Raw genomic sequence first — 127,519 nt, 5'->3', positions numbered from 1 at the left:
CTGACACACCAGAAGGCTGTGCCGCCATTCAGCGAGACCTGGACTGACTGGAGAAATGGGTGGAAAGGAACCTGATGGGGTTCATCAAGAGCAAGTGAAGAGTGCTACACCTGGGGAAGAATAACCACATGCATCAGTACAGGTCAGGGGCTGACCTGCTGGAAAGGAGCTCTGCAGAGAGGATCTGGGTGGCCTGATGGGCCGTGAGCCAGCAGTGTGCCCCTATGGCCCAGAAGGCCAATGACATCCTGTGCATTGCAAAGAGCGTGGCCTGCAGGTCGAGGGAGGTGAGCCTCCCCCTCTCCTCTGCCTTGCTGAGACCACATCTGGAGGATCTCAGATCAAGAAAGATAGAGAACTTCTAGAGAGCCCAGCAGAGGGCCACTGAGGTGGTGAGGGGGCTGGAGCATCTCCCTCATGAGGAAAGGCTGAGAGCCCTGGGACTGTTCAGCGTGGGGAAGAGAAGGCTGAGAGGGCATCTCATCACTGCTTATAAATATCTGAAGTTCAGCAGTTGAGTGAATGGAGCCAGGCTCTTTTCAGTGATATGCAGCAAGAGAAGAAAGCATAATGGAAAAAAAAAAAACAAACCTGAAACAGAGGAACTTCTATACGTACATGAGGAAGAACTTTACTGTGTGACAGAACACTGGAGCAAGCTGACCAGAGAGGTAGCGGAGTCTCCTTCTCTGGAGATACTAAAGGCATGTCTGAACACTTCGTTGTGCAACCTACAGCAGGGAGCCTGCCTTAGCAGGGGGTTGAATATCCATAAGTTCCTTCCAGCCCCTACAAGTCTGTGATTCTGTAATGTCAGGTCATATCACAGAGGCAAATGAAGTGAAGAGGCTGGAATCAGGACATGGCAGAGAAGTGATTTGAGTAAGCACCTCTTGTCCAGGTGAAAGACTTCTGGCTAAGAAAGATTCATCGCCACAGTTTGGAAACAATGCAAGGCGTTGATGTCTGAGACACAAAAGGCAGTGGGAGAAATCCCTGAGAGCTTTGAAAGATTTGTACAGCTGAGTGTCAGGGATACAAAGGTATCATTGTTAAAGGCAGAGATGAGTGGTATAAATATAGGTACGACATAGAAATAAGAATTTGGCAGCAAGAAGAGAACATAGGTCGTAGCTAGTACATTAAGACAAAGGATGAAAGGGAGCTGGAGCAGTGACATGAGGCAACCAGAGATATGTACATGATTGGATACCTTAAATGGAGGACACAGTCTGCAGTGTCTCATGACTTCATGCAAAAGTGACAAACAAATAAAAATGATATTTAATGGCTTAAGGGCAGGGCTTTAACTTCTCCCATGAAAATGAGACAGTGAAAATACTGAAGTTTACTACATATATCAAAAACCTTTTAAGAAAAGGAGAGGCTGTGTCTTCAGCTAAAGAAGGTAAGTAAAGGCAAGCGGTCGATATCAAGTCTAAGTAAAGATTCTGAGGGATAAAAGCAGGGCAAGGGAATACAAAAGGCAAAAATGAACTGACAGCAGAAGTAATGTGAGAAATAAAAGGTAATTATAGCAAGTATGAAATGGAGACATTAAAAGACTGTCAGTCCTTCTTAAGGAGTCCATGATCTGGGAACATTTCAAATTTTCTTGCTCTTTTCTGTCTCTCATACTTTCATATGTACTCTGCACTTCCCAAGTCAGAAGTTTCAGTTTAAGATCAGACTGAACTGACTTCTTCAGATTTAGCTTTTTTCTTTTCTCAAATAAAGAAATTGAGAAGTTGGTTCCTTTCCAGTTTAATCAATGGCAAAACTTTCTCGATGACTTCAAGCATCAAAGCTGACCCCAAAACAGAGATTGCTGCAGTTTTACACCTCCCTGTTCCATGTGAAAAAGTATCACAGCTCTTCTGAAAACTGCATATTTCCCTGGGGCTCAGATGCATAGATGTGTAGTAGTTCAAGTCAGATTTGAGAAGTCTATTTTCCGTAGCGTGATGATTTTGAAAGTAAGTGCAGAGGGTTTTAGTGTTGATCTGATGGCAGGAAGTTACCCAGGAAATGAGACACACCTCAGAAAGAAAGAAGTATGAGTAAAAAAGCTAACATATTAATTTTATACTTCCGTTACTGTCTATAAATTCATGGGATGTTTGTTTGGTCCTTTTGATCAATGCCATTCACATCTTCCATCAATAATTGTAAGCTAGCAGCCTTACAATGGTCACTGAATTCTGAAAACCAGCATCTCAACAGCAGCTAGATTTACACGTTTGGTGGGAGTAAAATAACAGCATTTCAGTATTCCTGGATGAAAGAAAACCCCTTAGTGCTGAGTATCCAGAACTTACTCCTCAGTTTGCCAGCCTTCATTACATGCCAAGCAAGCAAACACTCAGTTTGGTGGATGACACCGATTTCCCCTACAGAGGCCTAATCCAGGACAGTCAGGCTGAAGTTAATTGGCAAGATGCAGTCTCTGGGAGAAGGCTGAACTTCTGTCATGAACACTGAACTTGGCCACATTTGATTGCTATATCTGACAAAAAGCCAAGTGTCCAAATTCATTTTGATGAATCATTTCCAAGTGCTTTGCAATGCAGAAGAAATCTCTTTGAAAACAAATTTCTTAGAGATTTAAAGAAGGGCGACAGGAGACAAGAGGTGTTTACTTCATCGGAGAAGTCACATTGCTAAATGCTAACTGTGGTGACTTTACACCCAGAAACCGCACGCACACAGATCTGGAGAATGTCACAATCTGCTATTGCTAAGAAGCCTCTAGTCTGCTTTTGCAGATGCATGAAACATCAGTAGTTTCAGGGCAGTTTCATAATTAGAATTAATTAGAAAAAGCAGCTCTGGAGTGACTTTACTACAGACACCCGTGCACAGCAGCTGCTCTAAGTGCAAATGAGAACTCGAAGGGTTTTTACATACTGTAACAGAAGGAAATGGCTCTTTGGAATTGAGTGTGTAGGAGGAGAAAGCAACGTTACTGTGGACTTCACCATTCACTGCCTGTGTTCTCTGAACAACATGAAATTGGTCTGGAATTTAGGCAGCATCTATTAGCACATAACTTCCTTTTCCCCTTGTGCCAATTCTTTATTGTTCTGCTCCCATAACAAATGCCAAATCCAAACTGTGAAAGCACAGAAGGTGGAAAACCATGAACGTAGGATGTGGAAGGAGTGAAAGCAAGTGATGTTCCCACTGAGGCATCAGAGCTTACACGTTTAATTACTATTTAAGCCCAAATTCTAGCTGTTTGTCCAACTTGTAACTGGAACAGCTGATGTGAAAGAGCCACGCTGGATCACACTAACGCAAACGTGGCCCAGGAAGCTGTCTCAGAAGTGGCCAGAAGCAGACAGTAGGAAGAGAATGTATTTACCCTCTTCTTTCAGGAAGATCTTACCCTCCACATCCCTGCCCTGCTTCTGAAAAAGCTACAGCTTCATTGTCTCATCTTCTTGTGTCAGGGTGCAATTCTACAATGCTGTCTTAGTCTGCCAAACTTGAGATGTCATCTGTTCTCCCCTCAGCTACTCATTCCTTGTACTGTGTCACAGCCACCGCTGCCACAGTGGTGCTGATGTAGGTGTTTCATAAACCATATTGTAAAGTAGATCTCTGGAGTTTAAAAAAGAAGGTTAAGAAAGAAAGATCGGCTCACTGATCTAGTTTATGAGCCCACAGAGAGACAGATGTATCAGCACAACCAGAGGAATTAAACTGTGGGACTGCAACAAGAACCTTTCAAACTGACTGCTGATGGAGAAAATAGGAGGAAGGTATACCTGAACACCGAGGTTGGGGAGGAGGGGAAGAGGCTGTGCTTACCATTTAGAACAGTTATTCTCCAAACTTTCACCTCTCCCCAACCCTCCACCCACACAGTCTTGTGTGAAAGACCTGCTGAACTCCTGTCCCTTCGTTGCGGCTTTTGCTACAGATTTAGTGGAAAATAAATGTGCTCTTACTTTCTTAATGTACTACCGACAAGCACTGCAGCTGGAAGACAGAGCACTTACATGCGGCGTCTCTGCTCAACTGGGGTTCAGGTCAGAGGCATAAATCTCTATCCATCAGTTAGGTAGCACAGTAAGTAAATTTACTTTGCTCCAGGGACCCTCCTTTCAATACAACAGAAGTGATGCTGTGCTGTAGAAGGGACCTAACAGGGAAAGCAGTTTGTCACAGCTGTGCTTAAAGTCAAGGGAAGTGTCCTCTGAAACACACCTAAATGGAAACTTCTGTATTAGGTAGAGAAGAGCTCTCTTTGGAGCTTGTGCGTTCTTCCAAACCCTGAGATGGAATTGCAGCTCCGTTTTGCGAGGTTGCAGACACCGCATTCCTGATCTGACATACCGAGAACCACGGCCCAGAGCTCTTTACCTCCAAGGAATTCAAATATAATTACCACTGCCATGTAAATGCAAGCACTGTGCTAAGCAGCGTACATTTTTTAGTTCAGTTTATCCCCTTCCTAACCTCCTTTCCTCTAGCCCTGTTCTCTTGCTGCTTGCTATTTTCTGTCTGGCTTTGAAAGCCGAGAAAGCAATTAAACAAAAGGAATTATACACCAGAATTATACACCATGGCAGCAAAAATATCTCTGACCCCCAACCAACATGTGAGCTCTGACTTGCCTGCCTTGAGCCTAACCCAGCTTGTCCAAAATGCGAGCAGAACACATCCTGTTACCCTAAATAGACGTGCCATCTCCTTGCCACAGAAAACAAAGATCACTTTCACACAAACTATTGAAGTTTAGCTCCTTCAGTGGTAATTCAACCGGTACCAGGCATTGCATTTTGGACTTGCCTGCCCGGGCCTCACAGCTCTGTCTTTCGGCAATTGCTACCTACCGGTCCTTCATTACCATCTCAAATTCCTCCCTGTCCTTCTCCCTTTCTTAGAGGGGGTAAGAAATGCTTCAGATTCCTGAGTTCAGAAGGGCTTGGGGGCATTCTTACTCAGTAGACGATAAGCTGAAAGGGGAATAAACATCCCTGTCGCCCTGCAGCTGTAGTGCTTGTGACACACAGGTTGCAAACATACTGGCCAGGCTTGGATCAGATACTGATAGGGAGAAAATACTTGGAATGGATTGCCAAACCCATCTAAACTCTGCTTTCCTGGTTAGGTAGGGCCGTGGAGAGCTATACATTGCCCCTGCCTCTCTTTTCCTTCCTTGGTCTCAGGCTGGGCCCAATTTTCACAGAACCAAGAAAAGAGTAGGAGGAGAACAGGATCAAGTTCAGAGAATCTGCAGAGGTGAATGGTGGTTAGCTACTGCACAATGCTTGCATTGTTTAAACTGCATTTCCGCATCACTCACCTCTAACAGACCTCTACACAAAGGGCATCTAACTGTAGGTTGAGTTCCCTTGCCCCCTCCCCTGGCATCTTCTTCCTCCAGAGGGAACTGAGTCTCCCTTTTTTATCCCTGCAGGACATGGGAACTTTCAGCCTGCTGCCTTTCCAGAGGTTACAGTGTGTGTGCTAATGGTGCCTTTCAGCTTACCTCATGTTTGCTGTTTGGTTTTGGGTTCAGCCTGCAAGAGTAATCGAGGCCAAATATTTGCTCAAACGAAGTGACTCTGTGGTTCTCATTCCAGTGAGCTGGCCGAGGACAAAGTGAAACTAGCTTGAAATATTCGACGATACCCAAGAGATGCTTGGAACTAGGGATTTTTCCAGTGCTGCAGAAAATCATCCAGATGCCCATTGCAGCTTTGTTGTGGGAACTGCAGGGGAACTAACTAGTTTATAGCCTACCACAACTAAAGATACTGCTTTTATCTGCCAGAAACCGAAGTCGGTCCGGTCAAAGCCAAGCTTTGGGCCTGCTCTGTTGGGCTGCAGCTCTGCAGCCAGAAAGAAGACTTGATGTGCAGTCACGCCAGCATTCACTCCCTTCTGTGAGCCTGGAGCCCCATTTTTCTGATAAGAGGAGGCTACATCCTTTGTGCATGCAAGTCAGCAGCAGGTCTTATAAACACACCCACAGATTCTCAGTGCAGCATATTGCAAGCTCTGTGTGGCTGAACCAGCGCGTGCTTCGCTCAACAACCCCCCTTTCCGTTCTGCCAAGATTTCCTCCCACATTTGGGACTTTTTTCTTCCCTGCTCCCTTGAGAGCTTCCTCCATTTTCCCAGATCCTCCAGCCTCCCACTGCCAGCATGCAGTGTTCTGTACAGCTTTGTACAGCCTTTAGGAACATATGGGGCAGCACAGGAAGCTGGGCACAGAGATATGTGCAGCATCCTTGTTTCAGAACAGAAGACCTGAAGAACTGACAGTACCAGGACAGAAAGCAAAAAACAAGCCTGGGGACTTACTGGGGTATTTGTAGGGTGCGAGAAAATACCAACAGATACATGAGGTATCAGCACGGTGGGGACAACATTTCAGCCAAGATGCAGCCACCTCTTCTCCCATTTGTGAGAGCATTGCTTCCTGGGATTATTCTGCTACAAAGAAAGCAACTCAAGGGGCACCCTGCATGTTTGTATAACGAATTCCTGTCAAAAATCAGTACGTCACTGAGGAGCAGCGGGCTGCTGCACTGCCCAACCTCTGGCTAGCACCCGCCCTGCAGTATTTCTCAGCTATCAAGAAATATTTTCAGCTATCAGGAAAGCATTAGAAGAGCCAAACCCGCAGAACAGAGATGTTTACAGGGACTCTTTGTGAAATCCCTCTGTGTGAGCAGCTGCTTGCATTAGGGTGGGAGGGAAGCAGTCCTGCATGCCCTGCTGACTTCTGGGCAGGGATAGAGAAGGGAGTTGGTGGGAGAGTATGCAGACTTTGAGTCAGAAGTCCAAGCATGATACAGATACATAACCAAGAATGAACATGGAATCTCAGTGATTCTATGGTTCTGTGGTCTGTGCTGCTCTGCCATTGCCCCAACAACAGCTGCACTCTACTTTTAAGCACTCACCTGTACACACATCTGTGGGTAATTGCAAGACAGTATGGAGGCCTACTGACTCTTTACAGAGGGCCTATTAATTCTTCAACTCTTTACTCTTTCCACCCTTAGATGTGTGATAGCAAAACACAAAAAGATGGAAAAGATGCTCATCCGATGATTCAGCTTTTCTGCGAAGCTTCTTCTTACAGCCATCAGAGCCCTGAAAATAATCACCCCAACCCCTTTTCCATTCCCATCAGTGATGGGAATCAGAATGATAAGGGTTTTGTTCTTGCTTGGAAACCACGAGAAGGAGTATCACATTACATGGAGAGAAAAATGCACGCAGGAAGAGGAGGTATGTGTATTATTATTTTTTTAACTTAAGGAATGCTAAGTCAGGTTTGGCTTTGCTAGGGGACATACCAGCTGTCTCCCAGCTCTTTTTGTTATGATCTCTCTTGTACCTTAATTGGAAAAGCAGGGTGTGGAGCCTTCAACAAAGGTTCCCCTTTGTGGTGTGTTAATTAGGCACAGGAGTCAACTGAACCCCTCGGTTATAAACAATTACCTTTCCCCGGGCTCACTTTCATTTCCATGCTACCACGTTTTTACTAATTTTCTCTTCGTTTTGCAGAGTGGACAAAACTAATTTCTAAAATTAGTCTTCTAATTAAGAAGGAGGAGAAAAAAATCCGAGCAGGAAAATATGTAAAGCAGGAGGGGAAAAAATATAATTAGACGCACGTAACAATGCCTAATTTGTGCTTCTTAGGATGCAAGAGCCCAAGGTCTCTTCAGATCACTGTAATGTCTTCTTTAAAACTGGAAACCTGGATCGTGCTCCCCTGGAGGTTACTCTAGGTGGAAATGCCTGGGGCAGGGAAGAACCTGGTCTGGACTCCTGTGTCCTGAAGCAGGTGCTACTTCAGCAGTGGTTCCATTTGCAAAGCTGGGTTTGCTTAAAACTTGCTTGGCTCTCAGGACACCTCTTGGTGTGCCCTGGCTGGCTGATCCAGCACACACAGCATCTGGGAAGGGAGAGGCCTCTGCCCCTTCACCTGCGAGCCAAGCCTGGCTTCACCCTGATAACCATAACCTCACCTCTTGGCAGCACACTGTCCCGCAGTCACCGTGGCACCAGCGCCCTTCCTCTTCCTCCTGCAAGGCAAAGAGGAAACTGAGGGGCTGGGGTCTTTCTGCCTCAGAGCTGAAAGAGTCAATCCCAGGGATGGGAGACCGGAGTGAGGACAACTGAAGTCTGAACACTAAATGTTTTATGGCCTACAATGGCACAAAACTTCATGCTGCTGCTGTCTGATCTCTGTTTGCTGTTGGGCACCTGGAGCTAGGTGGAGTGTGGCACTTTACCCCAGCGATGATTCAGTGTCCTTGTGAACAGCGTCACGCTTCCTTTGCCACCCATCCTCCAGCCCTGTGCACCTACTTACACTGGCACAGGTGAGGTGCTCCAATCATCCTCCCTTGGAGGCTCTTTGTGCCCAAGGAGCTGCCTGGAGGGCAGTAGTGAAGTGGGATGGGGAAAGTGTAACTCAGACCCATGGAACTGCAGATGCACAGTGGGCAGTGTGGGGAGGACCCCATAGATGTATGTCTCCTGACCTGGACAGGGCTGTCTGCAGAAAACCCATCATTCCCAATGGCAGCCTCTGGGAGTGTCATTCTTTTTGGAAATGACAGTGGTTCTTTTGGGAAATGACCCTGCCTCTTCTCTCTGGAGGAGACATCTCCTGAAGGCACTCCCCACTCTATTGCATCACATCACTCTACAGTCCTCCTTTCTTACTGTGCTGCAGTAGTGCAGACTGCTTCTCAAGCCACAATCAGCCCTTGCTCCTTTCCCTAGAGAGCTTTCATGCCTGAATGAACCACATGAGCTCTGTGAGGTGGCAGTAAGAAGTGAAGAAAGGCCCCGATGCCCACAGCGTGACCCAGGTGGGATGTGGGACAGGATCCTGCTCTGACCAGGCAGGTCAAGGAAGCAAGGATCCCACGGCAGCATGCAGCCACTTCACATACGATGGAAAATGTTTCAACTGCTGGAGCTGGGGCCCACAGGAAACTTTTGGGAAGTGTGTGCTGGGTCTAAGACAGGAACCAAGAGAGTCAGTGTTTAAAACATTCATCGACAATGAATTGCTTCATTACTTTGAGAAAAGTTGAGAAAGGGGAAAGGAGTGAAACTCAGCCACATCAGGAAATGGGCAAGTTGTTGTCCGATGGATACACCAGGTCACTGACTGCTGGTGTAGGGCTTCACTGCTGTCCAAGCCCTCCGTGTCTTCCTCATCATGGCGAGCTTCTCCTTCCAGGAGACAGCAGGGTCTCCTCCGCGTTGGGTATTCCCTGCTGGAATGCACTGCAATCCCAGAAGGGCACTTTCTCAGAACGGAGGCTTTGTCAGCACAGTGCTCTCTCTGTGGTGATGTCCCGGGCTCCCGCAGCGCGGGGCAGGTAACCCTCACACAGCTTTTTTTTTTTAATTATTTTAATATCTATTTCCTCGGCAACAACCACAGCCATATAAGGGCAGGAGCTCAGCGCTGGAGGCTGCGCGGAGGTGGGGCCTCCCGGGGCTGGAGGCCGTCCGGCCCTGACCTCCTTCCTGGGAAAAACCCTGGGAACCCTCCCGCGGCCCAGCTGCTGGAACGGCAAAAGCTGTGCTCCCCTCCCTTCTGCCCCGCTCCTCCCAGCAGAGCTGCGGTGGATCCGCTGCTTTCCGCATTACGGCACGCTGCGGGGATCTGGGAGCGATGGGTTGCGCAGTCCCCTGCATCCGACGTGGGAAACCTATTCCCATCTGGTTGAGACAGCGCTGAGAGTGGGAAGAAAAAAAACAGAAGGGAAAGCAGGCTTCCCCCCATTTCCCCAACCCCACACCCCGTGAAGCTCGTCAGGTGCTGGCGAGTGTGTGAAAAGCTGCAGCTGGCCAACGCAGCGTGCAGAGGGCTGCCTCCCTGCCAGCTTCGGGAGCCCTCAGCACCACCAGCTGAAAGCACGCGTTGATGTTGGGTTCGTACAGCCCAGCCCAACCCGACCAGCTCTATACACTGGTTGCGAACAAGACTAAACATAAACACACTGAGCATGTCACTGTCAAAAGATAAGGTCGCTATGTGCACAGCATTCCTGACACGAGTTCATTAGACTGAGGACACGGCATGTCGAGGCAGCAGTTCACGTACACAGGGCGGCTGCGCTGGGGCAGGGACACGGCGTGGCTTGCAGCTCTGGTGCTGAGCTTGGGGCCAACCTGCAGGACATCACCTTGATTTCTTTCAGTGGGCGAAGAAAACAGAGGTGTCGTGGCACCTACCTCCTACAAAACGATGCTGTTTTGGAAAACAGCAGGGGATGAGCCACCTCTCTCCTGAGTGTGCCACTGCAGTCACCCTTCGGCTGCATGGGGGCTGCATCAGGCTCAAGAGAGGCTGAGCAGCCTTTCCTTTGGGATGAGTGACTCGGGTTAGGTCAAGGGAACATCCTGTTCCTTCTCAGCCTCAGAAGGTCAGGGCTGTGGTTTGAAAACTGTGCAAAGATGGCCCAAGCCTGGGCAGCCCCCAGAGGAAGAAGTCCTCTTCCCTCTTCCTCTCCTCCCTCCCCCGACCTTTGCAATCCCACTGCCAGCCCCGGATCTCACAGCTCCATACAGCTGGAAGGTGGCCCGATAAGAGAGGAAGAGCTGTCTCCCCAGCTCCACTGCTTCCTTGGTCCAGCCAAGTGCCTGGGTGCTAGAGAGGTGCTGGACACACACGGTCATGGGAAGGACTTTTCAGTGACAAAGCACACAAGGACTGAGGGAATCACAGACCTGGGAGGCCACCAGGAAGTTTCCTTTCCAGTGATACCATGAATTAATTCAGTTTTAGCACGCGTACCCTGAGATGTCTGGGCACACCATCTTTCTCCTCCAGTGGCTCTGTCTCAGTAGTTGTAGGTCCTCCCCCCCATTGTTACTGGAGATGTTTACCAGGTGGATCTGGTCAGGTAGCTTCTCCATTACTCACCTCTCAGCTATTGCTGCGCTCCAGTGGCTCGAGCCGAGGGAGGCGGGGTGTACTGGGCAGCAGCCTGGGCTGGAAGACAACAGAGATCATGTTCTGCTTCGGTGATGCTGCCTGGGGGCAATGCATCACTGCTCCTGTGAGGTTGTACCTGTGAGGCACAGACTTCAGAGTGGAGTGAAAATACCCATTACTTTGTGGGCCAGCCTGAAAGGAGGTAAGTGAGAAGGGAGTCCTCAAAGCTTTTGCCCACTTGCTGGCTTGGGGACAACGGTAGGGAAAACGACACAGAGCTACAAATCTGCGGTGCCTTCTGTGGTGTCAGGAGCACGTTGTGATGAGCAATCCCTCAGCAGCCCTCATGAGAGATGAGAAATAGGACAGGCTGAGATGAGCTCTGGGCTGTGGACCGGGAAAAGGCACCACAGGAGGCAGGACAGGGCACCCTGACCGCTTCCAGGGGTCCCTGCACCACCCACAGCGAGGGCATGGGGCATCTGAGTGCCAGCCATGCTTTTCAGATGCTGTGGATGGGCAGGGCAGAATTGCAATAAAACAGGTTTTTACTGTAAGCACGGGATGGGGATCAACAACTGTTGGTGTCACCTGGCTTGTTTTAGTCTGAGACAACCTGTGGGTTAGGTGCCATGAGCAAAAGGAGGTTGGGATTAGGTTTGAAAAGCAGAGCTCATTCCAGGAATCAGAACCTTCTCCTGCACGCTTTAGTCAACTCCAAAGCAAAGTGGGGAGGTGAAATTTAGGCTCAGTTCAGCCTCCTCCAGCAGTTCCACCTCTGGACCTACAGGGCCCAGCAATGATGGGATGGAGACTCATGTCTGGTAGGGGATTGATCCTGAGCAACCAGTGCTGCTGGATATGGGTTAGAAGCACTGAATCATAGAATGGCTTAGGTCAGAAGGGACGTTAAAAATCTCTGAGCCCCACCCCTGCCACGGGCAGGGCTGCCACCCAGCAGCTCAGCTGCCCAGGGCCGCATCCAACCCGGCCTTGAGTGCCTCCAGGGATGCAGCACCCACTGCTGCTCTGGGCAGCTGTGCCAGCGCCTCACTGCCCTCATCATGAAGACTTCCTTATAGCTAACCTTAACCTACCCACTTTTAGTTTAAAGCCATTACGCCTTGTCCTATCACTACGCTCTAAGATACAGAGCCCCTCCCCACCATCCTGGAGGTCCCATTAGATACTGGAAGGCTGCTATAACAGTCTTCCCGGAGTGCTCTCTTAGAGGATCCAGCACAAATATGCAGTCACCCTAAGCTGTGGAACTTTGCTCTCTGCCCATCCCTTCCAGCTCTGCCACCTGGCATATCTCACCAGGCTTATCTGGGTGCATGCCCTCTTCCCTCCCCAGCGGTACCCCACAGGCCAGACTTTCCTGCTTCACCCCAAAGGCTTATTTTTGTTATTTTAAAACAAACAGAGTTGCGTCTGTTTTGATTTCCAGCGGGAGGTTAGAGGGAGGTCAGAGCAGACATCTGGTTTGGAGATAACATTCCCATCTAATTAGTGAGCCCTGAATAACGAGGGCCTTCCTGTCGCCCCCCAGCCTTAACCAGGAAAAGGCAATGCAGCCGGGCCTGGGCAGAGCAGGAACAGCTGGCCAGAAGGAGCGGCCCCATGGATGATGTCTCATTTCCACAGGCACCCTCCATCTCCACACAGGCACCAACGGCAGGACCCCAAGCGTGCTTCTTCCAAGTGTCACCACAAATCGGGAACAGAACTCGAGCCGCAGATGGGGAAGAGGGGAAGGGGAAGCTCAGACAGGTTTGTGGGGCAGGGGGAAGTTGGGCATTCTTGCTGCTGAGTGTTGGAGTAGCCCAACCAAGGGCTCAGCCCCTTGAGAATGAGGCCAGTGAGGGAGGAAGAAGAACTTGAAGGTTTTGTCTCACAGCTTCCTGCCGAAAGCTGGCACGGCCCTGAGATTGTGGCCCCAGAACAATGGGGCCTCCTGTCACAGCAGCTGCTACAGCCATCACCTGGGGAGCTTCCTGCCACGGGCGGGGGCAGGATGAGGGGTAGCTCCCGTATGCTTTCCCGCAACCTGCCGCAGCTTGATCTACACTTGGCTTCATCCCCACCACCCCTCCCCAGCACCGGGCGGCCCCAGCTCAGAAGAGGATGTGGCTACCCTTCATCGCTTCTGGGTCACCCTGCAGGCAGCGATTCCTCTGCAGGCACCTCTGGTGCATTCTCTGTGCCCATTCCACTCGAGCTTCTGCACCCCGAAGCGCTCGGCAGGTGCTCTCCAGCCAAGCGGACGCACTGCCTGCAGCCACCCAAGGGCTGGCACGGCGCTGCCGCCGGCCGCCTTTCAGGCCATCGTGCCTTTCCAAAGCATTCACCCGCCAGTGTGAGGCCGCCTCACGGGTGAGTATTTTTAGAAAGCTGGAGCTAAGACCATGCAGTCACTCCTGAGCTATGCCAGGATGAAAAGAAAACAACCGCTGCTGCCTGAACAATGCAAGCATGGAACAAAAAGCCACTGCAAATGGGATTTTTCAGCATCACTCAAAAGTGGCCTAGCTTTGAAAGACGAGACTCGGAGTAAAAAAAATAAATAAAAAATAAAGGCTCCCAGTGAACAGAAAGGGCTTTGACAATTTACTTAAAAAGACAGATTAAAGCAAAACGGTGTTATATAAATAGTGGCAGGCGTGCTGCAGCCTGCACACAACGCAGCCCCACGTTTGCCCTGCAGCTGCTGTGCAGGGCTGCAGCATGGGACAGCCCCGTGCTCAGATGCAGCACCTCTGCCCCGAGGCACAGCCTTGTGCTGGGGCAGTGAGGGACTGGTGGGGGTGGACATGCACCTGGCTGGGCTGCAGTCAGGGTGGGGAGATGGGGCACTGTCCTGGGAGCTTCTACGGTCTGGAACTTGCATCTTCTGTACCAAACCTTATCTTCTTGCTCAGCATATTGCAGCTGTCCGAGCTGCAACTTGTTTGACTTACAGGAAGCCAAAACCTACAGCAAAGCCCCAGCATTTCATAGAATCACAAAAGCTGGAAAAGACAGACTCTAAGATCATCTAGCCCAATTGTCAGCCCATTTCCACCATGCCCACTGACCACATCCTAAGTGCCACATCCACATAGTTCTGGAGCACCTCCAGGGATGGTGACCCCACCACCTCCCTGTGCAGCCTGTGCCACTGCAGCACCGCTCCTTCTGAGAAGAAATCTTTCCTAATATCCAACCTGAACCTCCCTCTGCTACAAGTTGAGACTGTTACCTCTCATTCTATGCACTAGAACAGGCAGTTCCAATGTCCCATCCTCTACCAACACGTCAGGGGATCTCAGCACCACACAGCTCTCCACAGTGTGAGAGCTTAGCAGCAAACCCAAATGCTTTGGGCAAGGAGCAGCTGCCCCGAGGCTCAATGCAAGCCAGCAGTGAGGAGAGGAAGAGCCCCCCTTGCTGTAAATTGGGTATCATTGAGCAGACTGAGGACAGAAGCACTGCACGTGAACCTGGGGGGGATTTTGGTGCTGGGCTCAGGGAGCACTCAGGGAGTGGCAGGGCCAGCTCTGCTCCGACGGGCAGCGGATGGCTGCACACTCTTAAAATTTTTTAGCAGCTGGGAACATGAGAAGCGGAGTGCTGCTGTAATGCTCGGGTGGGAGGGAGTCAATGTTTAACAGATCAGGGGAATTTTGGATGCGTTTAACTCCAAAAGGGAAGGACATCCTTGCCCTTGGCAGCCATGCAGTTTCTCAAGGATCGCTCACAGGGCACTGTGTGGCTCTTCAGTATTTATCTCAAAGAAACAGTTGTGGCTTTCACACAACGGACCCTAGGGCATTGCTGAACAGGACACTGGCTCCACTTTTCCTTAGAAGGAAGCGATAAAATAGCCGATTTACACTGTCTCTTAAACACACAATGTAAAGTCACTGTGTTTTTTCCTGTTCTGTGGGATGGCGAAGCACAGAAGTTGGCTATTGTTGGGTACGTGACGCCGTTCCCCTACTCTTCCTGCACACGCAGGAAAAGTGAGGATGGTCTTTACCAGAAGCATTCACGGGGCAGGAGGAGCACCGACGCTGAGGTGCACCAAAAAGGCAGCACACATGACAACAGCAGCAGGACACGAGCAGCTTCGCTTCTGCGGTCTCCAGCATAAAAGCAAATGCCATTGCCTACTGCTCACAGCGTACCAAATTGCAGCCCGCTGACATCAGCGCAGGCAGCGCGATGCAGGCAGCGCGCCAGGGCGTGAGCTCAGCCCTGCCGGGAACGCACCCACCTGGGGGGCTGCGCCGCTCCCGGTGGACGCACGTGGGAACACCGCTGCGGTTGCGGAGGGGCACGTAAGGCTCGGATGGCTGCTCCTCCGCTCCTTAAAAGGCCGTAAATCGTTGGCGCGGAGGTGCTGAAATAACTCGCCTCGCCGCTTGGAACAACCTATGGCAGGGAGGCAAAATGGAGCAGAGCCAAGGCAGAGTGAGGAGCGATTGAGGGAAATGGGAGTGGGAAGGAAAACAAGAAAGCAGCCCTCACGCGGCTGGTAAGCGCATAGTGTGTACCTGTGCATCTTAGCTGTGCAAACTGATGCGGAGCATTACAGAGGCATCAGCCCCGGTCTCGCACTCTGGCAGTAAGAGGGAACCTGGAGCACCTTGAAGCCACCAGGGAGGGAGAGCTGGGAAGGGCTGAAGGCTGGCGGCGATACGGGCACACAACCGCCTCCCTCGGTCTAAAGGTCAGGCCAACGGCAGTCAGAAAACCACCTTTGTCAGGGCTCACCCCTGTGAGCAGATTTAATTAGCTACACAAGAGAGAGGGCGGCTCTCAGGCAGGAAAGGAGGTGAGGAAAGCATGGGGGGCAGCGAGCAGAGCGGAGATGTCCTATGTGCAGCAAGCCACTGCCTCAGCACAAAAGAAGTGTGTTCCTGCAGAGTCCGTGATCCATCTGCACCCAGTGAGGGGCACGGGAGCAGCACCAGGAGCCCTGTGACAGAGACCCACTTGTTTGTTTTTCACAACATTACCTTTTAGTACAGATCAAGTCGTAACCTGCACTCTCCCAACCCATCATTAGGAACCAGCCACCGTTCTGCTGATAGTACTTCTCGCTTCTCTGGACAGATAAGGGGTTTCCCTGGGGTTTCAGAGAATCGAGTTCTGTTCTCCAGCTAGACACATGTGATGATAAAGTTCTCTTTATTACAGACCTACAAAAGAAGATCCATAAAATACTTCTATCTTCTCTTATAAAATTACGATGGGAGCCTGCGGGTTTGCAGAGGATTTGTACCTGTCCCAGGGACACGAGAACAGAGGGATCAAGAGCTTCCACAGACAAGGCAAAGGCATTTTCATCAGCTTTAAACAAACCCACCTGGGGCAGATAAGCCTCCACACGTTGTGAGGAGCAGCTGCCCTCTGCACTGGGCTATCAGACACTAGGCAAAAGAAAAATATTCTTCCTCTTAGCTCAGCAGAAGTTCCACACGTCAGCTCTTTGCTGATGAACAAGGGCTCCTAATCCCAGCTGCATTCCCCATTTTAAGGATGAGCGGCCCTGCTCCTCAGCACCCTGTACAACTACTGCTGCTCAAGAGAAGGGGAACAAAGGGTTACAACATCGTCCATCTCCTAATAACCCCTAACAGAAGAAAACCCCAGGCTGTATAACGCAGCCTGTGTGCTCCTCAACTCTCCTAGGCAAGGAATGCACAACATGGACACATTCGGAGGCAGAGGTACAGACACCCTTTAACTTCAGGCTCCAATGAGTTTCTTGAGGAATGCTTCCAGCTGATCCTCGTCCTTTATCCCCACAAACTTATCCACCACGTCTCCATTCTTCATTGCCAGCACTGTTGGCACTGCCGACACCTGGGGGGCAAGAGAGACAGAGACCCACGTGAGCAGAGGCTGCAGGAAGCCCAGCTGCACCCAGCCTCAAACAGAGCTCTACAGCTGTGCCCATCCAGAGTCCACTGCCAGAGACAGGGAGACAAATGCAGCAAGCAAAGGACTAAAAGCTTTTTTCTTTGCTAAGGCTTTGCTTCTGAATGGCAGGGACTCTGAAGCTGAGGGCAATTCATTGTAAGCAGTGATGAGGGCTCTGCCTGCAGGTCAGGGAGCTGATCCCACACTGCTCAAAGCTGACACAATCCCTACAGAACAGACAACCAGGCTGAGTTCCTTCTCTCTCTGTGGCCTATCTCTGCATTGCTTTATACAGCAGTCTACGTTAAATCCAAACAGCTTTTCTAGTTTAAGTAACACCCACAATTTAAAAGACCACACCTAATATAAAAGCTAAAGGTAAAGCCTTTTCCTCTCCAGTACAAGTTCTCCTTCCCTTTTATTCTATCATAAACAGACAAACCCAGACTTTTACCAGGCTGCCTCTCTGACATGAAGACCTTTAGACATTTTATGGGCAGGGCAGCATCGGATGAGACCTGCCTTCCTTTCCAGATAGCACAGGAGCTGGAGGAGGGCTCCCCACCTGTAGGCAAGCAGGCAGACTTCTCCCATCCCCATTTTCTTCTGCCCCTGCTGATCAGATAAGACAGAAATCCCTGCAGCCAGAGCCCAGCAGGCAGCTGCACTGCACCAGGTGCTACTTTTCTTGTCCAGACAAAGTTTGATGGGAATTATCGACAGGAACAGCAGTGGAAATGATGACACTCCCTGGGGACTTGCTGAGCACGTGGAGACAGAATAGACCTCAAGGATGTGATCACGAGGGGCTGCTGGAGCTCAGAGATGTGGTCATAACGATGAGCAGCCAGCCTGCTCACTCCCATCCAGCTCCAGCACAAAGCCTCTCTCCCCCAGGCTGCCTCCTGTCCTCATCTCGCCCCTCTGCCAGCCTGAAGGGCCTTCTCCTGCGTGCCCCAGCTGTCCCAGCCCTGCTGCCAGCACGGATCCACCACGCTCGCAAATCCTTCCTGCAGGAAACCCTCCAGAGGTCTGGCTTCTCTCCCAGCACGAGGCTGAGATGAAAGGGACATTTTGTTCCTCCTTTCCCGCCCGGAGCCGCAGTCTGTCCTCTGGGCTTTGCGCAGTTCCATCTGAGTGGACGGGGCTGCTGCCACCTCACCAGCCCTGTTCTTCAGCTCCTCCTGGTGACGGGCTGGGGCAGGGCCGGGCTGCTCTGACGGCAAGCACCCAGGGATCTTAGGGACGAGAAGAGACACATGGATACTGCAGCTGACCGGTCTCTTCCTCTCTCAGAAGGGCAAAGCTTCATCGAGCCTCCTTCTGGGCTGCAAACTGAGCTCATAACAGGCATCCCGAGGTTAGAGGGCAAGGTGTCAGTGAGGTGGGTGAGAGCAACCCTGTGGAACCCCTGCAGCATCTCCGTGCTATGACAGCATCCTTCCTGCCACACTTGGTTTTGCTGCAGGGGTCCGTACTTGTTTTCACTGCTTGGGAAGCAAACAGCCTAAGAATTACTGAAAAGCAAACTAAGTTATTTTGCCCTTCTTTTTTTTGGGCTCAGTCTGCACTGAAACTAAATAAACCTTCTTCGTCCTTCAAAGCATTTCTGAAGAAAAAGTCAGGCTGCTTTTGATCAGCACTGACCAAACAGATAACTGTAAGCAGTCTTACAGGCTATTTGTGGCAACACTCACACTGAGGGAATTCTTTCCCATCTGAAACTGAGGACATCAAGAGCTGGGCAGGGGAAGGCCTTCACCCAGTCATAGGAACAAAGCGTAGCAGGAATGCACACTGCCAGCAACCAATGTCCCCGTGTCCATCAGTCCTCAGGGCAGCTCACATGCTTATATGCAGCAGCAGAAGCAAGGGCTGCTCTTTCCCAACAGGCACCAGGCCAAGGCAAAAAATGAGTGTAAGGAATTTCAAGAGAAAGCAAATTAAACAAAAATACTCCCTTCCTGCTCTCAAGAGGTCAAGAGCTGCTTGGACTAGCAGCAAAAGGCCACAGCTGGCAAGGAATGTTGCTAGACAAAAGGAGGAATCCTCAGTGTGTGTGCTATACTACCTGGATGGAGGAGAGTGCCTGGAGCTTCTCTGGTCCCAGGAAATGCTCCGTTTTAGATGGGACTGCTGGGAGCTAAGGGCAGTGAGCAGAAGACATGCAGGCAATCCCCACCTCTTCCTGGGGGCTCTCTGTTCTGCCCCTCACCAAGGAAGCCAGTGGAAAGGACACTGTGCAATCAGGCAGCAAGTTGGGGTGTATGTGTGTGGTCAGGGGTGAGAGTCAGCTGCACACAGAACGGGCAGGACCAGATGCGTGCATGACTGCAACAGCAGAGGATGCAGAGATAATCCCCAGGTCCTCTTGCAAAACAAAACTTTACTGTGTCTGTGTGTTAGGCTCCAGAAAGAAGCTAGCCCTTGCCTGCAACCTGAACCCTGCCCGCACCTACGCCATCAGAGCTTAAAGACAGGCAGATCCTGCAAATAAATAGCTGTATGCCTGCAGCTTCTCACACACATACAGTAGCTGTGCGTGCAGCGAGTAAACATACTTGTAGAACACAGGAACTTTCAGTCTCTTTTTCAAGACCTTTCTTCCCATATTTGTACTCTACTTGCCATTTTCCAGTCATCTGAGATTATCCTTGTGTAATGCTAGCTAATTCGGCCTACTGGAAGGCTTGGGACAATACCAGAGTTAAGCTAATAATCTCCATTCTCTTCTCCTTAGGATGGTTGCTACAGAACCTCCCCTGCATCTATTGGGATTACCTACTACTGCTGAAACAGCCTCTTCAAATTGTTCTCACCAGCATCCCTGAGCTGCAGAGCCATCAGGCTGCAATACAGTGAGCCAGCACTCATTCTCCTTGGATCTGGTGTAACTAAGAACATGTCACCACCAAAAAGAGCCTGGGAGGCTCACACGTTCAGCCCGTGGAAGCTACAAGTGACAATGATGGGCAGCAGCTGAGAGGACACTACCACAGCACCAGCAGGAAGTTATCTCTGGGAAGGAGTGGGAGGAAACAAACTGCTTTGGCTTCCTCCTCCTTCTGGCATGGCAGAATATGGGAACAGGACAGCGTATCTCCTCCATGCTTAAAGTGATGGCTTGCTCAAGAGTTGGTGTGCAGATTGCTGGGCACCTTGAGAAGCTTCCTGTGTTAGCCTCAGCCCCAGGGGTGGGAATTCGCCTAGGAGAGGGAACAGCTCCATCTGTGTGATATGCAAGTGAAAATGAAGCACTTCCTTACTTTCTTCCCTGTAAAACAGCAGCAGGATGCTCCAACTCAATACAATGAACTGTTGTTCACAAGAAGAAACAATGGTGGCCAGCACAGTCCTCAAAGGAATTTCTGCATTTCTTAAACTACCTAATCACTGAGAGGGGTGGGGGAATAATTAAAAATCAAATATGCCAAAGCTGTGACCTTCTCCAGTCACTCTGCTTGCTCCTGGGAGCAAAGTAGTGCAGGGATGTGGGGAACAGGCATATGAAATGCTAACGTAATCACTGAGGCCCATGCTTGTCAAGAACAGAATGCACATTGCTGTGCTCAGGTGTTCTCTGACCTGCATTCCCCATTTGTCCAAACAAAGTCATGGCATCTCCTTGTGATGCAGCTTAAGGACAAGACTCTGTCACCCAGCAAGAATGAGGAAAGGGAGAAAGGGCTGCCTGCATGAAGAATGTTGCCTGAGAGAGCAACAGCCTGGGGCCTGTTACTTCATACTCCCACCCCACACAAGAACAACTTGTGCACACAATAAGATGATGCACATGCTGCGTTTACATTTATAAACTTCTATTTGGCTTAGAGGACACACAGATTTCTATGTTTCTGCTGATTTAGAGCTGGAGATGCCAGATAAGAGCAGAAGAGCTGGAAGAAAGACACATAATGAAATCCACTCACTGGAGAGTGACCCAGCAGACCAGGAACCAGCACTGGGCTTCCCCTCCCCACCCAGACTCTGCTGCGCTGACATCCTCTCTGCAGAGGAATCTGCCCTGCGCCACCACCAACAGCAAGCCCATACTTTTCTGGTTCCTACCTCGTACTCAATTGCAAGGTCTGTGTGATCATCAATGTCCACTTTGGCCATCACCACCTTCCCCTCCTGCTTGGCCACCAACTTCTCTAACCGGGGGCCTAGGATCTTGCAGGGACCACACCACCTAAGGAGAAAGAGGAGAGCAGTCATGAGAAGAGGCAGGTGCAGGCTGGCTGGGACACCAGTACCTTTATCACTGTTTCACCTCTTCTGAGTCTTCATCCCGACCTCTGTGCCACAAAACAGTGGTGGCACTTCAACACTGAGTGTAAACATTAACCAGCTCCACCAGCCTTCGCTGTCCTCCATCTGCTTCTCACCACTTGTCCCTCCTCTCACACACTGAGCTGTTACCCACCTGATCACATCACCACCACGGTGCAAGCATCATCTTCAAGAGAATCAGCTCATGCTGATTATCAAACCATAGACTTCACCTCCATATGGCAACCTGATCTAGAGCCAGATCGGGAAGTTAGTGGTCCTGCCTGTGGCAACTTGATGACCCCTGGGGCCCCTTCAAACCCAAGGCATTCTGTGATAAGCACTGCATGCCCTCCATTAGCTGCAGAAATTACAGAGATGCAGCAGCTGTTAAAAGAAAGACCATGGCAACTGTAGCAGATTTTGCAAGGCCCTGTACAGGGAAAACACAGCCTCCTCTAGAGGCACTGGTTAGGAAGATGTGAACTTCCTCACTTGAACAAAAATGTGCATGAAAGATCTGAGTGCCCTTTTCATCTAAAATTCATGCTGAGTTAACATTTGTTAGCCTCTCTATGTGCCAGGTACCCAGGCTTTCAATTATTTGTCCTCTTCTCCATGGATGACCACTGTTAATGTAAATTTTGGTTTGTTCGTAGCAGTTTGAGGGATGTTTAAAGGTCTGTTTGACCAGAATCAGCCACAGCAGGCTCATGTGACAGCATTACAGGGCTATGGAAATACCTGAATAAACAAACGTAGCAGATAACACCTAGGAATATTTTTACTGATAAGAGTGACAATATTTTTACTGACCACAAATGCTGCTGCTGGTAACAGAAGGCTGTTACTAGTTTTTAGTATTTGTTGTTGAGAGCTCTGGTTCAAGAGCACAGAATCACAATATGGTAGGGGTTGGAAGGAAGTTTTGGTAATTTCCCAATCCAACCCCTTGCCACAGCAGGTTCCCTAGAGTAAGCTGCACAGGAAAGTGTCCAATCAGATGTTTACTATCTCCAGCCTGTTACCCCTTGTTCTGTTTCTGTGCACCACTGGAAAGAGCTTGACTCCATTCACTGACTGTTGCACTTCACGTATTTATAAACAACGATGAGATTCCTCCTCAGCTTTCTTTTCTTCAGGCTGAACAGTCCCAGGGCTCTCAGCCTTTCCTCACACATGAGATGCTCTAGGCCTCTCACCATCTTCGTGGTTCTATGCTGGGCTCTCTCCACACGTTCTCTGTCTTTTTTGAACAGAGGAAACCAGAACCGGACACAGTAATCAGTAATCCAGTTGTGGCCCCACCAGGGGGCAGGAGACAGAAGGACAACCTCACTTAAACTACCAGCCACACTTTTTGTAATGCACCCCAGGATACCGTTGGCTTTTTTTGGCCACAAGGGCACTATGCACAGAGAAAAACTGAAAGCCACTACGCGACGCTATCAGGAAGCAAAGCACAACGTGCTCCCAGGGACAGCAATATCAATTAGTGCCTTTAAGGGGGATTTCACCCCAGCAGCTAACAAACGACACTCAGAACTTCCCAAGCCCGGAGGCACCTGTTGCAGGCTGACACAACACACGGACCGAGCGACTCTGGCACAGCCACCCTGCCCCGGGGAGCTCTGTTCTCCACTGCCTCTGCAAAGCTCAGGCCTCACTGTGCGCGGCACTTACTGCGCGTGGAAGTCCACCACCACGGGCTTAGTGCTGTTCACCACCCGCTCCTGGAAGTCGCCGCCGTCCTGCACGTTGAAGGTACTGCCGCGGATCGCCGAGCCGCCGAACGTCCGGCCGGGCAAACCCTGCGGGGCCGGCGGCCTGCGTCCCAGGGCCAGCAGCCTCCGCACCGCCAGCCTCTGGGCCATCTGCGAAGAGAACGGAGGGGCCGTGAGGATCGCGGAGACCCCCTAGAGCGCCAAGCTCCTCCCGCCAAGCCGCGACCGCACAGCCCGCAGCGGTTGGAGCCCCCGACCCGCACCTTCCCGGCCGGAGGTGACCCCTGCCCAAACACGCTTCCGCCCAGCGGTCCCACCCCCCAGCGCACTGATTGGTCTCCCACGCCAGAGCGGCGGGCTCTTATTGGCTGCCGCTGCTGTCCGCTGGGGGCAGGGAGGATGTGGCACGGTGGGGGCGGGCCCTGAGCGACGATTGGAGGCAGATAACGCCAATCAGCGCTCAGGCCCCACCCCCGCCGCGGTGCGCGCTTATCGCACGTGGCTCGGCGAATGACGGCGCGCCTCCAGCTTAACATTGTGATATTTATATATTTGAACTTCGTAGGAAGAATATACCCATACAAAACGCGTTTGTTAGACAAGGGAGCACAGTAGACAGTATCTCACTTGTTCTGTTCCCCAGACTTTGCAAGCACAAAGGAGGGGCGCAGGAGCTGTGCTCTCACTGAAGCAGCTGGGCTCAGAGGGCAGGGGGAGCTTTAGGTGCAGCCCCGCCAGGATCCGGGAAGCACAAGTGCAAAGGGGTTTTCTCTCAGACACTACAGGACTGGAGGTAACAGTCTATTCTCTCTCTCTCCCACCTCTACTTCCCAAAAATCACACAGACATCGCAAGGTTGAGCTCAGAACTTCTCCTTTGCAACTGCAAGGCCTTGGAAGGAACCCTCGGGAAGGGGACAGACAAATGCATGTGGCAGACAGAGGGAGCATAAAGTGCAGACAACCAAGCAGTCAGTGCTTGTGAGACTTCAAAGTGACCGGAGGGGATAAGAAGAGACAGAAGAGAATGAGCGTTTTAACAACATCAAAGTCCACCCCAAACTTTGTTGATAGGACATAGTGCAAATAGGAACAATATTGGTCATGCTTTATAAAACACAGGGGTAATGTTTCAGGCTTTTTGGTGCAGGAGAAGAAAAATGTTAGGACGGGAGGGGGGTCAAGCTCAGTGTAACTCTCTGTCCCAGGTGTCCTACGCCAGCTATTCATCCCTGCAGAGGGAACGTTCTGAAATGCTCCGCAGGAAGAGACAAATTATCCTACTCATACTTTAACTACAACCCACCACCTCCCTTCCACTCAAGCTCCATCACTCGAATGCAGGAGAACTGCCACGATGTTTGCCTAGAGTACCACGTCTGGATTCAGCACGCAAACAAATCTTCAAGTACACAGAGTACATCCGGTGACCAGACAGCCGCACCGGGCTGAAACGGGACATGAGTGAGTCCCCTCAGAAGGGGCAGGTGACAGCAATTCCTAAACTCTCCCTTCTTTGATCCCTGGTTTATGAAAACACCAACACCATCTTCAGGCAACTGAACTCTAACAGAACAAAGCAGGGCCCTCAGCATCGCTGGACTTCAGGCTCTGACTTATCCTTCAGAGCACGTTGGTCCTCTTTGTAACAGCAAGATCTGAGCGGGTCTTTGGCAATTTATGACCAGTGGAGGGGGCTGGGATATAGGAGGCGTGTAGGAGAGGGAAGAATCCCGCTGTGGATCTCTGTTACGGTCACAACAGCACCTGTGGATTTCCACACGGCGTGAGAAATTCTAGAATTCATCCTTGGCATTAACAAGATGATGCAGAGGACGGAGTGCTATCACGTGATCTCTCAGCAACTGGTCCTGGGACTCTGGGAGGCTGTCAGGGGGTTTGTCACCTGAGAAGTCCGTGGCAGCATAATCCTCCAGCAGGCCGGCTTTCACCGCGTGACGCCGGAGACTCTCACTCCCAGCAAGCCCTTGCATTCTTGCATAGCCCTGCTGACAGAAGGGAGGCAGCTTCTGATGCGTGAGGGCAAAGAGAAAACAGGATTCTGCCAGGGAAAACATCACAAAAGAAAAACCAGATTCACCAGAGAACAATTCACACAAGCTCTCGGACATACTTAGAACAGAAGTTAGAAAGGATCAGGGAAGATTAGAGTTTCCCACCTGGCACTTTGCCCCAGGTGGAAGCAGGGTACCTGACTCAATGCTGCAAGTATCAGGAGATGCAGGTTGGCACCTCCAGTCTACATCAACAGAAAAAAACATCTGAGTTTTCAACCCACTGTCATCACCTTTGTACCAGAGAACTGGTTCTGTGTGCCATGTGGTGTTCCCCCATTACACTGCCAGACCAAGAAGGGAGGCAGCACAGGTTCTTTAACTCCCACAGCCCATTTTCACTCATCTCACTGATGGAAACAATCCTACCTATGGTAAATGAGAACAGGTCGAGCACCTGATGGCAGAAAGGAACATCTCAATAACAGAAGAGCAAGGCAACCTACAGCTAGAAAGGGGACTGAACCAAACCTCATGTATCCATGAATCTGGATGCACCTGGGACAGTCTGTTTGTGGAGGTGAGCAAAAATAAAGGCTATTTGGGAACGTACACACAGCACCAGCACTTTCTACTGTCTGAGGAGTGCATCAGAAAAGTGTCACTGACTGTGAGTGTCAGTGCATCACAGGAAGATCTCGATTATTTGCAGAAGAGATCACTCCTGTCACACGTCCCTCACATCCCCCCTCCTCCTCCTGCATCCTTGACCCTGGGCTCAAATTACCTGCAAAGAAATTGCGCAGGTCGGTGCTGAGGCAGTTCTCCAAGAAACGCCTCAGGGGCAGGATGTGAGCATTGGGGGCTGTCCAGTCTGTCAGAAAATCCTCCACGATGTGATGGATGGCATCTGGGCGGGGGAGAGGCCAATCTGGGGGACGAAGCCTCACCTCACGCTCTGTCAAGAGAACATTAAGGGAATCTCTCAGAATCAAAACTGCATTAAAAAGGGCTTGGAAAGCAGAAAGCAAACACAACAGCTGTTCAGTTTTTGTTCTGACCTTCTAATCCCTACATTACTTTCATTTACAATCCCCTCTGTTAGCCCTGTCCTGAAGAGCCCTGCCACCTCAGAGCTGCCCCTTATTCCTGCCCACAGTATTTCCTGCCATTTCACTTCTCACTCCTGTTCACTCTGGGTAGAGACTGCCAGCCAGCCTCAACTGTGTTCAAGCTTTAACACTGCTACCAACCACACTGCTTTCTGTGCAAGTCAGGCTAGACTTTGACACCAGGCTTCCGGAGATGAAGATTCAGCACACATATTTCCCAAGGAAATGTGTTCTGAGTGTGTTTGCTGGAAAAAACATTCATCTTCAGATGTTTGCTTCTGGCTGCCTCCATCACTGCATGACCTCTTGGACCCGATGGGACAACAGAAAGCAGCTTCCTTCTGGCAGGAACACAAAACAGCCCAAACTTTGACTGCCAGAACTCTGCAGAATGCACACACTGCAGGCTGCAAAGGGAGGCAACATTCATCGCTGCCTCGCAACTCTGGAGACAGCAAACCTGTTTGTCCATCTTTTCCACTGTGGTCTCGAGTATAACCTGCCTCATTTCGGCAGGACTAATGAATGCTGCTTTTTTTCAGCTCACACAGCAGCAGCGAGTGTCTCACAAGATGGATGTCAAGGTACAGCACATTCCAGTCTTGCCCAATACCCACTCTGGCTCTCAACTATCTTCCTCTCTCTCCATTTTGCTCTTATCAGATAATTAACAGAGAGGCTGGAAAGCTTACCTGTTGGGAGGTGCCTGTAGTAGTAAATAACAGGGTGCAAAAAGTTGGACTGCCAGGCATGCTGTGCCTCTCCCACAGCTCGGTTGTAGTAGAAGACATCCTTGTCATCTCCTGAGAAATTCCTCCCGTACTCCATGATGACAACAAACAGCCCAGCAGGAGCCTTTCTCCCAGTCTGTGTTTCCAGCTCAGCCAAGATTCCAACTGGGTACTCTTCCAGGTATTCAAATTCTGTGGCATTCCTACAAATTTCAACCACAACTGTAAAACCTTTCTACTACAGAAAGGCTACCTGAGATCTAAAAGTCCCTCAGCAGATTGAGGTTAAGGACAAAGAACGTAATACAGTAATCATTTTTACTCACTATAGGTCTGGGGTCGGGCTTGCTGCAGAGCTTACCAAGGCTGCATATACTGTTACAAGACTTCATTTTACTCCCAGACTCTAAGTTCCTCTCTCCATTAACACTGCCCAAAGAAAGCCTTTTCTTCTAGGGACGGTGAAAGAGAACATAAACCAGGAAGGCCTGTACCTTCTCAGACTTCTAAGAGGAAACGATTTGCAGAACTAGGGACAGCAGCACCAGTCATGGAAGTGGTACAGATTTTCAGGTGTCTGCTTGTGTAACACCAATGGCAGCAACATAACAATTTCTGTCGTGGCACCAAGGGCAATGCCAGTGAAGAAAAAGAAATGAAACAGCGCAGTGCAGTGCTGGGAATAATTGCTCACTCACTCACTCTCTCAGCAGTATGATGTCAGCCAGGACACTGAACATCTGGTAGAGGCCTGAGGCCTCGTTCACCCGCCTGATGATGGAGTTGGTCAGCTGTGTAATAGGGTAGACTGTGGATGGCCAGGGGACACCATGGTGACGGTTTTCCAATAGGCGGTGGACTGCACGAGCTAAAACAGAGAGAAACAAAGAGAGCTTATTTAAAAATGCAGGCTTACACATTTGAAAAAAATCTGATTGCTCCACTGCACACAGATCCTGGCAGGACACGATAAAGAAGCTTAACAGCTCATCCCACCCAGATCACTACCAGCTGCAGTGGAGACGCCCTCAGAAAGCTGATGTGATGCTGAGTGGCTGGTGAGGGGGCAACGGGTCCCTGGGGATATTTCATTACTTCTGAGCAGCTCTGTAACGATAAGGATGGACGCACACACAAACAGAAATTCCCCCTACTGCTGAAAGTTGCTAGGTTTTAGCACCACAGCACAGACCTCTCACCCAGAGCCTGCCACGAGGCAGAGCATCTGGCAAGCAGAAATTTACTGTTACATAAATAAGAGACGGCGGGCCAGAGAGACACAAGACAAAACAAAGACAGACAACCAAAGACTTCAGATATGACCCCAAGGCACTGCTACGGCCTCTCCTTCCCTTCAGACTATGCAGCTGCAGCTTGGATATGTTTTGTTATTCTTACTGCCAGCACAAGATGAAGGGTCATCCTTCTCTAGCACTAAGCTATGAATTGCTCTTTGGAAGGCAGTGCTGAACCCTAGCCCGTGCCCTTTCTGTAAGCCCCAGTACTCACTTGTGTACCGGAAGCCATGGATGAAACCCCCAGCAGATTTCCTGAAGTCAACGGAGTGGCTAGCAGTACCAAGAACAAAGAGCCCCCGAGTGCCTCTGGACTCGTAACTGGGTTTGATCTGAGGATATTTGCTTTTATTCCCTCTTCCTGGCATCATTCTAAGGGATCTGATGTGCGAAACAGAAGAGCAGGCTGTCAGGAAGGGCAGGGGTGGAGAAAGAAAGAGGGTTTCTGATAAGACATGTACTACATGGCAGCCACAGCAATACACTGCCCCATGTCTCTGCTGCCTTCAGTGGAACTCACTACTTTCCCAAGAGAATAAGGTCAGCAAGGATCTTCCAGAAGACAAGGATGTTCCCCTTGAGCTAGCTGTGGCCACCACCAAATTCCAGCCTGAGCCACAAACAACGAACTTCAGGACATAGTAAAGTTAACAATACCATTTTAAGCTGAAGAGTATATTAGGATATGAACAAAGGTGGAACAAAAATGGCATCCTTTTCCCGCAACATCCAAGTCCCAGCACTGCCACTTGCTCATCCCTACAGCCTGTCAGTCAGAGGGCAGCAGCACACACATTCCTGCTGGGACACAAACACAGCTGCAGGGAAAACGCAGGACTGTGAAGCACCAGGCAACCCGGAGCACATGGAGGCCTGGGCAATGCTACCAAAAGAAGAGCTGTGATTGCCCTACCTGGCCATCCCCTCCTCCTTGCCTTAGCCTGTCAGCCTCTTGCCATAAATATGTTCTTCTCCAGACACTGGTTCTGCCTCACCTGTTGTAGATAGAGAAGTCAAACTTCCAGCCCAGGCAGCGGATGACACGGTCGTAAGGTGCGCGGGTAGCAAAGTTATCCAGTTCATCCTGAGGGAGGGTGACCCCATCGATGCCTGCGCTGGTGTTGCTGTTCTCCAGGTAGAACCGGAGCGTGATGTGCAGCTTTCCTTTTTTGTCCTTGACAATAGCTAGATCTTCCAGGTCACCCTCCAGAAGTCCATCCAGAGATTTCAGCTGGTAGGTATCCAGGAGACCATTGTTAATTGCTCTGCAAAGGAAAAGGAAGGACTCAAGGCTAATGGCACTGTGGGATCCAGGGTTCGGTCTCAGCTCCTGCAAATGGGACAAGCTTACCAGGTGTGCCCTGGGGCTTTGGTGACACAACCCAGGCAGTGCTGATCACTGCCATTCCTATAAGCCATCAGCATGCTCCCCAGCATGCCTTGTACAAATGAGAGGGGAGCTCTGCCTCCTCTGGCCCTGTTCCCAAGCACTCATTAATGCCTTAAATCTCACTGCATCCCTGCTGTGTACAGCAGCGCTATTAGCCTTGCTGAAAGACAGCCAGGCAGAGGGTATACACAGCATGCTGACAATCAGCTAGGAAGTTCGCATAGGAACAATTAACCACATGTGGGTCTCTGACCCCCAGGCTCACACCAATCAAAGTGCCGCCCTTGCGTGACGCAGTCAACCTGTGAACTCCTTTTCTTGATTGCAAGCAAGGGACCAACTCAGGAGCCAGCACTTTTTAACGATACAAAATCCATAGGAACATCTTGTTTCATACCACTGCAACCTGGGCTACTATAAACAGAGGAACTAAAAGTAAAAGTACTCGTGTTTCCTCCTGCTCCAGTCTGGCTGGTCTCATGAGCAAGCAGCTACTCCCACTTGTTTTTGCTCTAGCTGCATTAAGAAGTTTCCTACCTCAGATCTCCGACGTAGTGGGTAGCCCAGGAGAGGCGCACGCGGGACCGGCTCACCATATGGATGAAATTTGTGACACCCAGAATGTTTTCTGCTGTCTCAAAGGCCGAGTTCCCTCGGCCCAAGATCAGCACGGTTTGACCAGCAAAATCCTCCGGGTTGGTAGACACCGTCTCATAACCCTCCACATACTCTGAACCAGGGAAGTTTACCACATTGGGGACCCACGTGCCAGTGGCTACCAACAAACAGCTGCAAAAAGAGGGACAGTGTTAGGGAATATAAGAATTGCAGGAATCAGACTGTCTTTCCATCTCATTGCTCTTAACACAGTGGGAAGTCCACCCCTATAGCCATGATCCATCAGCTGACCAGGCTGACTGGTGCTGCATACATTCCAGTTTCAATAAAAACCTCTCCCTGGCTTCACCTAATGACCTGCTCCTACCTTCCTGACATTAGGGTGATGAGGGGGGCTCCTAAGGGCGTTAGGTAGCAAAAGTCAGCGTGGATGCAGTACTTACAAGCTCTGCTTGTTTCCTGATCTCCTTCAGTTGTTTGTGGATGTGCAGCATTACAACACATGCTGCATCCTAGAAAGAGCACAGTGGAGGGCCATGAAGATGATAAAGGACGTAGAACTCCTCCCTTATAAGGAAAGGCTGAGAGACCTGGGCCTGTCAAACCTTGAGAAAAGAAGACTCAGAGGAGATCTGATCCACATCTATAAATATCTAATGAGCAGGAGGCAAAGGGATGAGGATGAAATTTTCTCAGCAGTGTGTGGTGATGGGATGAAGGGAAATGGCCACAAACTGAAGCATAGGAATTTCCACACAAATGTGTGTGGGAACTTCTTCCCAGTGCAGTGACGGAGCAGTGGCACAGCTGCACAGAGAGAGGTGGTGGAGTCTCCTTCTCTGGGAGAAGTGGTGGTGGAGTCTCCTTCTCTGGAGACGTTCAAGACCCGCCTGGACGCCCACCTGTGCAACCTGGGCTAGGGAGCTGCTTTGGCAGGGGGGTTGGACTCAATGATCTCTAGAGGTCCCTTCCAACCCCTATGATGCTGTGATTGTAAGAATACTAACATGTTTCACAGGTGGATGCTAAGCTGCATAAAAATTATTCTGATTCAAAATGCGCACTGCCTTTTCATGCAATGGAACAAAAGCCATTTTTAAGAGGGATGGAAAATAGTTTTAGTATTTTAAAACACTATCATATTTATACAAATAGGAGTTGCAACAATGCTAATTGTTAACACTAAATGTAAACACAGCAGTGCTCTCATAGCTCTCTGTATGAATGCTTGCACAAGTATCATGGGAATTTTTGCAATTGATAAGGAAGCAGCAAGCAGCAGAACCAGGCAGCAGTGTCTGCTCACACAGTTCCTTGGAGTAACCTGCTGATGGTGCGTGGGTGTCCCATGCTGTTCTGCCCCCTCCCAGCCTGCCAGCCAGCACACCTTCAAGTGACAGTCAGCGTGACTGGCTGTCGTAGATCTGAGGCTCTCAAGAGCTGAGAAATACACTCCATATGTTCACATGAGTAACTCCAAGAGGGTTTTTAAGAACGTGGCTGAGCAGCAGTGTGGGAAGTGTGTGTGAGCATGACAAGGGCCATTCAGGGGTCTATCCTGCTTGTAGGCTTCACTGGAACATAAAGTCATAGAACCATAAAGGCTGGAAAACACATCTAAGATCATCTAGTCCAGCTTTCAACTCATCACCACCATACCCACTTTGAAGGATGCCAAAGACAGGACTGAACGCTTGAAAGGAACCTCAGAGATCATCTAGTTCCAACACAGCCCCCTCAGCCCCACTGCTCCCCAGTTCCCTCCTGCTGCTTCTGGGCAAACTGAGGCTTTCAACAAGCTGGGCCACCCTTTTCAATGCAACATTTTCTAAACGTGTGTGGATTAGCTGAGGTGAAAACCATCCACATCAGCTTATGTACCGACTCTGTCAGGTGAAGCATCATTGTTAGAGGCAACATCCTGCCAGGAGCCGCTGCTTCTCCCCAGCACCCCACTCACCACTGTGAGATCCCGCCCTGAGCCAGGCTGCAACATCTCAGCTTCAGCAGGCACTCAAGCAGCCTCTGAGCAAACAGAGGCTGCTGGCCGTGCTTTGAGCAGAGGGCTCGGACCAAACCACCTCTGCCTATCCCACGAGCGAAATGATAACTGCGTGTCCATTACCTGCACTTGTAGCTCCGCCTATTCTGGTCGCTCAGCACGAAGTAGTGGCCGTGCCACGCCCGCGGGTCCTTCTCCAGCGTGACGTGCACAACGGCGGTGTCGTAGCGGACGCGCAGCCCCAGCAAGGTGGCGAAGTCCTCGAGGTAGCGCACCATGGCGTCAGCGTGGGGGAAGAAGTGCCTCGAGTAGCGGCGGAACAGCAGGCGGGGCTCGTGGCTGAGGAGCGAGTTCCAGTCGTGGCGCAGGTTGAACTCGCTGTTGGACTTTCCCGTGTGCCGCTTGTTGATGCTGATCAGCTTGCGGTGCCGGGGGTAGATGGCGAAGAAGCTGCCGGGCGCGTGGCTGCGCTCCAAGACCACGTAGTCGCGGCCGGCCCGCTGCAAGAAGTAGGCGGCCTGCAGGCCGGCCGGGCCGGCCCCCAGAACGCAGTAGTCGTGGTAAAGGAAGGCGGCGGCGCCGGCCGCACACAGGGCGCTGAGGGCGAGGCGCAGGAGGAGGCCGCGGGCCATGGCACGTTGGTGGCTGCCGGGAGAGAAGCGGGAGCGTCGCGGCGCGCGGCGCAGACAACATGGCGGCCCCGCCTCCCCTCAGCGCCCGGTGCGGGTTGGCCCCGCCCCTGCCGGCCGCCGGCCAATCGGGACCCGCTGTTCCTCACCCGCCCGCCCCACCCTCGCCCAATAGCGTGCGGGGCGTGGCCGCCGCGTCCCGCCCGCAGCCGCACCTGCACCATGGACCCGGCCCGCGCCGATCCTCACGCGCTGGCGCGAACGCACCAGGCCCGCCGCTGCCCCGCGCCGCGTCACGTGGCACCGCCTCCGCGCCGGACCACGTGGCCGGGGGCGGGGACGGACCTTAAAGAAGCAGGCGCCCCGCCAGGCGCTCTTACTACCACGTGGGCAGCCCCCCTCCCCCTCTCGCCCTGCCCCACACAGCACACAGCACCGCGGTGCAGAGAAAAGCCACTTTATTCCGGCTTCTTTGCCCATTCAGCCATTTCCAGCGGGTCCTGGTGCAGGGAGGCGGCCAGGCTCAGTGCCCGGCCCTCAGCTCTCTTCTTCTGCAAGAGAAAGCACGGTGGGGGTGATGCGGCAGGAGGAAAAAAGCCACACCCACCCCAATTAAAACCGGATCACTGCCTCTCTATGGGAATGCCCCGGGCAGCAGGAGTGGGCAGTATGGACTCCACTGATGCCAGAGTTGTTATAGCAGTAAAAAAAATATATATATCCAAATGCAAAACTGAGGGGCTGCTGCTGTCTGAAATCGATCAGCATGAATTCCAGCCCCGGCCAGGCTGAACACAGCTAACTTGGCAAGCTTTGCTTCCTGTGCTCTAAGCTCATGCACCCACTGCACCCCAAGCCCTCCCTCTCTGCCCATGGTGTAGGCACAACCCCACTTCTTACTCGCAGCTTTTTTCTTCCCATTCAACATTCCAACTCTTCCCAGCACCCTTCTTCCATCACCTCCTTGGGGTTGCACCTTCCCCAGCACCTCTCGTACACCAGTTACCACTCAGCTTCACCCTACATTCCCTCTTTCATCCAGATCACTTAAAAGCACAAACCCCTGAGTTTGCTACAAACCTTCCTCTTCCTCCTCCTCCTCTTCATCCTCCTCATCCTCATCAGAGCTGAAGGTGCCATCAGGCAAGCTGTAGATTCGGATCACCTGTTTGTTGGGGTCTTTGAGGATGAGGTACTTTCCCTCATCCAGCTTCATGCAGATGTCAATGACACAGCGTAAGATACCCCAGGCATTCTCTATGCTCAGGTTGATCTGGCTGGCAAACTCATTGGGCTTGAACTGCTGAGTGCCCAAGATCACGTGGCGGGCAGAGTCCTTCACATGGTAACGGGACACGTACCTGGTGGGTGAGAAGGAAGAGGAGTAGCAGGGGGTTCATTTTAGCCAAAGTGACATGAAAAAAAAACCAGCATGACTGGTTTGCTTTTGTTTTCTGAGCAGGAAGAACCATCCTAACTCCCCAACACTGAAAGCTAAGAGGATCTCCCAGCCACAGGCTGTTGCCATCAGTCACACAACTGGAATCCTCCCACTAGCCCAAATCTGGTGGAAAGGTTGAGAAGTAGTTTTTATCCGTGGCACTAAGCAATTGCATGATTACTTGAGAGTCTGGACGTCAAACACGTCTCACACCCAAGAACATAACACAGAAATTCAGAACCACCAGAACTGAGCTCTTTTCATTACTCCCAGCTATTATTTTTATTTACAGATAAGATGATATATGCTCTGTGTTGGTGCTGTGCCAAGAAACCACAGAAAAAATACACTCTGATCTGGTTTTCTGCAAAACTGGACGACTGACAGAAGGCAGCACACACAGCAGCTCATTCAAGCCATCAATAACAGGGAACAGACTCAATCAGTTTTAAACTGACAGTTCCAAATGGGCTGTGGTGATACCTCCTCCTTCACTCAAATTCTCAGTAATGGTGCACTGAGGACCTCAATCAACTCCTGACAGGTAGCACGGTCACTGCATTTATTTCCCTTGTTGGCAATTTCAGCAAATAGGCTGGGAATGGCAGATGCTGCCTGCTTGTCACACACATGAGGTCTCACAAGGTCAGCCACAACGGAGGGCACATCAATCAGATTTTGAGGGGAAGCAGTTACAGCTAAGGCCTGGGTCACAACTGGCACATTCACTGAAAGCTATACCCACTGTTGCTCAAACCACAATGCAATTTTATGATCATCCAGATTCCACCAGCAGTTCACTATAACATAAGAGTGTGTTAAACCACAGAGAATGCACCTGAAAGGTATTCGGTGTGAAAGCCTTGTCTTACCCGAGTTTTAGATATTCTGATCCAGCCAGCAGTGCACAACATGTCCAGCGAGCTAATTTGTAGCTGTTGTTTTTCAGCTCTGTAGCAATCACAGCTCCTCTCTGTGAGTCAAGCTTCTGGCGCCAGTCTACTCCATTGCAATACTAAGAGGAGAATCAAAAGCAGGGTGAACCTCACAAGCTACCAGCAATTATCTCTTCAGCCATTGCGCAGGGAAGCTTCTTCTATCTAAACTATGACACCATAACTAGGGAATGCAAACCTCTACTTGCAGAGAGAAACCCTGCACTGGAAAGGGAGAAATGCAGTAGCAACAGCTAGGAAATGAAGACTGTTATGGACAGTTAATGAAGGCAGCACTGATAAATATCAGTTACTGCACAGAGCACCTGGGAACAAGAACAGGTTTCAAACCAACTACCTCACACCTAGGTGAGGCTCAATAGCACTACTAGTCCACCCAAACTATGCATCTTTGATGGAAGGTAATAACCCAGGGGACATCACTAGATGTTTGTCTCATCTTGCCTGCTATACCTGGCATGTCAGGCAGCAGTGAAGCAGTTAGAGTTAGGTTTGGGATCTTGTTCTTCCTCACCCTGGAATCCCATTCGTTCAGTGTTTTGATGTTGATGAAGGACACTTCGCCGTTAGCTCCTGTCATCACTCCATCATGCTCGCAGCGGACAATGAGATCTATGTCATCTCCCAGCTTCCACCTTCGGTACCTGCAAACACACAGTCCAGACAGTTATTTCTGACCCTGGTTCTTCTCCAGATCTTTCCAAACACTCAGCAAAATCCTTTCATCTTTCATCAGTACACCAGTTTTTACTGTTTTTCCCCACAATGACATCCTAACCCTTGCCAAAGCTGGGAATAAGAGGGAGATCAACACACCTGTAGGCAACAGAAGCTACTTCGTTCTTATCCATGTCATCCTCCACAAAGGGGTTTGGGTTGGGAAACTTGTATTTCTCCTTTCCCTGTGTAAGACAACAGAAAAGCTTATTAGTAAAAAACAAGCAAAATAAAACAAAACTTTGAGCTCTCCTTTTGGATGAATGCTCATGACAACAACAGCTGACTTCCCTTGCAAAGAAAAAACAACAAAAAAAAGATTAAGACAACTGATGAGAATCCTAATCTCCGTGGAAGTTACTTCCTTGTAAGTGTTACTTGCTCTTGGTACTTCAGCTTTTAACAAACGTATTCAGAAGCCTGTCTGCTTGCTCACCCTAAGGAATCCCACCTGTTTCAAAGCTGAAGTAACATTGCAAAGTATCTTTACCAATTTAAACACTTCTGCGCTGAGCAGCTGCATTAAACAAGTCTGAATAAAATCTTATCTCCAGACTCCCCAAAACTCAGACCCTACTGCCCAAGACTGCTCAACCTTACCATCCTCAGGCACTGCTGGGAGAAGTTATGGTTGATGTAGGTTGCTTCCATGGCAAGGTTGCGTGGAGAATTAAAGGAGTTGCCCTCCTCCTGCGGTGGTTCATTAGCTGTTTCACTCACTGTCAGTAGGTCTGAGGAGAAAACCAGTCACAAACTGTTATAACTGGGGAGAACCTACATTGGCTTCAGTGAATCGCTACAGCCCAATGCTGAAACAGATCAGTGCTGGAAGTACTCTCACTGTTAGCAACGTATTGCAGCAATCAGTTCGTTCCAGGTGCCTCAGTCTCCACACTGAGACACAGAATAAATAATAAAAAAAAAACAAATACAAAAGCATAAAGAAGATAACAATGGTAACAGATTTCTTTCAAGAGTTTTCCTCACCAAAATCTGAATTGTCCCTCTTGTCAAAGAAAAGCTTGGATCCAACTCTCTGGACAATGATGTCCCAGGAATACACAGAGCGAGTGCAACTCATCAGTGTGGCCAGGATGGCATCTGTGGCAAACACATTCCCTTGAGTCTTGGCCAGCTATGGATACAGAAAACATTATGTTTCAGCAGCACATACTGACATATCATTCCTTTCCCAGCCAAGATCAAAATTGCTAGGAAACCAGATTGTGAACTTCCTCTTACATACTGAGAAAGATAGACTGCTGGATATGCTGCTGACAGCTTGGCTAAGTGTGGGGTACTACCTTGCAATCCAGGCTCATTCTTGCTCAGTCAAGGAAAAAGAAACCTACTACAGAACGTGAATTTGTTGAGAGAGGATTTGGTTCCTTGCTGCTGACAGAGTCACAAAGAGCAGTCCCTGAGCATTCCCCATCTCCAAAAAGTTGAAAACTCTAGAAGCAGGTTTCCAGCACTGAAGTTCCTTATCCAGAACTGCCCAGATATTGGTTTGTTTGCCTTTCCAGAACTACAGGTTGTCCTTGGTCAGTATTCCCAGCATTGCCATAACCCAGTTTTGCCTTAGGTGTAAGGAAAATAGAAGAGAACGCTTTGTTTCCCCTTTGTAAGCTGAGAGATGCGGACTTCTTCCTCTTTATCTTTGGTATGACCGTGACAGGTCCTAAAGCACAGCGCACAATGAAAAGCACACTCCTGGATTTGACAAACCAGTGACAATACCTTTCGGATAACTGGGTCATCAGTAGTAGTGACCGTATGGAAGATGCGCTTAATGCTCCGCAGCAGCTTCTCATTCCTCGTTGTGATGCGGTCAAAGGCTTTGTCATAGTATTCCAGGGCTCCACAGCACTCTCTATGGACAGAAAGAGAGGGTCATCTCGACCACACAAATACCTCCACTGATAAACCACAAAGGACTGTTGGGTGTTCTACTACCCACTCCTGGCAGTGGATACCTCAAATAGGAACACTGCGACCGAGCCAAGAGACCCCTTGAATTTTTGGACAGCAGGAGAGCTCGTCTGCTCAGGAAACTGTTTTAGGAACTTACATGTCCTGTGGCTCTGACACCTCCAGGTAGCGCATCTTCATCAGTCGTGGGAAATCCATTTCTTCTTTCACCTCCCAGTCACTGCGAACTTCCACAGAGGAGTCACGAGGCTTCTGCTGCGCAGCCAGAGGTGAAACAGGTCAAGAGAGAGAAACACACACAGCACATCAGGATTCGTGCAAGAGAAGCTGCCTCATGTGCACAACCAGAAAAATACTGAGCCATCACTGGGGTCCGAAAGTTAGCTAGGTTTACCTGTGACTTTTGGTCCCATTTCTGCCTCACTCCAAACTGCTTCTGAAACTTCTTCTGGAGACGCAAACGATCCCTAAAATGACAAATATGTGAAAAGCCATTACAAGAAGTTCCTGGTACAAGAAGTTTCCTTCCACAATGATTCCTACACCTCCAAATGATCACCAGGGGAACAACACTTTTAGGCATCAAGCCACTGAAATACTTACTGAGAATTCTGTTATCAAAATGCCTGAAGCATTAAGAGCTTTGTTCCTCATCTGGACACCCTTTATACATTTTTATCCTTAATGACCACAACTCAGTTTTCAGAAAGAGTACACCCTTCTTTAAACTCACACGCTCTTACGTCCTAAACTTGCTTCAAGATTTCTCCTAAATTTTTAAATAGCTGCTTGAAATCCGTGCTTGTAACTACCAGTCACATCAGCAAAATTTAAAATATCCCGAAATTCTTCACTAGGAGCTTTAGTGGATCCTGTTACAGTAACTTAAATTATTAATCAACACGATGTTCACACACTCCAGAAACAAGTGCAGAATGCCTCTATATGAAACCCGCACCTCTCTTTCTGCTTGGCACTCTTTGGCAGTGTCTGCATGCTGAACTGCAGCATGTTCCGACGGTCCTTGTCTCTCCGAAGGTTTCTCTGCAGAAATGCAGTGAAGAAAAAAGGACATTTTAGTGGCAAGGTAAGTAATTCTGTACTGCTCAATCTCTCTCTCGAGCCTGTTTCTGAAAGCAAGCGTCACCTGTGCAAACCGCATGCGATTCCTCTGGTATGCTGTTTTCTGTGTCCGTGCTGTGTCCACCAACTGGAAGCTAGTCTCATCCTCCTCGTGGAAATATGCATACTGACTTCCACCACCAAACTGCGATGAGTACTTGTCTGGAAATAAAATAAATCATCTCGCTATGAGCCTAGGAAAAAAAAATGACACTCCATCCCCACAGATTCTCCATAGTAGCCTTTACTCAAGTCCAATGCACCAACTGGGACTCCTGCATTAGAATACCACACATTTCCTCCCTCTCCTGGGCCTCCTAGAGAAGCACCAGTCAGCACACAGTACAAACCCACAAGGAAACCCCTAAGGACAGGGAGAGCCCCACAAAGCTCTCCCAGTGGTGAGACACACTTCTGAAATTAAGAAGCCTTCCCTGCTGAGGTGTGCAAGCAGCTGGTAGAACCAGTGTGAAGCATGAAAGCAGGTATGACACCTGAAGAAAACTGTGCACAAAATACACGTCAGGAACAGCCAGTAGACAACACGTACTTGTGTATCTTTTATCCTGATACGTGGCTCCCGTCCAATCTGCCACCTAAGGACAAGCATAAACAGTCAAAGTAAGTGAGCGTTAACATGGTTTCTGATTTGATATACGCAGAACCTCAAGGAGCAAAAGAAGGTATAGCTGTATACTCCTCAAATCACATAACGTCATATCTCAGAATGGACTGGGATGGAAGGAGCCTTAAATTATTTAAGCTCTACCATGGGCAGGGCTGCCCCCTACCAGGCCTGGCTGTCCAGGGCCCCATCCAACCTGGCCTTTAAAGCCTCCTGGAACGAGACATCCACAGCTTCTCTGGGGAGCCTGTGTCAGCACCTCACCACCCTCTGAATGAAGACCTGCCTCCTAACACCTAATCCAAATCTCCACCCTCATAGCTCGGTGGAGAGGCACAGGAGTTCGCTCAGCGGCAGCACACGGCAGTACCTTGCCCAGGCGGTCCCCCTTGCTGAAGGGCTGGTAGGGCATATCCTTGAACTGCTCAGGGACGGCGCACGGGCCCCAGCCCGAGGGGTTGTCCTGGATCACGGGGGTCACAAACTTCGCCATGGCTTCACACCACTGTAGGGAGCAAACAGAACATTCCCTCAGCGCCCGCCCGCTCGCTGCCACCGCGAGGGAAAGAAAGGGGGCACGGAGGAGGGCGGGGGCCCCCGCCCAACCCCACCGGAACCAGCGGTGACGCCGGGGCGGGGCCGAGGGTCGCGCTGCCCGCAGGCCGGTCCCGGTAGGGCGGCGGAGCGGGACGGGGCGGCCGCGGCACCCCCTCACCTGCGCGGCCACGTTACGGCCCCGATGACGGCGGATACGGCAGCGACGGCGGCGGCAGCCGGCAAGGAAAGGCCGCGCGCAGCCCCGTCCCGCCCTTAATGCGTCATCACTGCGCGACGGCTGTACCGCCGAGCGCCACTGTCGTAAAAGAGAAAACGCGAGGAGCGGAGCGCGACTGCCGTAAAGCGCGGATCTCCCACCAGGCGCATTGCGCCCCGCTGACGTCACGGCCGTCATCGAGCTGCAGGGGCGTGGCGAGCGGCGGGCCGGCGTCTGCTGCCGCGGTGTGGGGCAGGTTCTGGGTGTGTGCGCATCACATAGGGTCGTTAAGTTTGGAAAAGACCTGTGAGATCATCTGGTCCAACTTCCAGCCCGTCCCCACCATGCCTACTGACCGTATCCTCAGTGCCACATCCACGCGGTTCTGGAACACCTCCAGGGACGGTGACCCCACCACCTCCCTGTGCAGCCCGTGCCACTGCAGCACCGCTCCTGGCAAATAAATTTTTCTCATATCCAACTTGAACCTCCCCTGGTGCACCTAGAGGCCATTCCCTCTCGTCTTATCACTGTTACCTGAGAGCAGAGGCTGACTTCACCTCACCACAGCCTCCTTTTCAGTCTTTGTGGGGAGCAACGAGGTCTCCCCTGTGCTCCTCAGTCCGATCAACCCCATCTCCCTGGAAGAGTGCTTCTCCTCATTGCAGGGGAGCAAAAGCAAAAACCCAGAAGCAAATCTCAGATGTTCACACATTCGAGTCTGGAATTGTCCCCTTCAAAAGAGCAGGATCCAGTTTAGAGATGTCTGCAGCTCACAGGCTGAAGCCCAGCTGTTTGCAGAATATTCCTCGGCGTCTTGCGCCTCAGAGTCTACATTAATATTTTTCAGGCAGAGCACCATGCATTTCTTCCTTTATTTACCACGTTTAAATCCTCCTCGAGAAATAACCCAAGCAGTCTCTGCTTTGCCAGGAGGCCATGCCATTAATCAGAAGTCAGATTATTAAAGCAGTTTTCCCCGCTAGCGAAAAGAAAAATCCACTTACAGAAACATGCTTTATAAAATACCATTTATAACTCTCTCAGGTAAACAGCCTTCGTGGAGACAAACGTCAGTGCTGGAACAGCTCTGGTTACAATAGACTCAACCTGAGCATAGCTAGATTCAAGTCCTTCTTAGGAAACACAAAAGGAGCAGGAAGTCTCAGAGAGGAAACGGGACTAGAGAGTGAATGCATGTAGAGGAAACAAGTAGATTGATAAACCTAAATCCCACATTTCCTTTGCTCACTTGTTCCCTTACAGTCCTGTGTGAGGTGCTGAAAGGCAAGTGAAACACTTCTGCTGCCTGCTGAAGATTGCTTGCACTTCAGGCCCAGCCCCTCAGGCTGCTGTGTCTGGGAATGGAGCAGGGTATAAGCGTGCTTCAGAAGGGAAGACAAGCACAGAGAATGGCCAGCACAGAACAAATACTCCTCTGGGCACAGCATAATCTACCAGTTTCTTATCAAGAAGGAAACCTTCAGTTGTAAGAAAAATCCAGATGTGAGGAAGGCGAGATTTGTTCCTCCATTTAAGTGGAATTTACTGGAAGAGGGGACAGGGTGGCTTTGACTCACTCTTATTTAGCACAAGACCCTCTCATCTTCTGTCCTGGGCTGGAGTCAGAGCTGTGCTGGTGTCAGCTCCAGTACTGTTTCTGCAGAATGATTTGCCATCCGGCCGTTGGCTGTCATTAACAGCACGTGAGACACACAGTGTCCCAGAAAAGTGCTGACTTTACTCAAAATACACTCGCTTGCAATCACTTGATCTGTGATCCATAATTTCAGTTAATCAGTTAATTAATCAGTTAATAAGGCTAATCACTTTTCCCTGGAAGATGCTTATGAAACAGCCAGGATAAATTGCTTCCATCTGGTTCTTCATTCTTGTCTTCTGCTTCTCCATTTCTGGTTTATACACTGGTGTTTGCAGACTCATAAAAGAGAGGTTTTGTTCCAGCACTGTGGCTGCTCCAGTCCAAAGTCTTTGCAGCCATCGCCTGGCACCATCCCTTCAAGGCATCCACCTCCCGCAGCAGCTCAGGACTTCTCCGAGAGCTCCGTGTACCATACCATGTCCTGCTGAGCAAGTGCAGTATGCAGGTCAGGCAGCTTGCTTTCCTTCTTGCATGACCATCTTTTTACTGCAAGAGGCAGCCTAGCACTGGAAGACTAATGTTCACGTTAAACCGGTAGTTCCTTACTTGATTCTTACAACAAACATATCAAAATAGCCAGTTGTTTCTTTTTTCTAACTAAACAATGAACACACTCTATGCCTGTACCATGTATTTAGTTCCCACTGTCCTGAGCTCCTTGGCAAACCCAAAGAAGAGTCATCAGCCCTGACACCTTCCTCAAACTGAGAAGTCCAACATTTCCACACCTCTCAGCCCTGACTCTTTTTCTGAAGTCTTTGCATTTGAAGCAGCAGAGCTCACTGCTGCCTGCTGGCTTCTCATTGCAGCCCACCATTGGTGTGTGCAGCAGCTTCCTACTTGCTCAGCATCACCGGAGGCTCATGGTTTCCATTGCTCTGTGTCCACAGACTGGGAAGCCCTCCTTCCTCCTTGCTCTTCACATCCCATCATTCCCACTGTGCTTTTATCTGCCTCCTCGATCTGCTACTTTCTCAGGCCAGGTGCTTTGCTGCTACATTTTTTTCCTGGGTGAAACAGCCACGGAGCAACTCCCCATACTGTGAATCTGGTTTGCAGTTTGCTGCCTGTGCAGCCTGGTGGGGCTGGGAGCAGGTGACACCTGGCAGATTTGCTGTGTGTGCTGGGAAGGTCTGAGCAGGGAATGTGCTGAGTTCATTCCTGGTTGGGGATCGTGCTTTCACTGCGAAGCTTACGCTGTCTACTTGCTCCAGCCATGCCAAGTGCTTCCCACATCTGCTGGGTCAAACTGTATTACCTGTGAAGGTGGACAGGAACCTGACAAGAGCAGGCTTCCCTGCCTTTAGAATATATTGCTTTTGTTCTGGGCTCAGAGCCTTGCCCTGCATCACTCACTTCTTTCATGCTGCTAGGAAAAGGCTTGAACAAAGCTTCCTGGAATTTAGGCTGCACCCCAAAATTATCTGTTCTAGCACTGCTTCTTGCCTGGCTTTGTCCATTTCTGTCGCCAGTGTTGGATCTGTCCCACAGCACCCCTAGCTCTGAACATCAGGGCTTGGAGCACATGCACCATCAAAGACGCAATGTGCAGCACGCTCCATCCTCAGCTGCTGAACGCTGCCCTTTCCAAAGCAAAGCTGTTGGGAAGATTGTCTCCTTTGATCTGCATTCAGTGCTGGATTTTATCCCGGCAGCCAACAGGCTAATTCCATGAGTTTATTCTGCAAAGCTCAGTGAGAGCAGCTGGTGCCGGCAGCATCCCTGCTGGCTCAGTGCCTGCTGGAGGCATGGAGGGCTGATGCAGGGGCTGGGGTAGGAGCCTGGCACTGCACAGAGCAAGCTGCAAATCACTGCTGCACTGTGATCCAGCTTGTGACCCTGGGAGATTTCTCTCTGGGAGCTGGGTGCTCGGATGCTGTGCAGGATTGAGGTTGGGGAGCAGACTGCAGCACTGCTGGGTTTCTTTACAAGGGCCCTGCAAGTGCCCTCAGCTGCTTCCTTCAGCATCGGCAACATTGCAGTAACCTCTGTGCAAAAAAATCAGCATCTTCTGGGACAAAATGTGCTCTGCAAATGCCCCTGTCCAGCTGATCCATCCTCTGAAAGCATGCTTCTTATGACAGCCAGGCAAAGAAGTCTACGCAGGACATTACTGGGAGCTGAGGCAGATCTGGGCCTGCTGTAGTCCTTTTCTCCTTACCTCCCTAAAGCATTGCTGCTGAATGACCATGAAGCCACAGCACAGGGGCCACCTCTATTCCCTCTGCCCCTTCAGCCTCTGCTTGGGAAGGTCCCCATGAAAGGGAACAGGGGCAGGGATGCAGAGTAGCTCTGTATTGCCATTCCCCACCATTTCTGGGTCAGTTGGAGATGCTCGGATGGGGACAAATGTCCGTCTGGAGGTGCACGGGGAGCTGAGCCCTGGGGCTGTTCCTTTCTCTCCTCTTGAGCAGATTTCAGTGCCATCTGCTCTCTGCTGGCTTTGGAGGAGTCAGCCTTGTGCTTTTGTTGCCTCGGGCAAAACCATGCCGCATGTGTCCCTCACTGGGCTGCGGGTGCTGCAGGGCACCCGGTAGGGATGTGCACCCCTCACCCTGCTCTGGAGAGCTCCCGCTGCAGCAGCCTGAGGTGTTTCTTTCCCTCCTCTTCCCTGCCTGTCCCTCTGGAGCTGGCACCTCCCAGGGTCACTGCTGACACCCAAGGCTGGACCCCTGAACTGAAGCAGCTTCGAGCACTGCAGATGGGGATGAGAAGGGAGTGGGAAGGAACAGAGCTGGCACCTCTTGGTCCCCAGATGGGCTAGTAAGTGATGCTGAGGGGCTCAGAGCCCTGTGTTTGCTTTGACCTCGTAACACTTCACCTCCCCACCGGCTGGCTGGAGCCTGTCCCATTGGAGCAAGTCAGATTCTCACATCGAAGTGGGTCATGTCCTTGGGTCTACTCCCAGATTTCCTGCAGGAAGGAGAGCAAACAGGAGTGGGGAGCCCTGAAAAAAATGAAAAAATGCTCCCAGTGCCCCACATGGCAGCAGCAAGACTCCGGTCCAGGTCCTGGACAAACCCAGGGCTGGACAAACCTGCAGGTCCTCTGGCCCTGCTCAGCGCTGTTTTGGGGCCGGGCTGCTGTGCTGGGCTCGTCCCACGGGATGGCAGTGCCTGCTCAGCCATGGGCTCAGCCCCGCTGTTGGCAGCAGAGCCTTCCACAAATTGCACGGCGGTGGCTGCTTCTGATTGACGGGTCCCCAGAGAGCAAAGTCTCTCGTTTCCTCCAGCCCGGAGGGGATCGGGAGCAGCAGGGGGAGCAGCAGCAGTGCAAACCTGTTCTCTATAACCCAGTGCTTTGCCCTTGCAGATCTGTTTCTGGGTCTCAGCCCACGACTGTACATCTTGACCCCTTTGCTGCCAGATTCCTCATCACTGACTTAGCGCAATGTCAAGAGCTGATGGTTGCAGAGGGCACCAAGACCTCATTGTCTTCATGCCCAACCCTACACCCCCATCTCCTGCATCTGTGTCAACCTAGAGGTTTCAACAAAGAGAAAGTGAAAGGAGGACAGAGGGGTTTGCATCATTCACACATTGTTCCTCTTGGTGGAAAACCAGCACGAGTGACAATGTGCTGCCAGAAGGGTTCACATCTGCACCAGGCTGGGATTTGCAGCCCAGGAAGCTGCCACATTGCTGTACCCATGGGATGCAGCATGGCCCTTGCTGTTCCCAGAAATACTGGTGAGTTATTGAATCAGGCTGCCCGGGGAGGTGGTGGAGTCACTGTCCCTGGAGGTGTTCCAGTATCATGTGTATGTGGCACTGAGGACACGGTCAGTGGGCGCAGTGAGGATGGGCTGGAGGTTGGACCAGGTGATTTTTAGAGGTCTTTACCAGCCTTAATGATTCTGTGATTCTGTGATTCCTCCAGCATTCCTCTGCTGCAGGAAGCTTGAGCTGTGCAGGAGAGCAGGGCCTTCAAGTGATGTTCTTTGTGTGGGAGCCTCCTGGAAGCAGCTGGAGGTCTTCTGGCCATGCTTAGAAGTTATCCTCCCTTTGCCGTCCCAACCTATGGCCTCCTCCTCCTGCTGTCTCTGCCATAGGAGCCTCCCTACAGCAAGAAGGCCCTGTGGGATGCCTGCTCCTCTGGGGCAGGCCTTGTGCTCAGGCAATACCTGGGTTTCCCAAGCAAGCCCTGTCCTCAGCCAGACTCTTTCAGCCACTCTCCATGAAATCACAGAATCATTAAGGTTGGAAAAGACCTCTAAGATCAGCCAGTCCAATCATCAGCCCATCCCAACCATGCCCACTGACCATGTCCTCAGTGCCACATCCACACAATTCTGAAACACCTCCACTACCTCCCTAGGCAGCCTGTGCCAGTGCAGCACCACTCTTTCAGAGAAGAAATTTTTCCATATATACAACCTGCCCCCCCCCGGTGCAACGTAAGGCCATTTCTTCTCACCCTGACACTGTTATATGGGAGGAGAGGCTGACCCCCACCCCAACACAACCTCCTTTCAGGTCATTATAGAGAGTTATGAAGTCTCCCCTGGGTTTTCCTCCTCTCCAGCCTGAACAACCCCAGTTCCCTCAGCCATTCCCCATCATACTTGTGCTGCAGACCCTTCGCCACCTTTGTTGCCCTTCTCTGGATATGCTCCAGGGCTTCAATGTCTTTCTCATAGTGAGGGGACCAGAACTAAGCACAGGACTTGAGGTGCAGCCTCACCTTCCCCACTCCTTCTCTTGCTTGGCCACCTGGTTTTGGGAAGGTCCTGCCATGGCAGTAAGGCAAGCAGCCTGTGTGCCTGGCACTCGGCCTCTCCCTACAGTCGTTTGGCACTGAAAATTATCTGCAGACAAAAGCGCCGTACCTGAGTCTTAATTTCCTCCCTCGCCAAACCATTACTACTAATTACCGCTCCTAGGTGTTGAAACCATTTAAGCGACACTGCTAAATGCCCTGTGCTAATTTAATCGCCATGGAGCTGGGTTTCCCCACACGCAGAGCTCTCACAGGGTCTCAGCAGAAGCAAGCCTGAGTCTCTCATACATGCTTCAGCCCTGTCTTTGAGGGACTACACATGTTGGCTGTTCTCAGTCACAGGGCAGGAGGTCTCTGGCATCCCCTGACACTCTCCTGGCATGGTGGTGTGGAGGAGAAGGTGGTGGTGTATTCTTCATGGCTGGGGGCCAATGGAGCCAGTGCTGGGAGAGGCGAATGGGGACAGGAGGAGCACCGTGACCCTCGGTGAGGACAGAGCTGGCACCCACTCGAAATGACTGCATAGCCCAGGGGATGGGGCAGAGGAGGGCTGCTGTCCATGCGCAAGCCCTTTGCATTGCTCAATGCGACAGATTCATTAGGGAATGTTAGTGCAGTGCTTTGAACATGAGAAGTGCTGAGTGCTGCTGTTCCTTATTACTGCATGGAGGCCGGCCCTGTCTTGGGCACCGAGCAGAATTCAGCACTCCTGATTCCCGGACCTTTCCTTCCCCCCTCCTGCCCTGACCCACAAAAGCAAGGAGGAAGAGAGACAAAATGGAGAGGAAGAAGGGAGCACATCTTTAGTCCTGGTGGGGAAGGAGCACCTCCGAGAGGCAGAGGCTGAGCCATGCCCCCCATCACGGCTGGGCACCATGCAGTGCATGGGGCTGGAGCCACTTCTGGCAGCGTCCCACTTGCAGGGTTGGCTGCGTCCTGTCCCGCTTTGCTGCCTCCCCCCTCCCTGCCCGTGCTCTGGTTTTGTGAGGGAGGGGTCCCTGGGGAGGAGCTGAAATGGGGCAGCACGTGTGGGGGGAGAGCATGGGAAGCCATGGCTCCACGATCCCATCCTGCTTTGGGGGGGGCACAGCCAGGAATTTGGGGAGCAGGCAAGCAAAAGCCTCAACGCACCCATCCTCATGGCCACTTCTCAAGGCTGGAGGATGGTGTTGCTTGAGTTTACCTGTGCTTACTGTAAAGCAAAGCCTCATCATCCATCCTCTTCATCCTCTGCCGGTGCAGGATGTGGGGCTCAGTGCCGTCCCCTGGGTGAAGGCATCCGCAGGGCTTGACCTCGTTGCCAGTTTTCCAGGTACTTCTCCAGCCCATCGGGAGGTTTTCCTCTTTAATTCCCCCTCCAACCCCCACCCCCTCCCCCCAAAAAATCCACTTGAACGAAGACCAACTTATAAAAAAAAAAATCTTTATTTCATGTACCAGGATTTTTTTTTCTCATTTTCTCTTTTTAAAATTTTTTTTTCTTTTTAACAGTCTGAAAAAAACCCACGAAAGAAAGTAAATGGAGGTCGGTTTCCTTGTACTGCTTTGAGCTGGACGTGTGCAATACCCTTGGAAGAACGCGTCCCCACCAGCCCTCATCCCTCCCCATCCCTCATGGGGGGGGGGGTCTGGCACTTGCCCCCCCCACCTCACCCTGTGAATGCTCCCCAGCTCCGTGGAGCTTTTGGGTTTAACCCCAAACACCACTCTCCCTTTTGCTGCAGTCTGGGGCACCGAGCATCGCTTGTCCCTATGGGGCACTGGGGGGTTCATTTTGAATTTTTGTCCCCTTTTTTTCTTTTTAATATTTTTTAAGAGTTTTGGATGGGGGAGGATGTGAGCATGGGCCTGGATACCCAGCCTGCTCCCCTCACCCTGCCCCAGAGGCTGAGGCTGAGATATTTGGGGGCAATGGGGTGAAGGAGTTGGGATGCTGTTAAGCAGAAATCCCACTGGGAGCCGAAGCGGGAGCCCGGCAGGCTCCTGAAACTGGAGCAGCAGGGATAGGAATGGAAAAAAAAAAAAAAAAAAAACATATTAAAATCAAAAATTTGGAAAAAAAATAGGTCTGAGCTGCCCCAGGGCTTGGTGCACCCATTCTGCACACACCACAGCTTTGGGGGCAGCCTGTGCAGGTCCTGTCCCCAGGGACCCTGACTCCCCCCTCTTCCCGTCCCCATCCTCCACTGTGCAGGTGCACCGATTCTGTACGAATTCAGTTGAATCCAGGCAGGACTGGGGGGGGGGGGGCATGCTACAAAGGGACCCCCCAGAGGGAGAGGTGGGTGCCCTGGGTGGAGGGAGTAGGGGCTTATTGGGGAAGGGGGGGGGTGACCAGGCGTGTTTGGGGCCCGGGGAGCCTGTGAGCATTCACAGGGGAGTGAGTGCATGCCCCCTGCCCCGCAACAGCCCCCCCACAGTGACACGCTGAGCAATGGGAGCCCCTCTCCCCTCTGCTTCCCTCTCCTCCCACCCCCCGCTGCCCGCCTTGATTTTTCACAGTTTAAAGCTGGAGAAAATAAAAACGAAAAGAAAACAAAAATAATACTATCTGTTTCTCTTGCAAGTAAATCCACTTATTATATTTACATTTATTTATAGTTGCTGTTTTATTAAAAAAATTGCCACTTTTTTTTTAAGAAACCTTTTTTCGACCTTTTTTTTTTTACTTTTTTTTTCTTGTTTTTTTTTTTCTTTTTCTTTTTTGACGTTGTGTGTCTCTGCTTTTTCCCGCTGTCACTGCTGACCCCGGGAGGGGGGGAGGAGGGGCGGGGTCCCCCAGAGCCGTGGGACTCCCGGGGACACTGTGGGCAACTCCTGCGCTCCCAGGGGATAGCGGCCACCCTTGGTCTTAGGGACCCTCAGGGGACAAGCAGCTCCTGGCTCCCAGGGTGGCTGAGCGTGTCCTGGGGGGGCTGAGTGCCCCCCTGCACCCCAAGAGCCCCCACAGCCCTCGGGTGGCCCTGGGGACATGGGGGGGTTGCTGCCAGTCCGAGCTCCCCAGGACCCTGCGCTGAGTTGAAGGAAGTGGGAAATGAACCAGAAAATTAAAGAACATCCCCCTCCTAAACCCAAAGAGCTGCCGCCTCCTCCTCCTCCTCCTCCCGCTTGGTTTATTGTCGTTATTTCTTGGTTCCCTTTTATAGTTTTTTTTTTTAATCTCTTTTTATTAAATGTTAAAATAATGGTACATGGGAAATCATGCATTTTCTTTTAAATTTATTTCTATTTTTTTTTAAATCTCTCTCGGTTTTAAAGTTTTTCTTTTTTTTTTTTTTTCTTTTGCTTTTTTTTTAAAGTTTTTTTTTTAAATTATTTTCCCTCTTGTTTCTTTCTTCACATTTCCTTTTTTTGTTTGTTTGTTTGTTTGTTCACTCACTTGTGTGTTTGCTTTTTGTTCACGTGCTTGTTCGTCTGCTTATCTGTTTGCTCGCCGGTCGCTCCGTATTTTATTTCCTATTTTCGCGCGTGGTTTTTTTTAACACTTTTTTTGTTGTTGTTCTTTTTACACTTTCTATGTTTTTTTTTGTTTGTTTGTTTTTTGCGATTGCGAGGGCCCCACCCTGGGGGCACTCACACCTCCTCCCACCCCGCCACCCACTTGCCCTCGCCCCCCACCACCCACCCCCCATCCCCCACCCCGTCCTCCTGCCTCCTCCTTCCCCACTTGCAGCTCCTGGCGGTGCTTTCATACCGGGGTGGTCCGGCGGTTGGCTGTGTTGGTGTGGATCGAGTCCTTGTTCTCCTTCTGGATACAGTTGTGAACCTGGAGGAAGCTGTTATCCCTGTCGGAGTTGTAGGTAGCGGTAGGGGTGGTGGTGGCCTTCAGTGGGTCCCTGCTCAGGGTGTACATCGAGATCTCTGTTGATGGAAGGGTGTTGAACCCTTTGATCCCGACAGGAGAGGCATCCCTGGAGTGTGAAGGCTCGGTGGAGCGGGAGCTGGAGCGGCTGCGTCTCTGGTAGCGGTACCGGTAGCTGGGGATGCGGGTGATGGCGGAGGACTGGAGGTAGTCCGTGGCGCGAGCGTTGGCGCGCAGCTGTTTGTGCCGGTCAATGAACATGTGGACGGCCAGCACTCCCACCATCTCGGCTATAATGAAGGACAGGGCCCCAAAGTAGAAGGACCAGCCGTAGGAGTAGCTGTTCTTCTTGGAGTCACTCTTTGAGGGGTCTCCAGCGTTGGCTGATATGTATACGATGATGCCAATTATATTACTCAGACCTGGGGGAGAGGCAGCCGTCAGGAGGACAACGCGTGGCGGTGGCTGTGGGATGAGACTCCTGCCCTCCTGCCGCCAGGAGGGGTAATGGGGTCCCAAACCTACCTGCTCGTCTCCATTGCAGCTTTTCCCAGGCAAGCCCTTGCTCCTGCGTCCCCACACCCTGATGGCCCCCCAAAGCCACCAGCCATGAGGATCCTCCCTCCCTAAGTGGCAGATGGAGAGGTTTCCTCAGGGTGTTGCCTTCACCCCAGGTTGGAAATGCAGCCCTCCCGTTCCCCTGAGGCCGCCCCACGCATATCCCATTACCTGCGGACACGAAGAAGATGCCGGCACTAAGGATGATGTTGTGTCGAGTTTTGTAGAACTCGCTGGCTGCAATGCAGAGTCCACCCATGAAAAGCAGAATCACACTCAGGATCGGAAAAATACTAGAGGCTCTAACAGCCCCTGTGGAGGAGAGAGGGAGAGGGGCAGAGACAACAATGCACGTGTCAGAGAGAAGAATCAGGGCTATGGCAGCAGCATGGGGTGAGGGGACCAGAGGATGTGACCTGGGAGAGTCAGAGTAATTCATGGAGCGATAAAAAGGGGGTGATAGGAGGGAGACAGTGTGTTAGAAGATGCTGGTGATGAAAGAGCTGGTCTCCTTCCAGAGGACAGGGGTGGGTGTGTGTGTCAGCTCTATACGCATGCCATTGGTCAATAGCGGTTAGATCGGCTGGCAGAGGGCAGTGACACCGATGCACGCAGATGCACAACAAACCCCAGAAATCTGGGAGAAAACTAGCATGTGTTTGGTCAGTCTGCACTGGTTTGTGTTGGCACAGTTCCTGTTTTTTTCACTAGGTAGGGCTTCCCTCCTTTCTTCCCAAGAGAAAGTAAGCTGTAAAGCATGAAATGAAGCCTTGCTTGTTAAAGAAAGATATCAGACAAGCTGCTGCAATTCTACTTGTGGAGCAAAGATTGCGGAGAGGGATTAAAGTGAAAACCTCCTTGGCTCTAACAGCCCCTATGGAGGAGACAGGGATTGGGACAGAGATGACAATGCATGTTTCAGAGAGAAACCAAACCTACAGGAATGAACCCTACTGAAGCAAATCATGGAATTATAGAATATCTCGAGTTGGAAGGGACCCATAAAGATCGTCAAGTTCAGCCCCTAAGTCCCAGAGGTGGGACTTCTTCTGATGCAAGAAGAGACTTCTTTTCAAAGACACTAATGGTGTTGGACTCCTACCAGGCAGAATCAATCGGCAATTAGGGTGGGGGGCCAAGCCTCCTGCCTGTGTGTTGAGAATGCAAAAAGCAGGGACACACCTCTCACTTGCTTTCCAGCTCTGCTTGGCTGTGTTTCAGGGAACAGGAGAATGATAATAACCATCTTAATAGCTTCTGGAAGGCAAGGTGGAATTTGACAAGGTGAAGCTAGATGGAGATGAGTAAATATCAAGCAGGCATCTTCTGTTTGGAAGGTTTCTAGAGGGACACTCACAACCCTGCTCTGACCTTATCAGTTTTAACTGGGTCTTATTTCAGGAATTCCCACCTGCTGGGAGAATGAGAATGTGCTGGCTGATGTGGGGAGTTGCAGGCAGCATAAGAAGCACTAGGGTAGCCCCTGATTCCTGGACCAAGGAAGCAAGAGAGGGTCAGGGTTTCATTTGGTCTTCTGGATCCTTGGGGCTAAAGATAAAAGGATTTGTGATGGTATTTGGATGCTCGTAGCATCTGCTTATTTTCCAACTACATTCTAGCAAGGAACATAAGGATGCTGCTGCTTCCTCTCTAATTAATGGGTGTTTAATTCTCAGAAACATGAGATACCTTCTGAAGATATCTGGCAGGCATCAAGCCTGAGCCATTCTACATGGTCCATGGGCACTGTCCCATGATTATCCTGGTCCCCCAACCAAAGGAATCACATAGGTTGATAACAGTGAATACCTTCCAAGCTGTCCTTGCCAGTATCACCAGGCACTGCCCATACAAAACACCTAGGGACTCGATTTGGCAGAAGGCTTGGGAAGAGGCTGCTTGGTGGGGTCCTTATGCAGCCAGGCAGCAGAAGACCAGCTTACTCAGGAGAGACCCCAGGACTCCTTAACTGAGTCGTCAAATCCCACTTATAACCTAATTCTTCACAAGTGTTCTGTCTTAGGACGCTCTCAGGTCCTGGTGTTGGCCAGGTTTTGCATGTGGGTCTTGTTCCCTCTGAGGGAAGATCCACAGCTCTTGGGATGTTCACTCCCTTCCCCCAGCTCTCTTTCCTGAAGCAGCAGAGGATGCTTGCAGCTTCCTCGCTCCCAAACAACCGTGCAAGCAGTAAGAGCCATCTCTTTTCACATACAAATGAGCTCTTCAGAGCCTAATTTCTCTCTCTCATCTCTGCCGCAGGGCTGGGTCTCCACATCTGGCTTCCAGCACAGCTGGCTGACAAGGAACAGCTCTGAGAAGCTGCTGGTCTTTGGATACCTCTGGTGCTTCACCTTGGGAGGTCAAAATCTCTTGTCTCATATTCCTGAATGGAGAAGATCTCTTCTCATAGAGCCAAAAGATGTGTGTGCACAGATGGTGGAAAGGATGACAAGGTGGGGACATGGGAGGGGGAGTGACTCCTGTTCAGCTGAGCTCTCAGGGTAGGAGGAAGCGATGGCTCATTGCCAGCTGGGGTGGCATGTGCTGTGGGTCTGCTCTGTAGAAAGGCAGTGTTTGGAGGGAGGTGGCACCAGAGAGAAATGGCTGTTTCCATTCACTGAAGTCCAGCAAATTTCTTAAATCTGATGCAACTGGAGTACGAGGTGAGGAAGCACAGTCTTGTTCTATGTGAGGTGGGCATGTTTGGGCAAAGAGAATGGTTGAGTTAAATCAGGGATGTGGAGAGGACCTCTGGTATTCCCATGCCTAGGATCTGGCTGCAGAACCAGCTGCAACTATGAAGGATGACCCATGCAGCCCTCCTCAGTCCCTATGCATCTTGCCCACTGGAAAGGGGCTCAGAAACTGCTATTGTCATGTGTCAAGCTCTGATTCATTTGGGTTAGAAGACTCTGGGTTTATATCACAATGAATAGCTGCTAAGAAGATTGGTTGTCATGACACTTGACCTGTCCCAATGGCTGGTCCCAGGGAGGTGAAACTGGAGCCAGATGCAGAGACTCAGTGGATCAGGGGAGCCCCTACCCACCTCTTGCAGCTGTACCTCCCTCTGCCCCCTGAACCCAGCAAGACCCAGGGTCTGCACTGCACTGTCTTCAGACAGCAAAAGACACCTGATAGCAGCACCTATGAGCAGTGGCAAGAAAAGGGCCTGTGGACTTACGGAGGAAATATTCTGCTGTATCGGCTTCATAATCTGCATCCTCAGGGAAGTGATCGATTTGCTTACACAGACCTTTAAAATTCCCTAGGGAACAAGAGAAGAAAAAGAATAAATGAGAACACCAGCAACCTCCTTGAAGGAGCAACTGCCCTCTATGTCGCTCCTTTCTCCCTCCCTTACTTTCTCCCAGGCAGCACGCACATTCACATGGGGACCATTAGGTACTCTCCTCACACGCTCACACACCCATCTCCCTCTTGTTTTCTCAAGGACATGGGCCAGACACAGACTGATGTCCTCTTGACCCATCGCCCTTAGTCTGGGATTTGGCAGCACTGGAGGCTTTGGCCATGCATGGACAAGGGGTCCGTCCCACCTCTGTGGAAGGTGGAACGGAGTCACAGATTGAGACAGGTGACAAAACTCATGGGTTAGCATCCTTTCTGCTGGCACTGACTGGAGCAACTTCAGGTGTTTGCACAGTTATAGAGAGGCCAATTCTTCACTTGAATTTCACCTGGCATAGCCTCGGCGAATTCCAGTGGTGTTGCGTACAGAGGGCTGATTGTATTTGTGCAGAGAAGTGTTTGTTTTCCTCTGCTGTGAATTTGCTATACCTATTCATTTCACTGTCGGGATATGTTCCATTGTTCCGCTGTTGTACAAGAAGAACAAAAGCTCCTAATCTACTTGCTCCGTATGACTGCTTGCTTTGTGTACCTTTAGCAGGCCTCTTCTTGTGTCCGCTCACAGATTAAGCCTGCAAGAAGCTTGGCATGAGTGTTGGGGTGCAGCTCTGCAGCCAAGGACCCCATGTGCTGGAGAAACCAAATCTTTTGCTGTGGGTGAGAATCTGGGTCACATACAGATCCACCAGGTTGGTGAAAAGCCCCCACAGAGGTGCTTCTATCATCCTCTTTGCTTTAACGACGGGGCACTGTGTATTAAAGTTGTAAAGAGTGTATTAAAGTTGTAAAGAGTGTATTAAAGAGGTTAATACACTCCATGACCAGCAAAGGCATCTCACCAGCAGGCCAGAGAGATCTTCCCAGTCCATCATCATCTGAGATTTCTACCAGCCTCTTCTTTTCAACATTCGTGTCACTCTCCTCTTGAAACCAGCAATACCACTGCAGAGTGGTGACCTTTGAGCAGTCATCATCATGGCCATTGGCTGACTGGACACTGATTGATTAGTATCTTGAGGTTCATGCTGGTACAGGTATGGCCCTTTGGGAAGGAGGAACGCAGTACCCAAGTGTGGTGCACAACTAAGCATGGCAATCCCACAGGCCCCCTAGCTGAACACCAGTCACCAGTGTTTCAGACTGACTGAGCCCTCAGCAAGAGACTTTGCAGACTGAATACTGAGAGTGGCAAATGTTGTAGCAACCTGAGAAACCTGCCTGCCATCCTTGTCCAGTCACGTGCAAGGCAGGGGATTTTGAACCCACCACAACTGTAGACGTTGCCTCCAGGAAGGGTTGTTTATGAGGAACCTATTGCTCTTCCAATCTAACTCTTTCCAGACTGAGACTTCAGGCATCATACCAGGTTCCTGAGTCATGTCTCAGAAGATTTGTTCCAGATGATTTCCAATGATCTCTCAGGTATTTGGGGATATGTGGAAACATAGACGATTCTCCCTGGGTTTTTCCCCAGGCAGCCTTACAAGAACAAGGTTTCACGGAGTCACAGAACTGTAGGGATTGGAAGGGACCTCTAGAGATCATTGGTTCCAATGATCCTGCCAGAGCAGCTCCCTAGCCCAGGTTGCACAGGTAGGTGTCCAGGTGGGTCTTGAATGTCTCCAGAGAAGGAGACTCCACCACCTCTCTGGGCAGCCTGTGCCACTGCTCCATCAGTATGAAGAATTTCTTACGCACATTTGTGCAGAACTTCCTATGCTTCAGTTTGTGGCCATTTCCTCTCATCCTATCACCACACACCACTGAGAAGAGTCTGGCCTCACCCCTTTGCCTCCCACTCCTTAGACATTTATAGACATGGATCAGAATCCCCCTGAGTCTTCTATTTTCAAGGCTGAACAGACCCAAGTCTCTCAGCCTTTCCTCATAAGGGAGGTGTTCCACACCCTTTATCATCTTCATGGCCCTCCGCTGGGCTCTTTCCAGGAGATTCCTTTCTTTTTTGTACTGGGGAGTCCAGAACTGGACACAGTACTCCAGGTGAGTCCTCACCAGGACAGATTAGTGGAGGAGGATCACCTCCCTCGACCTGCTGGATACACTCTTACTAATGCACCCCAGGATGCCATTGGCCTCCTTGGCCACCAGGGCACACTGCTGGCTCATAACCAACCTGTCATCCACCAGGATGCACCAGCTCCTCAGAACACCTCTCCAGCAGGTCATCCCCCAACCTGTATCAGTGCATGTGGTTATCCTCCCTAGGAGCAAGACTCTACACTTGCTCTTGTTAAACCTCATCTGGTTTCTTTCTGCCCAACTCTCCAGCCTGTCCAGGTGTTGCTGAATGGCAGCACAGCCTTATGGTGTGTCAGCCATTTCTCCCAGCTTCGTATCAACAAACTTGCTGAGGGTGGACTCTATCCCCATCTCCTCTATCCTATCTCCTCTATCTCATCAAGGTCATTGATGACAATGTTGAACAGGACTGGACCCAGCACCTACCTCTGAGGAACACCACTAATTACAAACTAGACTCTGTGCCACCGATCACAACCCTCTGGGCTCTACCAGTCATTCAGTTCTCAACCCACCTCACCATCCACTCATCTATTTCACACTTCCTCAGCTTTGTTATAAGGATGCTATGGGAGACTGTCAAATACCTTGCTGAAATCAATGCAGACTACATCCACTGTTTGTGAGACTGCAGAGAGCAGATGGTTGAAGTTCCCCTGGGTCAACCCCTATGCTTGGCTCTTGTGCATCCTGTTGGTTTTTGCCTGATACTTCTAAGATACCTATCACCCTTCACTATTGGTTAAAGGAGATTCCAGGAAGAGGCTAGTCACAGCAGAGAGGAGTGTGTAAGAGACAAGCACTAGGAGGAGAATAGGAAAAAAACCTCTCCATGTATCTCCAAAGTGTTATTCCCGCATTTAACCCATGGGTGATTAAAGGAGATTATTAATCACCCTTCCATGGTGCAGTTACTTCAAGTGTTTGCTTCTCAGCCATGGCTGTCCTGGAAGGAAAGATCCACAACCAGGCAAATTTTCCCACCACACTCTCACCTCCTACTTGCCCACACAATACAAGGCAAGTGGACAGGCAGGCTCCTTGAAAACCTCCTCCCAGTGCTGGGTGTCCAAAGTGTGCTGCTGCTGCTCAGCAGGGTGCTTGGTCATTGAGATGTCCAACCCTACTTGCTTAAGATGTTGTGGTTCTGAGGAGTTGGACATCTCTGGACTGATAGGCTGCTCTGTTCTGGTCCTGGTTCAGTCCCAGTGGTGTTTGTGAGGACAGAGTGGGCAGCGCTGATCCCATTGAGCTGTTGCTGTCTGTGATACCAGCATGGAATCATGGCTCCGTAAGACAGATGTTTGCCTCTGCTGCCACAGCTTCTCCTCCAATGCCTCCTATCTCATCTAGGCAATGGATGAAGAAAGGATGCAGAATTTAGGTCATTTATTTGGTGACTGGGAATAAGAGAGAACAAGATTCAGTTTCTATTCTGCCACAGGCATGCTGCTGAAACCATTTCTTCTCTCTGCTTTGGAGACCCACCTCATGAGATGGGGGGACAGCCCTGTTCTGCCTTGCACTCCTCCAGAGGGTACAGGGTGGCTGCATGGCTGTCAGAGGCTGTGTGTGTGCTCAGGGCAGATGCGACAGCTCAGAAATCAGCACAGTGTGGAGAAGTCGCCTCTCATGCCAAGGCGGCTTGGCAATCCTCTCCTGGACATCTGTGACCTGCTGTGATGGTGGGACTGCCTCCATAGCTCCTGTGCCAGTGGAAGCCCCTCAGCCACTCATGGGGAAGGTTTAGAGAAACTCAGTGTTTCAGATGTCTGACACAAGGCCCTTCTCCCATTCTGCACATACTGTTTGCAAAGCCAGGGAGGGAAGAACCATGCTCCACACTACAGCTAGTACCTCTGAATGTCTGAACATGAGCACATCTCTATTTTGGAAGATGTGTAGGACTCTGGGACCCCTTTAAGGAGAGAGGAGTGATGTATCCTCATACATACTCATGTCCTTTCGCCCTTCCCATTCTTCCTGATGAACTACTTCCCACTGTGAACCCCAGGCGGGCGTTGTGTACCGTGACTTCTGCAAGCCTAGGAGAAACTCAAGCTACACATTTTCACCCTCTCACTGAAACTCTCCCAGCTTTCAGCTGTCCCCTCATCTTCCAGATCTTCCTTCCATTTCTCAGTCTCATTCTCCATAGCCAACTCCCTTGACCCAATATGTTGCTGTGGGGCTCCTGAGGCTGCCTGATTTTGGATGCTCAGAGCAGCTGGGGAAGAGCTCTGATTTGTCTTAGGGCCAAAAGTGGGGATGCCCAGGTCCATGGAGAACACCCCTAATCCTGGCCTTCAGCCTTCTGACACCACAGCAACATCCCAGATCATCCCCCAAAATATTACTGGGAGCCCTTCAGTCAGACCCCAGCATTTACCTGCCCAAGCTTTGAAAAGCTTAGGAGCAGTGGCAGTGCTTTGAGCTGTGACCTGCCATAGTGCCAAGAGGGACTGAATGTCTAAGATGCACAGACATCAGCAGTGACTGAGTGTTTGGTCTGAGAGGCCTCCTGCAAGGCGGCCAACCATCGTTTGGGTACACGTTGTCTATGCAAGGCAGCTGGCAGCTGCCAGCTCTGCTGCAGCGTGAGCCGGACCAAGTTACCTCCGATGGGGACCTGGCTCAGCGCTGTTGATGGCACGGTTTATTTTTGTGCCACTTTGTGCAGCCCTGGCTGTTTCAGAAGTCTCGCCTGCCTGCAGAGTGCAATCCATCGGCAAATAGTAAGTTCAGAAGAATACAAAGCTGCTCCCTTCCCGCAGGGCAGGGAGTGCTTTTAGATGGTCAGAACTGTACATCTGAAAACTGGGAGCCAGAGGGAGAAGGGGAGACATCCAAAAGGATAGAGGCAGACAAAGAGGGATGAGAACAGAAAGACCTGTTTTTCCAGAATGATTTGTGGTATTTCCATTTACGGAAAAAAGCAATCCACTGAAAGCTTTCCTCTAGCCTCCCTCTCTAATTTAGCAGAGGTTTTGGCATGGTGGCTTCTGGAGAAATAAATAAAGGTGGCTGGATATAGCTGTTTTCTCTAAAAGCTCAGAATGATGGCTCGGTGTTAGCCAAGGATTCAGCACCTCCACACATTTCCTGTATCATTTTAGCAAGTCACTTAACCCCCCTCTTCTGTCACAGACAGACAGAATAACGGTATTTCTCTGCCTTGGGGAAATAGCCTGAGGATATTTGTATTAAAAACATGAAGGAGATCAGACACTGGAGTTGTTTGGGTCAGATATTTCTCCATGCTTTCCAATTCAAACATAACAAGATCCTCCTTGATGTGACCTTCTCCCAGACGAACACAAAGGCTGTGCCCATGTGAAAGACCTCCCAAACCCACACTTGTGATTCCTGCCTTAGAAGTAATCGCCATTGCAGATTAAAATGATATTTACTATTGGCCCATGAGAGAAATGAGGAAAATGGCATGTGAAGGGCAGGAGGGAAGACACAGAACTCAAACATTTCTTTCTGCTTCAAGATCCTGTTTCTGAGATTATTCACTTTGGGACCAGGTGGCGAAGCTCAGAACCTGGAGGACAAATTCCAGAGCTGCATGGCAAACTGCTGGTATGTGAGCTTTACAAGTACTGCCAAAGGATTTGCAAGCCAGGAGAGAAAGTTCACCATCACCGTCCCAAAATGGAGCTGGGAATACCAGAGGGGTGGGAAAGATAAAGATGAGACTTCTGATGGGTCTGCAGGGCTTAGCCTGGGGCAATAGCAGAGATCCTATGGGAAGTAAGGGCCATTAGAAGTCTCATCACCTTCTCATGTAAATGCAGCGTGCCTGCTTTGATGTGGCCTTCCCCAACATAAATGTGCAGCAGTGCATATGTTAAACAAAAATCCAACAAAACCCTAGCAACATAACCAGTATGCTGCATACATAATTCTCTCCCTGGGGAGAGGATAAAAGAACAAACCACATGTGACTGATATCAAGCCCCATCACTTAATGTGCCACTGGAAATCATTCAGATATTGTGGCAAAGAAGACTGTAAAAGGACTGATGCAAAATAGAAATTGATCTTACAGTTATTAAAGAATATCCCCCCTGCCTACAAGGGAGAGCCATTATACCAGCTCTCCTCACCTTATCATTAATAATCGTGTTTATTACAGCTGCTGCTAAGAATCAGATAATAAAGAGGTTTTTCTGCAGTAAAATGGTACAAACACCACCTTACAGTGCCTTGATGAGCCTGAAGGAAGGGCTATATCGCACTACATTAGCCATGACCAACACTACAGCAGTAAGCAGCCTGACAGGAGCAATTCTGGGGGGATGACTCGGGTTGGGAGGTGGGTAATAGATGGAAATAGAAGCACTGACATAGGTGGGCAGTGGAGGAAAAAGTGAGACACCAGCACCAGGGAGGAGAGGGTGAGCAGAGATGGGTTCCCATTGTGATCCCGTGGTGCTGGGCCTCCTCCTGGGCACCAGGAATCCCTGCCTCCTTGTCCCACTCCACGGCCTCCGTGGCTGGGGGTGCAACAAAAGCAAAACCTATGCTTAAGATTATCCAAAGATTTCCATTTATAAGCACCCTCTTGTTAAAGGCTTGTAATTTTCAAGAATGTCCGTGCCATTGCTTGGAATTTCCCGTGCTTTGTCACAGGCAGAGAAGGGGATTGGCTGAGGAATTGGGCAAAGGCTCTGGAAGGCATTTTGATGCAGAGACAAATCCAGCACGTTTGAGCTTTATAAGCTAAAGCATTGTGGGAGGCTGGATTTCAGGCACTGCTAGACATCTGTCCAAGTCACAAATTAAAAAACCCAATATAGCAATAATAAAAGTCATTCAAAAACCCTTTTTTTTTTTTTTTTGCACATGTTCAGTACAAACATTTCCCCTGGTGATCAATTGCCTCTATTTTCTAGATGTTGCCAGAATCAAACCTAAGCTGAATTTCTGAAAACAGTAATAAGCAGAAAAATGTTGTAGGCTTAACTAAAGCCATGGGTAAGTTCACTCCTCCTCATGTTGTATTTCTTGCATTTCCCAGCTGGAATCGAAAACAGTTTTACATCTACATATACAGCAAATGCATGTTGTAATTTCATGTAGACACATCGATGAAGGCATTTGTGTTTTTCTTGCTGTTGTTTTCCTTTGTGGTTTGATGGATGTGACAGTGTCTGTGATTCCTCTACAGAGAGTTTAGGAACTAATTCTGCAGAGATTGGTGCACAAAAACTTGTGAACTTCTACATGTACAAGCCCTGTCACAGGGTTTTCAAGATATGTCAGATGAGCTGGTAGAAGTTACTGCCAGTTCCATTTAAGAAGAGGGAAAACAGGTCTGCAAATGAGCTGAGAACCAGAAAGGGGATTGAGAAAAGGGTTTTTAAGTAGTTGAGCTTGGATGTTGCAGTGTGATGTTGGAGTTTAACCTCCCAGAGCACAACAGGAGCACCAGAGCTGCCAGGTGAAAGGTGGAGGAATGAAAGCAGAAGATGGTCAGGGCATGGAGAGAAGTCCTGACAAAACAGAAAGGGCAAGTGAAAGAAATTGAGATATTCCTGAAGGAAAAAAAAGAAACACAGCCTAACCCAAACTGGCAATTTGTAGCAAGAACATTTGTGTGTGTGGAAAATGAGTCAAATGTGACACTACAACTGTGAGCCGAGTGACAGGAAGGGTGATGCAATTATCTGCAGTGAGAGAGAAATGATGTGCATAAGGTGTGGGAGGAGAGGAGCTGCTCCACCGCTACCACAGGCAATCCCAAGCTGCGGCGGCACATCCAGATGTCAGGGGAAGGGAGATACTAATGGAAGCCTGGGGGGAAAGGGGTGGATGGGATGAAGGGAGTATTTAAGAGCTGTTGCTCGTCATTTATTTATTTATTTATTTATTTTTCTCCTGTCACGGCAGCGATATTGTAACTAGGACAGTTTTTACATACAGGGTTACAACATTATACTCTGATAAAGCAGAACATGTAAATACCATCCCAGCTGATGAGGACATAGGGACTGAACAGCCTCCAACCTGAACTTAAAGCCCACGGCTCAGCTGAGCCAGGTCCTCCCCAGAAGCACACAGAGGAAATCCTTGTGGCAGAAGATTTATGGCTCAGCTCGTCTGCTGGGGTTGCATTTTCTCCCCCAGACAAAGCTACGGTGCTGATCTGTGTGTATACATTGCAGGACAGGACCAGGTTTGCCCTGGAAGGTCATGTTTTGGGTGGGTGGTGAGATCATAACTGTAGGGGTGATTGGAAGTCATGGCACACAGATACCAACACTCACAATTGCAGTGCCATGGTCAGAAGGCTTTGTGACCACCGTTTCATTAGTCATTTTAAAATTATGAAGGAGGAGAAAAGGCAACTGAAATTTTTCACCTCCAACCCTATGCTGCATTTATCTCTGACATATCCTGCTGGATCTATAGGGACAGGCTGTCCTCGGCTGAACTGGTGCAAACCCAGTGTGACCCTGAGCTGCTCCTTCAGCAGATATGGTCACAACCGAGTGAGGAATTAGGCTCAGCTGGCAATTAGCTTATGAAGTATGTGGTGCGCTTTAGGGTACTTCAGGATGCAAAGTGCTAGATAAAAATTAGTTATTAATAATAAAAACATCTGAGTACCCCAGGGAAATAATCCAGAGAGTAGAGAAAGCCAAGGACAACAGCAGCTTTTGCTCCAGCCTCAATATCCTCTTCCCTTTCAGTGCTGCTACCCCTCTGCAAGCCACTCCAGGGCTTGGTAAGCCCCCATCCCATGTGTTAAGCAATTGATATCTGTAACGAGAACTAAGGGATTGGCTGCAGTTGAAAGACTTGGGGTGACTGGCTTTGCTGGGCATGCAAACCCTCTTTTGGCTAGGAGACAAGTATGGAGATGGTTTTAGGCAAGGAAGCAGAGCAAGGGCAGGGCTGGCCTTCCTCCAACACGTCTGACACTGGGGGAACCCAGAGACCTTCATGCAAGGCTGAGGAAGGTCCCCCAGCGCGGGGCTGTCACACATGAGTGCAGCTGCCATTATGTGCTTACTGAGCTCGCACAGGCTTTGCCCAGCCAGGGAGCATCTCTCATCCCTTTAAAATAAAGTGTCCTAGGGATTTTACTGTCCCTTCAGGCAGCGAATGCCCCAAAGCAATAAAAAACAACAGAGGGAGGATGGGGCACAGCAAGCCCATTCTTGCCAGCATCTTGGGACAAAAACATTGTTGTCTCCAATGGTTGGAGGGGGAACCTCCTTCCCTGGCCATGTCCCACTGCTGGGAGTAGCCCCCATTGAAGCCCTTTCCTCGTCCAAAACTTGCTGGCAAGCATAGCTTACAGCATATTGAGCCAAATGGGGTATTCCACCAAAGTACAGCATCCAGCTGTGCCACAGCTCCCAACATCACCAGGTGAGCAAGTGCCTCTCTGACTAGGTGCTCCTAATCCACATCAAACACCAGGTGTTGGAGGAGGTATGGTACAGATTTAATTTCAGGTCCCTTCCTTATGCAGCCTGCAAAAACAAATGCCAACCCTCACAAGCAGTGTTAGCTTTCAGAGGCTGCTATTAGAACGTTAATAATTTTATTATTGTTATTCCTCCTGAGTTGCGGGTACCCTGGTGCTTTACAAGGAGACAAAGTGCCTTGGCCCTCTCCTGAAGTGCTTGTAACAAAAGTTAGACTTAAGCACAGCACTGGGGTTATTTAACAAGCAAACAGTGCCAGCAGGGTGTTTGGAAGAGGGAGGTTTATAGCAGCACATGATTGTGAGACATTTATGGTTGTGCATGCGCCTGTATCCTGTTCTGTTTATGCTTGCTTTTAAAATGAATTCCACGGAGGGCAGAAGTGTACCAGATTTAGGGATGATGCCTGCAAGAAAGGTGAGTGGAGGCCAGCAAGGGGAGGATGATTTGGAAAGGACCAAGCAGATGGGAGGCTGTGAAGGATGAGCGTTAAAGCCCCTGTGGCATGACTGGAGCAGGTAGGGCAGCTCAGTCACCAGAACCCCTTTGAAGCTTAACTGCAAGCTGTGCTGCTGCACCAATATTTTTTCATTCATTGAACACACTAATTCATTACGAAAGAGTCTGGATCTACGTGCTAGGGCTATTCTCTGAAGCGTTTTCAGCTTCGCTACACGTAACATTGCTCTTGCGTCCTGGGGAGGAGGCTATTCATAACAGGATAAAATTGACTCTCAGTACCAGACTGGGGAATATCATTTCTAATGTGACCTGGTCCTGTTACACTCAGTTAGAAACCTGAAGGGCCGTTACAGGGTTTTGAATCATGTCTGAGCCACCTCATGTGGTTGGGATCAGATTCTCTGCAGATATACCCATGAGATCTTCTTGCCCCAAACTACACCTCTCTGTTTGCCCCATATGTTGGGTAAGGTGGGTATCAGATTTGAAGCTTGCTATGAAGCCTGTGAAACAAGAATTCGTCTCCTGAAGGCTGCCAAAACCTCCTTCTGAGCTTGCCCATTTTTCCTTAAAAAAATTCTCAGTTCTCGCTGGAAACACTTAGCTGAAATTCCAGCCCCTTCCCCACTTTCTAATTGACTGCTGCACTGATGGCAGCCTGCGAAGCAACAGAGCCTTAAAATGCCGTGCTGCACCTCAGATCTTACCCTCGTGATCTTATCTTTGTGCTGGAGCTGCCTGTCAGGACGTGTGCCAAGATCAAAGAACTGCAGCGTTTCAGCCTCACTTTGTGTTTGCCTTTCCATGAGTAAACCCTTTTTTATTTTTTTTTCCCCTGCTACAGCTGCTGCAGAAAGCCTTTCTCTCTAGCAGGTGGTCAGGGCTTTTCAGAGGAAATTTCTTTGAGGGTTACAGAGACTTTGACTGGATCAGCTGAATCCCAGATGAATAAGGTGAATGCCTGAACTGTTAGATTATTGACATTTTCAGTACATCAGACTCATGGTTTTGGTCTAGAAAAATCTAGGTGCTTTTTCTTTTTTGTCCCACCCTCTTCCTCTATGCCTCTTTCCTCTATGCATCACTCTCTGGCCCAAACTGTCTTTCCTGGAGCCACTTTTAGTGAACATCAGGATTAGATTTGGCCAAGCTAACTGTGCAAATGATTCTCCGTGGCCAGCCTCCACCCCTATGAACGGCTCCTCTCCTGCTGCAGTGTTCTTGGTGATGTACAGCAAAGCAGAGGGGGTTAATACATCACAGCAAGAATGCTTGGCTTTGCCCAGCCACTGGGATCCTGTAACAACCCTGACACTTGGAGATTCCCTGGCAGGAGGGGGGAGAAGACAGTGTTTCTTCACTAGCTGGAAGCCCTGCGTACAGAATACCTGTGGAGACTGGCAGAGCAGTGTGCAAGATGGGACTGGATGCCTTCCAAGCATCAGAGCAAAACTGAGTCTCTCAGTGAAGGATGCTAAATTTTGACAACGGGAAAGGAGCAGATAGACAAAAGGTGAGTGGGAGGGGAAAGTCTTTCCCTGCTAATGCTGTCTACTTGTACCGTGAAGCATTATGTATTTCCACATGCCTTCATGTGTACATGGCACTTTACTGGCAGCTACAGAGGTGGAGTCTTGCTCTAGAATTTCATTATACAAAGACCCTGACCTTTGGGGCACCAGCACAGCTCTTCCAAAAGGGGATCCCAGCAGTCAGGCCTTTGGGCTGCATCCATGAGGCCTGGATCCTGCTTCCTGTAAGGTCAAAGGGAAATCACTGGGAACATGATTAGGTCTGAGATGTGAAGGCTAGAATCAGGAAGCATCTGAGAAAGGTCATAAGCTAAGCCACTGCATGTTCATGTCTTCTTTGCTCCTGGCTTTAGCTGAGTATCTCTGAATCATTCCTCATTCTGAAGATGCAGTGTGGTAAACAAAGTTAATAGTCAGAAGGGGAAATGCTTGCCAAGGACACAGGAGAAGTGGAAGTCATTAGCACAGGAAGACCAGCTGCATTGAATGAGCCCTGAGGATGGGTGGCAGGGAGATGGCCAAGGCTGGGCTTGAGACAGGGAGAGAGGAGCACAGGCATGGCTTTAGGGACATGGAGGGGCTGAGGAGAAGGAGATGTGCTGGAGCAGCACAGGGTAGGGTAGGAGGCAAAGGGAACTGAGCCCCAGCAGAGCCAACATGAGGCCCTGAAAATGAAGTGAGGAGCTGAACTTTGATGTCGAAGGAGGCTGGGAGTCAGCACAGGGATTCGAGCAGAGACAGTGACACAAGTGGAACAGCAGGTAAGGAAAAGATAATGCTGTTGTGCAGTAGACTTTCAGTGTGAGTATTAAGCCTACCCTGCAGTCCTGCTGGGCCTCTCCATCTCTGAGAATTGAGTGGGTTTGTGTTTTCGTGATCTAGTCTGAATAACTGCAGCACTGCCTCTGGGTTGCTCCTGCCTAATCAATCACCCACACGTCGGGAGCGATAATTCCCAGGAGGAGGCAGTCACAGGGAAAGCACTGTCTGCACGCAGTGGGATGGGGCTGTGGGTGCACTGTGAGGCTGAGCATCTCCTGTCTTGGTCCACAAGTGCTGGGAAGAACAGAGAGGAAGGCAGTGGGGTCGCCTTCATTCTCAAGAGCTCTCAATTTCCACACTGCATAGTCCCAGGGAGATCAGTGCTTCTCTCTCTGCTGTTTATTGCAGTTTCTCTGGATCATGTCCAACCAAGGGTGCTCCCTACAGGGCAGAATTGCCAGCGTAAGCAAGAAACCTCCCCATCCTTGTGGATCCCCCACAGGAGAATCTCCATCTCCCACCTTCTGTTCAAGGTAACATCTGGGACAGAAGGAGCAGAATCACACAGAAGTCCCTGAACAACAGCCTCTTTTCCTGAGACACATGGAAAACGAGCTAAAGGAAAAGCACCATGAAAGGTGGAAGGAGGACAGAATTCACCTCTGCATGGCAGCCAGGGACAGGATGTGCCAGACCTGGGTACCAGGTTTCAGGTTTAAGCTCAGTTAGATCATTGTAAGAGCAAGGACAGCATCCGGACCACTAGGCTGTGAAATGAGATGGATTCAGTTTCTGAAACTCTGAGTGGATCCTCTATTTACTTTTCTTTACACAGCTCTGCTCCTGAGACAGCTTTGTGCATGTGAATTTCTTCTTCTTTCTTACCTTCTACAATGCTTCAGATTTCTTACAGTCTTTGTTTTATTATTCTATGGTACCTCTTACCTTACACTGCCCCTTCTATTTCCTTCTCCTTCCTTCCCAAATATTGCCATGAAGTTTCTCTCCTTCAACTTCCTGACCTCTGAGGCACTGGCTAATGAACCCAACTTTTCTATCCCTTCCCACTGCTGCCTTCCCGGGTTTGCACCTCTTCTCTGTTGTCTCTTCATCTCAGGATCATACTGAACTTTTGATTGCCTTCAAACATTCTCCCTGCGTGCCTGCTAGTGTTCCTCTGCTGTGTAACTGGCTCCCTCCTTTCCTCTCAGTCCATTATGGCAATACCTGCAGAGACGCATAATCTCCATTTCTGTCCAACACTGGCTGCATTAAAGAGCAGAAAAAAACAGTCATCACTTCAAGATCTTCTTCAGGATACTTTGCCCAGACTCTTGATTTTCAATCATTCATCTTATACCTTCGAAAATGACAGTATGAACCCTTACTCCATGTCCAGCAGGAGACTTAGGGCAGTTCATTATGGGTAGAACTGCTCCTATTCCTCCTTCATTTCTCTATCTGCCATTAGCTCTTTCTCCCCATTTCTCAGACTCTGCTGTTCTTCCCAGAACACCCATGCTGTTCTCAACTAGACTTTTTCTGGACATGCACAATATACTTTTTTTTGTCTTTTAGTCACAGATAGCCCTGATTTAGCTCATCTAGACTTAACATCTCTCTTTCCTGAACCTTTCTCATGGCTCTCCTCCTACTCTCTTTGTGGCCTTGGAAGCACCTGACATAATTCATTCACTCAAGAAAACAACCACTTCTCTTGACCCTGATACCTCTCATCATTTAAGCCCATCTCCTTACTCCGTCTTTTTACTTTACTCCTGTATCTAGTAATTCCTTAGCTTCTGGTGCACTGCTCAACTCTTTGAAAACAAGCCATTATCTGCTATGCTCCCAGGCTCCTGCACTGACATTGGCTTTCCATTTAACAAGCACCCAGAGCCTCCTTATTCTTCATAGAGTGCTTAAGAGAGTCACTCCCTCTTATCTTTCCTACATGACTGTCCTCAGCCATTTTCACTGTAGGTTCATGCAGACCGTAGTGCAGAAATCTAATGATCTCCTTGCTGCTAATGATGCCTGGTCCCATCTCATTTTCACCTTGTGGCAGCTTTGTGAAATGGTTGCCCGCTCCATCCCTCTCAGGGTGTTCGTTGGGATGAGGCTACTCTGGTTTCTTAGCAGCTGCTCAACTCTCTGGCACTTCTACAAACAGGGATGCCTCTTCTGTGCTGGGATCTCTTCTCCAAGAATAAATGATCTTTTACGTATTTTTCTATTAAAGATGATAATCGTACTTAACATCCACTCCGATTTACATTTGTAGAGCTCAGAAGTATTTGGAAAAATCAGTAAGCATCATTTTATCCATTGTAGAGATGGAAAAGCTGAGTCACAGAGATATTAGGGCCAATATTTTCATGTGTTCACTCATTTTATGCATCTCGATTTCTGGGAATCCTGTCTGAAATAACTTAACCTAATTGCTTTGCCGTAGGACTTGAAAGGGAGCAGTAGGTCTTCAGCACCTTTGAACAATACCAAATAGAGCAGAAAGTGCAAAATATCTGAGATGAACACGCAGAAATGAGCAGCTATGAAACTGCAGTTGTATACTACCTGAGCACAGCCACACAGAACTCAGACACTAATGGCATCAGAGCCAGAGACACCATTCAGGAGGATACTGCTGCTTCATGGTCTTCTTTCTACCTTATGTAGTGGAGAGACAGCAATGCTGCAAAGCCTCCAGGTATTCTGGAAGTTTCAAGATAAATCTGCTGTTTGTACTGTGGCATACTCAGACCTCAGTTGTTTTCACGTGTGCTCCGAGGAAGGGATAAAACCCTGCCCTAGAAGATGTAGCAGTGTAGCAGCTGGGCTTGCTGTCAGAATTATGACAACATTGGTTCAGAATTCTTCTTCTCACACAGCAAAATCTTCACCCTGGTTTTTCTCTATTTTAGGTGAGTGAACTAATTACTTGTCTCTTTTGATTGCCTCTTCCCTTTCTCTCCTGACTAGTGATCCCATCTTAGATCTAAGCAACCTTTTCCACTGAGACTAGAAAGTATGTTCCTACAGAGAGCCAGCTTCAAGAAACTGACTTCACAGATGAAAAATGTGTTTCAGAAGAAAATTCCTGGGAGCTCTACCAGTCACTTGTATGTCAATAATGCTCAACTACATATATCTTTTACATTTTCACTGTCTCTTCCCTGCTTACTTGCAGTATCTCTTGTCTAAGGAAGCATCTGGATTTGTACTAGCTTTTCTCAGTTAACTCAGTCACAGCTAGAATAGGTCCTCTTAATCTAAAATACCTCAGATAATCCATCTTCCTTTTATGTTCCAATTTGAGATCGGATCTGTGTATGCTGGGCATAACCTGGGCCTTGTTTTTGCCCAGAGAAGCTGTGGATGCCCCATCCCTGGAGGCACTTAAGGCCAAGCTGAATGGGTCCTTGGGCAGCCTGAGCTGGTGAGACTTTGAGGTCCCTTTCAGTCCAAGCCATTCTATGATTCTACAATTATTCTGGACTTTTAATTCATTTTCTCTACCTGCGTATGTCCCAACCACAGATCTACCAGTCCCCACATCTACAGCACAGTCTGACCTTCGCAGCTTTCTTGCTTCATACTGTTCCAAATTTGTGTGCACAAGAAGACACAACAGTATCTTAGCCTGCTTGTCTCAGACTTTGTTTCCCATGCATTTTGAGGCAGATTTTCAAATTCCTCTCCTTTGTTTCCAAAAGTGATTTTCTCTTGTCTGTAGCATTACTCACATTTCTCTGCCAGTGCCAGTTTCCTCAGGGTCCCACACAGCTTCAGCTTGTTGACCTATCTTTTTCAATTCTGCTTCTTTGGCCTGGGCTCTCTCTCTTCTCTCTCAGTCTTGATTTCAATTGATCTCAGATTTGCTTTCAATTGTTTTTTAAAACTTCATTCTTGTATTTTTCCACTGTGAAACAGGACAACCTACATTCTTCCAGCGCACAGTACAAATGTTACAAAAGATGGAATTTAAAAGCAACGTGAAAGTACGATTCTGTGCCTGATCAGTAGAAAATCTTTCTCTTTTTTGAAGAGCCTGGGAAATGCTCACTCCCACAAAACAATTAATCCTTACTCCCATCTGTTTTTAAATCTTTCTTGGAGGAAAGTCATTATTTTCCCCTAATTTGTTTGTTGATCAACATTTTTTGACAGCACAAGGTCAATTCAACCTCTGATTTGTTTTCTAAACTGTTTCTGCCAGCACTGCTTTAAGTATCTGAGGTATGAAATGTAGTTTTTTTCTTTTTTTTTTTTTTCTGACTAGGCACACATTCTGAATGACTTTTAACCCATGCAATCAACTGGAAATGGAAAATGTTTTACTTTCCATTGCTCCTTCCCCCAGAAAAAGAAATTGCCCCCCAAAACAGCTATTTGGCAGCACTTGTCATTGTGTGTAAATTTTCAGTTTCCAACCAATAAACGTTTCCAGTAACAATTTGGTAGTGGCTTTAACTTGTTAATAGCAAATACTGCTTCACTGTAGTTTCAACATCTGCTTTTTATAAACGTGGTTCACTTAAATGTTGCTGTTTGGGTGAAAATCCATGCCAGTAAATATGTTGCTGGAACACTCACAGAAGGCAGATACAAATGGAGTGGGAACACAATCGAAGCAAATTTGTTTAACGTAAATTGAACGATCACGCACAAATGTTTAATGTGCTATTTACCGAAATCCATCTTCTCACGTGTCTGATGGTCACCACATAATTTTTGCAAAGTAAGCCACCAGGTCCTGACAATCCCATCGGATGGTGGGAGTTCACCAACGGCGGGAGATGCAGCACACCGAGATTTCATTAGAATAGCCTGAGAGGCTACTCCAAAATTCAGGTCACATACACTGTGCAGTCCAAATGTATGCATGCGCTCAGTCCCACTTCGACTGCAGCTGCAGAATCCCTCCTTGATGAAATAAGCCATTTAACAAAGAAAATGTGACTGGGGAATCAATACTTAAGGATAATGATAGGTAGAGGGTATGAATTGCTACCTTCTCCTGGCGGAAATATATCAGCTTTCTCAATTACTGATCTTCCCAGCTACGTTTCTTTCCTTGGCTGCTTCAGGAATGCTTCTGCTGTGGCTCAGGGCAGCCTTGCAGATGCAATTATGAGCACCACATCACTATCTGGCTTATTGAGTGGCAAGGGACAGACATGGGGGAGTCTGGCATCGGTTGAGATAGCTGAAGTTGTGTGAGTTATGTGCCGGCAGGATGGAGAAAATGACATATTACAGCGGCTCACACTGCCTCCAATTCACTTAGCTCGAGCTGTGAATGCAGCCAAATGTATACGATTTGCAGGAATTTTTATTACTTATAAACTTCCATCCTCTCCATTCCAGCCAGCCAAACTGCTCTTGTGGCTCATTGGACAAAAGGCTCCTGAGTGGGGAAGTCCTGGAGCTCATTCCCAGATGTTGCATGCAGCGAAATGGCTGCAGTGCAGTCATGGCTGCGGGTGAATCAAGGTGGTAGAGAAGCCGGCATTGCAAACATCTGATGAACCATTTAAAAGAGAGCTGTTAGAGCCAACAGTGCTACCACATCCAGCTCTGGATCAATCACGCTCCTGCACACCATTACATGCCTAACGTATAGATTATAAGCTAGCTATAAAACCAATAAACAGCCCTTGAAAACACTTGCATTTCAGACCCAACAAAACACCAAGTGCTCATCTACCATATGCAGTGCTGTGATGCTGTGCCACAGAGTGTACTAGTGAAAATAAGCATTCAAATTGGGGGCCATTTGCAAAGCCATTTGACTGGGTTCCTCTGGCTGCACAAATCTGAGCAGGGAGTGGAGAAGCTGCCTCCAACACAGCCTCAGCTCCCAGCTGGGCACTGGGCTGTGGGATTAATAGAATCATGGAATCATAGAATGACTTCAGTTGGAAGGGATGGGAACTTAAAGATCACTGAGCCCCAACACTTGCCATGGGCAGGGCTGTCACCCAACAGCTCAGGCTGCCAAGGGGCCCATTCAACCCGGTGTTGAGTTCCTCCAAGGATGGGGCACCACAGCTTCTCTGGGCGACCTACACCAGCACCTCACTGCTCTCCAAGTAAAAGAATTTTCTCCTGACACCTAACAAAAAATTGGGAAGGTTCCTCTGGCTGTGGGTTTGCTTTGACCGAACTCAACCCAGCAGGCCAGATGAAAGCCTTTTCCTGTGTTTATCTAACACATGTCACAGCAGGAGATACCGCTTTATGAAATACATACTGTTTCTAATTACAACCCAGGGTTTTCCAGGTCTGTGGCATTGGCTGAAAGACTGTCACGTGGTCTCAGATTGCTTTTTACTGTGTTTTTGTCCTCTCATTTGTCCACTGGGCCATTGAACTATTGAGCAGCCCTGGCTGACACAGTTTTCAGCCCTGGGACTTACAGCAGCAGATCCTCAGTGCATCAGAACTATGAACCCTAGTAATATTTAGGGAAAACAACAACAACAACAACACAAAAGAGCTACATTAATTGGTATTGCTATTAAACCTTTCCTGACCAGTTTGTACTGCATTATGAAACTAGCAAACTCCCTGTGCTGTTGGTCAATTTCCTGCATAAAGTTCCAAACAAATGCAATTTCACAAGGATATTTTTCTTCTTGTCCCTCCTGTCATTGTCAGCTCATTGCATCCCGGTGCAGGAATCCAAATGCAGCAGGATCCAAGCTAATCAAAGAGAGCTGCACTGGGTTCAGACACCTGTCCCTGCTCTCAGGGCTCTGAGGATGACCCTGATGGTTGGAAATGTCTCCAGCTTCACTCTGAAAGACATAAATTGCTGTAACATACACAACTCATCGGAGAGGTGACTCCCAAAGAAGAGTCTGCTCACAGCCAGAGGAGAGGAGAGTCTCACGTGCATCTGACAGCAAGGGATTAGAAATAAAGCATGTGAGATTTCACCTTCTAGTCCAGAGATGCACAAGAGGTGTTTCCATGCACTCACAACCTCTGGTGTCCACCCACTGAACTCTCAAGGACCTTGGTAATGATCACATTTTTCTGTATTTCTCAATCTCCAGCCTCTCTCTACTTTTTTTTGAACGCTTCCTTGATCTTCCACATGAAACCTCAGGAGTTCAGTTCTGTACCATCAGACATGACAAGACTCTGTCTTGATGTGTGTCTCTCTCTACTTGTGTGCACCGCTCAGGAGAAATCATACAATATGCCTTCTTCGGCTTTCTTACGAGAATCAAACCCAGCAAGGCTTTGAGCTTCTATTGGTTTGAGATCTAAGATGGGCTGTTTTCAGTCCAGAACTTAAGGAAGGCTGCTAGAGTAAGGAGCAGGAGTAATTTTCAAAGATGTGATGCACAAACCAATGAAATCAAAGTATAAATTTTTAAAAAGCCATATGCCTCTGGAAGTTTGAGGATCACTGTTCTTTAGTGATACACAACATTTGTTTGAAGTTCTGCTGGGATACGATATCAGACCTGACTCTGGCTATATAAAGACCAAAGCAAGATGGCCTGGCCTTGTAAATGACCCTAACTTTGTGAGGTCCCCTCCCACCAAAAGGCTTCAACTATCCTATAAGTCAAACTTGACTAGCATGGCTGTCTGACTGCCTTTTCTTTCTCAGCACCAAGTTCCCTGTGATTAGAAGGTGTCTATAAGCAAGCACAACCAGAGGTGAAAGTCAGTGTTATGTCACCGCAAAGCCTGGAAACCCAGTACTAAAATACATACACAGCATGATAATGGCCAGACTATAAATACCTACAGAGCAACTGTAAAATTTCATCCTGTCACGGGATCCAGCTGCTGAACTTGAGCTATAACTAGAACTTGCAAGGAGAAAAGGAATGAGATTGAAAACCTTGTATAGGGAAAGACAGACTTTCCGAGACTAGCTGCATATTGACAGGCATCATGTATAAAAGAAAAAGAAGCATGCATTTCAGTCTAAACAGAGGGAAGGGATGAGTGCTCCAGCAGATCCATTCTGTTGGTTGACCATGATGTAAAGGAAGTTATGGCTTACCATAACTGATCATTTGAGATAGAAATCCAGATTTAAGATTTATGATGTATTATTTCCAGTTTATCAGTGAAACTGAATGAGAGAATGACTGAAACTGAACTCCATCTCAGGCCACAGGTGCCTTTCTTGACTTGGGATAAACATGTGGGACAACTACACGTGAGACTTTCTATCTACAAGGCAGGAAAAAGGAGATTCCTGAAATCACAGAATCATAGAATCGCAGACTGGCTTGGGTTGGAAGGGATTTTAAAGACCCAGCCCCCTGCCACAGGCAGGGCTGCCACTCAGCAGCTCAGCTGCCCAGGGCCCCACCCAACCTGGCCTTGAGTGCCTCCAGGGATGAGGCATCCACATATCCTGGTGAAGCAGTGCCGGCAGCCAAAATGCAATGCATTTCAGTGGAAAATAAAAACTCACCTTGTAGTTCACAAGAAATTGCAGCAAATATCTAAACCCCACAGACTCTTAAAACCATCAGTAAGCCCTAGCTTCTTTCCAACTCAGCCATGGGCATGGGGTTTCCTCAGAGGTTTGCCGGGTCACTTCTGGACACGCACTTGCTGTGCAAGAAAGAACGGGGGTTATCATCTTCGTCCCCTCTCCAGTGGGGTTTCTACAAATTCATTCAATTACTGCAGTGATAAGACCAGTGCGGGCAGTGGGGTCATGACTGCAGTTACCTTGGACCTTCGAGGGTCTCTGGGGAATCGTAGCCCTCTTCTCTAGGAATGCAGCTGCACACTTTCAACCTGCATTTATCTGACAAAGCAGCGTGTCTGGAATCGAAGTTCTGCGCAACAGGATTCTTCATAATGGACTTGACAAATCTGGGGCAGTACAGAGAAAATCTCCTTGCAAGGGAACAGGTTCAGGTGCACTGACACGGATTTTCACTCTTCAGCAGATGGAGGGCTATTTGGAGGAGGAACACTGGAGATGGCGTTATTGCCAAGACCTGCACCCTGGGGTTGAGGGGAAGGGAACAGTTCAACGGTAAAGTTATGCTCTTAAGAAACTCTCAGATAACTCCAAATCCATTCCTCCACTCCAGCAGAAGGAATCAATGACCTTAAGCAGATATTTCTATTATGGGGCTAGAGAACTTAAATTAAAAAATTGTTGCCCTTGAGAAATGTGTGCAAGGAGAGTTATGAGAGATATCTGAAGTAAGGATCTAACATGAAGCAAGAAGTATACAGCCATCCAAGCAGATGGAAAGTGATAGTGCTGACTGGCCCAACATTCATTTGTTGGTGGATGGTGTGGCCTGGGGATGAGCTGCCAGGGATGACTGAGCCCGTTCTGTCCCTGAGGATTTCTGTATGGGATCCCTAGTCTGGGATCTCCCTGTGAGCTCGGTGAAGTGTACACCAGTTCCAGATTGTATTGCCATGCTCCATAACCTGTGGGAGATGAGCAGTGTAAGAGCAGTCTCACAACCTTCATTCCTCTGAACTGAAGGAAATGTCCCAGGGAGGAACAAAGTTCTGCAGTAGTCATAAAGGAAAAGCTAAGATGGGCACACTTCAGCTTCTGAGGAATGGCATAAAGAGAAGGATGAACAGGTTTTCCCTCTGGTGTGTTCAATCCTGCTAGCAGGCTTTGGTCTGTAAGGCTGCTGAAGTACTGCTAACTCATTGTGGTAGCCCGCTTGCTAATTCATCATGGATATAAGGGAGCAGCAAGGGCTCATTTAGGAGAAGGCAAAAAGAGAGGGAGTATGGAGAAGATCTTGGACAGCAACCCAAGGGCAATCAGATGTAGTCATGATTCTTTGACTGAGATATATATTGAATAATACTTCTGAGTTGCCCATAAAGTAAGTACCTGGCAGAGGATGGCTCTGGATGCTAGCTCAGCATTTGTGTGCTATGGTGAGAATACCATGGGGACTCAGTCCATTTTCCTCATTGAAATGATCAACTCAAATAAAGTGAATTAACTTGATTTCCACCTCACCCTGTCTAAATCACCATCCTTTGAAGTTCTCCTTCCTCATTCATGCTATGTCTGTGCCCTATATATAAATCCATTGTGTCTCAAGGGCAGCTGGAGTAGAAACCACAGAAGGGACACAGAGGCCTTTTATCCTAAACAGACTTGCACAGAAAATTAATCCCGTTTTGGGACACAGTAACAGCTCTCAGATTAGAGAGTCAGAAGAAGGTAGCATGGCTGGACTGCTGACTGTACCTCTGCTTGCTGCCCTTGAAAGGGACTGATTCAGGGAACTTTGTTCACCCACAATAAAATGCTCAGTGAGTGAAAAGAAGGTGTAAAACCTTGTTCTGATGCTACATAAGCACATCATGTAACATAAACTGGGGGATCAGTTCAACTCTGTAACTGTAAGAAGGCATAGCCGTAGTGGAGTAAAATTGCTATGAGGAGTGAGAAGGGGTTTAGGGACTGACTTTTCTGTCATATCTCTCAGGGAGAAAATCTCAACAAAAGCCACAGTATTAATGAAAGCCAATTGGAACTTGATAGGAATTATTCTGCTATTTTGTCAGCGTTGGTTGGAACACAGGGATTTAGGAAGATTTCCTTTGTAGAAGCACATGTAGGAACACAAAGCTCTCTCCTCTGGGCTGTGAGATGCACAAACCTTTGGGAATTTGTATTTCTCTCAGGATCTGGTTTGTGTTCAGCTTTTCAGACTTCTATGGGAGACCAGGAAAACCACTTCACTGGTACTCAATAACTGAACAAGAGGGCAGTAGCACAGACACAAGTCCTACCTGTGTACTCTGAGGGACCCAAAGGAATGGAAGGAAAAATTGGGTTGCCAGCTCTAAACACTGCACTTCTAAAAATCATCCCCATGAGCTAGAAAAGGAGAACAAGGAGGGATAAACACATGAATTTTCACACTGGGTTAAGCTGCCAGATCCAGAAGGACAGACTTCAAGAAAGTCCTTCTCGAACGATTAAATAGGTCACATCAGAGGAACGGAAAACAAGGTGGGCTCTGTTGCCCACCACTTGCTTCTGCTGTGCTGAGGCATCAGATTTGCACGTTGACAGCAGCTCTCCACAGGTCTACCAGGCCTAGGAGAGGGCTCTATGGAGCAGTAATTCAGTGTCATAATGGTGCGAGAGTCTAGGGACTGGAGCATGCAGGGGACATGGTATGCAGGGACCAGCTCAGCACGTAGGATTGAAGTTTCCTAGTAGTATCTGCTGGCATTACACTTGGCTCTGACCAGAGCTATTTGTTGTTCCTTGGTAGCACACAAATGCTTCCTCTCATGTAAAAGGAAGAAGGAAGAGCTCAGCTGCAGGGGAAAACAGAAATCACAGAGCAAGGGAGGGAGCAGTGGAGGAAGGAGCAGGTGTAGCTTACGTCCTACAAGGTCCATCTGTTCCTCATTAACCAGATGTCCCCCACCCACCTCCTGAAGTGCCATTGACTGTACATTGTCAGGACAAGAAGGGGATAACAATGCCACCATGGTGCAGACATTCATACACCAACAGGAGTCCTGCCATGCAGCCATCCTTCCCTCTACTGCCCTTCCAGATTGGATGCCAAATCTCTTTTCCTAATCAGCTTTTAAACAGTTACATCCTCATAACGCTTCTTGCATTATAATTGCCATGTGTTTCATTCCGCTCTGAAAATGGCAAGTTATTTCAGCCCTGCTTATTGGAATCTTATCTTACTTCCTGTAAGTGTCACCACTTCCTGAAGTATTTAAGCAAAGGGAGAGTGAATCCTTGATTTAAAAAGTGATTCCTGCTTGCCAAACTTTATCACTTCAAGAGTCAGAGAGTCCTTGGATTCACACCTGTATCCAAAGAACAGCAAATATATTTATGGACAATTCAACCTACTAAAGATTATTCAGAAATGCAGGAAGAGCCATAAATTACTTTGTCTATGTTGTTAGCCAAGGATCATTTATAATAAGAGCCCATCGAACCATCTTTAGTCCAAGGGTGATCTGTGCATTAGTCTGTGTGTGGGCATGTCATCGTAGGAAGATTTTGTCTCACCCTAAGCTTTATTCACAGTCTGCTTATGGGAATTCTTCCCGCACCTCCATGTTCCCGATGAAACTAAAGCTCTCTGTCCTCTAAATCATACCCTATCACGGCTCATAAATTGCACTGTGCAATTGGAGCATCTGCTGAGCTGCAGCTGCAGATAATGTAATGCTTCCACCTATTTTCCTTCCACCTATAAAAACATGCAGGATTTGCTGTGCCCTGAGTCCCTGACATCAGGAAGACAACCTGTGTCTTGATCTTGATTTGATGCTCTGAGCTCCTGCTCAAGAAACTTGAATGGGTGGAGGAGATCCAGGTGAGCAGGCACCCTCCGGAACCAGCAGCCCAAGTCTCTAGCTTAGGCAAATGTTTCTACCTCATTCAAAGTCACTGTACCCACTGAGATTTCAGTGCTACTGTAGTAGCACTAGGTTTTCCCTGGGAGTCAGTTTGGAATGTCAACTCAAACTGTTGTGGGACCTCTGTATGAGTTGAGTGTCTTCTTGATGTTATGGCATTGTTACATAGCTGTTGCTGACGAAACAGTATCAGTGTGAATGGGTGCTCACTGTTAGACAGAGGAGATTGTGAAGTTCTTCACTCATCACCGATGGTAGCTGGTTCTTGAATCCTTGTGGGTCATGACAGGTCCAACAGAAGAATGGCAGGATTGCTGAGGCCTCTGCACATTATGAAAAGCTGAACAAAGCCACGTAGGGATGGAAAGGATTAAAGAAAGGGAGATGAGGGACAAAAGAGCAAACTTCAAGAGGCAGGAGAGAGCAGGTGGCAGAGAGGGGAGTGAATATTCTCTGAAAGAAAAAGCTAAATTTAGTGGAGGGAATAACCATGTTCAGAAAAGACAAATTATGAGCTGGCAACCTGAAGGCAGGAGATCTCCCACAGAGTCAAAGAGAGAGTGAGCTGTGCATAGCGCATTGTGTTTGTTGTTTTCTCATGATCTGTATTTTCCAAGCAGTGCTGGGTTCAGGCATTATGTGCAAAGTTCATCTGTATTGCACAATTTTTACACCAAGCAGTGCCTGATAAAATAAAGTGTAAGCCAGGAGGCTCGTGCCTCGTGACAGTTTTCTGTGTGAGGCTGCATTTAAGCTACCTGGGGAAGTTGTACGAGCCTGCAGGGAGAGGCAACTGCAGCAGGAGGTCAAACTCCTGGGAGGGGACAGTCAAGAAAGCTTCTGTGCCCCTCAAACATCCCTGAAGACACCCAGTTGGGTGTAGTGCTCATTTCTCTTTATGCTCCACAGGCTTAAAGCACACTGGAAAATCAGCAGCTAGATTCTGGGGTAGCAATCTGAAGAGTGTCCAATGAGGGCTACCAGCCAGGTTTGTGACAACCTGATCCATCAAATCCAGAAAATCCCTTTTTAGTTCCACAGTTGACATTGGAAAAGATCTGGGAACATGCCTGGGAACTAAAGAGCTGAAGGCACCTGCTGAACATGAATGAGAAGAAACAAAGTAAGCAGGTGGAAAAAAAGAAACAAATGATAATGAGATGTTCCTTGTGCATGGCAGAAAACGAGCAATAGGAAATGTCAAAACTGTCTCTGCCTGCATCATGTAGCACATGTGAGTTTGTGCTGCTGTGGCAAGTTAACGTGGACAGCCATGTGCACAGCCATGGCTTACTTGTGTGGTAGAAGAACACACCTGAAAATTTCTCCAGGTGGCTTCTGACTCAAATGAACAGCCTCAGGAGAAGCTGGTATCCAGCAAGATGTGGAAGGGCATACCTACAATGACTGCTGTTGCTTTTAAACACCATCTGTTGTAGATGTACACAGGAACTCAGTATCGGATCCTGCTTACATCATAAAGGTTAAATGAGATAATCTGTTGCTTAGCCTCACATGCATCACTGCTGAACAGAAGAATCAGTGGTTTATGCTCACTTGTACCAGCTATGGATTTGACCCAGTATTCCAACAGGGGCCTCACTTCCCTGACAGTCTCACTGCTCAAGACTTCGACAGGATGGATTTTCTTTCTCATTTGTTCCTTTGCTTTATTTTATTTATTTCTTCTTTTTTCTGACTTGAAGCACTGTAGAGTTGGTTTGTTTTTTAAGAAAACCTTTTCTAGGCACAAAGTATGCCTGCAACTGCAGTAAGAACAGTACACCGGTGTTCTCCCTTTCCATTTCGTTCTAAGAAATCTCTGAGTATCAAAGGGACTTTGCTTTGGAGAGAAAAAAAAAGATAATAGTGAATGACTTAAAATAGCTCTGCTGAGGAAAATATGAGTTTGATTTCAATTGCTGAGGGAATAAGATTTTTCCTGGCTCGCTCTCTGACTCCAGTAGAAGACCAGTTAGATCTGATGCAGCTCCTGCAGAGACCTCCCATGTGCAAAGAATCCAGGAGCTGGCAAGAAGCACTGTAGAGCTTGAATTGGTTCTAATACATTACTGATTGCAATTCGTGACATTTCCATGGTTCTTTAGAGATCATCGATGTACTTCAAACTTGGAAAACAGGCCACATGGGACCAAGTAAACAGAGCTCTGGAAAGATGATGGAGGAGTAATCTGGATATAGACCTAAGCATCAGTAAAAAAAAAAGTAAGTTCAGCTGTGTCACAGTCTTTGTATATTTAACAAACCATTTAACCTTCTTGGTTCCCAAATTTTCCAGGTCTATCATGGGCATGGAAGCATTTCCTTGTGCTCCAGGGACACTGGGTGCTGGGATACATCAAAAAATGTGAAATAATGCACTAGCAGAATGATTTCAGTTGCCCTGAGCAGAGAACATCAATGTTAGGCAGAGAAAGTACAAACTGAAACCTCACCAGCAGCATTGTTTTTGCTGATGGAAAAATGGGACATTTCCTGCAGTAAATCATCTGCTAGTCTTTGTTTTTCTGACCAGTGGGCTGTGCATGTCATCCGGATTGGTACCAGTAAAAATTTCATGCCATAATCTGCCACTGTCTGTTCTGGAGATGCTGTGTGTCATGGAAAGTAAATTTCTTTGAGAGGCTTAAAAATGTTACTGAAACTACTGCTATGTTCCTCATCTGTGAAAGCTATCAACAATTTCTACTAAACTAACCATATAGACCATGGAATGCCATACTGTTCTTAAAAAAAACACCCTATCCTCAAATAGTCCTTCCATGGAGTCCTTAGACTCCTGTCATCTGAAGTGAGCTCTTTAGAGAAGCTGAGAATTTCCAGCTTTCTCAGTGGTATCTGAAACGGTATAGACAGTGTGGCAGCTAAAGGTGGCTTTGTGCTGCCTTTGTATTTTTCTGACCATTAGACCAGAAAAGATTGGCTTAGTCTCTGATGCAAGTGAGAGTCACCCCAAGGCTGTTCTAATATATATCCGACCAAATCATAACTCAAAACAGGGTATCACTGCAGAGGGAGACTCCTGGAAGAGATGTATTGTTGTCAGTAATCTTTTCCTCTTGATTCCATCCCCTAATTGAAGGGACATTTATGCATTTGTTGGCTATGTGGAGATTTCTCTGTAACAGGGTGATCCCCAAGCAGCTGCTTAAACCAGCAGTGTGCAGTTGTGTTAGTAGAGGGCAGGATCTCTTTCCAACTCTACGGAGTAGGACAGCAATAAAATCAACTGGAATAGCATGATGTTTTCTGCTCTGAAAAAGAGGTCACTGGCTCAAGACTAGACCTTGCCTGTTCTGGGCCTTCAGCAGGTGGTGTTTAGGAGGGGACAAATCACAGAAATCAAAGTGTCTGTTTAAACTAAGAAATGAAACAAATGCACATTTTCCAGGGAAGAGGTACTTCATCCATGAGAAGAAGCAATAATCAGGTGCACCAAGGGCTATGCAGCACACTGTTCTCATCACTCCTTTGATGTATTCCAGGAGGGCTCCTGACAAGTTCAGGAGATGGTATCTAAGGGATCCTGCGTGACCCCATGACCCAGCAAAAACCTGTTTGACACAGCAGTACCTGATATAACCAGTGCAAAATCACCATGATAACCTAGCGTGACCCACTGGATTGACCCTGTGACAAGATTTGATTTATTACAAATGACATGGATTTAATCACTCACCAGAGAATGCCGAATGACGCAGCACAGCGATGCTCACTGTGGCCCTACTGAACTGGCACGCTCTGATTGGCTTAAGGAGCACACCCATTGGGTGATTCATCCAATTAACGAGCGGCCAATCCTCTCAAAGCTAATGAAATACAGCTCTATTTTACATGGAGCACTTTCTAGCAACCCATTTAGGCTTTTCTGCTGTTCTCATCACCCTGAGCACATCGTAATTGATGGACAGTTCGTTTGTGGTAGATGATAAAAGAAAACCTGGCTCCTAATAGGATACAGTTGAATAATTTGTGAAATTAAAATCGAAACTTAAATGTTCAGTCAGCTAATTAATTACTGTATAGGCTTAGTATACATTGAATGTGTCTTTCATCTCAAAACATTGAGTTAGAACTTCTAAGGACCGTGCATACCGAAGCAATCAGTATTAAAACATTGCTGCAATGTGTGTAAACTGTATCTCAAATATAGTTTGAAATTTCCTGCAGATTATGAGGAAGACATGGTACTTCAGTATTGGAAAGGAAAGTATAAATAGTTTCAAGGTGCACAGCAAGCTGTGACTAAAACCAACATGGCATTAGCATTTGTCGCCCAGAGAGCAGATGTGGGGGTTTGGCCCTTAAATTACTTCCACGTTCACACTACTTGATAACACAAACCAGCAAACATATTTGCTTAGATTCCCTTTGAAGACCTTTCTGACTATATGATGTAAGATTGGAGACATGCAAATATGAAAGTACTGGTAGACTCTTATTTTCCTCTGTCATTCTGGAATAAGTTTAATATACACAGGCCAGAAGACCAAGTCCAAATGTAAAGAATAACTAGTAGGGCCTATTGTGATCTGGTTTTGTTCAATAAATATTGTCTCATCCCTCATAATAAACCTCTTTTCCTGTCAGAGACTCAGTTTCCCTTACTTATTTTGCACACCCTTTTCTCTAACCTCCATGAGGTCCCAGCTTATTTCCTTCCCTGCAGTAAGAGGAAATCTGCCCTCAGCAGTAGACTCTACTGTAAGGCCCCACAGGTTTTGCTGCTGTACCATCTAAAACCTCTCTCACCTGCTCTCACTTTCCTAATCTGATGCCTTGTTGGTTTTCTAACAGCACATAGAGACATGAACTGATCTGACTCTCATCCTACCATCTTCTGACCCAGTTCCCAAGGTCTGATTTTGTAGAATTATGGGCATTTATTCTTGAAAATTGATTACTAGCCCAGAGGCTAAGTATTTGTTATCTGGAAAAGAAAGACGACATAACTATTTTTCTTGAATTAGGTCCTGAAAAGGGCAGGAAGTCCTACTGCATTAGCAATGAAAGGAACAAGAGTGGCTCGAGAGTCTTGGCAGGTTCAGAAGTCACAGCATTTGAAAGCAGAGTCCACAGTTGATCACCTATCAACAATTTATCAATAGCTCAGTGATTAAAAACAAAGCTCTTTCACTTCATTAAACACATTCAGTGCCATTTGCTCTACATTCCAAATGGCTGAACTGATGTTCCAATGCAGCCTATTTTTAGTATTTCTGATTGGTTCATTATTTGGGGAAAGCTGCCGATGGTGTATCAGTTGCAGAGGTCTAATTCTTGACCTGGATCCCAAAGAAGACTGAGGTTCTATGTGGGTCTTAAAAATTTGTTTGGATGAGAGTTCAATATCCAGCCCTGCTGTGGTAAAGCTCAGTGAAGAGATGGCCTTGGAGCTTTCCTCTCTTTGAAACCTTTCTTTTGTTTTTATTATAGGGAAGAAGCCATGTAACATATCATACTTTTTTTTTTTTTTAATTTTTCGAGGAAAATAAGACCAGGAATGACAGAAAATGAGCAGTCTCAGTGAGAATTAAACAAGATACTCAAAATAAGTGATCTCTTGGGTGTCTGAGTAAATTACCACCCCCAGATCAGATTTTTATTTATTTTCAGAGCAAACTATTTCTTTGCTGGTAATTCCTGCAGTTTTGTCATGAATCCAATGAATTTTTACTGGTAAGTGACAACCCTGGAGACAGAAGTGGCCATGTATCCCCAGGGCAATTACCACATGGGCGAAAGCATTCCAGCATTGCCTTTTCAGCAAGCTTCAGCCCTCATGTGAAAGGACAGAATCTGCAGGTCACATGGAGATTAGTCTCTGTGTCCTTCAGCCATGCCTGCCTGCTAAAACCACAAAGGAGAAATCCAGCTGTGACAGCGTCTTCTGGCTCCAGATCTCCCACGCACTCAGAGACACATCTGGGAATGAGCTCCCTTTCTGAATCTCAGATAACATGGTACCCTTTCTAGAGAAACTGAAACAAGACACGAACCGTTCATTTATTTCATTCTACCTAATAATGTGGTTACCCAGTAAGGGAAAAAAATGTCCAAGTACATAGGCATGCCTGTTTGGGGATACGGGAATTAGATTTAGATTGAGAGTCGAGTGAGGCTCTTGCTATAAGTCTCCATGGCACAACATAATGTGACCTCACATGGGTCTCAGAAGCAGCACACGCGAGTAAGTGTTGCATCCTGACAGCTCTCAGACACACTGCTAATTTGTCTGTGCAGAGCACTATGCTTGAGTAGCCATTAGAGATGGAAATACCTAAGTTAGCTTGCTTCGAGTTATTCAGGTATATCTTTCTGGTACTGCCTGGTGCTAGGCAGATGTGCTTTGTTCTGCATTCTGCTCTCCTTAATCTGGAGAAAATGGTGCAATACCCTCTTGCTGGTATCAAAAACAATGATCCAGAAACGAGTTTTACACGTTTGCTGTATTCTGCTTTGCTGCCTTTCATATGTCATTTATCATCTTAGATTACCACTTCTTTGATGTCTGAATGAGAACTTTCGTGTATGCACAGTGTCTAGAATAAGGTGTTTCCACCATACATGAAGCATTTTGGTGCAGCTGCAATGGCAAAACAACAACAAAAGCAAGTAAAATGCTCAGAAACACTCTGTTGAAGGTCAGCAGCCATGAAAGAGCGTTACAGCTTTGTTCCCCTGTTCTACTGAAGATAACCTGTCCATGCCATATTTTCTCTGCCACTAAAACTGTACCCCAGGCCTCCAGAAGAACAAATCTATTTGCTTATAGCTGAGAGGCCAGAGGGGAGACTCACCATAGGAGGTGGCCATGTCTGTTTTAAGTTGCTTACATGAATAAATTTCTTTGCTTCACCAAGAAAAGGCTGAGACAAAAAATGTACACTACAGCTCCTTTGACTCTTCTTCTCATCAGCCCTCCTTTGCCAATCAATTGTTGCCTAGAGCCATGATCACTGATTGCACTTCCCACACTGATGCAGGTCCATGTGTTGTTGGTGTGATCAATCCTTCCCTATCTATGTGTATTTAAGTCCTTCTCCATGCCATGGAACTGAGCAGAGAAGAGGGGGAGAAAAGGCCTCTAGGGGTGGCAGATGCTGGTGTTAGGAGGAAATCGGTGCCATTCCACAAGGCAGAGAAGATGGATGAGGAGGCTGTCTCTCCATCCATCAGCTCTGGATGATATTCCTGCTTCTCTCAGACCAGAGCAATTCAGGTCTGTCCTACATATGGCTCCCACAGTTTCTCCCGACTCGCTCTTCTCTCTCTGACAATATTTCCCAACTATCTTCAAGACATCTTCCAGCATTCACCACCTCCCCATGCTGTGCTGTGGCTGAGTCCTGCATCCCCCTTACTTCAGCTCTCCCTCTGGCCAGTTGTGCTTTACAGTTGTCACAAAATCTTTCCATCCCCGACATTCCCTTTCTTTTCAGCAATCAGAGATGCTTCCCTCTACCATAGTAAGTCTACTCCCAGAAAAAAGAAAGAAAAAAACAAACCAAACATGCCCTTGGTTTCTGAAGTGTGAATCCTTCTTGGTGCTGGTGCTTCCACATCCTCACAGTGTTCTTTCTTGAAGTCTTGCCTTGCTCTAAATGCTTTCCCCTCACTGTTCCCGCAAATGTGGGCCAAGCTGTAATGATGCAGCACACAGAAAAACACCTTTCTCTTGTGATCTTAGACAGCCCCTGGAATTAATTCCTGGAAAGCTGCTCTTGGCCTTACTGAGTTATTCTTCCCTGCATACAAAGGGACAAAGTGAGGACTGAAATGGGGGGAGAGTGGTACAATGATTGGGGAAGAGTACTGCAATGAATAGCCAGTCACCTGAAATTTAGGAAAATTGTCAATCTTTGATTTTTTTCCTGTGCGCTGTGCTGCTCTTTGCATTACATTTCACTTGGCAGGGCTAGCATATTAGTTTCTCTGGTTTTCCTCCTCCCAGTAGTGAAATAGCTGCACCACTCTGCTCTCAGCAGTTTTCTTCAAGACTATGAAGTGCTTGAGTACAGCTGCAATGGATGTGTCTTAGCTAGAGGACACCGAAACCTTCAGCTGCATTAATCCCCAGCTGTTCACAGCTGCTATATGTTAACCCAAACCCTTGCACTTCGAGACAGACCCTACAATCCTCTCTGGTTTCCTCCCACACTTCCTATTGACCTTCTCTATGAATTTTCTTCTTCTGGAAAGGAACACGTGGATCCTGCTTTTGAGGACGCAAAGGCACCAGAAGAAATGTAGACATCTCCATGACTAGAAGACATCGGAGTCTAGCCCAAAGCAAAATCCCTCCTATCTTGAAAGTTATAAAGAATCTTTGTTCTGGTTATTTCTTGAGGGAGCCACTACATGTCTCCAGTTCTGTTGTTTTACAGGTCATCTTACAATTTCACTTTGTGCTGGGTTCTGACAGGCTCTGAGCTCCAGGCAGGAAAATAATATGGGGAGTTTCTAGGACAAAGCCTTCTACACTGAACTGTAGCACCCCTCATCCCAAAAGCACAATGCAGGGTTGCTGTGAAGGAAGCTGGAGGAGGTAGGAGCCTGGAAATGGCTACTCCTGGACCTTTCCTCTCCCGTGGGCTGCGTTTCTATAGCACATTGAAAATCTGTGTCTCTCACTCAGCTGTTTCTTTTGCACACCTCCTCCTCTTTCTGTCCCCAAAATACCCAAAACCACCTTCTTCACCCTGCCTACAGTGTTCCCACTGTCTGTGGCCAAGTGTGAACTCCCAAGTGCAGGAAAACTATCCTCCAGTCATGTCATTTAACGAAGGTTCATCCTTGCTTCAAACTATTTCCTGTACTTTATTTCACCCCTCAAGTGCCATTCCTTGATCTCTGAATATTTGATTTCTGCCTCCCCCTCTTCACACAGGATGACATTCTCTTCTGCTAGAGTCCTCTAAGGCACTGCTGATCTTGAAGCTGCCCAATTACAACCACTTTTCTTGTGCTGGTGACACCTTAAGAGACAACAGCAGCTGCCTATAAAGGGCCTCTGCCATCTGTTTCCTCTGCCACTTCTCTAAGACAGCTCTAGCTATATACAGAAAAATATTTATCACAGTTCATTCAGTCCCTCAGTCAAAAATGAGTAAGAGAAAAATGTCTTCTTTCATGGTTCTGCCACTGCCCTTCAAAAAAAACCAAACCCATGACCCTCAGCCTAAGGAAAAGGGCAATGCTTGAATCTAAAAGAAGGCAGCAGAAATTCTTGATGATTGATTCCTTGGGACCCTGTACTCTAAAGGTAAATCTAAGGGCCATCTGCATTCAGATATGACTCCTCATGGCTCCCTGAAAGGCAGAAGTCAGAGCTAGGACACTTCATCTCCCAAGCTTTCTAAATGGCTACATTTGAAAGGAGATATACACACGTGCACATGCATATACATGTTTACCTCTCAAACCATTTTCACCACTTCTTTGTGGAGGATGAGATGGTTGAGATTGGGGGGGCCTCCTACCCTGGGGAACTGAGGAATATAAATATAAAGGGAAGAGGAGAGGAGAGGAGAGGAGAGGAGAGGAGAGGAGAGGAGAGGAGAGGAGAGGAGAGGAGAGGAGAGGAGAGGAGAGGAGAGGAGAGGAGAGGAGAGGAGAGGAGAGGAGAGGAGAGGAGAGGAGAGGAGAGGAGAGGAGAGGAGAGGAGAGGAGAGGAGAGGAGAGGAGAGGAGAGGAGAGGAGATGGAAGATCTGAAAGAGTAAGTTGAGAAAAAGGGAAAAAAAGAAGAAGCAATGAATTCTAAAGGGAATTCTAAATGGAATGAGCAGAGGACAAAATGAAACCAAGAAAGGAAAGCTCTAAGTAGCATTTTCAGATGGGAATGAAGCTCCAGAAACAGATCCTCAGAAATGTGCTATTTGCAATGGACAGGTTGCAGGAGTCAGCAAATAGAGTTGGATGAAAAACTGTGTGATTGACAGTGCATGGTCTATGACACTGAATGAACATGACCATAAACCTCGGAAACATTCAGTGTTCAGGTGAGATCCATCATGCTGCAGCTATGCTGGTGGTATAAACAGGACCTGAAGGAAGAGGGAACTTCCCTGAGTGATGGCAAATTTAAGAATGAAATGCAGTTATGAAGCAGTGGGAGGAGAAAAATAAAACACACTAAAAAAATCATGGAGAGAATGAAAACTGAGAAATAGGAAGAAATCCAGTGGATGGAGGTGGATAGTGTTATTCTTTATTTGACAGAATGTATACTTTATACAACAAGCTAAATCAGAAATTTATAGTTGTTCTGCTTCTAGCAAAAACACACATCAGAGGAATTCCTACTCATGAATAGCATGGCACTGCAGTCTCAAGTTTTTGTATACCATCCTCATTTTCTGTTTTTCAAGGCTAACAGGTAGAAGTATATGCTCTGGGGGAACAGGAGGTTTAGGATAAAGTCCATACACTTCCCTGGGGAGTTATAGGTTTGATAGGAAGCTGGTATAAAAACTCCAGCAGCCCGTGCTGCAGATACAGAAGTGGATTTCACCTCTTCTGCAGGGCTTGTCATGAAAATTCTGATTGCATAGTTTGGAACTTTACTGGGGAGTTTTTCTGTAGCACGAAGGGGATAAATGGGGCTGGGAGACAGAAAGGTGTCAGCAAATGACAGAGGTTCCATGAAAGACAGAAATGCCGAAGGAAGAGAACAAGGAAGCTGAACGCTGGGGGATGCATGGTCTCCTCTACTTTTTCACACTTCCACCAACCCCAGGTGGGGAGCCCCTAAGAGGACTTCTGTCCCACAGTGAGGGATGCAAACTTGGACTTTTCTATAGAGGGTGAAAGATGATGAAAATTGAAATAGTTTTAAGAAAGGTACTGCTGGGCTGGAGGAACGGCTGGCATAAATAAGTGCCCCACACACTGAAGGCAAATTGAGCCCCTGGTTTGAGGGGTATAGCATTAGAGAAGCAGGGCACACGGTGACCTCAAGGGATGCAGCTGTTTAAAGCATGCACAGCCCTTCCTCAGCCTGATTTCCCTCTTGCCTTCATGGACCGTGAAAGCAGCACAGCTCCTTCCAAGTCACTGAGGTTGCGAAGGAGGGGAGAATCAGGCCTTCATCCCTTGTGCATAGGAACACTACAGTGTTGTACGTCATCAGATGCCACTTCAGTAATCATTGTCACAGATGCAAGAGAAAAGAGACAACCTCGTTTCTAATTTAGTCATGATAGCATCAAAGAGACCCAAAGCCTATTGCTTTCTGGGAAGCAGGGATATCAACAATAATAATTCTTTGCACTTATGTAGTACCTTCACTGCTAACTACTTACTTTATACCCTGGGGTGTGAAGAAAAAGGACTCCACTTAATTCTGTATGCTCTTAATTGCTCTATATCCCAGATCCTTTCTAACAAAATATGATAGAAATACTTAAACTCACAGTTAATTTGTCAAATTAGGGCAGTCATTGATACTGGCAGAAATGCAGGCCTAGTTTGCATCTTATGTTGCAACTGCATAGCAGAGCATCTAGAAACAAAAGAAATGCCAGACTAAGTAAATCTGAGCTCCATTTAATCCCTGACAAATGTTTCAGGGAAGAGGCAAGAAGCACATGGCAGTCAGATAGGGGATAGACTGCCCTTGTGAAATGTTATCTTGGTTTTTATGGAGCCTAGCTTAATTGCTGAATTACGAAACACCCAAAACGCTGTTCATATCCATTATGAGGATGCTTAATTTTCGTGAACTCTGTTGTAAATGCCCACTTGCTTGCTAAATGTTGTTAAAATCTTGGCCACGGGAGCTCCGGTGGCAATAAACTCCGCAGCCCTGATACGCATCAAATGAGAAAGCTTTAACTGGGTCTCCGGTGACTCACGTCAGGTCCTCTTGTCTGTGTGTTACAAAATGGGGAAATCGAGAGCTACTGATCCATCTTCTCTAGCCCATTCATTATTCAACACAATCCAATTGCTTTCCCGCTCATTCACCTCCTTTTCCAGGCAAACATATCTAGTCTTTCAGGCTGTCCTCATGCACACCGTCTTCCTTACTCCTCCTTATCCCTGTCCACCTTTCATGAACCCTCCTATGGATTTACCTTCTCCCCCAGATGACTCCTTGAGCTCTGTTATCCTCCCTGCTCCACTTCTAGTGCTAGGGGACTTGCTGCTGGTGGGTTTTCTGTCTACAGACACGCACTGCCCCGAGCCACGGTTAGCAATATTTCTGTTTCAGGGAAATGAGGAGCTGCTGTGTTTCATTTAGAGCCCTGCAAGCCTTACAGCCCTCCTTTTCCCACCAGCCAACGGTACTCTCTGATCTAACAACTGAAATCCACTGGAGACCCTGATCCCATTCTCCTCACTCCTTTGGGGTGATCCTGAGGATCTCTGAAAGAATCCTCTCCCTATAAGCAGCTTGAAAAGGACGGCTGTTTGCTGAGACGTTCCCTGTAGTGCACAGCAACAGCCCCAGGGTGACGGCTGCAGAGACCCCGATTTTCCCATTGGAGCCCAGCCTGATTCATGTCTGTGGGCTGCCAGGGAGGGTATTTAGGGCTGCCGGGAGCTCCTTCCAGCCCAGTTGCTGGCTGCATGCAGATGAGCCAGCTCATCAGCTGTGCTGCCAGTGAGCCCTCCGGCCACGAAGGTTGGAGGCTGCAAAGTGAAGGGATGTCGGCTTGACCACGGGCAATGAGCAATGAGGGGAGCAAAAGAGGGGGCTCAGAGGGAGCCGTAGTGCCCTGCGGGTGAGAGAAGGCAGCAACAGCAACCAGTGTCATAGGCTGCCTGGAGCAGGGGGAGGTTAGCCAGAGAAAGAGGAGGGGGACGTCCACCCCGAGGGGCTGCCTAGGAGAGGGGCACTGAAAGGGTGGGGTCTCTGGGATGAGAGAATGTGAGACAGGGGAAGCCAGGGTGACGGCAGAGAGAAAAGGAAAGAGGACAGATAGATGAGATGGCAGGAGCAAAGGGGACAGAGGAAAGCAAGGGCAAGCTAATGTAGCAGAGGAAAGAGCAAAGGGGGATGGGCTTCAGAGAACTTGGAGAGAATCAGGGAGGAATAAAGAAGGGGAAGCTGCTTCTGAGAGAGCGCAGAAGAGACATGAAGATGAAAGAGAAAAATCAAGAGGAAAAACAGGGAAGGGAAACAAGAACAAATAAAAATGGAGATGGATAGAATGAGTCAAAGATGGAGGGCAAGGAGCGAGCTGGGGTCATGCAGGCAAGAAAAAAATAACTTTGGGGTGCACTGCGTTTGCAGTCTGCTCCCCAACCCCCCGACCCATCCTGCGCTCTGCATGTCCCTGGCAGGCTGCTGCAGCCCTGGGGCTGCGTGCTCTGCTGGTGATCCCTCCTCAGGCAGGAGACCCTGACCCTCTCCAAAAGCCCCTCACAAGGGGGAGGCTGTGGTGGTGCCCAGGAAGGCGGCAGTGCGTCCCCAGCAATGGGGCGATGTGAACGGGGAGGCAGAGCAGAACGCAGTGGCAAGGGCTCCCCCTGGGATAAAGAGGGCATGCTTGGTTGGGAATCCTCCTCTCAAAATAGGGGCAGGGGACAGAGCCAGCTGAGAGTCTGAAATGTTCCCCCGCTCCCCTCGGCAACCTCCTTGCTGCTGCTTTTAAAGGAAATAAATATGGAGATGCTGCTGGCGAGCCCCGGCGGCCCTCCTCCCATGAATTCCCAATGAGGTTGCACAGAATCGCAGCTGAGTGAGACGGAGTGGAGGGGCTTGGGTGGGAAAGGGATGGGTTAACATGGAATCGCGGGATAGGAATAGCTCCTGGTCTCCCTGGCAAAGAGACATTTGTTCTGTCTCTGTGTAATTTCTTTATACATTACTGCTGCCACACTGCATCTCCATGTCCCTCCCACTGCATTTCGCTCTCACTCTCTTCAGCAAGGCAATTTCTGGTGCATTTCAGGACAATATTAACCCATTCCTCTTTTTCTGTCAGTAGGGAGATTTGGAATTTAAAAGCAATTTAGAAGTCAGTTCTAGCAGCTGCTTGGCAAGAAACAGCATTTCCTTGTCAAATCTGAAATGAAGTGAGCTTGCAGGTCTCAGCCCATTGAATCCCCAGCTCCTGGTGATGTGTGAATTTAAGCTATGTGAGAACTAAACCCACCCATGCCTGGGATCCCGTGTGCCTCCCCCTCACCACCTGCACCCCACTTCTGGAAATCCTTTGCCTCTCTCTTCACACCAGGCCCGTGCAGCTCTGCATCCTCCCTCTGCCTGGCAGAGGCAATGCTGACAGCAGGCAGTGCGGCACCGAGCCTCTGCTTCCTGCATCTCTGGGCTGTGCTCTGGGATGCTCCTGGAACACCGAGCGTGGGGACCCTCATTCATTCTACTGCTATCTGCACTGCTTCCTCAGAAATCTCCTGGTGTAGGACAGCAAGAGGCAGGGGAAAAGACCCCGTCAGCTTTGTGGATCTGTACAAATAGGACGACGGGCAGCTCTGCAGGGTGGAACTAGGGATGACAAAAATGAAGGGTGAAAGATAGATAGGAGGAAAGACAAGGGAGAAATGCTCATAAGATCATGCGAAGAAAAAGAAGTGGCCCAGTAGCAGGCAGTGGTGAAAGAAACAGTGTGGGGAAAAGATGCAGCACCAGGATTGTGTCCAGAGCCTGTGTCCTGCCTTGCCTTGCCATCAGCTTTTCATTTCTGCAAACACCGAAATTGCACTTAACTCTCATGTGCTGCTCAGATATAACAAACTGGAGAGGGAACAGATCAGCTCATTAATTTTCCTTGGGAAGGGTCTCTAGGCAGGAATTATTTTCTGCACCAACATCCATTCAATTACTTGCCTTCACACCAGTAAGATCTACAGGGATGTCTAACCCCATGCGCATCACTCATGCCTGGACTCCTCTCTTTCCCTTCTCAGTATAAAAGCCTCCCAGACTTATCCCTTTCCTAATAATAATGACAACATGACAAAACCAATAACCTACAGATATAAAATACATTTCATTTACTTGCTTCATAAGACCCTGATAAGGCTTCGTCGTTCACTTTTTGAGATCCTGTAGGAGATCCACAGGAGCTAATGAAAGAATTAGACAAGGCATCACTCATAATAAAAAGTGTTTTAAAAGCATTCGGTGCCAAGGAGGAATTAGGCTGGAAGCTCTGCAGCCATTTCAAAGTTGTAAGAGGTGCACACCTATGTGTGCTACGAGCTCATGGGTTTCAGCTGCTAAACGTACACGCACACTCTTGTGTATATGTGGTCAGGGGGCTGAGGTAGGTTCTACCATTTTTCTTGAAGAGCAAACATTTTGAGGTACACATTGAGGCCCTCCCAAAGCCTTAGAGAGAATTATCTAGGAACCACCATCACCTTTCTGCTCCAGCCCCGCTGTTGAACAAGGGCTCCCTGTAGGACGCAGGACAGAGAGGAGGGGGATCCCAATAGAGGCTGAACACCCAAAGTGACGGTGATCTTTGGAGCAACGCAAAGCTCTGAAGATACTGAGAATGTTGAATGCCTGGACAGAGGGGAACTCTAAAACACTAAGAGCCCAGAAACCAAATTGTTCAAGGGGAACTCGCTTTCTGACTGCAGCATATCTGTGTGCACAGGCTGAGACTCCACATTTCTTTTCACTATTGGATATTTTGGCCAAGAAAAAGGAATACAATTTACCTCAGTGTTGGAATACAAAGAGTTCATCATTTCTGACAGCCTACAGTGCTGGCTAATGCCAGCATTCCCTTCTGTCCCCCCAAATGAAGGCAACCTCTTCAGAGCCTTCCTATTGTTAGCAGAAGATAGTTCGGGCTCCTTCTTTGATTATTTTCTCATTAAAATTCCTCTGCCCTCCTCTTCACTGCCTCTCCAAACCCTATGGGCCTGCACCATTTCTGTTCCACACTCTTCTCCAGGTATTTTTGCCACACTGTGAGCAGAGCGTGAGCAGAATCCAAGGGTTTGGCCATTTCCACAGCCTCCTGGGAGCAACCCCTTCCCTTCCCGAACCTGTCCAACCCCTGCACCACAGGGGCAAGGATCCTCTGCTGCACACTTCTCCACCCAGTTTGCAGCTCTCACTGGGGAGATCAAGTGAATCAGGGACACCTTTCTGATTCCTTATGCTGAGAAGGAAGACAGCCTTCTGGCTTATCAGATATGACATCTGAGGGTTGCCCAGTGCCCTCCCGTGTCTGTCTATTGGGGATATTTGGCTGTGCCATCCTGGGATTAAAGAGTGACAGCCACCAGCCCATGCAGACTTGGGATGAGGGGAGCCAGACAGAGGCATCCTCAGTCATGAGGCACAGCCATGCCCATGTCCTGCTCAGTGTATGGCCATAGAACTTCTGTTACCTAGCTCATGCCAAAGTTTTGGAACAACCTGTGTCCTCAGGCTGGTGATGCTCAGAGCAGGGCTTGCTCCCAGGCAGTTCCTAGCAACTTCCAGCCCCACTTACCACTTCTGCCCCATATCCAGCAGCTCTGGGGAGCAAACCAATCTCCTCCTTTGTGTTGTGGGGACAAAAGAGAGTCCTACCATCTCTCATGCTGCCTTTCCCAGCTCTTGTGTAGGGCTGCAGTCTCATTTTGCTTGAGAGCATGGGCAGAGGACCAAGATGGCACTGGGAGGGGCCGGGAGCACTTTGGAACCTTTAATGGGGATCATCCTGGCATTTTCTCTTATCATGCAACTACTTCTCCACAGTCCCTAAGGGGTCCTGTTGGATGCAAAAGGAGAAGAAGCCTTGAGCTCCTCCAATCTGACAAACCTCACCCGCCCCTTCCTCCTCCCCCTCTGACTGCGTCCCTCTGGACCAGGCTCTGTGGGCACATGGACATGATCTGAATTCACTGCCACTCCTGTCCAGGGTCCTCACACCTCTTGTCTCTTCCCAAGCTTCCCTCCACCCTCCAGCTTGGGAACACAGCTCAGGAAGGGAGCTCTCCTCGCAGCATCCCTTCCTCCCTCCCCACATGGCTTTGCTTAATTTATTTATTTATTTATTTATTTAGCCTCCTCTCTCATTAATTTTTAATTAAGGAGATGTCTCTCTCCCCTGTCATAATAAATAGCTATGTGAAAGGCTTTTCATTCTTTATTAATATATATCTCCATATATTTATCCATTTGGAGGAAATGCGTGCATGTGCGCGAGCGAGTGTGTTTAAAACGTCCCCCATTAATTTACTGCTATTGATTTTCTGGCGTGGAGACAGCATATAGTATTCAGCATAGAGCTCCTCTGCAGGATATGTTAAAAGGCAGCAGTTTGGGTTGACAAAGGGCACTAAATGCAGTATGCGTCAAATAGACCATCGCTCAATGAAGTCACTTAGCTATTCAAAACATGTCCAGCCATCACTCAACCGTTTGCACCAAGAACGGGGGGGAAATTCGTGCTTCTTCCCGGACACAACCATTTCTAAACAGCAGCTTTAGCTTGCTTTGGTGGGAGACATTAGGACATACACAGTTTATTCCCCCTCCCCCTGCCTTGCATCTCCCAGTGCACTCTCAGAAAATCGCTCCTGCGGTACCCGCTTCCCCTCTTCCCCATCAGGGAGCTCCAGGCACACCCAGCTCTGGGGGGCACTAGCAGACCCAGGCGTGATCTGCAGGCACCCACCAGCCCCTGTAGCCCACTCTCTGGCTGGGGGCTGATTCATAAGCAGCGTTTTGATACCGGGCTGCAATGTGCACTGCCTGCCTTGCTCTCGCTCCCTTCCTTCTCGCTACGTGTGTAACATAAAACCACGCATTTACATTGGTAGCCCCTATCCCTCCAGCACTGGCTGCAGACCACCTCCCCAGCCTCCACCTATGCAAATAGCAGGACTGAGCAACACATATTTAAAAGTGAACTGCTGGCCCCCTCACTTCTCTCCCCCTCCCTTAGAAACGTCTGATTCCAGAAGTTGGCTGCGGCAGTGGCTCTTCTGCCATCAGACATGTCACTGAGTTGCTGTGCAGTTTCACCACATAAGACTTAGGCTGATTTCTCTATTCAGACACTTGTTTATTTTTAGCCTTTACCATAAACCTTGAAGAAAAGCCCCCAAACAAAAATCTACCCCCAACAACAAACAAGTGGGGGAAAGATCCCAGCCCCCAAACAAACCAATCAGCTGCCAAATAGATCCCCCTGCACCCAGCCCAGTAAGATGTGGTTGCTCACAGATATTATGAAATGCTCTGAACTCTGCTCGAGAGGACTGGAATCACCAGATTTACCGTATGAGGCATTTTGGACATAGCCAGGTTATTTCCCTTTCTCTCTTTTTTTTCCCTTCTAACATGAACCAATAATTGCATCTGAATTGCTTTGCAGTCATCCCCTCCCCACATTGCCCCTCACTCCCAGGCTACTCTTTGCAAATGAGCCGTTTGCAAAGAGACAAATTATTTCACTCTGCTTGCAGACGGAGCACAGCAATAACACAGCATTTTGGCATTTCTTTCCCAGGCAATACAAACAATCTGAAGACAGGTAGACGACACAGTTGCTTTTTGAAAGGGTCTCTCGGTGTTTTTGTAAGACGCGTATTATTCCCGTAAGAAGGGGGAAGTGAAATTCTGGGAAGAGTTTAGGGCAGAGGCTGAGGAAGGGAAGAAGGGAATGGAGTAAAGAATTGCTTGTCTTCTTGCCTCCGTGCCCCATGTAACTAAGCCCACCACTCTCAATTGTGGTGGAAGGAATGAAGTTAGAAAATGGTGGAATGTGAAGGGATTTATTGGGAGTGTGTGGGGGGATATGGGATAGGGGGAGAGGAAAGTGGGGGGGAGTGTAGGGGGGGGGGGAGGGGTGGAGATCCAGAATCAAATACCTTCCAGGCAGCAGGTTCTCCATAATCCAGAATGGGTCATGACTTCCTCGTTCTTTTTGCTGGTTTCGTTCTCACTGACAGTTTTAGTCTTGCAAACCCCTCTGGAGTAAAGCCAGTAGTCGGTCCCCACAGCTATGGTCATCAGGCTGAAGGCAGCGAAAGCACCAACGGTGGTTAAAAGCATCTGAACACCTCTGTCAAAGAGCCCCATAATTCTTCATTATACAAATACCCAACCGCCTTCTGATTCTTGGGGTGTGTGTGTTTAATAAAATAAAAATAATAATTCCGACTAATAATATAATGGGTATATATAGAGAGATAGATATCAAAAAAGAGAGGTAAGAAAGCCCACGGAAAAGAGTGTAAATTAGAAAGACCACACGGGAACAGGCTTGCCTTTTAAATCGGAAACGTTCTGGTTGAAATAGATATAAAAAAAAAAAAAAAGGAAAAAGGAAAAAGAAAAATAAAAGAGACAAAAGAACCAAGAAGAAAAAATAAACAAAAACAAACAACAAACAAATAAAGAGAGAACCCCCCCCAAAACGAGACGCCTTAATCCCTTTTTCTAAAATTCTGGTCTCCAGTTTCCATATGTAATGGCTAATTTGGAGATGGCTTCCACAGTGAACAGGGGAGCAGCAGCAGCATCCTCAACACAATCTCTCATTATCTGGACCTAGACAGTTAGAGACTGTAAGAGCAGAGATGCAACCTTCAGTCTTCTTGCTTAGCTCTGCAGCCTGCGCCATGAAAATCCTTTTCCTTCCCAGTTATCTTCCTTGGGTTTTTTATTTTTTTTTTCCCCCGGCAGCGGCAGTCGCTCCAATCCTCTCTCACTTTTTCTTGCTCGCTTCTCCTTCCTTTCGTTCGCTCCTACCACCAAGCCAGACTGCCCAGTATACTGTAAGCCCTTGATTTCAGCTGAACAGGTGCCGAGGTCTTGCCTCCCATGGCTTTTCCGCACAGCCGCGGCGCTCGCTCCCGGCGGAGGTGGGCGAGGAGAGAGGGGGGCTCCTGGGGGAGGAGGGGGACAGGCGCGGCGCCCGGCTGCGGCACCCCCTGCCCCGCGGCGGCCCCCGGCGACTCCCGGGCCCCGCTACTGCATCAAGGCGGCGGCGCGGCGCTGGACGGCTCCCCGGCGGCGGCGGCGGCCCGCGGTGCTGAAGGACAGCTCCCCGGTCCGCGGCGCGGGAGGAGCGCTCCCGGCCCCCCGGTGCTGAAGGACAGCTCCCCGGGCGGCAGTGCCGGAGCGGCGCTCCGCGGCCCGCGGTGCTGAAGGACAGCTCCCCTGCCCGCGCCGCCCGCGCCGCCCGCCCTGCCCGCGCCCCAGCATCCGCGGGCGGCAGCCGCCCTCCTTCGCTCTGCGCGGGCAGGCAGGCGGGCAGGCAGGGAGGGGCGGAGGGGGGGCAGCCTCCCCCCTCCCTGTGCCTACCCCGCCGCTGCCAGCCCCGGGCTGGGTTGCTCCCCCCCGGCTGCCGGAACCCGGGGAAAGGCGTAGCTGGGGCTCTCCCTCTTTCTGCCTTTCTCCCCCACCCGCAAACCTCCCCCCCCTCCGCCCCCCGGCTCAGCTGCCTTCGCATCCCCGCCATGCGTGCCCAGAGCGGCGAGCACAACCCGCACACGCCGCACTTAGACCCGTACAAAACTTCAGTCAGCCGTTTCTCTCCCCAGGAGACGGGTGAAATGTAACGTGGAAGGGTAATTTAAAAATAAGCGTTTATTAATCTCATTTTTGTGGTCGTTATTATTTTTAAGTGCTCGCTTCTCACTCTTCTCGGCTTTGCTGCAAGTTGCATATGTTTTGGTGTTGCTCGTTTTCCGTCCCTCTGTCTCCCCCTGACCAATGTTGTGTGAATCCCTGCGTTTTGACTTTCTCTTCATAGCTTTCTGTGAAATCCCATCGCTTGCTTCAAGAAGCAGACATTTTGGGAAGATTCTGCACGAGAAAGGTCGATTTCTTGTTATTACTGTGATTTTGCTAAGGAAAGGGACTGCCAAACTGAATTCCTCTCCTTCAACCTTGGACAGTATCCCACCTTTTGATCCTCATTTTCCACTGAAAGATGCATGAAGTGAATGGATGCAGACTGAAATCTATCACTGCTTAAGTTTCTGTGTCAGACACAACCTGATAGTACCGAGAACGTATATAAAATTGTGCAATGCTAACATCTTAGCATGTCATAACTGTCTCTCCCTTCCTCGGCAGTGTCATTACATCAGGTTAATTATATTAGTCACCTCCTCGTTCTATACATGTAGCTGCTCATTAATGCAGCAATCGTAAAGAAAAGAAATCATCTAATTCATGATGCTTCCGATTTTGTTTCTCTCTGATCAGATTCATTGTTCGGTGAATGAGAGACCAGAAGGGCTGCATTAGGTTCACTGCTCTTCCAGAGGAATTAAGGGGATGAGGGGGGGGGGGTGTCGGGTAGTTGAACCAGTTGGAGGGCTTCAGCATTACTGTAATTTTGTAACTCCATTTCTCTCCTCCATTGTCCTTCTCCGGGTGCAGCCTGGGACTGCCATTACAGGACTATCTCCCCCAGGACTGTTGGACATGAAGGGCTCTATGGCAAGTGGCAGGCGAGGAGGGGGCAGGAGAGGCAGCTGAGCAATTCTTCTGTTCGGCAGGGAGCTGAGAACATGATGGGGTGTTTACCAGCAAGCACGGATGGTGTGTGGCATCAACCGTATGCAGATTGCTACCAGCAGGTCCTGGGGAGGCAGAAGGGATGGGGGATGAGGCAGGTGACAGTGCAGACGTTGCAGGCTGAGCCCACCAGTACATTGCTGGGGGACAACCACAGTTCCTAGCCTCATTTGGGGGAGTCCTGGCCTTCTTTTCTCTTGGAAAAGCTGTTTGTTTTTTTTTTCTTTCTTTTTTTTTTTTCTCTCTGCACTCATGGAGTTGTCAAACAGCTGAGGATGGGTAAGGAAGGACGTGGCCCTTGTGGGCTGTGTAGTTCAGCCTGGTGGAAAAGTGGCGAGCAAGGTAGCTTTTGGGCAGACTCTCTGAACTGTTGGTCTTGGTTCAAATGAAGGGTGGAAAGATAGAGAGAATATCCCTAAGACGGTGGGAGATTATGGCTCTACAGAGGTGGCTTGTGATGAGGAGGAGGTTCTCTGAGGTTTTTTAGCCAGGGAAGCTAAAAAAGATCACCCTAGGACTTCACCTCCACTCCTGAGTGCTTCCTGCTGAAAGAAGGAAGCATAAGGGATGAATGTGCCATTCTGGCGGTTCTGAGACATTTCTTTTTGTGTTGGTGGTCATTACTCTCCAAGTCCATCCCACCACTGAGGTCCTATTATTCAAAGGAAGGCAGAAAATCTGAGCCAGGAACCTGGAAGACTCTGAAGAGGAAAAGTTTCGGCAGACTATGTTGGCACTAAAATCCATCAGGCATCAACACAGAGTACATGGAAGGGAAAGACACCCTGGAAATCTGTCCAAGCAAAGTAGGCTCCTCAGTTACTTTGTGCTCTCAAAATCACAAAGCAAACTGTATGGAGTGAGTGGAAGCAGAAAGGACTCAGGCCTTATTGAACCTCACAAATGCTCAAACAGCAGGGTCATTCAATGAGGACAGGGAGAGAAGGTATATTTTCACTGAGGGCTCCCTTGTGCAGCCCACGTAGTTAAGTGTTTATTTTACTTTGATAAATTGGAACATCCCTTCAGATTGAGGGTGTGTGGGGTTGTACAAATGGGAGCTGTCTTTTGGTAGCTTCTGTTGGTATCTGAGTAGAGTGAGACAAGTAGAGTGAGTAAACAGTCACTGCAGAAATTGTAGACTGGAACTTGCAAGGCATCCCGACACAGAGAGAAATCACAGACTTCATCTATAACTAGAAAAATACTGCTGAATCTGACAAATTATCTTTATATTTAACTAATTCAGACAATTTCAGAGGACAAAGCAGAAGCTGGGCCAAAACAGTGGCCCTCAAACTAATCTGTAACTGTTGCCTTTATTATGTATTTCTACAGATTTTACAAGCTTGATTTCAAATGATTCCATCAACAGGATAGGGACACATTCTCCCCAAAGAAACTGCCAGTATAAGAAGGCCAGGTCTGCAGAACAATGAGTTCTTTAATCTCTGGCCAAGAGCAGTGGGTCCTGCAATGGCTTGTTATGTCTCAAGATCAGTACTAAAGGTGACTTCCTGCCTCACACTTCCCAATTTTCAGAAATAATTCTCTTCCTGCTACCCTACTTATATCCTCTTAAACCATTCACAATAATCCCTCTACAGTTGTTCTAAATGCCACTGGAGAAGAACGGAACAAAAGCAATGCAAATGCCAGAATGTCCTGTGTGACTGCTTGTGCTATGTCTAGATGATGCGCTGAGATTTCGTCCTTCCTACAAAGAATCATTAAAAATGATAATACAAAACAAGAATACAGATTAAAAACACTGTGGCAGAATTTTGCAACAGTCGCATCCTACTGAATAGCGCAACACAGAATGACATCTATAGAAGAGTAAGGAGAGAGAAATTAATAGTCTGGAGGAAATAGAGAGATTTTAAATTACATTTTAAATTACTTGAAATGAGAAGCTGATGAGACAGGGAGCCGCAGGAAGTCTGCTTCCAATGGCAAACCAAGAGTGCTGCTATTTGTGGAGAGAAGGGGCAGTGCTGTAGGAAAGAAAGGGGCAGGAGAAAGCTACAGGAAGGGATATGAAGGGCATGAAGTCGGAAGCAACTCCATGGCATGGTAATGGAGCTGAATAGAGTGCCTGTGGGTCAAGTGCTGCAGTGGAGATTTTTGGCCCAGGATAAAATCAGACAGCTATTTGGTGCCTAGGAATCTTCATACTGGGCAGGCCATCTCAGAAGGAGCTGCTATAATGAGATGTAAAAGAGATGGAGTTGACGCGGTTGTATTTGCAGGCAGAGCAGAGGTGTTAATAGACAGATGCACCAGCAGAGGGGATGTTAGGAAAAATAAATTGGGGTTAGAGTGATGATTATAAAACTGAAAACCAATGGGGCAGAAAGATAGAAGTGAGATATGATCCAGAAACGGAATGAAAATTTAAGAAGTTTCATTAGAGACAGTTGGAAAAAAAAACACCATATCTGTGTGTTTAGACAAGCAGAGAGGGTGATCAGAGCAGTCATCACCAGCATCCAAAGCTGAGGGACCCATAACATTATTTACATCATATCTGCATGTTGGTGATTTTCTTAGACTGATTTTACAAACAAGCAAACCAAAGAAAGAAGAAAATTTGTGTTTTGTCAGAGAATCACATGTGGAGATGATAGAGAGATAAATACAGATGTAGAAATCATCAGGAGTCCTCTCTCCTTAGCTTCAGGTCTTTTAACTTGAGGATCAACATAAAAGACAGTGTTAACATACTTGTATTCTATATGGAATTAATCTCTAACATAAAACTATGATCAGAAGAAAAAAAAAAAAAGGAAGGGAGACATGGTACAGAAGTCTCACAAATAAATGGAGGGGGTCTCTGTGCAAAAGTGATGCTGGGGCTATCCCAAGAATGCATAAAAAAAACTATATTTGATACAAGTTGACCGAGCGTGAGAGCATAAAACTGTAGTATGTAATTCCCTCCATTTCTGACATATATCCTACATCTAAGACAAACACTGAAAAAAAATATAAAAATACCCAAATGATTTATAAAGTAACACTTCAATTCCTTTGTGGAGGTTCTGAGGCACTGAAATCACAAACCCCACCAAAGCCAAAGTCTATGCACTGATGTTAGTGAGATCTGAGTATTGTCATAAGTGAATTTAGTACCAATGGTTGTCCAAGAAATCTGCTGCACATTGAGTCTTGAAGCTAAAGCACCTGTGCTTCCACTGCAAGACTCCTTTGTCTCACACAACCTTTTTTTCCATTGAATGGTAACCTTTGAAATGTTTGCTACCTCAAGTAGCAGGATGAAAAATAAATCATCTCATGTGCCTTGTGAATTGAATTCTTCAAAAAGGAAAAGGTTTCCTTCTCTACTTGAAAGAGATAGTGAGAGAAGATCAGGACTCCCAGCATGAATTTTCCGCCATGATGAATTGCTGGGATGAGAACTGTTTTGCCTCTCTTCCCCTTTCCATGCTGTGCTGAGGTTTGTGTGGACAGCAGCCTCCTAATCAATAGGAATAGAAAAAAAAAATAAATCAATGCCTGCAACCCATTAACTGTAACAGAGGGCAGGCTGCTAACCAATCACTCTAGTTGGAATTACAGTATTTAGTAGAGTATTCTCAATGAGGATAGATATGCAAACACATGCAAACTTACTGAATAAGACTAAAGCAGAAAATTAGTTGCAGGAAAATTCCCCACCTTATCAGAATGTCTATTCCATGCATTTGCCTGTGTTAAACTAAAGACACTATCCTCCTCTGTCAGATGCTGCCCCTCATAATTTTCCAGTCCAGAGTGAACACTATTTTACACTTGATCTATAATTCAAGGCTACCTTTATGCTGGTCCATCCCGTGTGTAAATAAATGCATTCCTCTACACACCTTTACTCCTTGAAAAACTTTGTCCCATAGAAATCCAGTTTAAGACCTGCTTATTCATATGGCATTCCTACTCCGTTGTTGTATCCTCAGATTCTCCATCTAAATCTTTTTTGTTTTCCTATTCATATGCAAAATCAGGCATGCATAGTTCTCACAGACATGCATTTACTTTCAGACCTGGAAGCATATTCCGGGAAACGGGACAAAGAGCTACAGAGCCTTGATACCTGATTAAACAAATGCCTGAAAAGCAGAGCTAAAGGATACAAACAAGAGTAGAAAAAACCCAAGCTGATCCATACATTCCTCGCAAGAAGTTAGTAAAAAGAATATAGCACAGTCTTTGTGATTAGAATCTGCTTTAAGACACAAGGGAAAGGTCTACAGAATAGATCATGGAGCAATGCATCTTACTGGAACTACATGAAACATGGGCACAAACAACTTGGTCTCGTTCATAATAAATCTGTTGCCCATCCATTAATTAACTATAACCAGAACTCACACCAGATCCACCTCTCATGGTCAGGGATGGTCTCTATTGCTCAGAATCCATGGGTTAAAAAAGCCATGATTTCTTGACAAATAGGTATATAAATTTACAGTGAGGAAATACGCAGCAGCTGCGGTTTGACTCTTAAAAGAAGAAAAAAGGCTGTTTTCATATAAACATAGCAGTAATCAGAGAACTGTAAAGAATAAGGTGAGAAAGAGAAGTTGTTGGATTTCTTTTTTCCTGAATTGGAGGTTTTTGGAAGCTTCCTGGAAATATCAGCACAGTGATAAACGCTGGAGGAAAGGTGAGGCCTACAGTGAGGATGCTTCATGTTGACCTTGATCAGTGTTCTCTGATATCAGACTTTCTTCCAGTGTAAAGGTCACAGATGAGGACAAAGAGGATCCTATGCAGCCTCATCTATTCAGTATTATCATTTAAAGCCACAGTCCAGCCTGAAAAGCAGCTTTTGCCTCTGGTCCTCAACAGCCACAGAGGCATTGCTGTGCCTTTCTATATGTGACAAACCTGCTCTTCTAGGTCCAGAGGTAACAACACAGGTAATCCTTCCACAAAGGAGCTATAAAACCAATTGTCTTCTTTAGGGCATCCTTAGCTCTTCATCTGTCACATAGTTTAGGGTATCAGGGAAGGAATATTGAGCTTCTAATTTCTCTGATGCTCAGTAAAAAAAAAACCAAAAACAATTAAAAAAGGACTCTTGAAAGAACATACTGAGCAAATTAAGAAAAATGGTTAGCCTCTGGGATAGATTATATCGCCCCTCTGACTTTTCAGAGGGACAAATCAAGAGAAACATGTATCCCAGCTAATTGAGAGCTCAGTGAGTGGGGAATCTTAGAAAATTCATAATCACTGGGTTCCACTGACATTAATGATAACAGACTCATTTTAAAACAAGGAGGATTTCTTTTTGTAGCATCTTATCGTCAGGGAGGCATCTCATGAGATGTACATGTACTTCAGACACTGTTTCAATGAAAGCTAGCTGGTGTATTGTGGTCACAGAGCCATCATATGAATTCCTAGGATTTGGTTTTGTATTACCTTCATAATTGTTTATGATCCACAGAGTGAGCTCCTATAGAGGAATTAGGTTAAACACATTGAGTTAAGACAGTCAGATGCTAGACCAGAGCATTATGGCATGCACAGAAAAGTGTACATGAACAGAAGCTGTAGAGAGGTGACATTCCCTTCCTTGGGAACGGGGTCTATTTTAAAAGGAAACCAAAACACATGTGTATTTAGGCTTCCAACTTCATGTTTAGACATTGAAGAACTGTCCTGATTTTCAGTTATGCTGAGCAGTCAGATTCTCACATAGATTTTTACTGAGATGAAGAGGCTCCAAATGACTCTGAAAATCTGGATGTCTGTTCTGATATCTAAATGCCATCTAAACAGATGACTCTTATATCAACAAAAAATTTTTAATAGAAACGAAATCAGAAGTTACTCATCAGGATTTGCCACTTTCAATCTTTCACTGCAGCTAGTAGCCACTTGTGAAATTTTCTGGGAAAGGTCTAAGAGCAGAGTTTACAGTCTGTGGAAAATCATGGCAAGTGAGGACCCTTATGCAATGCAAATTAACTTCCAGCAGTGCCAGGGAGAGCATTTGGTGCTTCTAGCTTGACCAGGCTAAGGTCAGAGCCTTGGTGACATCTCTCTGCTGGCAGAGTGAGGTTCCTTTGTGGCACCATCCTCAGCAGAGGTTAGGCAAACCCAGGGGTTTGGGGGTACAGTCCTCCTTGGTGCTCCATTGATCTCTTTGCTCCATTGTTTCCAGCTCTGACCTGGTGAGCAGGTCTGGCAGGGGGCACAGTGAGGCATATCTCAACCATGTTCCCCATTCCACGTAGGGGTCAGAGGGATACACATAGGAGAAGACAGCTCAGAGGCAGAAACATGGAATTTCAGGTCGGTTATTCCCTGTGTTAAGGAGGTGGCTGGACATGAGCAGAGTCTGTGCAGGGCTTGGCTCTCCTCCCATGCTCGCCACTCCTGCACTCTTTCACAGGACAGTTTTCCAGGTTGCTTGCGTCATTTGGATAAAACTGTTCAGTTGCCATCTTTCCAGTAACCAGTCTGAACTGTCAAACCACTTCTCTGTTTCACAGACCACTGGGACTTTCTCTGCAAACTGACCTATATTAGTTTCAAGCTTCATTCGTTCTGGCCCGCACTCCCCTCTATTCTCCCACATGGAGCACATGCACTGCTCCTCCCCCTCAAACAAACACCTTTATACATCCAAGGACATTGTAAAAATAAAATGATCACAACCTGGCCCTCCGGGAACTGCAGTTTTACAGTTTGTCCCACTCTGATGCCGACAGAATTCACAACCCAGTTCCAAAGAGACAGACAGTGAGTGAGAGAAAGCAGGCAGACAGGCACGGGCAAGGAGGGGATGATGGAACCAGGGAGAGATTAAAAGGAGCAGAAGAAAAAAAAACAGGGCAACTGGAAGAAGCTGAAACAACAAGGGGAGGCACATAACCTAGAAGCCTAGAACATAACAGAGAAAGGGGGGTGAAGTTAGAGGGAAGAGTATAAAACTGAAATGACAGGATGTTGGAGGAAGACATGAAGAAGGAGATGAAAAAAACAACACAGCAAAGGCCAGAAGAAAAAAGAAATGGTCAAAGAGAGGGGTGGTGGCAGAGTCAGGCAGCAAAGCAAAGTGGCATCTATAACATGAGGCAGAAGAATTAAGAAGGTGCCCATGAATTTGGGCACTGGTTGTTTTTTTGTTTCACATCTCTTTTTTCATTGGGAGTACACTGTGAGGAAAAAGTACAAGAGGAACGAGAATAAAACGATAAATAAATGTCTGACCTGCCAACATAAACAGCTCCTAGCAGTCAAGCAGGTACACTGGAAATAGGCAGTCCACAGGTTGCAGATGCTCAGGTACATTGCAGTTCAGCAAGCAGGAAACACCCTGCACTAGAACAGTGGCATTTACATTCCCAGGTCCACTGGGTCTCTGTGCATTGGCAGTGAGCCCTGTGTACAAGAAAATGCTTCTTTTTATTCCTACGGAGTCATGCTCATATTTCTGCCTTTTATCCTCCCTCAGGTCTAAGTCAGAGAACCTCAGTCCCAAACACAAATACTAGCACTGTTAGCTTCCCCTCATCTCATGAGCTTCCCTCCTCTCCCCCCAACAAATCTCCATTCTTGTTTGCACTCCGAGGGCTTCCCACATCTCTTTTTCCCACATTTTATCTCTAGCTTTGTTCTTCTGCTCTTTCTTATAGCTCTGCTTTATCTCTTTCCACTCTCCTTACGGCTGTTCTCCCTCTGTCATTCACTCAGCCCCGCCCTACACAGACATACACAAACACACAGACACACACACAAGCAATTGCTTCATCTCTGACTCTGTAGTTATCCAGCTACCTATTACCAGAGTACCTAGCTGACACACGTCTCTCTTCTCACTATATATCAGCCAACTCTCTCTGCCTGCCCTTTCTTCACAGCCTTGCTCTCACTGTCCCTCAGCCAGTCCATTTCTTTGTCTCCCCTTACCCCACCTCTGTTTTTCCCTCCTGACAATCCATTCCTCTTGCCTTCTCTCCTACTCTGCCCATCTGTCTGTCTGTCCCTCCTTCACACAGTTCTCCCTAGCAGACACATATGTACCCCAGTCCATCTCCACCCCGTGCCTCCCCCTGCTCCTTCACGTATTTTATCTCTTTGTGTCTCCTGCACACCCAGGCCCACGCTTGCTCTCTTCTCATACTGAGAGGAGGCGGCGGCAAAGAATTTGCTGCTGACCGCTGCATTGCTAGGAGGCAAACACATGGCCGGCCTTGTGCAGGCCAGTTTCTGCCTGAGTGCCCCAAGTCACATATCCCCAGCATCATCTCTGGCACTGGGAAAACAGATGGTGTAATAAATGAGAGCAGCCTGATAAAAGGAGGAAAGGGTGCCTGCTTCGGATGCCCCTTACCAGCAAAGAAACACACATCCAACGTGGGCACAGCCCTCTCGCTCCCATACCAGCCCGGTTTGGTGCCAGAACTAGCTGGATGAACAAGGCACAAGCTCTACCCTAGCACCAGATGGAGAAGAGAGGGGTAAGAGGAGCTAGTAGTGGATAGGAAGACCAGTGCTTTTTGCTGGCATCAGCGTATAACCTCACAAGGGTGAGTATATGTGAGGATTTAAGGAGTCTGAAGGTAATGGGGGAAGAAGGGGAAGTAGCATGGGAAGCATATCAGAGCCATAGGGATGTATGATTACAAGCAGCAACTGGATCTCCATGGGCAGGGACTGTTCAGAGGCCATAGGCACGGACAACATAGAGGAATCAGATATCAAAATGATTGTGAACCAAGTGTTATCCAGTGATCACTTCTGTCACGGTGAAGAGGGATGCCACCCTACCAGCAGCCTTAGCTAGAAGGGCCATCAATGACTGAGTTCACTTAAAAGAAATATCCACAGGCCCAAGTGGTTGCAGAAACTAGAGAGGGCAGAAAAAGCTGCATTACTCTGTTTGTGTCCATACCAGATATGTCATCCTGCCCTCTCCCTGTTTCACAACACTGTCCAAGAAAGCTCCCTTACCTCTTCTGCTACCTCCCCTGACATTTGCATCCAGAGACTTGCAGCAATGTATTTAACTCAGTTCCAAGAAATGACAGTTGTTTCTTGTTATAACCTACCAGCATTCCTAACACATCTAATATCTTCCAATCCTTGCAGCCTGATACCTCTCTGCTGACAATAGCACTGAAAAGTATTATCTTAACCTTGTAAGTGGTCTTTCCTAGGCACACTGTTCTGCATTTTATGCCTGATGCTTCAAATGCAACATGAACTCCAACATTTCCAGTTTCAGCCCCCACACTGAAGCCATTCAGCACCACATCAGACCTAGAAATAGCGCACACAATAGCCACGCACAACTGTTATACTAAGAGTTAGTGATGCTTCACAAGAATCAACATTGATTAGCAAAAGTGAAGGGAAACCAAGAGAGAAAAGAAATCCCATTCACCCACAGCTAAAGGCATTTTTATTATAGTTAGCAGCAAATTCACAAACAGGGCAGTGTCTATCTGCTTTACAATGACCACATACACATTGCATTTTTGCATCTTTTGAGGTTAATATTGATATTTTCGGGAGGTCTTCTGCTGTATTTACTGCTCGTTAACAGTTTTTGTTGTGAAATGTCAATCCTGAAGTTGTAGTGGTCACTTTTGCTTGGTCAAATGAAATGAAGGCTCTCTTTCCACTCCGTGGATGGATGGATGCTATATATGGTGCAGCACAATTATCTGTAAGTTTATGTGTTCGTCTCTCCATCCTCTCCTCCCTAGTAAAAACGTTTAAGCAAGTGTATCACTGTAGCTTCTGGTAGAAGAACCTAACAATTTTTTTTCCAGCATCAATTCTGTCACACAGACTTAATTCAGCCTGCCTTTGTCTACCACAAACCCCTTATCTTCAACCTAAACTTATGGTTTCCACTGACCTTACTACTCATCGTGACTCTGAATTCCCCAGACCAACTGTGGCCCAGAGATCACAGCCTTGCAAATTTCTAGTAAGATATTTTTTCCTACCACCTGTTCTCCAACCTGCAGTGTGACCCAGCTCCTTCTTGCATCCTCATTTTCTCTCAACAGCTCAAGCATAAATTATGTTTCCTTTCACTTACTTTCCATACGTAACTCTCCAAGCCAGGAAAAGCCTTAGCTCTTCCCATCCACATTTCTCACTCTCCCTCTGCAAATTCCTTGGGCTCTTCATGAAGGAAAACAGAACCCACTCATTCCTGCACGTTCCTATTCCTCTACTGCTCCAGCATTTCCACTGTTTGAGACACAGCAGCTCACCAGCTCTGCCCATATACCTACTCCATTCACACTCCCTATCTAAAAGTCTCCACATAGTCTATTTTTCCAGTACTTGTACAGAAATAACAGGCTCCACATATCTCCAACTGATGTATATCTGGCTGGAGGGAAACTCATCAAACTGACCCCATCCCTGACCCCAGCTTGACATGTAGGGTCTGTCACATTTCCCTTTTAAACATTGCCAAATTTGGATTTGATCTCAGAGACCAAGAAAGAGAGCAATTCCAGACTTTTCTTGACAAACAGCTCTAGGGGAGGAAATATGTGAAGCTGTGACAGAAGAATGCGAGAAAGACCCCCCAAGGAGTAAAAACAAAACAATAAGCAAACAAACAACCACAACTCCAAGTCAGAATGAGAACAGCCAGTTACACCGCAGCAAGCTCTGAAGAGCCAAGATGAGGGTGCTGGGACTCATCTGGAGGTCTTCTGCCAGAAAATTACACTCTAGACTGAGCAACATCCCCATCTCTCAGGTGATGTCGACAAGGAGTCATAGCACCTAAGTGTTCACAACACCTGAAAGGACTCGAGACTGAGATGCTCTCTTCTTTCTCCCTCCCCCAAGCCTTGTTGTTCCGGGTCAACAGAGCCAAGGACAACTGGCACAGAAGACATTGTTCTCAAGGCAAGATGACAGCAGGAGGAGAAAATAGGATGCGAGAAGCAGAGAGATGATGTGCCCTCAGGCTAAAAGAAATGCTGAGGGGGCCAACATGGCCCTTGAACATTTCCTGCTCGCAATCCACCTCTGCTGCAGAAGGTCCTAGAAACCTCTTAGCCCCAGGACCACAGAGTATCATCTAGAAGATGGAAAAATTACTTGCTAAAAACAAGCAGTGGTGGCTACTCTCTATGAAGTGGAGATGAAATGGCAAAAGAAAGTCTGTGAACACAGAATGAGGGGTCCCATAATGGATAGTGTCAAGAACAGACATATCTTCCTTCTACTAATAGAGATCTGCCATCACACCACTGGCTTTATACAGGCAGATGAGAAAACAACTGCAAGCTGTTGTCAGCTGAATATCATAGATACAGTAATTATTAAGAGCAAAGCACAGTCCTGAGCAGGGTACGGACCCCCATGGATCTGTGTAAGCACCAGTAGAGAGCATTTGCTGCCTACAGAATAGAAATGCAGTGTTTTCCCTTCTGTCAGCACCTGCGTCAGGCTCCTGGTTTCTCTTGAGATACAGCTCTTAATTGGGATAGATTGTACGTTTTCTGCTGTAGCCCAGCCCAGCTCCCACTTTAATTGCTAGTTTATGACTTAGCCTGTTTTATGCTTTCTACATTACTTCTTTCCCCACTTAATCTAATAGAATTATAGAAAGTATTGCTGGGAAGACCTCAGGAGGCCACAGTTTATCCTTCTGCCCCAAGGCAGTATTTCATTTTCAACAACATCATGTGTCTTTTGCTATCAGGTCAGATCGGACCAAGATGTATAGAAGGTAAAGAAATGAAGCTTACCCAAGGGAATCAGTTGGCATAAGAGACTAAATCCAGCCCTTTAAGTCACTGAAGTTATATCAGAAATAACACTGGACCAAATAGTGTCCTTTATCAGATCAATTTTCTAAAAGATGTCCTTTCTTAAGTTTTAAGTCTGTAAAATGAACAGATCTTGAGAAGAAATTGTTCTGTCAGTCCCATTTCAGTATATGTGTTGCTTTATTATGACCAGCAGTGACCACTCCATTGTTAAGATTGAACAGATCTTATCACGATATGATCAACTTGGAAATTCTTATTAAATCCCACAATAAAGATTAATATTTCTGAAATTCTACATCCTGCATTTCACCCCATGGTAGAAATGTCTGGCAAGACAAAACAAAACTAGGAAAGCATCCTTAATTAGACAACTTCACAAAAATGAACTTCCAGTAAAATTTCAGAATGGCAGTGCTGACGAGGTTCATTCTTCTGAGACAACTTGACTAAAATTCTACTTCTGCTCATATATTAAATTCTCCAAGACAAAATGTCTTATAGTCTTGGGAATAGTCAAGGAAGAAATTAGAAAACATTAAAAAAAATCAGCTGGTGATGTGTCATACCATGTAGAACAGGGCACAGGTGTAACAAGGTTTCTGTGGAGCAGAAACATGAGAGATGAGTACCAAAGGAAAGGTAAGGAGGAACTCTGAGGAGTTAAGACATTTTTTTTCCCCCTAATCAAAAAACAAACAAGCAAACAAAACAAAACCAAGAAGGAAAAAGGACTATATACTTCTTAAAGATGGTTAAAGGCCTGCTTCTTTTCCTTCTTTTGAAATTTCAGTTCTGGTTGAATTAGGGCTCGTCTGGTTGTAAACATGCATGCTCAACACCTGCAGCAACACAAAGCAGAGGAGCTGTAAGAAGACAACAACGGTCAGCAGACATCCTCTTCCTGCTTTTCCCACACTGTCCTCCACAGCACTTATAATTCAGGGAGATGCAAAAGCTATAAGCAGCAAACAAACGTCCTCACTTTATAGACAAAACTTTTCCATAGCCTGTTTGTATCTGATTCCCATGGTCTCCACTCACCATTCACTACTAGTTTCTATAACCAAGGTCACATATAAACTAGGAAAATAGCATCACCTGCACTGTGCTGCTATGACATAGCCTAATAGCTAAGAAGGACAATATATTATCCTTTTAATATATTGTCATTCAGAATGATGGAGATGTTTATGACCAAACATACTATTTTGAAGGACATTAAATTATGCTACTTTAGTTCTCAAAACAGTGCTGTAAAGAGCAAGGTAGGCTACATGCTTTAGACACAACCTCTTTTCTAATTCTAGTCTTGACCTGCAGAAAGAAGGAAAGGGGCAGTGGGTGAATCCCTACTGCTATCTAATTAGATTATACATTTCCTCTCTCAGGCAATATATCTTTCTCTGCATGGGATGCATTTTTCTTCACTAACCTATCAGAAGCAGCTTCCCAATAAATCATAAATCACCACCAGCACTCCCTTAATGAGATCTTCCAGCTTTTGTGTTCATTTTGTAAAACAATGTTCACCAATCTTCATCTTACTGGTGCATTTAGACTGTTTATCTGAAGTTATGGGAGGTCTTTCCAGTGCAGAGAGATTGAACTCACAGGTTAAAGATCATGCAGGATTAATTTCATCAGCTAAGGCATTCACTTCCCCCACCCCCACGTACCACATCACAGGTGGCACACACCTGGCGTGCTACTTTCAATATGAAAAAATATCTGTCTTGTGCTGCAATCACATCATCAATAAAAGTAGGAGGAAATGAACTACCTTCTCTAGATTAGCTCAACATCCAAAATAACTTTTATTCCTAATAGCCAGAGGTACTAGCACCTGCAGGCAAACTTCTATTCAACCTGTGTAAATCAACAGACACCCCCAGGATTAACAAGGCTACCCATGTAAGATAAAGTCAATCCAAGCAAAAAAAGGTGAGCTGTGTCTAGTGACCCTAAGCACACAGAGTCCTCCTCTTCTTGGAATAAGAGCTTTCCCAGCTAGTTGTCATTTTTTTCCAACTGGATTTGTGAAAAACAAAACAACAATAAGCCTATTTATTTTCTTTTCCAGCAGGTTCAGTGCCTGCTTAACCTCTTCAGCTTGTATTCGTGCTCCCTAGCTAATTCCCAGCATCAACATACTGTTGCCAATGAAATGAGCCCAGCTGCTATTCCAGATTCTTGAAGTGCTTCATAAACTGCTACAACATCTGCAGTCATATTCCTAGCACTGGGCATAAAAGTGGTTATAAAATATTCGTATAAAAGTACTGAAACACAGATTCCTGAAAAGCTTGCCCGAAAAACTCCTCGGTGTTTATTATCCTCAGAAATTAGCCTTTCTTACCCAAGGGAGGCTACAACAACTTTGGAAGAGGAGAAATGTTACAGTTTTGAATTCTCCAGTATTAGGTCCAGCTGCAAGGCAGTACCAGGCCAAGGATGTTTTCACATACTGCATGAGCAAATATTAGCAATTCTTACATATGCAGTGTCAACGTCTCACACAGAGAGCTCTGTCCAGGCTTTTGCCCTTTCTGACACAAAACCTCAAGCTGTACATGGCCGAATCAAAGTAACTTAGCCAGTTTGTCTTTCATTTCCTGAGTCCTGTTTCCACTATTGAAATGGGAATCACGGCCTGTACTTCGAAATTCAAGGATAAGCAGGGGAAGTTTAACAACAAAGAAGACTGATTCTAGTTAGGGATTGAGAATTAAACCTAATGAGAACGTGATGTTGCTAAGTTCAGCTGACAAGATACAAAGTGACACAAAAACAAATAAAATAACAAATGCATGAAGAAGGAAAGAGGATTTCAGTTTTAGACTTGCCCTTGGAATAAAAGAGGTATTCTCACCACGTGACCCAATTTTACAGACCAATTTTTAAACCAATTCAGTTACGACTGTATAAAGTCCTGCTTGCTTCAACAGAGGCAGCTTCTTCAGAAATTTTGTGACCTGGGTCCAGCAGAGGGCACTACATTACCAAGTGACAGTGGTACAGATGCAAGACAGACCCGCAGTGGAAGAGCCTTGCTGAAGAAAACCACATTCCAGGCATTACAAAGAGGTGTTATTCATTGCTATATCAATCCTAGAGCTGACATGAATAACACTGTTAAAACAGGTGTCAATCTCTGGGCACTGCCAGAAACACACCTAAATCCAATTCAATCCTCACACACCTGAGATGCCACATGTCCATTTTGGGCCACAGACTTTCTACTGAAAGTTCTTTGCAATTGGTAGGGCTGAATCAGTCCTGCCCTGCAATGTATGCACCAATGCTGGGTTGCTTAAGCTGAAAAATATTCTGTCAGCTTCCTCTCTCCTCCTCCAAACCTCTACATCCTTGTCTGTAGCAGCAGGAAGTTTGTTCATTCATGAGAAAAGGCACTATCAAGGCAAAAAGTTGGCTATTTCCATTCTGCCCTCCCCCTTTTACTCCCTGGCTCCTCCAACCTAACAGACTTTCAGTGAGCAGAGAAACAAGGTAGAGGGACATGAAGGAGACATTAAGCTAGCAATTCCAAAAGAAAGTCTTTCCATTCTCTTATTTCTAGTTTATTTTGAATTACCAGAAGATGACTGTGAAGAAGCAAAAAGCTCATCTTTTCTCCTCTCTCTGTATTCCAATCCATACGATTCTGGGCACCAAAAGAGGCTCAGAAGTTAAGTCATCCCAGTCATGACCCTCAAGCTAGTGAGTGAAAGATTTCCACTTTTTCTTTGTACAGTTGGTAGAATGACTTTGCCAGGATGTTGAAAGGGGCCTCAAAATTTTTCATCTCCTTCTGTAAAAAGAAAATTGTGAATGACAGATAAAATAAGCATTTTACTATTTCTGCTCAAACAGCTTCACAAAAAGATAGACTAAAACTGAGGGTGAGTTAGAGGACAAGTAAGTGGAATTGAGTCCCCAGTAATTTATCCTCAGATGAAAGAGAAGATAACTTTACAAATACCCACTTCTATAGATGGTGAGAAGAGCAGATACTCACAACTGACATCTCACAGTATTCCAGGCCATGTTTGTCAGCCCATTCCTGTGCTTGTTTCTGTTCCACAACTCGACGACCAACTAGATCTGTTTTATTCCCCACTAAGACACCTGCAGAAAAGAAACAAAGGAAAAACAACTCAGAAATGATGACTGATTGGCAGGAAATGTTGAGACATTGCAGAAGTATCTGAAAAAGTTAAGGGGAGGCATAACAGTGTGTGACTATGTAGAAAAGGTTCTACTGAGGAATAATCTGAAATATATGTCTTTATCTGCACCGCGAGTTGGAGGAAGCCATGCCACTGCTCAACAGAAGCAACTGTTGCCATATAAGAGGGGAGCAGATAGCAAAAATATCACCCATTTCTTACCTGGGATGTGCATTCCAACTGCTTGTGCCCTCAGTTTTTCCAGCCACTTGGCACAGTTGTTGAAAGATTGCTCATTAGTGACATCATACACAAGGCACAGGACATTTGGTTGCTCCCACTGCACAGCAAGAAAGGAACATTGTCAGCTCTCTTGAAACCGATGTGGTCAACAGCCAGCCTGCATCTGCATGGCAAACACAGATGCTAAGATAAAAATAAAAAGCCTAATACACAGGAAACCTGTGCCTGGGTTGAGGTTTCACATCTCTGTGAGTTGATTAAATGGATAGCTGGCAATGAGTGATATAGTCTTGCTTTCTTTCCTCATTTCTGTCTTTATAGTCCTGTTCCTTTACTTGTACCAGCTCTGGCACTCATCTTATCCCCGGGGAAGCTGATTCTTCATGCTCAATCAGCACAAAATTAATCCTAGAGAAAAAAAGTAGAAAGGTTTTCTGCCAGTTTGAGAAGCTGAGTCAGCTTCCAAAGGGGTCCTTTGCAAATCAGACCTGGTGCAAGGGCAACAGTACAACTGCCTCTTGTAGAGCAGTGAACCGTTAGGTTTGACTTAGCTGTCTTGGGAAACTTCATATCAATTAACTGATTCTATCTTTCAAGTGACATACTACAATGGAGAACCATACCAGTAAAGACAGGAATGATTGAAGGGGAAAAAAACCAACAACAACACCCACACAGAACAACCAAGGGCAGTATTATGCTCAAGGACAAAAACGTGTCCTTTTGTATCAAGATATCATTACAACACAGAAAAACACCATTGCTGAAGTAGCAGCAAAATAGATGTATTTCTGAGAAATAGAAATAACTTTAACCAACACCACACAGCTATTTTCAGTTAAAAATCCCTACTTTTTGTAAGAAAACTGAAGGATTATCTGCCATCCTTCTTAGAAGTATTTATTATAGCACTTATACAAGTTTCAGAGAGGTAGAAGAGAAAGCATTGGCAACTGAGGTAAATGCTCCCATTTACACTAAAGACAAAGTTTGCTATATCTGTCAGACTGAGGAGTTCAGATCTTCAAAGCAAAAGCACTCCTTTGGAAGAAGAGGACTGTTACATAACACTTACCAGTTTCTCAAGCATCTCGGAAAATAGATCTTTTCCTGCAGAGTCAAAAATGAAGAATTCCTGAAAGCAGAAGCAGAAAGAAGGCTCTTGCCAGGAATACTGCAGTGTAGAGAAAGGTTTTGAAAGTAAATACTGGAACTTGTCACCCCTGCGTGTTGTTCAGTGCAGCAGTCTTATGTCCCTATGAAACATGCTCCTGGCACTGTGCATATCCCAACTTCAGACAGTTGGATAAAAGAAGTGGCTATTTTTTCATGTATAAATGATAAAAGGATTACCTCCAATGCCCTAGGCCTTGTTTCTACCTCCACTGGAAACAGAACACTGGGAAGAGTGGGACAGTAAAAAGCTCATTTTTGATATTTGTATAAAATGACACACATGTCCACATTATGGTAGTGGGATATAAAATGGTATTCAAGCAAAAGAAACAGTTTCATCTTCTGTAGTTCTAAGAAACATGAACTAAACCTGATCATCTTAAAAGTCAGAGCAGAAAGCAAAAAGTGCTTGCAACAGCTTTGATTTCAGATGTCTTTTTGGATATAACTGTGTAAAACATATTTTAAGATTAAGCTAACCCTGGAGTGTAAGAAACTGCACATGACCAGTCTCTTTTCCTTACTGCAACATAATGGCCTTACAAATATGCAGTGCAATCTTCTAATGGAATGAGATGGAAAGGGAGGCTTGAGCTCCAGATGTCTCTTTCTGACCCAATTTATGTCACAGAAAAACTCACCACACTATCACTTGTCTCTGGAACTGATATAGCCTTCACCAACAGTTCAATGCCCGTTGTCTGTCAAGAAGAATCAGGAAAACAGGGATCAGAAGAGTTTTTAAGAGCCTGCCCAACTGCATACCAACTATGCATCAGATTGAGGCAATTTCTGCAAATCACTATGATCCCATCAAACAGACTGCTGGGAACTCAGCAATGCTCCTCATAGCTCTGCTAACACAGTCCTCCTTATGCATCACAGGTGTGTAGATCTGCTCAAATGGGAAAAAGACCGAGTACCAGTGTTCAAAGCTTTGTTTGTACACTAGCATATTAGCTGAAATCCATGGGGCTACATTCATTGTCACACTGCTGCTCTAAAGCAGCCTCGGAACATTCTGCACCAACCATGTGATCAGCTAACATATGGGACTGAGGTTATTTGTGCCTCTTCCACCTTTTATCTCATTCTGCTTTGTAGCTTGTTTGTTTGTTCTATTTCTATCCTTAACTTCTGGTTTCCATCTTTATTTCAATGAATAAACATAATATGGGGTTGTTGTTTTTTTTTCCCTGCACTCATATTTTCCTTTTTTTACTTTACTTATATTTACTTTTATTTTTATCCTGCTTCTGATTAGTCATCACCATTGATTATCTCACTGAAAGACTGCAAACTGTATCCTCTTCATCTGGGAACAGTTTCTGCAGATTATAATTATCTTGGGGCTATGGAGAACATCTTCATGTTTGCATAGTGATAAGCACAATGTCCACATGCACACTGAATAGTTGGAATTAAGAGCTTTCTCCTTCAGATATGCTTTTTCATGGAGTATTTCCTAAAGGGGGGAACTCTCTCACAACACAAAAGCTCAGGAAAATATTCAGAATGAAAATTATAGAAACTAATTGATTTACTCTCCTTTGTTTCAAAGCCAGCACCCACAAAGTGTAAAAACTTACAGAATGTTAAATCATTTCTCTTCAGACTCTAAGGTGCAAGACACAGAAAACTATATAAGACCCACCCTGAATGCCTCAACAAATCATACTAGTTATTTTGTTCTAGGGTTCATATTTCTCTCAGGTAACTTAGAAAAGCTGCTGGATAGCAGCTTGAGCTTGTCATGTAACTTATGCTTACCAGTGTATAATTCTTCTGAAAATGAGCCCCATCATTACGAAACATCTGAGCTAAAGCACTCTTCCCCACAGCTGGATCACCTGCAAAACCAAAGATAAAAAAATAAAAATAAAAAATAGAATTATTTAATCTTAGAGAATCTTATTTTCCCTCAGTTCTGTTCCTATCATGTCACAGCACATTGAATACGACAATTCTGAATGCAGGCAAGGTAATGGTCTCAAAATCAGAAATGTATTACCTATGTGATGAAATAAAGATTGTTATTATGCATATTGATGCTGAAATCAGGTTTTTGCTTAGTAAAGAGCTCCCAGATGGGGTTGAATTGCTGTTTGTTATAGAATTTGTGTTAAGGAATCTACCCTATTGCTTTTACCTAGGAACTCAAATTTTCCAGGTATGGCAACACAAAGAAAATGATGACACGATGAGGGAGACAGGGCTGCTGTTTCCTCCTTAAAATACACATTTCTGCAAACTCAAACCCTTGTTAGTGTTACACTGAGTTTAGCGGAGTGATAGGTCTTCCATATACTACAAAGCAGCTTAATCTGGTAACATTCCTCGATGAACTCTTCTTGCTGACCCTGCTAAGTGAGCAGCTCTTGCTGACTCAACGCTGCTGGTGGCTCATTAGTTACATCCTGGGCATAACAGAAGCAAATGTCACTTGGCTGGAAAGGAAGCCTGCTGATTCATCCCCGTATAGAAGGCAAACTAAAGGGCTTTCATTTTTGCTCCTCTAGAATAAAGATTTACTGGTGTCGCTTGCATAACAATTCGGGCAAATTTCTGCCCTTCTTTGGTCCAATGTTACAATGTTCCACAAGACCTTAAGTGACGGTGGAGAACTTCAGAATTCAAGTAAACCCAAATCATTCCACGAAACAGATCACAGCCCTTGAAGAAGGAAAGCTAACTTAATGTTCCCAGCGAGCTTATCTTCACTTCACATATCCCTTCAGCAGCTTGGATAGTTCAAAGGGACAAAACCCAGGAATTAACTCTCTCAGTGTTCTATCTTTACCCTGAAAGGAACATTCATGACAGTCAAGCTTGGAACACAAATCTTCTGTGTTACGTTGGTAATAAATAAACTCAGTAACGGGGTACATTTTGGCTCTATTAAAACTTGAAAGATGGTGTTCTGAAGGAGATTGGGAAAGTTCTCTTCTCACACAATATTTCAACGAAGAGTATTTTTGATACTAACAATTGCTCCTAGATGCGTTAACCAAATGCAGTTCTTGTTTAAACGTTTTTAGCATGCTTGCTTACTTTGAGCTGAGTTGGGTTCATAATATTTAGACAGGAAAATCTGGTAAATCAGCTTGTTTGTTCCCTGATCAGCTCAAGCTTGTGCTGAAGACAACACTCTGTTCTGAGTGGAAGCTATTCTGTATTTCAATAGATAATTAGATCTGCCTTTGAAAAACGAGCTAGAGGAGCATACACCGCTATGAACTGTGCAAGCTTCTTTTATTCTTAACATCCAGTGCAAATTCCTACCTAATGTGTTCCTTTTCTTTAATTTGACAACCTCAGCTTTTTTTTTTCCTTTCTTTTCTTCTTCTTTGCCATTCTCTCAGCCCACTACGCTTCTTTCTCAGAAAAAGTTTCCTTGCACTTCCCATTTAGTTTGCTCTCATCTGCAAATACTGAATCCCACAGAACTTATTCCATCCATATTTGTTATTCTGCCGAAAACGGTTGCTTGTCTCTAAAATGCCTACTACCGATGAGCACCTTATTTTTTTTTTTTTTTTTTTTTTTTTTTACAAAGAAAACCCTCTCATGTGTGTCGCCAAAGTAAACTCAAACAATATGCTCGTCTGTGTCTGCAAATTACCTTTGAAATAACACAGGAATCACTTTATATTGTCAAGTTAATAGCCTCTCTTCAGTTAACAAAAGTCCTTTCCCCTCTGTTGTTCTCCCTGATCTCGACACAGCTCCCAATACTGTCAGCCATTCTATTCTTCACATTCATTTCCTTAGGTACACAAGAGTTTCTTGATCTACTTCAGATGTTTTTGCTTCTACCAATGTAATTCCATTCTCTTGTTCTCTCTAGGTTATTGTGGCTTCTTGCCCCTTACATCTGTTTCGTTATAGTCATCTCTCCTGAAAGAAAGAAGTTATTTTGCCTAGTCTGCTGCATTAATTCATTATTTTCAACAAGATACAGATACTGTCCTAGTATTTAGGAGCATTACAAACGAATCTGATTCCATGACGTGGAACGGAGCCTTTGTTTTCATTGTGAATAGAATTGAAAAAGCAGCTTTAAACTCAGTTGGGATTAAGAATATAACTGAGTCATACAAAGAAAACCAATTTGAGTTCAGGAACGTCATGGAATCGGCCTTTGGTAACATTAAAGAAAACCAATACTTGGAGCTGGAAACTTCCAAACAGGAAGCAATGTGCAAATTTCAAATCTTGAAGACAGTTAAGGCACTCATGCTGTCCATGGTAACTATCAGCAGGGGCAGTAGGGAGAATCACTCTTTTGCATTTGCCAAAGCTTGCACTTAGCTGTGCAAGATGACGGTTACTTGCTTCTAAGGAAAAAGCAAAACCAAGAAAAAAAATCCACAAAGGTTTGATGAAGGAAGAGAAATTCGGAGCAAAGAGTTAACCTGAGAGTACACCAAGGTTTTCTGGTTCTATGCTCCTGGCTGATACCACGCACCCAGTGAACAGCCTTTCCTTCCTGCAGCATCGACGGTCGCTTCTCAGCACCTCCATAATCCATTCTGACTGAATAAAGCAGTGTCTTCACCTCACTTTTTCCCCCAGATTAACCTCCAGTTCACTTAGGGAAAAAAAAGAAGCCCCTGTGAAGCAGGCACGTTTTGTCCTCATCCTCTTCGCCAGAGCTCCACGTGCATTGCTCTCTCACAATCCCCTATATCTGAGCTGAGGCCCCTTTTCCCCATTTTCCTCTCCCTTCAGCCTCCCACGCCCATTTGGCTCAGACCCAGCCCTTCCTCAGCTGATCGCACCGCACTTCACGCTCTCCCACGCGCACGGGGGAGGCGGTATCTACCGGCCCATCCCCCTGGGCGCTGCCCACCCCTCTCCCCATCTGCGAGGCCGCAGGGCCCGCCACCACCGCCCTCCCACAGCTCCCGCCTCGCTGAGGGGGCCCACCCGTCCCCGCGAGGCGGAGGAGGCCGGACTCACCTGCCAGAAGGCATTTGGCGGAGAGCTTCACCATCACCCCGTCCCGTGGAAGGGGGAGGCGGCGGGCTGGGAAGGCAGCGGCAGCCACCACGGCGCTCCGACGCGGCCTTAGCAACAGCGCGGCCGTAGCAACGGGGCACCCCGCCTTCCTCCAGGACGCTCAATCTGGTTGGCTGTGAGATCTGCTCGTCAAGGCTAGCCGGAGTTACTATTGGCTGTCGTGTCTTTGCCCGCCCTCCGAGCGTCCTGTCACTCAAATCTTGGTCCCGCCCTTTCTTGGTGGCTAGGGCGTTGCAGAGCGCTCAGGGGGCGGTGCGTCTGTGGTACGGAGGTTGTCACACCAGCAACTACCTACGTACACGGGGCCGAGTTGTTACGGGGTGGAGCTCGGGGGTCACTACCACGTAGCCAAAATTAACTCACTTAGAAAAGGACAGAAAATAATAAAGTTGTGGGCAAAAAGCTACCGAATAGGAATTTGGAAGTACTAAGGTGCAAAAGGACAAGTCAGAGTGAAGCTGAGAAGCCTCCATTCCCTACCTACCCTTTTTTCCGAGCAATAGGAACTTCCGGGCAGGACGGCCCCCACTCGCGCGCGTGGCGCGATCCTTTCCTGCGCATGCGCCTGACTGGCGGCCGGAGGGCGTGGGGTGCTCTGCGCATGCGCATGTCAGTCTGCTAGTTTGGCATGTGGGAAGGAGTCTCTGAAGGTTCCCTAACCTCCTTTCCCCAGCGATCTCCCCAGGGAAGCAGTGTTCATAAAGTAAAGCACAGCCAGACTCTCCTTTTATATCTCAAAAAAGGACATATGCTGTTCTTTAGCCATAGTCAAAATCTTGTCTTGTGGCACAAGTTCTGAGGTATGTCCCTTTGGTACAATGTTCTGTTATTGAAGTGATAACATCTCATTCTACTAATAATGCAAAAATAATATTTCGTCTCCCACAAAGGCTGCAACTGGAGTGCTGTGGCAAGTTGTGGGCTCCCCAGTTCATGAAAGATGGAACTGCTGGAGAGAGCCCAGCAGAGGGCCACCAGGTTGATGAGGTGTCTGGAGCATCTCCCATATGAGGAATGGCTGAGAGCCCTGGGACTGTTCAGCATGGGGAACAGAAGGCTGTAGGGAGATCTTATCAGTGCTTATAAATATCTCATGGGTGAGACTTGAGTGGATGGGACCAGGCTGTTTCTGGTGATGCCCCACAGCAGGACAAGGAGCAGTGTGCACAAACTGGAGCATAAGAGGTTCTGTATAAACATGGCAATTTTTATTTATCTTTTATTTATTTATTTATTTTACTTTCTGGGTGACAGAGCACTGGAAAAAGCTGTTCAGGGAGGTGGTAGAGTCTCCTTCTCTGGAGATATCCCAAACTTGCCCAGGCACTTCCTTCTGCAATCTGCTCTATGGAACCTGCTTTAGCCAGACTAGGTGGTTTCCAGACGTCCCTTCCAACTCATACAGTTCTGTGATTCTGTTCTATTTTTCAATCTTTGCATTATTTTCAGCGAGACCTGGACAGGCTGGAGAGTTGGGCAGAAAGAAACCAGATGAGGTTTAACAAGAGCAAGTGTAGAGTCTTGCACCTAGGGAGGAATAACTGCATGCACCGGTACAGATTGGGGATGACCTTCTGGAGAGGAGCTCTAAGGAAAGGGACCTGGGTGTCCTGGTGGATGACAGGTTGGCCATGAGACAGCAATGTGCCCTGGTGGCCAAGAATGTCAATGGTATCCTGGGGTGCATTAAAAACAGCGTGGCCAGCAGGTCAAGAGAAGTGATACTCCACCTCTACTCTGCCCTGGTGAGGCCTCACCTGGAGTATTGTGTCCAGTTCTGGGCTCTCCTGTACAAAAATGACAGGGATCTCCTGGAAAGAGTCCAGCAGAGAGCTACAAAGTGATAAAGGGTGTGAAACACCTCTCTTAATGAGGAAAGGCTGAGAGACCTGGGTCTTTTCAGCCTTGAAAAAAAAAAAGACTTGGAGGGGATCTGATCCACATCTATAAATATCTAAGGAGCGGAAGGCAAAGGGACAAGGCCAGGTTCTTCTCAGCAGTGCATGGTGATAGGATGAGGGGAAATGACCACAAGCTGAGGTATAGGAAGTTCCACACGGATATGAATGGGAACTTCTTCACAGTGCAGTGACGGAGCACTGGCACAGGCTGCCCAGAGAGGTGGTGGAGTCTCCTTCTCTGGAGGTGTTCAAGACCTGCCTGGATGCCTACCTGTGCAACCTGGGCTAGGGAGATGCTTTGGCAGGGGGGTTGGATTCGATGATCTCTAGAGATCCCTTCCAATTCCTACAATTCTGTGAGTCTGTGATTCTTGCCTGTTTGTAATATTGTCCCAGTTAACTGACAGGTTTGTATGCGAAGGCTTTAAGGTTTCATTATGATGTACTTGAGATTTATTGATCATGTCTGTAATGTAAATGTAAAGTAGTATCCATCAGCATTTACCAAGGTCTCAAATATCTCTACCATTTCACACTGGGGACGGTGTAAAAGAAGGCATAGATTATGCTGGAAGTGGAGTTCTCATTTCTGTTGAGAAATTCTGCTTTGAACCTGTCTATATCCTTTATCATGTTCTTTACTTTTCTGCTAGCACTCTGATCCTTTGTCTCATTCCCTCTTTTCCTGCTTACCTCTGTGTGCACATAGCATGCAGCAAGGACTTGTATCCTTGCTTTATTTCATCTGTCCTTTTGCCCCACACATTTTATTTTTTTTCCTCTGCCTGATTTCTGCTAGGTAAAAGTCCTTCCCTTGTCTGCACTGACAGTGATAGATTAAGGATGGAATTACTTATCTACACCTTATAATCCAAGCAGAATTGCATTCTGCTGTTAGCAGTCCACAGGGGTTGCTGCTGAATAAATTGGAGTACTGGATGCTTTGCTCACTGAAGCTTCTCTCATCTTGAATACATGAAGAGGGAAAGGAAAAAAAACCCACAGGCTTGAAAAAAAAACAACAAACCAAACATAACACAAAGCAAAACACCAAAAACCACAGCACAGGATGAGGTTCTTATCTCAGGGAAGTGTTGATTAGGTTAAATCCTGTACTTAGCAGCTAAAGAGAAATGGAACACTCCTTTACTCGCACATTTCATTTCTTTATCAAATATAGCAAGATTTCTTAAGTGTGGGAAGTGTCCCTTGTCTAATGTGAGCAGGACACGTTGCCCTGGCAGCTGCATGACCATGAAATTTGAAGTCACATTCCTTTAGGCAGTGGTCACAAACCAGCAAATAAACAGCATGTGGGGCTCACAGTTCATCAGGCTCCAGATAGCACTGTGGCTGCAGCAAGAGTGGCAAAGAATGGCAACAACAAGGTAAAGTAGGGCTTTGCAATAGGGATTAAACAAAGGTAATGTGGTCTTTCGGACTGATAAGTGGTTTGTGTATCTGTAGGATGGTTAACTCTTCCCTTTGTTATGTCCTTCACAACATGTAGCTGTTAAAAAGTGATCCTGATGAGGCAGAACTCAGTAATATTCCTAAAACTTGGTTTTGAATTTCAAAGTCTAAGATTTGGGGTATGTTCTGGGTTCAGCAAGTTACAACATGTGTCTTGAATCAGCTGAGGTTTCTGAGGTACTAATGTGACTATCCTTGAAGTCAGCAATACTTCTCAGGAGGACATTAATGCCAAAGAAAGGAATGAGTAGATCTTTAGGTAAGAACTTGCTTAAATACAAACCGTATCATCAGTTCCTTTTTAAATCTTATGTTACAAAAAAACAAACAATATGACAAAACAGCATAAGAAATACTTTGAAAGTTGATGAATATTCAGAGTTCATGTGGCTTTTAATCTGTATCCATTCTTACGTTAACTGTGAGTATTGAGTGCTATGTCTGGAGAGCTTTGAAAACTGCAAGAAGTGAGGGGATCCGTCAAAATTGCCTTTTGTTTTTCTTCAAAGTGAGACTGTTAGCACTGACGTATGGATATGGATGCTTTCTACATTGCTATTGATAACAGGTCTTCTGATCTTGCTCTTTTGTGGTACGGACCAAGACATGGATATGAAGGCTTTTTGGATGAGACTCTGCATTGAAATTCAAGATGATTATGAAATGGTGGAGTCAGCCAAAGGATTTTTTGGCAGCTACAGCAGCACTCCTGACTGATCTGGCATATCTGCCATTTGTTTCTGATGTACTACGTTGGGAAAGTGGAAGTTAGAAATGAATGGTGGTTGTAGCATCAATACAAAGTGGTAAATTGTTATATATACAGTAGGTATCTCTGCAAGGTTATAGAGTTAGTTTGAGGATGCTAATTTTAACTGTTTTGTCCTCTACTCTGATGAATAAGGAATGAGGGACAGATTTCTCAAGGATGTGTTTAAATCCACAAGGATAAAGATAAGGAGACTTATTTGGAATAATTATTCTGAATATGCCTGGAAAAATTCCAGCTTGAATCTTATTTATTTGTTTGCTCTTGCATATCGTAAATAGGAAAATCAGAGTCACAGTTCAGTGTCAGATTGCACTGAAAAATGGTAAGGCTAGGAAAAATACTGAGAAGAGAACCCAAATCTTTACGCAGTTTTTTAGTAATATATCTCAAAGCATTAGACATGGCAGTTGATTTGGAATCTGAAGCCTCATGCAGAAGTCTTCATGTAATATAGATTTCTTAGTGGTGGTTTATGTGTTGGGACTAAGGGACTTAGTGTGACCTTGTATGTGGTCTATACCTTTCCCAGCTCTGAGTATACTCTTACTGGAGCAACCACTGTTGTGCTTGTAAGTGAGCACTGAGTATGCTTCTGTG

The 127,519-nt window shown here is 47.4% G+C and overlaps 5 protein-coding genes and 1 long non-coding RNA gene across 8 annotated transcripts; all 6 read right to left on the bottom strand.

Annotated features, from left to right (window-relative positions):
• Positions 1-13,523: 13,523 nt before the first annotated feature.
• On the bottom strand, positions 13,524-15,296 carry LOC136052723 (uncharacterized). Its single transcript, XR_010622561.1, has 2 exons — positions 15,195-15,296; positions 13,524-13,876 (listed from the first exon to the last, which is right to left on the bottom strand). It is a non-coding gene; the product is annotated as an uncharacterized LOC136052723 (long non-coding RNA).
• Positions 15,297-16,094: 798 nt separating this feature from the next.
• Positions 16,095-23,172, bottom strand: TXN2 (thioredoxin 2). Its single transcript, XM_065743040.1, has 4 exons — positions 23,106-23,172; positions 22,802-22,992; positions 20,915-21,038; positions 16,095-16,789 (listed from the first exon to the last, which is right to left on the bottom strand). Exons 2-4 carry the CDS (start codon positions 22,990-22,992, stop codon positions 16,673-16,675), a joined length of 432 nt encoding a protein of 143 aa, XP_065599112.1. The 5' UTR covers positions 23,106-23,172; the 3' UTR covers positions 16,095-16,672.
• Positions 23,173-24,406: 1,234 nt separating this feature from the next.
• FOXRED2 (FAD dependent oxidoreductase domain containing 2) lies at positions 24,407-32,697 on the bottom strand. Its single transcript, XM_065743037.1, has 8 exons — positions 32,128-32,697; positions 29,922-30,173; positions 28,990-29,259; positions 28,209-28,375; positions 27,402-27,567; positions 26,661-26,902; positions 25,644-25,814; positions 24,407-24,903 (listed from the first exon to the last, which is right to left on the bottom strand). The coding sequence occupies exons 1-8, from the start codon at positions 32,634-32,636 to the stop codon at positions 24,638-24,640; spliced, it is 2,043 nt and encodes a 680-aa protein (XP_065599109.1). The 5' UTR covers positions 32,637-32,697; the 3' UTR covers positions 24,407-24,637.
• A 377-nt stretch (positions 32,698-33,074) lies between these two features.
• EIF3D (eukaryotic translation initiation factor 3 subunit D) lies at positions 33,075-40,249 on the bottom strand. 2 transcript variants are annotated; one of them, XM_065743035.1, is made up of 15 exons: positions 40,142-40,249; positions 39,797-39,931; positions 39,352-39,397; positions 38,827-38,963; positions 38,638-38,723; positions 38,074-38,146; positions 37,819-37,934; positions 37,488-37,620; positions 36,735-36,882; positions 36,348-36,478; positions 35,847-35,932; positions 35,545-35,674; positions 34,947-35,089; positions 33,714-33,994; positions 33,075-33,184 (listed from the first exon to the last, which is right to left on the bottom strand). In XM_065743035.1, exons 2-15 carry the CDS (start codon positions 39,917-39,919, stop codon positions 33,171-33,173), a joined length of 1,647 nt encoding a protein of 548 aa, XP_065599107.1. In that variant the 5' UTR covers positions 39,920-39,931; positions 40,142-40,249; the 3' UTR covers positions 33,075-33,170. The 2 variants fall into 2 exon arrangements, with proteins under 2 accessions (XP_065599107.1, XP_065599108.1); XM_065743036.1 differs by having other exon boundaries at positions 37,819-37,931.
• Positions 40,250-50,206: 9,957 nt separating this feature from the next.
• CACNG2 (calcium voltage-gated channel auxiliary subunit gamma 2) lies at positions 50,207-98,825 on the bottom strand. 2 transcript variants are annotated; one of them, XM_065743039.1, is made up of 5 exons: positions 98,455-98,825; positions 97,737-97,882; positions 54,107-54,190; positions 51,094-51,234; positions 50,207-50,786 (listed from the first exon to the last, which is right to left on the bottom strand). In XM_065743039.1, exons 2-5 carry the CDS (start codon positions 97,876-97,878, stop codon positions 50,251-50,253), a joined length of 903 nt encoding a protein of 300 aa, XP_065599111.1. In that variant the 5' UTR covers positions 97,879-97,882; positions 98,455-98,825; the 3' UTR covers positions 50,207-50,250. The 2 variants fall into 2 exon arrangements, with proteins under 2 accessions (XP_065599111.1, XP_065599110.1); XM_065743038.1 differs by lacking the exon at positions 98,455-98,825 and having other exon boundaries at positions 97,737-98,028.
• Positions 98,826-111,633: 12,808 nt separating this feature from the next.
• IFT27 (intraflagellar transport 27) lies at positions 111,634-122,775 on the bottom strand. The gene is made up of 7 exons (XM_065743034.1): positions 122,717-122,775; positions 119,525-119,604; positions 118,396-118,455; positions 117,654-117,713; positions 116,558-116,675; positions 116,185-116,294; positions 111,634-115,977 (listed from the first exon to the last, which is right to left on the bottom strand). The coding sequence occupies exons 1-7, from the start codon at positions 122,748-122,750 to the stop codon at positions 115,879-115,881; spliced, it is 561 nt and encodes a 186-aa protein (XP_065599106.1). The 5' UTR covers positions 122,751-122,775; the 3' UTR covers positions 111,634-115,878.
• Between the last annotated feature and the right edge of the window lie 4,744 nt (positions 122,776-127,519).

This window comes from Cyrtonyx montezumae, unplaced genomic scaffold (assembly GCF_038088225.1).
Source record: "Cyrtonyx montezumae isolate F1298 unplaced genomic scaffold, pur_monq_1.0 scaffold_3, whole genome shotgun sequence".
NCBI classification, from domain to species: Eukaryota; Metazoa; Chordata; class Aves; order Galliformes; family Odontophoridae; genus Cyrtonyx; species Cyrtonyx montezumae.
Note: the sequence above shows the minus strand (reverse complement) of the source record. Positions and strands in the feature narration are given on the sequence as shown.

Excerpts from the sequence above, each read along its gene's own strand:
- TXN2 (XM_065743040.1), bottom strand. The coding sequence starts at position 22,992 with ATGGCCCAGAGGCTGGCGGTGCGGAGGCTGCTGGCCCTGGGACGCAGG. Across the intron at positions 21,039-22,801 it reads GTGGTGGACTTCCACGCGCA|GTGGTGTGGTCCCTGCAAGA; the intron begins GTAAGTGCCGCG and ends CTTTCTCCTTAG. Across the intron at positions 16,790-20,914 it reads ACCTTGCAATTGAGTACGAG|GTGTCGGCAGTGCCAACAGT; the intron begins GTAGGAACCAGA and ends CTTGCCCCCCAG.
- FOXRED2 (XM_065743037.1), bottom strand. The coding sequence starts at position 32,636 with ATGGCCCGCGGCCTCCTCCTGCGCCTCGCCCTCAGCGCCCTGTGTGCG. Across the intron at positions 30,174-32,127 it reads AGGCGGAGCTACAAGTGCAG|CTGTTTGTTGGTAGCCACTG; the intron begins GTAATGGACACG and ends CTCTTTTTGCAG. Across the intron at positions 27,568-28,208 it reads CCATGGCTTCCGGTACACAA|CTCGTGCAGTCCACCGCCTA; the intron begins GTGAGTACTGGG and ends TCTCTGTTTTAG.
- EIF3D (XM_065743035.1), bottom strand. The coding sequence starts at position 39,919 with ATGGCGAAGTTTGTGACCCCCGTGATCCAGGACAACCCCTCGGGCTGG. Across the intron at positions 36,883-37,487 it reads ATGACCCAGTTATCCGAAAG|CTGGCCAAGACTCAAGGGAA; the intron begins GTATTGTCACTG and ends CTGTATCCATAG. Across the intron at positions 35,933-36,347 it reads CCCAGCAGTGCCTGAGGATG|GGAAAGGAGAAATACAAGTT; the intron begins GTAAGGTTGAGC and ends TGTCTTACACAG.
- CACNG2 (XM_065743038.1), bottom strand. The coding sequence starts at position 97,947 with ATGGGGCTCTTTGACAGAGGTGTTCAGATGCTTTTAACCACCGTTGGT. Across the intron at positions 54,191-97,736 it reads GAGAACCTGCTGCCTGGAAG|GGAATTTTAAAGGTCTGTGT; the intron begins GTATTTGATTCT and ends CTTGTTCCCTAG. Across the intron at positions 50,787-51,093 it reads CATCTTCTTCGTGTCCGCAG|GTCTGAGTAATATAATTGGC; the intron begins GTAATGGGATAT and ends CCTCTCCCCCAG.
- IFT27 (XM_065743034.1), bottom strand. The coding sequence starts at position 122,750 with ATGGTGAAGCTCTCCGCCAAATGCCTTCTGGCAG. Across the intron at positions 116,295-116,557 it reads AGTTGGAATGCACATCCCAG|GTGTCTTAGTGGGGAATAAA; the intron begins GTAAGAAATGGG and ends TCTTTTCTGCAG. Across the intron at positions 115,978-116,184 it reads AATACTGTGAGATGTCAGTT|AAGGAGATGAAAAATTTTGA; the intron begins GTGAGTATCTGC and ends TTCTTTTTACAG.